This window comes from Neomonachus schauinslandi, chromosome 11 (genome assembly GCF_002201575.2).
Source record: "Neomonachus schauinslandi chromosome 11, ASM220157v2, whole genome shotgun sequence".
Classification (NCBI taxonomy): Eukaryota; Metazoa; Chordata; class Mammalia; order Carnivora; family Phocidae; genus Neomonachus; species Neomonachus schauinslandi.
Genome location: NC_058413.1, coordinates 12,514,623 through 12,653,427, shown reverse-complemented (window position 1 = coordinate 12,653,427; position 138,805 = coordinate 12,514,623). Strand labels below are relative to the sequence as shown.

Here is a 138,805-nt window from a genome sequence, read left to right as displayed (position 1 = left end):
GGGAGAGATCACCAACGTTGAACACACCGTGGGCTCTTCCACCTTGTCAACAATCAACTCAACCATCGTAACAGCAAATACCACTCTTGGAGCCACCACTGAGCCCTTCATCTTGTCCACCGTTCAGCCCATCCTGCCCACTACTGGGTCCTTCTGCCCAGAGCCTGTCACTTCCTGCTCTGACTTGGAGACACCTTGGGCAGAGTCCAGGTTGAGGGAGGCTTTGATAGACTTCTCTGTGAAGCTCTACCATGCCTTCTCAACGACGAAGAAGGCAGAGACCAACATAGCCTTTTCTCCATTCAGCATTGCCAGCCTCCTAACCCAGGTCCTGCTTGGTAAGAACCTAAGTTTTCTCCAAGTTGTGTGTTGGACCCTCCCATGAGGGTCCCCAACCCAGATGCCTACAAAGCCATGCCTTGGGGAGAAGGCTATAAAACTGGGCTACATTTGGGGGGAGGGTGAGCATTCATTTATTCCTTCATTTAACAGTGATTTAACGGGCACCTTTGCTCACAAACCCCCATGGACTACACAGGAACATAGAAAACAGGGTCCCGGTCCCCAGCCGTGTGTCAGGGTAAGGCAACAAGGAAGATGAAACCATAGCGATAGACAGAGGGTAGAATCCTGTAATGCTGCTTACTGGCTGTGTGACCTTGGCAGGTTACTTAACTTCTCTGAGCCTGAGTCCTCAGGTGTGAAATGGAGATGGTTGTACTTACTTCAAAAAAGAAAGTGGAGAGTTTAGTGCCTGGCTTAGAGGGAGGTCAAAAAAATGTTAATCCCTTGCCTTCCTGAGAGATGTCTTAAGTCCCATGGGATAAACCTCTACCTACACTCTCCAGTTAGGACAACCAAAACTGCCAGATGTCCTCTGGGAGGCACATTTCAGTTGATTGGCTTTGGCAAATTTCTTTATTGCCCAGAATGTATGGCTTGAATCTTGTCTCCCTTCTCCACTTAACTCTGTGATGATCTTCAGTAGAGTAGATCACTTAATCTCTTAAGCTTCAGTTTGCTTGTCTGTAAGTAGGGAGAGTAATTACCCTTCGGTCAAAGGGGTTATTGTGGAGATTCAGTGAGCTAATATGGGAGGATCATTTGTGATGCCTGGAACCAAGTAAGTGCTCCCGTAAATTTTGTCTACTACTGCATGGAAGGTGGGCACAATAAATATTTAATAATGAATAACTGAAAGGGTATTGAGCATCTGTCCTCTTTTGTGATCCTCTGATTTCTCCTCTTAATAGTGAGCTAGAGCTACCGTCTAGTGCCTAGATGGTAAACCTCTGTAAACCCTAACCAACTAAATCATCGTTCGTGTGGAACAGGCAGTGATGGGACTGGGCTTTCCGTGACGTGTGGGGTTAAAATTAGGTAGGAAACAGGATTCAAAGCCCTGGAAAAGCCTAACTGAAGATTCATAATTCCCCCACCCCTTTCGTTCTGATGTATGGATTGTCTTCAGAAACCCATCATCCCAGCTCCGATGATTTGTGATCCCCTCCATAGCCCCCACTCCCCCGACCCATTCCAGCCTGCTCCCTCAATCCTAGTCCTGCATGGCAGGTGCATCCTGTCCACCCCCCTGCCCCACCCCCGCCCCGCCCCTGCAGTTTTTCCTCATTTCTGCCCTGTGTTGCAGGGGCTGGGAACAGCACCAAGAGAAACCTGGAGAGCCTCCTCTCCTACCCCGAGGACTTTGCCTGTGTCCACCAGGCCCTAAAGACTTTCACATCCAAAGGCTTCACCACAGTCTCTCAGATCTTCCACAGCCCAGGTGAGCGCCCCGGGAAAGGGCAGCAGCTGCCCAGCAGGATTTTGGGAGGATTCTGAAGGGGACCCGACCCTGGGGAAAGAGGACAGAGGGGATGTTAGAGCTAGAGCATCAGGGATGGACAGCAGAGCACGTAAGGGCCTCAGCAGGAATGTCCTTTGGCTCCAGGAGCTGGATGGTTCACCTGGTGAGACCTTGGGCAAGTCATTTCCATTCCTCAGCTCTGGTTAGAATAAGAATGTCCTTCTCCATTCATTCATAGATAGAACCAGAGAGCTCAAGATAAACAATGTTTGTTAACGTGGGTCAGAGGAATCTTGAGACTTCTAGTTTTTTGTACTTTCGTGTTCTATGAATTTGTGGTCATTTACACATATTGCATTATTAAGTATGTAATAAGATTAATAAGCTTCCGAAATGACCTGATATAGTTATTTTCAAATTTTCTTCCCCAGAGCCCTGAGGTTTCTCTGTTGAACTGCTTCAGGAGTCATGGTGGGAGTTGAGGGGGATCAGGGAGGCTGAGTGGGTTGTGGGGGTACCACTTCCTGTGGGAAGCAGATGGAACCAGGTGGGCTCTGAGCACTCACCCAGCCTCAACCAGAGCCCTTCTAGCCATGGGCTTCAGACATGACTATTTCAGGACAGTTCTCCTTAAAAAGGTTTGAAAGCTACAGATCTAGTCTGCCCCCCTTCTTTATTTTATTCATTTTTTAAAGATTTTATTTATTTGTCAGAGAGAGAGAGAGAGCAGCAGGCCAAGGGAGAAGAAGGCTCCCCGCTGAGCAAGGAGCCCGATGTGGGACTTGATCCCAGGACCCTGGGATTATGACCTGAGCCCAAGGCAGACACTTAACCAACTGAGCCACCCAGGCGTCCCTGCCCTCCTCCTTTAAAGGGAAAAATTTTTTCCTGTTTTTTTTTTTTTTTTTTTTTTTTAACTATAAAAGCAATATTCATTCATTGTAGAAAACAGAAAACGGACGCCTGGGTGGCTCATCGGTTAAGCGGCTGCCTTCAGCTCAGGTCATGATCCCAGGGTCCTGGGATGAAATGCCATATCGGGTTCCTTGCTCCGCGGGGAGCCTACTTCTCCCTCTGCCTGCTGGTCCTCTCTCTGTCTCTGACAAATAAATAAATAAAATCTTAAAAAAAAAGAAAACAGAAAACATAGGGAAGAAGACAAGGAGAAACAAAGGAAACTCACCAGCCCATTCTCTTAAAAAAAAAAAAAACACCCTCTTTTAGAGATGGGAAAAATCTGTGTCAGAGGCATTCAAGAAACACTGCATTTACTTATTTGCTCTAAATCACACCTAATCCTCTGTCTTGCTAGATTGGTAGAAAATACAACTGCATTCAATATTATCTATGTAGTCCAGGAAAAATTTCTCTTTCAAACACTGTTTTCTTCAGTGGACTTGACCTTTGGAGAAAAGCCAGGACGTCTTGCCATGCACTTCCACTGAGGTTGAGAAGCAGAGAGGGTTCCCTGCTGAATTAAGGGAAGAAACAAGGGAAAACACTGGCAGATGGAAGTTAGTATCTCAGAGAGTTATTTCGCCAAGACACAGGTGCATGGCCAGGAAAGGCCGCCAGGGCCTGGGAGGGGTCCTGACTTAAGTCCAGGGCTTGCTCTCTGGGGGGCCTCAGTTGCCATATCTGTCAGAGGAGTGGGCTGGACCCCAGCTCCAACCTGCTGTGCTCGCTGCAGCAAGCTGAAAGCAATAGGAAACATGCTCCCTCCCAAACCCTACTCTTAGAAGGGAGAGGATGGGGGCGCCTGGGTGGCTCAGTCGTTAAGCGTCTGCCTTCGGCTCAGGCCATGATCCCAGGGTCCTGGGATCAAGCCCCGCATCAGGCTCCCTCCTCTGCGGGAAGCCTGCTTCTCCCTCTCCCGCTCCCCCTGCTTGTGTTCCCTCTCTCGCTATCTCTCTCTCTGTCAAATAAATAAATAAATAAAATCTTTAAAAAAAAAAAAAGGGAGAGGATGTTCTGGGGACTCATGCCTCCCTCTCTCCACCTGCCCCCTTCCCCCAGACCTGGTCATAAGGGACAGCTTTGTGACTGCCTCTCAGAGCCTGTATGGCAGCAGCCCCAGAGTCCTGGGAAATGACAGTGATGTCAATACGGAGCTCATCAATGCCTGGGTGGCAGAGAAGACCAACCACAAGATCACACAGCTGCTGGAAAGTCTGCCCTCTGACACCCGCCTTGTCCTCCTCAACGCCGTCTACCTGAGTGGTAAGGGAGCCCTGGACCCAGTGGTCTTTCTGTCCCGGGTCCTTTCTCTCCTCCGGGCTTCAGAGCCCACGCAACCCCGAGTTCCACAACTGGGTCCCATTGAGTCCGCCACACCCCTTGCTAGTGGGGCTTTTCGCTCCTCTTCATCCTTTCTGACCTGTACGAGAGTAACCCTCCTTCCCCTCCCCGCTAGCCAAGTGGAAGACAACATTTGATCCGAAAAGAACCTCGATGGAACCCTTTTACCTCAAGTCCTCTGTGATAAAAGCGTTGATGATGAACAGCAAGAAGTACCCTGTGGCCCATTTCACTGACCCGACCTTGAAGGCCAAGGTATGTTCTTGGCCCTTCCCACTCTTGTTTCAGAGCCTTTGGCGGGTCCTGATGTCTTTCCTGCTGTGGCCCCACCAGTTTGGGGTGTACCTTTACGAATTCATCATTTCCACTCCTTTCATCTGTATTTCTACCCTATCTCTTCTGCTTCTCCCCTCTCTAGCTTGGCCGAGGCAGGCATTGTTTATTTTAGGCTAGAAAGCCGGATTCTAAAGTTTCTTCATCTCAACTGCATCAAATGGTCAAAAGTGAGTCTGTTCATCGGTGTCTCTTTCCCGTCTAACCCACCAGGAGCCCCTGGTGGCTTAGTAAGTCCTGTGTGTATGTGTGTGCCCACGTACAGCATGCTTACATAGGTGTACACGTGTCTGGGTAGGTGTAGACGTGTGTGCGTGTATGTGGTAGGTGTAGATGTGTGTGCATGGATGTGGTAGGTGTAGACGTGTGTGCATGGATGTGGTAGGTATGGATGTGTGTGCATGCATGTGGTAGGTGTGGACGTGTGTGCATGGATGTGGTAGGTGTAGGTGTGTGTGCATGCATGTGGTAGGTGTAGACAGGTGTGCATGTGGTAAATGGCTTACCCACGTTCCTTCGCAGAAATTGAACAGTAGAATTTCAGTGGATGGGGAGGGAGAGAAGATTGACTGTGGAGCCCAGAAGATTCTAATTATTTCTAGATATGTCTAGATACTTCTGCCTTGTTAAGACAGCAAGACACAGATTTAGGAGATAGAAAACAATGGGAGAATACCCAGTGATTTAGTGCCAGGCTTGTTCAACCTTGGGAGGGAGATTTCCCTAACTTTTCCCTCTGCCTGGACCCTTTCTCACTCAGACTTTCACATAACTTGTTCTTTCTGTGCACCTGGGTGTCAGGTCAAAGGTCACCTTGATGGCGAGACCTTCCCCCTTCTTAAAGTAGCTCCCTCCTCACCCTGAAACATTGCCCTGGTTGATTATATTCATGGTTCTTTGCATTATCAGAAATGGGGTTGTTTATTTGCTTATTTTATTACAATATTCTTTGTCTCCCTGAAATATGGTCTCTCCCCTCGGGAACAGAAACCTTACCAGCCTTGTTTCCTATCCCCAGGGCCTAGAACAATGCCACATATAATAAGTGCTCATTATAGGTTTGCTGAATAAATGAATGAAATCACTGGAGGGTGGTAAAGGGTATAACCCACTTAGGGGAGTCCAGGAAGGCTTCAGAGAAGAGGTTACCTCTGACCATTCTTTTTTTTTAAAGATTTTTTTATTTATTTGAGACAGAATGAGAGAGAGAGAGCACATGAGAGGGGGGAAGGTCAGAGGGAGAAGCAGACTCCCCACTGAGCAGGGAGCCCGATGCGGGACTCGATCCAGGGACTCCAGAACCATGACCTGAGCCGAAGGCAGTCGCTTAACCAACTGAGCCACCCAGGCGCCCACCTCTGACCATTCTTAACCACTCATGTACCTTTCCACCCACCCATCTATGCCTATCCGATATAGTTGGGCACTCATAACTAACAAAACCAGAATGGCATGGGTAAGTTTAATATATTTGATTTTCTTTTTAAGCATGTCAGCCACCCATCAGAGCTGAATTACAACCCTGCTTGGCCATATCTTCCAAGCACCGAAAGGCCACTATGAAATAAAAAATTTGAAGGGTAAATCAGCTTTCCACCAACATCTTAATATCCTTCTCACATTTAATTATCCTACACCTTTTTGCTTCAAAGCATAAAATTAGTATGTCTGATTCTCTTAAAAATTATAAGCACTATTTTGAATAACAGACACACAGATTATCCTCAATTTATCCTGATGTTAATACTATGGAATTGGGGCGCCTGGGCAGCTCAGTCAGTTACTCGTCTGCCTTCAGCTCAGGTTGTGATCCCAGGGTCCTGGGATCGAGCCCCACGTTGGGTTCCCAGCTCAGCAGGGAGTCTGCCTCTCCCTCTGCCCCTCCCTCTGCTCACGCGCTCACGCTCTCTCTCTCCCTCTCTCTCAAAAAGGGAATAAAAAGGGCGCCTGGGTGGCTCAGTCGGTTAAGCGACTGCCTTCGGCTCAGGTCATGATCCTGGAGTCCCGGGATCGAGTCCCGCATCGGGCTCCCTGCTCGGTGGAGAGTCTGCTTCTCCCTCTGACCCTCCTCCCTCTCATGCTCTCTGTCTCTCATTCTCTCTCTCTCGCAAATAATTAAAATCTTAAAAAAAAAAAAAAAAAAAGGGAATAAAAAAAATACTACGGAGTTGGTTCACTTTGTCATACCCACACTTAATTCTAAATCTTTCTGGGACTTAAGAGCATTTACCCGACTAAGGAGGTTAGATTTACCAACTCCAGTGTGCTAGGGTTTACTGGCTGGAAAAGTCAAGACCACAACATGGTAATCTTTTGGTCAGAGATTCAAGGTCTATAGACAGGACCTATTGGCACTATTGACATTTTGGGTTAGATAATTCTTTGTTAGGAGGATGATCCTGGGCATTGGGTAGGATTTAGCATCATCCCTGTCCTCTATCCACTAGATACCAGCAGTCCTGTGAGCCCCCTCTCCTCCAGTTTGACAACCAAAATGTCTCTAGACCTTGTCAAGTGCCCACTGGGGGCAAATTCACCCGGGGTTGAGAACCCCTATATATTAGACCTATGGGTCCCATACCTGTGTTGTACTTGCGTCTGACCACCAGTTGGAAGTCCTTTTAATGGCAAGCTTGAAAGGTAGGCTCGGACTGGCTTGTCCACAGTCTCAAATGCCACACTGAGAGATTTATACTTCATCTTGTAGGCTGTAAAGAGCCAGCAAAAGTCTTTAAAAGGACCGGGGTGCCTGGCTGGCTTGGTTGGTAGACCATGTGACCCTTGATCTTGGCATTGTGGATTCGAACTTCACATTGGGTGTGAAAATCTTTTTTTTTTTTTTTAAATATTTTATTTATTTATTTGAGAGAGAGAATGAGATAGCATGAGAGGGGGGAGGGTCAGAGAGAGAAGCAGACTCCCTGCTGAGCAGGGAGCCCAATGCAGGACTCAATCCTGGGACTCCAGGATCATGACCTGAGCCGAAGGCAGTCGCTTAACCAACTGAGCCACCCAGGCGCCCGTGAAAATCTTTTTTTTTTTTTAAAGATTTTATTATTATTATTTATTTATTATTTTATTTATTTTTAATTATTATTATTATTATTTATTTATTTGAGAGAGAGAGAGAGAGCACACAAGTTGGGAGAAGGGCAGAGGGAGAGGGAGAAGCAGGCTGTCCGCTGAGCAGGGAGCCCGATGCGGCGCTCCATCCCAGGACCCCGGGATCATGACCTGAGCCAAAGGCAGACACTCAACCGACTGAGCCACCCAGGTGCCCCTGCATGTTACATATTTTATGCACAGCATACTGGAAGGGGAAGGAACAGGGCTCAGATCAAATCACTTGCCTATATTCCATAGCTAGTCAGCCATGGAGTCAGGGTGTAGTCCTCAGCCTGTGTGATCAGAAAGCCATACTTGTTCCTCTGTATCTCATGTGCATGGAGTTAGACCAGCACTGTTCACCCAGCCGGCATCCCCATTTTGTCCCCAAGCTTGGGAGCCCAGGTCCAGCTGCGGCTGTTGCAATAGCATGGATGGTGACAGCAGACTGAGAATAAGCCTTGGGACGTAGGGGGTGGGATCCAGGAGAGCTGGGGTAGGAAGACGGATAAGGTGCATCTCTTGTTCTCCAGGTGGGGCAGCTGCAGCTCTCCCACAATCTGAGCTTGGTGATCCTGGTGCCCCAGAGCACGAAACACCATCTCGAAGACCTGGAGAAGGCTCTCAACCCCACTGTCTTCAAGGCCATCATGAAGAAGCTGGAGATGAGCAAGTTCCAGCCCACCCTCCTAACGCTGCCCCGCATCAAACTGAAGAGCAACCAGGACATGCTGATGATCATGGAGAAACTGAGTGAGCCCCTGGCAGCTCAGGATTGCTCCTAGGCCACTGGGTGGGGTGGGGGTGGGGGTGTCCTTAAAGTGTGGTTTAGCGCTCTCTAGAGTATTTTATACACCCATAATAACAGGTTGTTCCTCAGTCCTGTGAGTTAGAGGGGCAGATGCTATTATCCCATTGGGTCATTGAGGAAAGTGAGACTCGAAGTTTACCAGACTTACCCAAGGTCCCTTGAGCTAGTTAGAAGTGAGCAAGAACACCAGCCCAGGTCTCCAGCTTGACTATTTCCACTGTGGTTCATTGTGACAAAGACACTGGGACAGGTGGCCAGGATGGGTCATAGACGCTCCTTCCCTCCAGACCTTTCATGACACTCAACCACCCTATGGACTATGCAAGAAGCTATCTGGATAATACAGTCTGGACACTTTTGAGTTTGGAGGAGGCAACACTCTATTACCTAACCTTTGGCCTCACTTCCTGATCTTTGACCTCATGTCCAGATATACCACTTCATTTTCTGTTATAGAACTTGACCCTCTAATAGGTGAACTTGTTTCCTAGTATATGACAGTACACCCTTGTATATGACCTCATTTGATAACACATGACCTCTTTCTGATGTATTACCTCACTTCTAAGGTCCTTGGAAACAAGGACATCATTTTTCAGGGTTCTTTGGGGGGTGGGGCAAGGCCTCTCACCTCTTCAGAGAAGGTGGTGGTTGGAGCGAAGATGGGCTCACTGATAGAGGATTCCATGAACTGTACCAGAAGGCACAATGTACAATGTAACAAGCAAGGAGGAGGACAGAGAGAATATTGGGACTTGGGACCAACCCAGAAAATTTAGGACAAATGTCTCCAGTACCTGAGGCTTTCATGCTGGTGTTTCTTTTTCTTTTCTTTCTTTTTTTTTTTAAGTAATCTCTACACCCAGTGTGGGGCTCGAACTCACGACCCTGAGATCAAGAGTCGCACGCTCCACTGACTGAGCCAGGCAGGCCCCCCCTTCTGCTCCTCTTTGACTCTTTGTTTTTGTCTGGTTATGCTCTAGAATTCTTTGACTTTTTCTATGACCTCAACCTGTGCGGGCTGACCGAGGACATGGATCTTCAGGTTTCTGCGATGCAGCACCAGACCACGCTGGAGCTGACGGAGTCCGGGGTGGAGGCGGCGGCGGCCTCGGCCATCTCCGTGGCCCGCAATTTGCTGCTCTTCGAAGTGCGTCAGCCCTTCCTCTTCTTGCTCTGGGACCAGCAACACAGGCTCCCTGTCTTCATGGGGCGGGTGTATGACCCCCGGGTCTGAGACCCACAGGGCACCAGGCTAAGGCAAGCCATCCCCCTCAAGCCTTGCTCTTCCAGTGGCAGCCCTGCCTGGACTTGTCCCCCAGCCACCTCCTGCCCCAGGGGCGCCCTGCTCTCCACGTGAAGGGGTCCCTCGGGGTCTCGCGAAGGGACCTACTTCTATCATCCCTTCCCTGTGGCTCCCCAAAGCACTTTTTACAGCTTCCTCTGGTTCATGTTCACCAGACTCTACAAATAAAACCCAGCAGACCATGACTTCCTCTCTTACTTACCTTTCCATTTTAGAGGACAAGGGCACCCATGACCCCTGTATCAGCTAGTATTGCCGTGTAACAAGTCACTCTAAACTTAGTGGCTTAAAATAGCAACTATTTGTTATTTCATGTGAGTCTTGGGATTGGCTGAATGGTCTTTCTGATCTGGTTCGACCTGGCTGACCTTCCCTGGGCTTGCTCATGCATCTGTAATAGTTGGGGGATGACTGATCCATAATGGCCTCAATTGTATATCTCCTGCATCCTTCCATCATCTCCTGCATCCTTCCATCAGGCTACCCTGCAATGGCAGAGTTCCAAGAAAGGCCTCAGAAGGGAGCTGTCTTTTTCTTTTTTAAGATTTTATTTATTTATTTATTTGACAGAGAGAGCGCACAAGCAGGGGGAGAGGCAGGCAGAGGGAGAGGAAGAAGCAGGCTTCCCACGGAGCTGGGAGCCCTATGCCAGGCTCGATCCCAGGACCCCGGGATCATGACCTGAGCCAAAACCAAGAGTCAGACGCTTAACTGTATGAGCCACCCAGGCGCCCGGGGGCCCTGCATTTATCGCAGTCCCCCGTGTCCCTTGTCTGCAACAACTATGACAGTAAGCAGTGATTAACGTTGTTGGGAACTTACTTGGGCAGCCTGCCATGAGCCTTGTAGACCTTTGCTCCTCACTACAACGTCGTATGGAAAACTCGGCAAGGGGAAGTCTTGCTCAAAGTCTTGTAGTTGGGAAATGGCAGAACTGGGATGTGAAAGCGTGGCTTTGACTCTGAAGTTCAGAGCCACCCTCTTCTATCTCTCTGCCCTTCTGTCTGGAGAACCTGACTTTTCTTAAATATCTAACTGAGTTGTTCACTGAGTGCCTAGGATTGCATCGGGCAACGATGCTAAGCAGCAGAAGTGTGAAGATGACTTAACCCTCCTGCCTGCCTTCAAAACCTGCAGCTTGATGGCACAAACAGGGAGATAGATTTTATTTTTTTGGTATTTTTTTGAAGTTTTATTTGTTTTTAGTAATCTCCACACGCACCATGGGGCTCGAACGCACAATCTTGAGACCAACAGTCGCGCGCTCTTCTGACGGAGCCAGCCAGGCGCCCCCAAGTGTTCTTTTCAGCTCTGAAGATGTCTCAATGTGTTCTCGTTTCTAGCTTCTGCCCTTCGACTCACCATTGTTCCCTCCAACTTTTATGTTCCCTCCTTCTACCTTCCTCTCTCCTTTTCTCCCCCTTCTCATCCCATTTTGGTCTCGGTCCCCTGTCCCTATTCCCCTGCCCACTGTGTCTGCACCAGCCCCCTTCCCCTCCTGCTGTTACAGTGTTGTCAAGCCAAGCAGGAGGCCCGATTTCTGGATGTCGCCCTGCTCCACAGAGCTTCATCAGGCATGTGCCCTTCAGGAAGATTTGGTGTCCCCACAGGGTCTTAACTTCGGTCAAGCCAGCCCTGCCTGAGCTGTTTCTGGAGGGTGTGTGATTTCCTAAGGCCATTAGAACCACCAGAATGTGTGCTCACATCGCCGCTGCCTCCTGCTAGGGACTCAAGCTGCCTGTAGAATCTGGCTTCCTCATCCCCCTCTCAAGGAATACCCTGGTGACAAGGAGAAACTGAGGCACGGGCAGGGTGGTAGTGCAAAAACTCAGCTATCTGGGGACTGCAGCCAGGCTCACCCACTCTCACCCTTCAGGCTGGTTCCCCTCGCTATGGCCCAGGGCGGAATGTAGCGTGAAGTGATTTGTATGTGAGGGGTTGTTGAAAGTAAATGCACCTCCTAAATTCAGGAAGAGTCCTCCCTCCTTGGGGCGATCTTGACTTGAAGATGGTGCTTAGGAGTGCCTGGGTGGCTCAGTCGTTAAGCGTCTGCCTTCAGCTGGGGTCATGATCCCAGGGTCCTGGGATCAAGCCCGGCATCGGGCTCCCTGCTCAGCAGGAAGCCTGTTTCTCCCTCTCCCACTCCCCCTGCTTGTGTTCCCTCTCTCGCTGTGTCTCTCTCTGTCAAATAAATGAATAAAATCTTAAAAAAAAAAAAGATGGGGCTCAGTGCCCACCTGAGATATGGACAAGCAGAATCAGGAGGTGGAAAGTGATTCTGACCCACGGGCACGGTCCTTTGCCAATTTTTTGGACCTTCCCCACCATGCTGAGAGCCAGGTATTACTCCTGTTTGTGAGATAAGGAAGCTAAAACTCAGAAAGATTAAGTAACTATCCAAAGGTCAGACAGCTGTTAATTGATCCCACGTTGTCTGAATTAAAATTCAGTAGGTAGTTTATTTGACCAGGCTTCCTTCCTTTCTTCCCAAACTGGACTTTAAATCAGATTTCTTTTTTTTTTAAAGATTTTTAAAATTTTTAAGTAATCTCTATATCCAACGTGGGGCTCGAACCCACAGCCCTGGAGGTCAAGAGTCACAAGCTCTATCAACCGAGCCAGCCAGGTGCCCCCTGATCTGTATTTTCTTTTCCTTTTTAAAAAAGATTTATTTATTTTAGAGATAAAAAGCATGTGTGCACACACACATGCAGGTGGGGGAGGGACAGAGGGAAAGAACCTCAAGCAGACTCCCCATTGAGCGCAGAGCCCCATGTGGGGCTCAATCCCATGACCCATGAGATCATGACCTGAGCCAAAACCAAGAGTCCAACTCTCTACCGCCTGAGCCACCCAGGCACCCCCTGATCTGTATTTTCTCATGCTCTGCACCATGTGTCCCCATCAAACCTATTAAAGCGCCTTACCCTAAAACATACACACACACACACACACACACACACAAATAAACAAAAGAAATAATTGAATGATTGAATGAATGAATCCCCACATCCTGGTAGCAAGAAAAGAGTAGAAAATCTAAATCTGGAAGTGGAGAGAATTGAAATATTTCTGTTCTGAGGCTTTTCTTATAAAAGAGCATGTGTCACTTTTTGAAGGTTTGTTTATTTTTTTTCAAAGATGTTATTTATTTAACTGACACAGAGAGAGCGAGCACAAGCAGGGGTAGCAGCAGAGGGAGAGGGTGAAGCAGACTCCCCATCCAGCAAGGAGCCCCATGCGGGGTTTGATCCCAGGACCCTGGGATCATGACCCAAGCCGAAGGCAGACGCTTAACTACCTGAGCCACCCAGGCGCCCCAAAGTTTTGTTTAAAATGTTACACATTTGAGTCAGTGTGGGCCCCACAGTTTTAAGGTGGCCTTGGTTATGTGCCTACTGCAGTCAGCTGGGGGCTTAGCTGGAAGGTCCGATGACGCTTAGCTTTGCCGAACTCACAGAGGCTCTTTCACGTGTCTTGAATCTTGGCTGAGATGGATCTGATGACCAGCTCGGCTCCATGTGGCCTCTCATCTGTCAGGAGGCTAGTCTGCACTTAACTCGTGGAGGCTGTAGGGGTCTAAGCGTGTGAGCAGAGGCACGCAAGGTCTCTTGAGTCGGAAGCTAGGAAGTAATTCAGCATCATACCTGCCTCGTTGGAGACCAGCTCAGAATCAAAGTGCAGGGGAAAAGTGTCCACTTCCTGGAAGACCTGCAAAGTCACTCCGCGAAGAGCATGGATATAAGAAAGCATGAATCACTGTGGCTGTTTTCCCAATCTACAGTAGTGGTCTTACATATTTGGAGAGAAACCATTAGCAACTTCCCCAAGCAACTTGCTGCTCTGAGATTTTCCTTAAAGAATCAAGGACTTTTTGTCTATATCATTATAATTTCAGAAATGATTTATTACGTGAAGTTTCAAGGTGCTTACATATAGTTTTCCTCTTGCTGCCCTCAGTATGGCATAGTCAACAAGTTCTGGCCCCTGCACTTACACATGTCACTTGAGAAAGACAGAAGGTCATAAACATATAGACATACACACATTTGGGACCCCCACCCTCACCCTGCCCTGCTGGCCTATTCTGGGATAGACAAAGTTCTGCTTGTCAGTCCACCTATGTTCAAAGACCTGCTTCTTTTCCCAATTACACAATCCTCCTCCACACATGGGTTTGATTGAAGACAGTCTAATAAAGGACCCTGAAGTGTGATTAGGGTTCCATTGCAGTTAGCCCTTGTCACCACATGGTGGCGCTGTTGAAACTTTGTCCTGCATAGCCTTTTGGACATCGATTTCCTGCGAGGTTCCAGATGATTTCACAGCCAACGTGGAGGTTTAAACTTCCATTGTAAAATACACGGTTTATACTCCTTCAGCCGTTATTTCCCAAAGATCAATACCTTCAGGTTTTTCCTGGATTCCAGAACACCTCCGACCTGAGCCACACGCTGAGTCCGAACCAGCCCAGTCCCTGCAAACCCTCGGGACCCGCTTGATAACCCCAGCAGCAGCAAACACGGGCACCACATTAAGAATTCTTCATGGATTGGGGCGCCTGGGTGGCTCAGTCGTTAAGCATCTGCCTTCGGCTCAGATCATGGTCCCAGGGTCCTGGGATCAAGCCCCGCATCAGGCTCCCTGCTCCGCGGGAAGCCTGCTTCTCCCTCTCCCACTCCCCCTGCTTGTGTTCCCTCTCTCGCTGTGTCTCTCTCTGTCAAATAAATGAAATATTCAAAAAAAAAAAAAAAAAGAATTCTTCATGGATTACATAATTTCGTTTAAGGAGAGCTCACACCTTATGGAAAGGGCATGCTACCGAAGACATCAGGATAGTTCAAGACTTAAGTAATTTGACACTGTCTTTTCCAGAAGAATCATTTTAAAACGGTGGGGAGAGGAATCTTCACCCGCTGCAGAACATTTGTGCCTTTGTGCTATTTTTTATTTACTAAACACTAAAATCTCTAATGTTTCACGGCGCAGGCACTCCTAAATTAACTGCTTGGCATTTCACGACAGTTCTTGGGGCTTTTTCATAGTGTTTTATCTAACTTCCATTACAAAGTTATTGATTTTGGACTGTGTTTTTTTGGCACTCATGCCAGCACTTAATGAGCTCTGAGAAAACATCATTCTAGGAGGCAGAAAATATTTTAAATGATAATGCTGAATATGAACAACAGCACATTAGTCATTAGCACCCACTCAGAAGTTATGGCGTGCGAACGTAAACAATGGCTCAGTTCACACGATGCGAACATTCATAGCCGTTATTTACTTTTGCCAGCTCAAGGGACACTGCCACATGGCAATGATTGTGAACGCAGTGCACAGGCCCTCTTGACTCACCAGTTTTGAAATCATGAAAGCTTGGTGATTTTTTTAAATTTAGGGAGATTTGGGGGCGCCTGGCTGGCTCAGTTGGTACAGCATGTGGCTCTTGATCTCAGGGTTGTGAGTTTGAGCCTCATGTTGGGTGTAGAGATTACTTAAAAATAAAATCTTAAAAAAAAAAAATTTAGGAGGATTTGCAATTTTTCAAATTTGCTTAACTCAAATTCACATAATATATAATAGCACCACATCCATTATATCCCCTTTTTGTAGATGAAGAATGAAGTCTTAGATAGAAAGCAGCTAATCTCATATGTGGAATTTAAGAAACAAAACAGAGGATCATAGGGGAAGGGAGGGAAAAATAAAACAAGATGAAGTCAGAGAGAGAGACAAACCATAAGAGATTTTTAACTCTAGGAAACAAACTGAGGGTTGTTGGATGGGAGAGGAGGGGGGGTGAGGGGATGGGGTAACTAAGTGATGGGCATTAAGGAGGGCATGTGATGTAATGAGCACTGGGTGTTATATAAGACTGATGAATCACTGACCTCTACCTCTGGAACTAATAATACACTATGTGTTAATTAATTGAATTGAAATTAAAAAAAAAAAGCCATTAATCTACAAGGGGGCACCTGGCTGGCTTAGTTGGAAGAACAAGTGGCTCTTGATCTTGGGGTGGTGAGTTCAAGCCCCATGTTGGGTGTAGAGATTACTTAAAAATGAAACTTTTAAAAATTAAAAAAAAAATTAGGGGGATTTGCAGTTTTTCAAATTTGCTCAACTCAGATTTACATAATATATAAAGCACCATTCCCATTATATCTTCTTTTTGTAGATGAAAAATGAGGTCTTAGAAAGCAATTAATCTACAAAGAGGTGCCTGGCTGGCTTAGTTGGAAGAGCATGTGGCTCTTGATCTCAGGGTGGTGCATTTGAGCCCCACACTGGGTGTAGAGATTACTAAAAAAATAGTAATAAACTTAAAAAAAAGAAAGCCATTAATCTACTCCTTTAAGGCCTCATTGTTGATGAATGACAGAGTGGGGAGTAGACCCCAGTGCTTAATAACCTAGATGCCCTTTCTCTCGAGGTAATTTCATTTTATTTATTTAATGTATTTATTTAGTTTTATTAAAGATTTTATTTTATTTTTTTTAAGTAGACTCCACACCCAATGTGGGGATTGAACTAACGACTCTGAGATCAAGAGTTGCGTGCTCCATGGACTGAACCAGCCAGGTGCCCCCATCCCCTCAAGGTGGTTTCATCTTTGAGAACTTACTGATATTCCTTGCCTTAAGCCTTGGTTGAAATTCCACTCATATATCCCAAAAGCTTTCTGCAGTTTTGAATCTTAGGAAGAAATGTTAGGGAAATATGAATCCCCTTATTCCAGAAAAACCCTTATACAAGTTGGAACACTTCCTCCCTCCTGCCTACTGAGGCTACCCAGGGAGGGGCAGCCTGTATAGAGAGGCATGGATGCTTCTGGTATTTCCTCCTTCAGGACAGGGGCTGCCTACCATCTGGATAACTAAGAGGGGCCAGTCAAGTGACTTCTTGAAATAGAAAGTCAGTAGGGCGCCTGTCCTACTGGCTCAGATGGCTAAGCGTCTGCCTTCGGCTCAGGTCATGATCCCAGGGTCCTGGGATCGAGTCCCACATCGGGAGCCTGCTTCTCCCTCTGCCTCTCTCTCTCTCTGTCTCTCATGAATAAATAAATAAAAATCTTTAAAAAAAAAAAATAGAAAGTCAGCTTCAAGTGACCCGGACAAAAGACTAGCATTTTACAAATTCCTCTCGTTGCATTTTTTGTTTTGTTTTGTTTTCAAGTGATCCTTTATTGAAATATTTTCCTTTTCAGTTCTTAACTAGGGGGGCATTCCACTGCACCACTATTGATGTCATCTAAGATGTCACGACGGTGGTGGCCATCAGCATTGCAACCCACAGACTGCGCAGTCCCCAAGATCTCTTTAATGGTTCCAGAGAGTTCTCAGGCTAAAGATTGGTGCCGCATTTGTCAGGCAATGTTGACAATCTCATCAAAAGTGATATTTCCACTGTTCTTCATGTTTGTCTGCTTCTTTCTGTCTCTTGGCGGTTCCCTGAGGGCTCTGATAATCAGGGCAGAGGCAGAAGGTACCACTTCAATCTGAGCCTGTCTATTCTGACCGGTCAGGGTCACTGTCATCCACAAACCCTTCTCCAATCACCCTTGCGATGTCATCACCAATCTCTTTTGGAGAGAGACCCAGGGGGCTGATCTCCCAGGCTAGGGCAGACATGGAACTAACTTCCTCATCCATGCACCTCAGGTATACAACTTCGATCTTGTTGGGGTCCAACTTAGGCGGCATGGTGGAGGTGGCTGGTGTCGGATGAACCCGGATTCGTGAGGACAGAAGACAGTTGCACCTTCGCCTCCTCCCAGCCGAAAGCTGAAAGTTCCTTGCATATTTAATCCTGCTCTTGACGAGTAATTTAGCACACGTGCACACTCAGAGACATGTAAGTCCACACATACTTTTGTTCATAGCTGTATGTACACATACGCTGATACAAGAGTCACAGATACGCACATACACTCACATTCACTCATATGTACAAAAGCACGTGCACACCAGCCTCTGGGAGGGTGTGCCAGAGTGTCAGGGCAAACTTTACAAGCAGTCCAGCCCAGCCCCAATCCCGGAGGAGGGCCTCCCGGACATGGAGGAGCAGGGAACATTCCCCCACGGTGAGAATTTCAGAGCCTGTCAGCACTAATTACAAAGCATGGAGTAGGCTCATCCATCATCCCCGAGCGACAGGCTGGCCGCCAGGCAGCCGCCTCCCGGGCCCCTCCCCCACTGCACTCCATTTCTCCTTCAGAGACTGCAGAATGGCTCCCCTGAGGACCAAGCGTGGTAGCCTCGGTCCTGTCCAAAATCATAACTAGGGACACGCCCTGGCTCAGCTGCTAGCTCACACCTCTTCTCTCTGCACTCTGGGGGAGCTCCTGGGACACTCCCCCAGACCCCTTCCATGCATTACCCCCTTCCAAATGCGTCGTACCATGTGCTCCGCACTGGGCTTCATTTTCAGTATTTCGCTGAAACTTTGCAATAATCCTGCGACTTGATATTGTTTCGCCAGGTTTGCAAATGCAGAAAAGGAGCCTGTGAAGAAATCATTTGCTTGGGGTCACCTAGCTAGGAGGGCTAGAAAAGGTATTCAAACCAGAGTTGGCTACTTGCATATCCCAGGATCTCAGTGCCCCTTCCACTGCCCCCCCCACCTCCCTGCACCTGCTTATTGCTGACATTTCCTCTTGGAAGACCCACTGGGCACTTCTTCCTCATCTTCTCTCCTAAATCAGCTGAAGAGCCAAAGTCTGACGGAGTCCCATAAGTTGGGAGACCAAATACCAGCCTCAAGGGCCAAGGTGAGGGGCTGAGCGGAAGATGCCCGGCAACTGAGCCAGCCAGCTTGAGATGGGCAAGGTTCTAGCAGTGACTCCACCGCAGGCCAGGCTGGTGTGGTCGCATGGCGGGACGCGGCTGGCTTCTGGACATGGTGTCAGAGCCAGCCTGTCAGCCCTGGATCCCCAACCCCCGGCCGTCTAGTTCTGCTTCCTGGGGACTGAGTGTGCTGGAGCTGTCTCTGGGGCCAGAGCAGTGTGGGCCTCCCTGGAAAAATCTGCTCCCCTGCTGAAATAATTGTGAAAGCCTCCTTGAAGGCAGAGACCATGTCTTTTTGTCATTATCCTCGACTTCAAGCATGGAGCCCAGCACCTCCGGAGCGGGTACTCAGTACTTACCAGCTACAACAAAGCCAAGCACAATGACACTAAATGCCTTTCAGAACCTTGTCCACTTACTGAAATGCTGCCATTCTTCTGAGTCCAGGGCAAACCCCCCTCCCCCAGCAGGGTGCTCTGCTCTTCCCAGCCAATGGCACTCCCCCTCCTCCAAACACGGCGCTGAGCATCCATTGCTTTGTATAATCTGTCACATGGCCGTGAGTGTTTGCCTTTTCACTCCAGCTACTAGGAAGCTCCTCGGGAACCTGACTCACATTGTTGTACCCTGGCACCTTCTGTGCTTATAAATGTGCAGCAAACGCTTTTGATTCCAAGTGTACAATGTCCAGGGATGCCTGGCTGGCTCAGTCCGTAGAGCGTGAGATTCTTGACCGCGGGGTCCTGGGTTCAAACCCCACATCAGGTGGGTGTAGAGCTTACTTGATTAAAAAAAAATGTGTTGTTTTTTTTTTAAAACCCACAAAGTGTACAATGTCCATATTTGGGTAAAGATTTTACTTTATAATGATGACATTGATGTTATTCTTAGTAAATGTGTCTCCTCAGGAAACCACTAGAGGAAAAGGAATACCAAAGCACAGTTCCTTGTGGTTATTATCAGCCAGGGTTTTGCCTTCCAAGTTATCTCTCAGCCAGGGAATTACACATTTGTGTTTGGGTGGTCTTTCTTACTCACTGCTGCCCACCTCCCGCCCCCACCCTTGATCCCTGGGGTCAGGATTTAGGGCTCCATGGATGGGCTGCTTCAGTCAGAACTGGGGGGGATGGTTCTGTACCCATCATGGAAGTAAACATCTGGAGTCTGGAATTTTAGCTGTAGGATTAAACACTGTGACAGCCCGGCAGATAGATTGTCTTTCCTTATCTAGTCAAATGGGCCACCTAAAGAGAATCTGTACTCTGTTATTGTTCTGGAGAAGTGGGGGGGGGCTTTTCCCTTTCCCCCTAATTGATATGCAGTATCTATAGAATTCTCATGTCCAAACACCTGAGATGTGTAACCTAACAATTATTTACATGCAGAAAAAGCAAATAAACCATGAAGCTGCCCCAAGGTTATTAAAACAAAGGAGAGAACTAGTTTCTGATACTCACTAGTTTTGGATAGGAAATGCCATTCTTTTTTTTTTAATTCTTTTTTATTTTTTATTTTCGGAAACACCATTCTTCCAACATCATTTACAATAGTCAAGAGGTGGAATTAACCTAAATGTCAATTGGATGAAGAATGTGTGGATAGGGACGCCTGGGTGTCTCAGTCAATTAAGCGTCCGCTCAGGTCATGATCTCAGGGTCCTGGGATCAAGTCCTGCATCGGGCTCTTTGTTTGGCGGGGAGCCTGTGTCTCCTTCTCCCTCTGCCTCTGCCGCTCCCCCTGCTTGTGCATTCTCTCTCTCTGACAAATAAGTAAAATCTTTTTTTTTTTTTAGATTTTATTTATTTATTTGACAGAGAGAGACACAGCGAGAGAGGGAACACAAGCAGGGGGAGTGGGAGAGGGAGAAGCAGGCTTCCCGCCGAACAGGGAGCCCGAGGCGGGGCTCGATCCCAGGACCCTGGGCTCATGACCTGAGCTGAAAGCAGACACTTAACGACTGAGCCACCCAGGCATCCCTAAATAAGTAAAATCTTAAAAAAAAAAAAAAAAAAAAGAATGTGTGGATAAAGAACATGTGGGGTATACATCCAATAGAATATTATTCAGCCTTCAAAAGGAAGGAAATCCTGCCGAATGCTACTACATGAACTCGTACTTCGGGACACTATGCTAACTGAAAGAAGCAGGTAACAAAAAAACAAATACTGCATGGTTCTACATATGAGTTATGTAAAGCTGTCATGCTCTTAGGCACAGAAAGTAGAATGCTGGTTGCCAGGGGTGGTAGGAGGAGGCGGGGTGCAGGGAGGTTCCTGTTCAGTGGACATAGAGTTTTAGTTTTGCAAGATAAAAGGTTTTAGAGATCGTTGCATGAGAGTGTGCATATATTAACCGTCCTGTTCTGTACACTAAACATGGATTAAAAGGGCAAGTTTTATGTTATATGTGTTTTATCACAATAATAATAAAAAAGCACCATTCCTGGGTCACAACTTTGTCCCAGGGATTTCCTTGGTAAAATACAATACCCATTCAGTGGGTGTTGTTTTCCTTGCTTCATACATGGAGGAAAGGAGAGGTCCGGAGACGTATTTAAGCCCATGGCCACCTGACTTCAGCAGCCACGCTTTCTACCCATGCAGCCTACTCTTCCACCCCCAGGTGGGATGGGCCTGCTGACCGTCACTCTCCAGGTAAGAGCAGTGAGTTGGGGGCATGAGGTCAGACAGGTTTCTCTGGTTTTGCAAAGCCAGACTTTCCATGCAAACCACCTCCCCACCCCTATCAATGGTGACCCAATATATGTTCCCCCACTTCTTCCTTTGGAATAGAACCCCTGGTTTTCAGCTGGTGGCTTGGCCAACAGAACTAAAGACTTCTCCCTGAAGGTAGTTGTGGACATGTGACTAGATTCTGGCCAGTGGGATGTAAGCAGAGGTCATCAAGGATGACTTTTGAGAGGGGTCCTTAACACAGGGGCACACCCTTCTTTAGTCCTTCCTCCTTCTGCAGGCTGGAATTTTTAAAACTTGATGGCTGGAGCTTGAGTGGCCACTGTGGGTCCTGAGGTAGAATCAAACCTGAACCTATGATTCAAACCACAGCGTGTTGATGCTGTCATGTGAAACCCTGGCACACAGTGAGCATATCTGAATTATCAGTGCTGCATGTGCTGTTTGTGGAGACATCTGAAGGCATCCCACTGGTGCTGACATGTGCAGTGTGACCCTGATCCTTCAGGGCTTATGGATGGATGAAATCACAAGGCATTTACCGATTGGAAGCAGAGGTCCACTAACTTCTCCCAATGTCCCATTCATTCCTTCAGTAAGTATTAACTGTGAGCCTACTAGCTGCCAGGCCCTGTTTTGGCACTGGAAATAGAGTGTCAAACAAGACAGAGTCCCTGTCCCCTCAGCACATGCGCTCTTATGGACTGATACTGTCTTCCTTCCATTTTCTACCACGTGATATGAAATGTCCCAGTATATGTAAAGGGTGCTGGGGAAGGACTAAAATGTGGGAGGGATTTTGAAATGTGACCAAGGAGGAGCAATTTTCTTTTGCCCCAGATTTCTCCAGAATATCTATTTTGCAGGGACATAGGGGGAAGTTCCTGCCTTGGCACATGTTGGGTGGGAGGGCCAACAATATGAAATCAATAAACTCCCCTAAGATTCCACCAACTGGGCCAGTTCTTTACGTTTCTCTGGGGCCCCAGAGGGCCCCAGCTACCAAACAAGGATTCCTGGTAGCAGTCATGGCAAATGTGGTAAGTTCACTAGTGGGGACCTATATTCTCCAAACTAAAATCACGTTACAAGGTCTAAGAAGATCCCATACCTATGCGGTCCATGAAAACAGAAAGGTTTTGAACTCAGAACCCTACTAGTATATAGATTGGGACCCTATGACATGTACCATATTATCCAGGCCCATCATTCTAAAATCCTGTTGCTGCTAAAAATTACTAGAAACCCAGCAGTCCATTCTAGCACTATTCATGATAGCCAAGATGAAGGAACAACCTACATATTCGACAGATGAATAGGTAAAGAAGGGGCGCCTGGGTGGCTCAGTCGTTAGGCGTCTGTCTGCCTTCGGCTCAGGTCATGATCCCAGGATCCTGGGATTGAGTCCTGCATTGGGCTCCCTGCTCAGCGGGGAGCCTGCTTCTCCCGCTCCTTCTGCCTGCCACTCTGCCTACTTGTGCTCTCTCTCTGTCAAATAAATAAATAAAATCTTAAAAAAAAAAAAAAGAAGAGGGGCGCCTGGGTGGCTCAGTCGTTAAGTGCCTGCCTTCAGCTCAGGTCATGGTCCCAGGGTCCTGGGATCGAGCCCCGCATCGGGCTCCCTGCTCAGCGGGAAGCCTGCTTCTCCCTCTCCCACTCCCCCTGCTTGTGTTCCTGCTCTCGCTATCTCTCTGTCAAATAAATAAATAAATAAAATCTTTAAAAAAAAAAAAAAAGAATAGGTAAAGAAAACGTGGTGTAGCTATATATATGATGGAATACTAGTCAACCTTAAAAAAGAAGGGAATTTTGCAAAGGCAACAACATGGATGGGCCTCGAGGACATTATGCTGAGTGAAACAAACCAGACACAGAGAGACAAGTACTGCATGATTCCACTTCTCCGAGGTATCTAAAATAGTCAAGCTCTTAGAATCCAGGAGTGGAATGGTGGCTGCCAGGAGCTGGAGCGAGGGCAAATGAGGAGTTACTAATCAACTGGCCTAAAGTGTCAGTTAAACGAGATGAGTAAGTTCTGGAGATCTGCTGTAAGACATTGTGTCTGTAGTCAAAACACTGTATTGGCCACTTGTAAATTTCTGAAGAGGATAGATCTCATGTTAAGAGTTCTTAGCACAGTGAAATAAAATAAAATAAAAATCTAGCAGTGAGCCAACAATTTATCTAGACGAAGCTAGGTGTTCTGATTAGTGCTTCAGAGAAACTTTCATTCCATCTGGGCAGATATAACAAGGGAAAATGAAGGGCACATTTGCTGTTGGGGAGGCTTTCGGTCTGGTGGGGAATCAGACATAAAATAACCACAACCGGGGCCCCTGGGTGGCTCAGTCGGTGAGCATCTGACTTGGGCTCCGGTCACGATCCCAGGGTCCTGGGATCAGCCCGGCATCTGGCTCCTCACTGAGTGGGGAGTCTGCGTCTCCCTCTCCCTCTGCCCCTCACCCCTGCTCGTGCTCTCTCTCTCTCTCTCAAATACATAATTTTTTTAAAGATTTCATCTATTTTATTTGTCAGAGAGAGAGAGCACAAGCAGGGGGAGTGGCAGGCAGAGGGAGAGGCAGACTCCTCGCTCAGCAAGGACCCCAACTAGAGACTCAATCCCAGGACCCCGGGATCACAACCCCAGCCGAAGACAGACGCCCGACTCACTGAGCCACGCAGGCATCCCTAAATAAATAAAATCTTAAAAAACAAAACAAAACACCGTAACTGCACAAGGCAGAAGGTTCAGCTAAAAGGGCAGGTAGAGCTAAGTTTGGAAGGCCATGAATGCTGTGCTAAAAACTTTGGACTACATCCCTTTTTTTTTTTTTTAAGATTTTATTTATTTATTTGTCAGAGAGAGAGAGAGAGAGAGCACACGAGCAGGGGGAGTGGCAGGCAGAGGGAGAAGCAGGCTCCCCGCTGAGCAGGGAGCCTGATGCGGGACTCCATCCCGGGACCCTGGGATCATGACCTGAGCCGAAGGCAGAAGGTTAACCAACTGAGCCACTCAGGTGCCCCGAGGGAGAGAGAGTCTAAAACAGACTCTGTGCTGAGCCGGACTCAGGGGCTGGATCTCATGACCCTGAGATTAAGACTTGAGCCCAAACCAAGAGTTGGAAGCTTAACCGACTGGACCACCCAAGTGCCCCAGGACTACGTACTTTTTAAGAAGGTCTAACCTAGAGGTGCCTGGGTGGCTCAGTAGGTTAAGCGTCCAACTCGTGATTTGGCTCAGGTCATGATCTCAGGGTCCTGGGATAGAGCCCTGCGTGGGGCTCCATGCTCAGCGTGGAGTCTGCTTGAGATGCTCTCTCCCTCTCCCTCTGCCCCTCCCCCTGCTTGCACACACACACTCTCTCTCTCTCTCAAATAAATAAATAAAATCTTTAAACAATTTTAAAAATATGGGGCACCTGGGTGGCTCAGTCATTAAGTGTCTGCCTTCAGCTCAGGTCATGATCCCAGGGTCCTGGGATAGAGCCCCACGTTGGGCTCCCTGCTTGGCGGGAAGTCTACTTCTCCCTCTCCCACTCCCCCTGCTTGTATTCCTGCTCTCACTATCTCTGTCTCCGTCAAATAAATAAACAAAATCTTTTTAAAAATAAATTAATTAATTAAAAAATATGTAAATGGAGTCCAGAGGTATCATTATCCCCTTGAGATGTACACCAAAACACAAAACAACACAAGACACAGATTTTTCTGGAAAGAGTTACCCATAACTTCCATCACCTTCTGAAAAAAAGGGTCCATGATCCAGTAAAGGTTAGAAAGTACTAGGGAGCCATCACAATTTGGAGCAGATGAAGGATCTGAAGTTTGTGTTGTGGATTCACCCTCTGATGGAGCCGGCTGGGGAGTGGGGTGGTTAGGAAGAGTTTTCAGAGGCTGATACAAACCCCCAAGAGGAATATTCAGCTGGCAGGGGAATGGAGAAAACAGGACCGTCTGAGAGGTAGCATGCACAGGATTTAGGGCAATTGGATGAAAGTGGCATAGGAAAAGAGAGGTAAAGGTTAGAATTATGGCTAGGATTCTAAGGAAGAAGATATAAAAGAAATGGTGACTGACTTTTAAATGACACAATTGCTTTTTTATTTATTTTTATTTTTGTTTTTGAGGTATAGTTGACATACTATCTGCATAATTTCTTTTAATCTGCCTTCGAGACAGAAGGAATATTTTCACAAATCCAGCCCAGGGTGCCTTTCAAACCACAAGCTACTAGGCAGTTTGCCAGAATTTCGTTTTAGCCTATGGTGTGTTTTGATAGGAGAGTCAGATACACTATTCTCATCCTCTACATCATGTGATTCTCATCCAGAAATTCTGTAAGATCCTAATGGCTTGGCAAAAACCCTAGAGTTACCTGTTTACGTATAGGAAGATGGTGTTTCAGTGGGTCACCTCAGAGCCTCCCCCACCTTTGTAAAAACAAAAGGTTGGGTGCCTGGGTGGCTCAGTTGGTTAAGCGACTGCCTTCGGCTCAGGTCATGATCCTGGAGTCCCTGGATCAAGTCCCGCATCGGGCTCCCTGCTCAGCGGGGAGTCTGCTTCTCCCTCTGACCCTCCCCCCTCTCATGTACTCCCTCTCCCTCATTCTCTCTCTCTCAAATAAAAATAAATAAAATCTTTAAAAAAAAATACAAAAGGTTTCTCCTACGGTTCTATAGAATCAAGCCATGTGGGACAGGTTATTCCAATCTCCACAACAGATAAGGAAGGGTGAAGAGGACTCCAAGGTTTTCAGCTGGAGTAATTGTGTTATGATTTTATTTTTTTTAAAAGAGGTTTTATTTATTTGACAGAGAGACACAGCGAGAGAGGGAACACAAGCAAGGGAAGTGCGAGAGGGAGAAGCAGGCTTCCCGCCAAGCAGGAAGCCGGATGCAGGGCTCGATCCCAGGACCCTGGGATCATGACCTGAGCCGAAGGCAGACACTTAACGACTGAGCCACCCAGGTGCCCCTTGTGTTATGATTTTAATGGTGAAATAGAATGTAAGGAGAGAAGCAGGTCTGTGGGAAAGGTGAGGGTATGATAATCAAACTGGGTTTGGGCAAACTGAATCCAAGGTATCTCTGAGACATTTTATAAAAGATTTATTTATTTATTTACTTACTTACTTACTTACTTAGTGGGGAGCGTGCAGAGGGGCAGAGGGAGAGAAAGAATCTCAAGCAGACTCCCCACTGAGTGTGGAGCCTGACTCTGGGCTTGATCCCGTAACTCCAAGATCATGACCTGAGCCAAAATCAAGAGTCAGACGCCCAACCAACTGAGCCACCCAGGTGCCCCCAAGGTATCGCTGAGACATTTTATCAGCTGGGAACATTTTGGTTGTGCGTGACAGCATCCTGAAACCTGTGTGAATAGAAGAGGGATTGTGTTGGATTATATAACTAAAAACTCAAGAGGTCCTACTGCAGGTACGGCTGTATCAGGTTCTCAAATGATGTTATCAGGCATCTGTCTCTCCCCATCTCTTGCCTCTTTTTTCTCTATTATGTTTTCATTTTAGACGGATTCTCCTCCACGTTGCAGCAGTTAGGCCCACCAGCAGTTTCCAGCTTACCTGCTAACAGCATAACAACCCCAGCCACTGTCCCAAAGGTTCCAGCCAACATCTCGGGCCTGATTCTGATGGACTCTGACTGGATACCCACCCTTGAATCAATCACTGTCATTTAATTGACTAAATCTGCTGTGGTTGACAGTCTCTGAGTTGGCCCTTTGGTGATGGTACTTCCTAGTATTTTTTTTTTTTAAGATTTTATTTATTTATTTGAGAGAGAGAATGAGAAAGAGAGCACATGAGAGGGGGGAGGGTCAGAGGGAGAAGCAGGCTCCCTGCCGAGCAGGGAGCCCGATGCGGGACTCGATCCAGGGACTCCAGGATCATGACCTGAGCCGAAAGCAGTCGCTTAACCAACTGAGCCACCCAGGCGCCCTACTTCCTAGTATTTGTACGTTTGTGTAATCCCCTCCTCCGGAGTAACTTACTTCTAACTAATAGTATATGGCAATGTTGAGGGGTTGCCACTTTTTTTTAAAGTTCATTTTATTTATTTATTTTAAGTAATCACTACGCCCAATCCAATGTGGGGCTTGAACTCACCGCTCCAAGATCGAGAGTTGCATGCTCCTCTGACTGAGCCAGCCAGGTGCCCCTAGGAGTTGTCACTTCTGTGATTAGGTGACAAAAGATTGTGATTTCCCGGGTCACCTGGGTGGCTCAGTCGTTAAGCGTCTGCCTTCGGCTCAGGTCATGATCCCAGGGTCCTGGGATCCAGCCCCGCATCGGGCTCCCTGCTCCGCGGGAAGCCTGCTTCTCCCTCTCCCACTCCCCCTGCTTGTGTTCCCTCTCTCGCTGTGTCTCTCTCTGTCAGATAAATAAATAAAATCTTTAAAAAAAAAAAAAAAAGATTGTGATTTCCCTCTTGCTAACAGACTCTCTCTTGCTGGCTTTGATGTTGCAAGCTGCCATGTTGGACACGGTCACATTGCTAGGAACTTGAGGGTAGCCTCCAGCCAACAGCCACCAAAGAAATGAGGCCCTCAAGGAATGGAATCCTGCCAACCACTATGAAATTGAGCTTGGAAGCAATTCCTTCGCCCACTGAGCCTTCAGAGGAAACCCAGCCCTGGGGGACACTTTGATTGCAGCTTCATGAGACATCATGATCAGAGGACCCAACTAAGCCCTGCCCAGATTCCTGACCCACAGAAAATGCGAGAAAAATAAATGAGTGTTGTCCTAAGCTATTAGGTTTGGGGCTAATTGGTCACTCAGCAACAACTAATAACACCTGGGTTGTGTGATTGCTCCTGGAGGGGTAGATGAGGTCAGCCTCAGGTGAATCATGGGGATGGAAAGTAGAGAAGAGGTGTCTCCACAAAGGAAAGCTAAAGTGTAGTTACCAGAAGGGGAATGAAATCTGGGTAGGCAAAAGCATCTGAGGTCTACCTCACACAAATGTTTGAGAATGTAGGGAGGCAGCTGGAAACATACCTGGACCTAGAGATTTGACAGTGATTCATGCATCGGTGACTGTTGAAACTGTAAGAATGGATACAGTTGCCCCCAAAGAGAGAAGGGTCAAAGGCCGATCTCAGGAATGGCAACAGTGAAGGGGCAGATGCTAGGAGAGCAAAGGTGATTAAGTGAGGAGAGAGGCAGAGAGGAAGACATGTTTGATGCTGGACAACTTCACTTTGGTCAGTGAGACACACATCTGAGGAGGCACAGAAGTTGACTTCTGTTAGAAATCTGGGCCTTTAGCTCAGAGGTTGTATATTGGGAAGCTGCCATCCATATAGAAGTGACTGTTGGGGGTGCCTGGAGGGCTCGGTCGGTTAAGCAGCGGACTCTTGATTTTGGCTCAGGTCATGATCTTGGGGTTGTGGGATAGAGCCCTGTGTCGGGCTCCACACTCAGTGGGGAGTCTGCTTGAGATCCACTCTCCTTCTGCCTCTGCTCCCCCACCCCCACCCCCACTCACTCACTCTCTCTCTCTCTGTTGAAATCAGGCATGTGTATGATTTTGTCCAGTGACCGAGTATGGAGGGAAAGAGGGCTGGACAAATCCTTGCAGACTGTGTGTGTGTAGGGAGTGGGGGAAGGAAGAGGACCCATGGGAAGGGACCCAAGAGAGACCAGTATTCCAGAAGCCATGGGCGTTTCTGACATAGTCCAGAGAGACAAATGCTTCAGAGAGGTTGTGTGTGATGGGGATTTGAGAAAAGAATGCGATTGGTAACGAGGGGGTCAAAAGCCGACTGGCACGGTGAGAAGTTTCCTGGTCGGTTGTGGGACACCTGAGTACACGTGTAGGCTGAGGACGAAAGTCTGGGCTGTGTGCCCCCCGCACCCCTCTCGGCTGCCTTTCTCGAGTGCCATTTCAGCTCGCTGAGATACCACGGTCCAAAACGGCCTGGGAACTAGGTGTTGGCAAACTTTTATTATACAGAGCCGGTTCTTCTAGGCTTTGCTGGCCATGTGGTCTCTGTCACAACTCCTCAGCTCTGCCCCTCTAGTGTGAAAGCCGCCAGAGACCGTCCGTAACCACACGGGCACTGCTGTATTCCGCTGAACTTTCTTCACAAGCAGGCAGAGGGCAGGATTTGGCCCCATGGGCTGGAGTTTGCTGACCCTCGCTCTAGGCTCATGGAAAGGGATTGGAGGTGCATTACATGGGACAACTGATGAAGCAAGAATAGGATTAAGACCTCAAGGCAATGGGTTTGCCTCAGAAAGAAAGTTTGTTTTTTTTTTTAAGATTTTATTTATTTATTTGACAGAGAGAGACAGCGAGAGAGAGGGAACACAAGCAGGAGGAATGGGAGAGGGAGAAGCAGACTCCCCGCGGAGCAGGGAGCCCGATGCAGGGCTCGATCCCAGGACCCTGGGATCATGACCTGAGCCGAAGGCAGACACTTAACGACTGAGCCACCCAGGCACCCCAGAAAGTTCTTAACATTTATTTGGGCACCTGTTACGGTCTGACTTCCTTTTCGTGTGTCCGACTTGTACTCCTCAACTGGGAGCACCTCAGGGCCAGGAATGTTTCTTAGCAATGATTCCAGAGCCTTCCACACAGGAAGCGCTCAGACACATAAGTAGTGGAGAGAAGCAGGATGGTAAAAAGACAGAGGTCCCTTATCCTGGAAGGAGGGGAAACCGAAGAGGTTCCTGTGGAAAGGCCTGTATTATCTCAGGGAATTAGGAGCCGCTGATTAGCAACCAAGCTACCCCCAACTGATGTTGAAGCAGGGAGGCAGCTCTTCCGAACATTTCAGATTCAGTCCTTCCAAGAGGTGGAGAATTGGGGCAGATGGTCTCCCCTCCTCACAATTACAGAATTCCATGTGGTGCACCCTGGGTAGGACTCTGGGGGTTAGGGAGGAAAGCAAAGGGGGCACCTCGAGAATGGTCCCGGACTTGCCATGGGGACAGTGGGAAAGGGAGGCCACTACAAAGCCCTGGGACATTCTGGAACTCCCAGAGGAGCTGGGGTGGGGTGGCTAGGAGCCAAAGAGCTCCTGGATCTTTTTTTTTTTTAACACTCTTATAACAGGTTGGACCATGTCTGGCTGTTCCTGGCCTCCTTTTCAACTCTTTCCTGAGGATGGATGGGCCAAGCAGGGATTTGGAAGGTGGTAAGCAAAAAAGGAAGCTTTCTCCATGCAGTCCATTCCTGGGCAGGGGAAATCCAGAGACTGGAGACTGAGCTGAGAGGGGTGGAGGAGAGTCTATCCCCTGATGGGGAACTGGTGTCCACTCTGTCCTAGGAAGAATGCTTGTGGAACATAAATAGGGGGCCTGCAGACGACGACGGTGGGAGCAGCAGAGAGCTGAGGGTGGAGGCACTGGGGTAGCTGGAGGAAGAGGTGGGAGGCGTCTCTTGCTGGCGAAACGGAGAAGAGCACCTTCAAGAAAAACAGGATCTTTGGAGCTGAGTAGAGGCCAGAGGGAAGTGTTTGAGCCCTCCATGATCCATCCCAGTCTGCCTTTCCATCCTCGCTATTCCCCTTCATCCATCTTAGGTTCTCACTGAATTTCCCACCCAGCCTGAACACTCCTCCTTTCTCCCATCTTCTTGTCTCTAAATCTTTTCTATTCTTTGAGTCTTAGGTGCTACTTCCTCTAGGAATCCTTCTTAGACGGGAAGCCGTCTCTCTTCCTCTGATCTCCTTGTCTGTCTGTTACCCAGAGAAGTCATTTAGCAATTTTCACCTGGAAGTAAAGGAGTACTGAGGACAGAAGCCATTCTCCTGTCTTCCGCTCACCTGTGGCACGTTATCCAGGCAGAGGCCACGTGGCAGTGGGAAGTGGATAAAGAGCTCTCTACCAGCTCCCTGCAGCGGTTCTTCCTCTGCTGGTTTAGGGCCTTGGGTATGCCAATCTGAGCCTGTAGCCACCAGAATTCTGGACACCCTGCACCCCTCCTCTTCCAGAAGCCCTAGCCCTTTGTTCATTCTGCTTTCTGGTCAGCCCAAGGATGAACCCAGAGCCACCCTCCTGCCCCACAGCTTTCTCTCCTCATGGTAGAAGACGGCATGATGGAGTCACTCAATCACATTGGTTGAGGGAGCGGGGTGTGGTGGCTGCCCATGTTCTCATAACCCCGGCATACCCAGGGGCCTATCTGGCCCTCCCATGGAGCTGGCTATCCCTTGATATCAGCCATACATTTGTCCTGGGTCAGAGAAATACATTTAATGAATGAACTTAATGATGTATGTGGGCGGGGGTGGGAGGGGGATGGCAGCGCAGAAGCCCAGAGACATGTACTAAATGTATGGGTGTGTGTTAGCTTGTAAGCAAAATAACCTGCGGCTTGCCCTTGGGCCAGGGACATCTACTGCCCTCACCCCACCCACATTTTGGTTTCCATCCCTGAAAAAACAAGAAGCTGGGGCCAACCTGCAAATTCCTTGCTGGCCTAAATCTTCCATGGTATCCTGGGTCTGTGTATCTCAGCTCCCTTGTCAGGCAGAGATTAACAAAGGAAAGGATTCCTGACAGAGGTGGCCAGGATTTGAACCTCAGTTCCTGGACATTGATGCCCTTGGTGATTTGTGATTTGGATCTAGAGGATTTTGTATCTGAGGATGAAGAGAAAGGATTTGTTCCCCCCCCAACCCCCAAGAATCATGGAATGTTATTCACCAGCAGGACCACAAGGATTCTAGACCTGCACTGTCCAATATGATAGCCAACTGGCTACATGTGGCTATTTAAAATAATTCCAGGGGCGCCTGGCTGGCTCAGTCAGCTGAGCATGCCACTCTTGGTCTAGGGGTTGGTTGTAAAGTTCGAGCCCCACATACGGTGTGGAGATTACTTTAAAAAAATCTTAAAAGTAATTACAATTATATGAAGTTAAAAAGCCCATTTCTCAGTCACACTGGCCACATTTCAAGTGCTCGATAGCCACATGTGGCTAGTGGCTACCATATCAGATGATACAGATACAGAACATTTCCATCTCCACACAGACACTTCTATAGGACCATGCTCTGCTAGACCAATCTATTGCAAATGAGGAAACTGAGACCCAGTGAGCAGACAGGACATCGCCAAGCATGTTATGGGCAGACGTGGGCCTAGAACAAAGGTTCCCCACTGCCAGGTCCGACTCATACCCTATTCCCTGCTGCCTCCTTCCCCCATGCCTCTCTGGGCTCCCCCAACTCAGAGCCCCTAGTGGGCCCAGCACGTGGGCCAGGCCCGGCTGGTCCCAGGGGATGTTTGTGACCGAGCAGAGCTCCAGATGCTGCGCATTCCTGGTAGGGTCAGACCTGCCCCGCGGCACTCAGGGAATTAGCTTTTCTGAAGAGCCTCAGATCTTTCCGGAGCTGCCCTCTCTTCCTGCCCAGCCCAGGGGGCTGCCCGGTTCGGGAGCGCTCCGGAGCTCTCTGCTCTCCCGGGTGAGGCTGAAAAGCTGAGCGGATTCCCTGTTGGAGAGGTACTTCTGCTCCAGGAGGGGCTGCAGGGGGACAGGAAATCGCACCCCCACATCTAACAAGGTCTCCAAGTCCAGCACAAGGGGCATCTGGGAACAGGGTTTCTGCCAGCCCAACCTTGGGGCCGCATTTGGCGGGAACCGGACCTGCCTCCACCTGCAGCCCTGTGGGGGGGGGTGTGATGGAAAGAGCCGGCAGAGGGGCTTCCCGGGTGGGGGCAGGGGGCGAGGGGCCAGGGGAGGGGGCGCCCGGGAGCGCCCTGACCCCGCCGGCTGTTGGGAGGCGGAGGGGATGGGGGTTGGGGGAGAAGAGGGGAGTCTGGCAGCCAATGGGAGGGAGGATCTCGTTTCAAAAGGGTTAACCCACAGCCAATGGGAGCCTGGGGGAGCGGATCCTGCTCACTCCATTCAAGAATCCCAAGTATTCAAGATGGACGGCAGGGAGTGTGGAAGGAGAAAGGGGGCGAGGGGGGAAGAGCGAGCTGGGCAGAGGCGAGGGCGCCGCGGCCGGCCGGCCTCGGGACTCGGTCCGGGCGGCGGGGCGGGCGCGGGGGCCCGGAGCCAGACCCGGGAGAGGGGCAGGCGGGGTGCGGGAGGGCGTGCGAGAGGGGGAGCGAGGCCAGGGAGGGAAGCCGGGAGGGAGGGAAGGGCAGAGAAAGAGCCCGGGAAGAAGGAGGTGGCAGGCAGAGGAACGTAACGAAGAGCAATGTGTAGGTATCGGGAGCTCCCAGAAGGGTAACGCCGCCGATTTTCGGTTTTCTTCTCTCTCGGGCGGGGAGGGGGTGGTCTGGGCTCTTTCTCTCGTCTTCTCGTTCCCCCCTTCATTCTCCCCCACTCGTGGGCATCTCTTCTGGGTCTCCTTTCGAAACCACTGCAACTGGGAAGCACTGGGCATGTCTCGCCGGGGTGGCTTCACTGTCATTTTCCAGCGGGGGGTGTGGTGGGGAAGGGGCGGGGGGCCCGGCTGGGCAGGGCTGAGGCTGGGCCATCTGTCCGTGCCCGGGCGTGTGTGGGAGGGTGTGGGGGTGCGGGGCACGGGGGCTCTGGCGGGGGTGTGCGGGGAGGGAGACGCAGAGGCTGAAGGGCTGGAGCCGGGCAGGGAGTTCTGCATCCTGAGAAGTTGTGGCGTGAGCCAAGGGGCTGTGTGTGGGTGGGAGGCCCGCTCTTGAGCTCAGAGTGTGCGGTATTAAGGGGTGCGGGGTTGCGGGGGAGCGGGGTGCTCACACTCCAGAGCTTGCTGTTTGGGTAAGTGTGGAGTAAGGGCTGAGCTGTGGGGCAAGTATGGCTGGGAGTTTGTGTGCGCGCGTGTGTGGTCCAGCCTGGAGGTGTGTGTGTGCGGGGGGAGGGGGGCACAGTTGGGTGTTGAGGGAGAGAGGCCCTCACCCTCCACTTTCCCCCTGCCCCTCTCATCCCATTCACAGAACATGGCTTTCAGGACCCTCCTGGTCTCCTCCGCCTGTCGCCATGGCTGCGGGGAGGGGGTGGGAGGAGACAGTTGGGGCCAGCCCCTGCCCCTGCTGCTCCGGCTAACCCTCCACCTGCCCTTTCTCTCCCTTCCACAGGCTGGGCCCCATCCCCTGCTGCTCTGGGGGGCAGGGGCCGGAAGATGGTGGCCAATGAGGAGGGGGAGTGGAGAGAACTTGAGCCGGGGCCTCCCCTCCCCCATTTCCTCCTCGGTCTCTACACCCGCCTCTGGAAGGAGCTGGGGGATGGCTCCTGGGCCCGAGGTGGGGGAGGGGCCCCGCTGGCTGGTGAATCGCAGGGCCCGCTCTGGAAGGAGTTGGGTGTGAGAGCTGAGGGGATCTTGGCCCTAGCCGCCTCTCCCTGCTCTACCCAAGGAGAGATCTGGGCACTCCTTGGTGAATAATCTTCCAGCAGCCTCCCTGAAGCAGGCTGGGCAGTCCTGTCTCTACTCCTCTGCTCCCTGTTGGCCTGATCCAGTTTGCCCAACACAGCGGCCTGGTGACTGACCCTAGCGGGGCCTTGGTTTCCGTCATTGCAACTGTGCAAACTGTGGGACGGGGCCCGGTGTCTGCAGATCACAGGAGCAAACTCCTGCTTCCTGGGGGGGTGGGAGGAAGCTGGAGGGGAAGCCCAGAGGAAGAGCTCCTAACTGGAATCCTGCCCTCCGTGCCTCCTGCTGGCTGTGGGGTGGGGAGGAGGGCATCTCCCAGAGGCAGCTCCATCCCATGCAGGCCTTCACTGATTGGTGTGCCTGAGGAATCAGCCCCCCAGCCCCTGCCCGACTGGGGCGCACACTGTTTACCAGGTCAGAACTGGAGTTAGGCTTCTGAGACCAGCGCTTTAGCCAGGAATGGGCCACGCTGGAGCTCTGAACCTTCGCCTTTGGGTTTTGATCAGTCTCGGGATTGTTTATCCAATGTTTAAGTCCCCTTGAATGGGATGAGATGGTGAAGTTGTGAGTGAGCTTGAAGACTCTAAGGGGAGTCCCTGGATAAAATCAGGGACGGCTCAGATTCTGATCTCACCGCCAATGAAAGCCCATCTCTAACCCTCACTGCAAGAGAGGGAATCACCCTCAGGATTTTGTTTGATGTTGAATCCATATGGTGGATTTGATGATCTCAGAGGGGAGAGGCAGGGGTGGGGATTCTCCTGCAGCTTCCGCCCCTAGACTTGAAAGCTTCACTGTGTTGCTGGGACCTGTGACTATACTCTTCCACATCCTGGTCCTGGAGGTACATCTGAGGTTGTCCCCTTGAGGCCTAGAACTCCTGTTTATCTGAACTAAGAGGAGGGAGAGCCTTCAAGTAGGGAAGAACAGAGGGTGCTGTGCTCCTGGTCAGCACGCTCCTCCAGAAGAGAAGCTGACAGATCAAGTCCAGGGGAACACAGTTCCACGTGAGTGTCCCCCAGGCTTTTGTGGTTGCTATCAGTCCCTTCCAATTGAGTGCCAAGCTCAAGGTCTCCCCTTTAGCTGCCTCCATGGACCCTGTCTCCCTCCCTGACCACCCAAAACCTTAAGAAAAAGGCAGTCTCTGTTGGGAAGGGTGTGCGGAAGGAGGCCAAAGGAGGAGGGGAACAAGAAATAGAGGGTTAGCACTGAGACAGGAGGAAAGGGGTCTCGAAGATGAGAAGGGGCAGAGGGAGGGCAAGAGGGCTGAGTGGGCCGGGGCCTGGGAGAAGGGTCGAGGAGGCAGCGCCGGCATGCCTCTGCTGCGGGCCGGAGCTCTTTTCACATTGTGCTACTGTCTGCACTTACCACTAGCAGTGCAATGTTAAAAGGGCATTGGCCACGTAGTGCTACCCAGCGCCGGCTGCCTCCTCAGCATCAAGACTTCCTCTCCCCTCTGGGCGCCAATCAGCTATCCTCCTGGTAAGAATCTCGGAAGCCTCTTGGTAGCCATACTAACAGCTCACATGTACGGAAGCACCTCCATGTGCTAGACACTTCATCCTTGATGAAACTGAGTAACTTCTTGGCAAGTAACATGCCCATTTTACAGATGAAAAAACTGAGAGCCAGACAGGTCTAAGCACTGTGGCCACAGTTATACAGCTCTTGGATTGCAGAGCCTAGATACAACCCTGTCCTAAGTCTGCCAGCTCACCCATTTTTTTTGTAGACCTATCTGGAGAGGTTTGAGTAGGTTCTGTCCCCTGGGAGGTTGCCTGAGTGGAGGGTTGGAAGGTTTTGATGCCACCTGCTGGTTGTATGAGGGTATCTTCCAAAGCCTTTAAGGACCTTTAAGGACAAGAGTGGTGGCTTGTCTCACAAGGAAGAGTTCCCAGGCTCAACCTGGGATTGGAGGGTGGGTGGAGAAGGTTGGGAGTCTCACTGATAGGACCAGAGTAGACCTCCATGAGGAAAAGCAAAGGAAAGGGGCTGACCTGGAAGGACTGCTCACCAGGGACAAGGACCGTGTGCCCCTGGCATTCCGCACCTACAGCTTTTAGGGCATAAAACGGAGACCTTATCTCTGCCTGCAGTTCCCAGAGCGATTCCGCTGGGAAATACAGGGTATTTGATAATGATGCTTCTCCAGGGTGCACCTGTCTGGGCATCCCAGGTTTGGACAGCACTGCCCATGGCCTGACCTTAGACATTAAATAGAGGCCACAGAACCATTCCTTCCAGAGAGATTACAAAGAACTTGAGAGCAGTCACTACACCACTTACTTCTCTGTTTCCCACAGTACCTAGTTAGCTTCATGAACATTTGTGAAAATAAACAGAAGGGGGGGCAGATTTGGGGAGCTTTAAGAAGGTAGCTAATTTGTGCCTGATTTTCAGGGTTAGCGCTTGGGGCTTGAGAAGGGAAGCCTTCCTGGACTTTGGTGCAGTAAGTGGGACTGCGAGCGTTTCTGGGTCCCTTACTGGAGCCCGAGAGCGGTGTCTCTAGATAGCACCGGGTGCGCAGAAACTGAACAATGGGACAGACTCCTCGGAGGCCTCTCAGATGGAGGGGCTGGACATCATTCCTTCGTGGCGTGCATTTGCCTTCTTGCATCTCTGGGTCTTCTACTTCTCTCCTGCCTTTTTGCCCGGACAGCCTCTCCGTTCTGACGTTGACCGTAGTATTTGACAGTCCAGGTAACTTCTGTCCCTTCCTTTCTTCGGTGTATTAACATTTCTGTTTGAGCCTCTTTCTCTGGGCACAAATCAGCCATTTGATGAAGTCACTCCACTCTTGTTCAAAAAACAAGAATTTTTCAGTGTTTTCCCAATGCCCTTGGGATGAAATCTAGATCCCTAAATGGTCTGTCTTTCCTGTGTCCTCTCTCTCACCCACTGGCATTTCCACTCCAGCGTTGGGAAACTTCTATTCCCTCCTCAGATTAACTAAGCTCAAGCCACTTGACACACACAATTCTCTCTGTCTGAAACAGTCCCCCTCCCCACTTCCCCCTGTGCCCACCCCAGAGCTCCTCCACCATGGGCCATCAGCCATCACCTCTGTGAAGTCTTCCTTGACTCCTGAAATCTAGGCTCAGTGTCTCCTAGGAGCTCCCGAGCCTGCTGCCCAGAGCCCTTGTCCCCTGTTCCTGGAATTGCCTGGTTATTGTCTCTCCTCCCTAGCGGGAAGGACTGAACGTCCCCCAAAGTCAGGCCACGGCTGCCTTGCTCTCCATTGCATCCCCGGTGCTGAACACAATGCCTGGCAGGTCACGGGTGCTCTACAAAGATCTGCAGTATCAATGAATGAATCTGGATAACAAGCTAGCTTACCAAAAAAAGGTATTTTTATGATGTGTACAGTTCTCCCTGCAGTTGTCAGTCACCCAACGAACAACAATGGGGATTTCACATCACTGCCAAAAATTGCACGTGAGTCACACGGTTGCACTGATGCTGCGATTTTTGAGCCGTTTCGTTCCACTTCGTCTCCGCTGTGCTGGGGCAGCAACTTGGTGGATCGATTTTCCTTTTAGCCTTAAGTGTGGCCATGAGCTGACCCAAACATTTCAAAACCAGGCTGAAAGGCCATAGGACCCACGAACACCCTTGTTCAGGGATGAGACCCTTCCAGGTGCCCAAGCCTGGATCTAGGCAAAAAATGGATTCATTGTCAAGGGCTCTGGAAGAGGAGCTGACTTGGATGAGTCCGCTGGAACAGGGCTCACAAAAGCCCCCTCTTCACTAAGCAGACCTCACCTGAAGACCCAACTCCTGGTTAAAGCGCAAGTGGGGTGCTTGACACAGACAAAGCAGTTGCTGCCCTCTAGTGGCGTGAAGGGACAGGCCCCTGAGGGGGCTAGCGGGGGTGATAGGGTAGTGTGTATGGTAGGTACCCGGGAAGGAGAGTCAAGAGGACAGAGTGCCTCGCAGTTGCTTTCCCCCTTTTTATTAAAAATAGACCCAAACACTTTATGTATCATACAAAAATTTCGTTCGCTGGTGGCAGCCACGAGGAAGGCTGACCCCGTGGCGCTGATGTCCCACCTCCCCTCCAAGGGACTGGGTCCCAGGGAGCAGTGGCTGGGCTTCAGAGAATGCCTGGAAAGCCTGCTTGCTCTGGAAACAGCCAGCTGGGGTGGGGGCTGTTCCAGAAGCAGCTTTCCCCACCCCACCCACTGGCGAAGGTTAGATACTCCAAAGTGCCTCTTTAGTGCCAAGATGAACTAACAAGTGGAGTGAAATGGAAACCCCTGTGATTTTATTTCCCAGGGCTTGGGATCTGGGATTTTTTTTTTCCTTCCACCCCCGAATCCTTTCTCCTACAAGCTGGGGGCGGGAAGCTTCACCCTCAGAGACTGGTATCTCGCGGTGTCTGAGGCCAAAATTTCACTCCAACTCAAGCCCCTTCTCATCTGTCCTGTGGCCTGGGACCTACCAGCCCCATGCCTAAGGCTTGTCCTCCATTCACTCAAAAAAGAGGTTAGGGCAGAAACGGATCCTTCCATGGTCCTCTGCCTGACCTACACTTGGCTATCACCTCCATTTTCAGGACCTTAGGGCTAGAAGGACCCACAACCATCCTCTTTTCCCAGTTCTGTCTCTCCCTGACTGCTGCCCATTCCTGAGCCTTGAACACCCCTGGGGTACCCCAGACCCCCGTTCCAAAGGGGCCTGGGGGTGATGAGGTGGAGGGGAGGGGTGGTGGGAGCCGGGTTCCCCCCAGGGGTGGGGCAGTACTCATGCTGGTATGGACTGCTTGGCAGGGCCAGGGGACAGGTGTGGGGAGGGTGGGCATGCGGAGGAAGGGCACAGCCTGCCTGAGCCCCTCAGTCCCAGCCGTTGTCCTTCACCATGTGTGACATTTCAATGATGTACTTCCCCTCCTTGTACTTCTGGCTCGTCTCAAAAGCCTGCTCCTGGTGGAGGGGAAGCAGTGAATGTAGGACAAAACAGACCCCCTCCAGGAGCTCCTCCTAAGCAGGGATCATGTTCCCCTGCCCCCTGCTCCCAAGGGCCCCTGCCTAATCCAACCCAGCAACGGACTCCCTCTTGCCTCTGGACCATGCAAAAAACGTGCAGTGGTCACTGGGGCTCGGAGGGCCATGGCGACTGTCCACTTGAGAGGGTGGCCCCCTCTCCAGGTACTTACATATTTCCAGCCCAGGGTGGTTTTGCAGCTCTCGCAGAAAATGTCAGCTACCGAGTGGAGCCCCGTGAGCAGGAGGCGCTGTTCCGCCGGTCCACAACCCACGTTGACCCTGTCTCAGGAAACACGAAGGAACCCAGCCCCAGTGGAGTCGTTCTGTCAGTTCAGCCCCCAAACAGCCCGAAGGAACTTCCACCTGGAGAGCGCTGAGCCCGCCCCACTGGAAGCCCCTGCCGGCCGCACTCCACCCCGGGGTGACTAGGGCCTGCGCCTTCTCTCTCCAGGGTGGTGGTTCCAGTTCTGCCCAGACTCTCCACGAGAGAACTGCGCACTGAGTTTCTGGACCCCTTGGCAGAAGGAGAGGCAAAAGCCAAAGGTGCAAGGCCACCTGCTGATGGCTCACCCCCTTTCTCCACACTGGACAATGACTCCAACACACACGCATACACACAGAGAGGTAGACTCACACGGAGTTAAACAGGTAGGCTCGGCCATGGCTCCCTTGGAAAGACTGTGGAGACATAGGACAGACGGTGACTGCTGGGTTGCCCTCGGCCCCTCTGCCTGAGCGTCCCCCCCACCATGGGGGGGGGGAGGAGGAGGAGGGCGAATGGGCTTTGTGGGACGAGCCTGGTGGGGGAGAGAAGAGAGGAGTGGTGGTCCCCCACGGGCGTACCTTGGAGATAAGCTCATCATGTTTGGCCAGGTGTGCACGGCAGTGGACGCAGCTGTAAGTGCGGTGGCAACGGGGCAGGTAGCTGCGGAAGGTCTTGGTGGGGAGGCAGGCGGGGCCCGGGCCAGGGTCGCAGCTGGGCATGACGGGCTGCAGGACGATGCCCTGGCGGGCTGGAGGGGCTGGCGCTGTGCAGCCCCCGCACAGACGGTCGCAGGTGAAGCAGCGGAGCAGGTTGGCTAGAGCCGTGTTTCAGGGCGGGAGAAATGTGGGGGGGCTGCCCGGCCAGGGCCCCCCCAGACGTGAACCAGATAGAAACGGAAGTCACCTGGGAAGAGGAGAGAGTGCATCAGGACAGCCCTGACCTGGTGAAGAGCCCCTCCCCGGCGGTGGGGGGTGGATGGGGAAGATGGGCTCCGTTCTCTCCTGCCTCGACTTCCCCCATCACCAGGGACCCTCAGCGCGCCAGTCGCACCGTCTCCCGGTCCCCTGGATTCCCGGCTGCACTGGCAGCATTCCAGGCCTACGGTGCCACAGCCGGGGAGGTGGTGCCTCTCCCTCCTGGGGCGGGAGGAGCCTTCACCGTTTTCCACCGAGAGCAGCCCGCTGGTACCAACGCTGCCATGGGAGCAACGTCATCTGCAAGTGTCCTCTCCTGGGGTTCAGCCCTTTTGTGTGGGTCTGCATCCCACGTGTGCTGCTAGGCTCGAGTTCAGAGCCTTTTACAAGTTGGGGAAGCCTGGCGGCTTTTCTCTTCTGCGGCCTCCATTTGCAATGCAATTGGTCCTTCATACATTCTTGGCGGGGAAGGTGGGGAGGCCGGCAGGCAGGAAGGCACACACACCCTGCTCAGCCCTGTCCTGGAGCCAGGGTCCTGCACTCCGGGAACTAGAACTTCGTGGATGTCTCCTTTGGTACCAAAGACCTCAGACGTGGCCGCTCGCCCCCTTGCACTTCGGTCCACTCATTACATCTCAGAAACAGCAACTGGCTCTTTTCTCAGCCTCTGAGCCCCCTTGGTCTCTACTGTTGACTGAGGCTCAGTTAAAGACTTGGACATCCAGCCCTAGGAGAGAAAATATCTTTCCTTCAGGCAAATCTAACCGCTGGAAGCAACGGGAAATGGGGACCAAGTCAGGGAGGGCCGCCTTCCTGGGCTGTGTGGTGTGGTGTGGGAGCAATGTCCGCTGCAGAAGTGGGGGGACTCCTATTTTCAAAACCTATGCTTCGGGGTACAAGGTGGAGAACGTTTCCACCTTCTCCCTGGGGTGGGGACAAACAGCAGTGACTCTGTGGGTGACATTAGATAAAATTGCGGGGTTCTGATTAGGAATGTTGGAGATGTCAGCATCTGCCCAGACTCCAGCCCCAAAGTGGCTGAGGGTGCTAGACGTAGCGGATAAGCAAGGAGGGGTCCTCTGTTGGCTCTGATAAGCGGGTGAGGTTCTGTCTTCTCCTCCATGGGGCCTTCAGGCCTGCTGTGGGTGATTTAGCTCAAGTCCGGTTCGAGGTGCCAGCTGGGCGCTCTGGCAAGGCAAGGCCACTAAGCAGAGCAGAGGTGGTGTGGCTGCAAGTAGCCAAGGCAAGCAGGCTCTCATCCTGTCCTCTGTGGTGGCCACTGGCGCCCCAACCGTTGCAGTCTTTCCTGGGGCCGCCAGGCAGTCTCTCCACAGAAGCCCGGACAGAGCCCATCTTCAGTTTGAGGTCCTCTACCCCTGGCTGGGCCCCGGAAAGACACCTTGAGCTGAGTTCAGGGTGACATTGGGCTCTGGCCGCAGGAGACCGGCCCTCCTCACCAGCGTCCACCGCTCAGCGCCCACTTCCCAGCTCTGCCTCCAACTTTGCCTGTGAGTTCCCTTCTGCTGCGCTCCCCGTAGTGCACCTGCCAGGGGCCCTGGCGGGCCGGGGGGCCGGGGGCGGGGGTGGGGGTGGGGGGGCTGGGCAGGCTGGGTCCCTGCTCTCTAGCCCCTTCCCCGGCCTCCGGCACGCCTCCCTCCCTCCCTCTCCCCTGTTTCCCCGGCAGGCCAAGGAGAGGCTGCACAGAAGGCCAGAGAATCACTCACAGGAGGGGGAGCAGGGGTCATTGCTTCCCCGGCTCCGATCAGAGGCGGAATCAAGTTGGGCAAATGACGGAAAAAACAAAGGCAAGCTGAGTGCCGGGGAGAGGATGTTCCCCCAAGTGAGACGGGGCTGGACCGTGGGAGGTGGGGGAGAGGGATCGCTGGGGTGGGGGGCGTGCTGAGCAACCAGCACTGACAGCAGAGGCGCCCAGGCAGAAGCTCGAGGAACCAGGTGCGAATCCTGTGCCGGGGGGGGGGGGGGGGGGGGGGGACACGACACCTGCTCACAATGGATTTTCTCATCTGCTCCGAGGTTTCGCGCCCCCCACCCCCACCCCGGGCTGGCGTTCTCGGCATGGTATGGTCCAAATAATTAGCAGCGCAGCCAGCTCCCCGGGCGGGCTTCGGGGGTCTGCACCAGCGGCAAAACAATAAACAGTGAGGCCTGATGCAGCGCCAAAGTTGCCGTGAAATAAGTGCGGGAACCGTCAGAGCTCGGAGAGGGATGGAGGAGCTGAGAGAGGAGCAGAGGCAGCGGGGAGGGGGAAGGGAGGACAAAGGGTGGATGAATAATGCTTTTGCAATGGGGAGAAAGCAACACGCAGCAGGAGGAGGAAATTTGCAAAGGGGAAAAAAATTCATTTGGAGAAGGGCTGCCCCCTCACCTTGAGGTCTGCTCCAGAGATCTCCGTCTATCTCTGTCTCTCTCTCTCTCTCTCTCTCAATCTCTCTGCTCACTCTTCTCTCTTCTCTCTCCGCTCCTTCAATTGGGAAGGAGATGGGGGCAGGGGAGGGTAGTTAGGGGCTCGAGACTGGGGCTGCCAAGCTGGCCAGCTGCTGGGGGGCCAGAGGTTGTCTCTCGTCTGGACCTCGGTCTGTGGGTGAATGTAGCTGTGTGTTGTGGAACTGCATCATAACACTGTGAGTCATCCATCCCCCCACCCCCTCACCTCCCACGTCAGAGCAGGGCTGGGAGACACAGGAGGCGGGCTGGGAGGAAGGGAGGGGGCAGGCAGGAGGGATGGGTCTAGGGGAGGGAGCAGGGGGGTGGGAGCAGAGGGACAGGAGGGGAGGAGGGATGCTAGAGGAGAGGCTGGTTGCTGAGGAGGAAGGCAGTGTGGCCAAGGAGACAGAAGGAACCTGGGGGAAGGACAGGGCTGGGCAAGGATGGAGTACGGGTGGCAGGCTGGAGGAAAGGAGGTGGCCAGGCGGTGACAGTGAGAGATGGATGCAGAGAATCAGGCGTGTGCACACACATTCAAGATGGTACATTTCCCGTCTCAGCTCAGATGCCAGCCCTGACGCAGTTGGTTAAGCGACTGCCTTCGGCTCAGGTCATGATCCTGGAGTCCCGGGATGGAGTCCCGCATTGGGCTCCCTGCTCGGCAGGGAGTCTGCTTCTCCCTCTGTCCCTCCCCCCTCTCATGCTCTCTCTCTCCCTAATAAATAAAAAATAAAAAAAGAAAGACATATTAATTGCTACACTGTGCCCCCCAAGCTTGAACCGGGCACTTCCAAGCCTCAAAGCGTCAGCTTAATGACCCTTCAGGAGTCATAGATGGGCTATGACATCTCACAAGCAGGAACCTCTTCTCAGCTACCTCCAAGTTACTTGTGCTTTGAGAACAGAGACACCCACATTATATAAGGTTCTCTACCAGACTATAAACTTTCTGAGGAAGGACCTCTGGGAAACTCCTCTCTGCATCCCAGGACTGCAATGCCTAGTGCAGAACCTTGCCTATAGAAGATGATCCCCAAACAGCAGTTGAGTTGCATCTTCAGACGTGGTCCAAGTGTCTGGCTTTGGTCTCAAAGAGACCTGAGTTTGAATGTCAGCTCTGCCAGTATACTCATCAGGAACCCCTGGGGAAGTTACTGATCCTCTTTGTGCCGCCAGTTTTCCTCTCCTGCTAAGTGAAGCTCATGATATTTACCTCATGGAGATGTGAAGTAAAGTGAAGTAACATGTAAACACCGAAAAAGTGCCTGGCACATGATCAGCACTTAGTAAACGGTAGTTATTTCAAAACAGTGTTCTCAACTTCATATGCTTAAATCCAGGGAAGATTTACTATTAAATTCTGACATCTCAAGAGACACATACCAAATTTATATCTTATGAAGAACTTGCATCTTTCGGTGCTATTTTTCTATCAGCTTCCAATTATATTTAATTTGACTCAGATTCTGTTTCTCATGGAGTGCCGTCCTGTGCATATCTCTGAAGTATGTGGACATGGAACATGTCCTCTAAGATAAAAGCCCCAATTTCTAACAGAGGCTACCATCTAGAAAATGAAGTGTGACAAAGATTGGTACTCAGAAAGGACGCTTGGGGTCATTTTGTCTTTTCACATATAAGGCAGGGAAGAGTAGGGTAATGGGAGGCGTTGCTAGCTGGGTCTGAAAAAATACGAGGGGCGCCTGGGTGGCTCAGTCGGTTAAGCCTCTGCTTTTGGATCAGGTCATGATCTCAGGGTCCTTAGATCAAGCCCCGAATCCTGCTCTTTGCTAAGCAGGGAGCCTGCTTCTCCCTCTCCCACTGCCTGCCGCTCCCCCCTGCTTGTGCTCTCTCTCTCTCAAATAAATAAATAAAATCTTAAAAAAAAACCCTGGAATTCTGAATATTTAATCAGGAAGAGTCTGGGGTTTAAGATAAATTCTGAAAACAGTGCAAGTGCCTTGAGTGGTATCACCAGAAGTTTGGAATTGAGAGGGAGAATTGGGTAAAGATAGAAGTGTTTCTGTCTGAGAAGCAGATGAGAGAGGAAAGGAAAGGGGGGGAAGGAATTTGAGGAACCATTCTTGAGGAAAACAATGAGAAGTGGGAAAAAGGTAGGTGAGTAGTTCTTAGGGCAAGGACTGAAACGTTAAAAGCAATAAGGGGATACCAATTAATTAACTCAGGAAGAAAATGATCAAGGGTTTAGCTGGAGAGGAGAATGAAAAAGACATGAGGACAGGATTCTTTGGGGGTGGGGGTGGAGATGGCAGGAACGCTTGGTTAAAGATGACAAGGGAGAAAAGTGAGTGTAGGCAAGCATGGATGCTGTAAATGTTGTGCCCTCACTCTGTTTAAGAAGTGAACTGGAGGGGCGCCTGAGTGGCTCAGTCATTAAGCGGCTGCCTTGGGATCAGGTCATGGTCCCAGGGTCCTGGGATCGAGCCCACATCGGGCTCCCTGCTCCGCGGGAAGCCTGCTTCTCCCTCTCCCACTCCCCCTGCTTGTGTTCCCTCTCTCGCTGTCAAATAAATAAATAAAATCTTAAAAAAAAAAAAATGAATTGGAGGGGGCGCCTGGCTGGCTCAGTAGGAGGAACATGCGACTCTTGATCTCAGGGTCGTGAGTAAGAGCCCCACACTGGGGGTAGAGATTACTTTAAAAAAAAAAGAAGAAAAAGAAGAAGAAGTGAAATGGAGATAGTCTAAAGGCGGGGAGAGGTTTCTTTTCCCTAAATTCAGCTTGAGACGGCTATACAAATAAGCCAAAGAAAGATGACCTTCAGATAATTGGGAGAAATTGCCTCAAGGGAGAGAGTGTGGAGGTGAAGAAACAGACCTGGGAAATAGACTGCAGGGAAAGAGGAGAGGCTGAGCTCATTCAGGGAGAGAATTTGCAAATAGAAGCCTGGAACTGAATTTTTGAAGAATGGTGAAAGGATACGGGATACCTGAAAGTTCGCTGGAGAACTAGTGCATGCGTGGTGAATGAGTGAATTAAAGCAAACCATTAAGGAATAAACCGTGGGAAGTGAGGATGGCACTGTGGACAGAATGAGTGCTAAGGTAGGGCCGGTGTGAAAGAGGCAACCCAGAAAATAACAGTCCCAGGTTTCTTGATCCAGAGTAACCATGGGAGCTGGACTGAAGGAAGTTACTCATCTGAAAAGTGGGGGTGACAATTCTGGTATGTGCTTCACAGGATTCCTGTGAGGATTAAATGAATTTACACCTGTAAAGCTCACAGAACAGTACCTGGCATCTAACACTATGTGTTTGCTACTATTATAACTGGACTCAGACTCCCAAATCCTGGGTTTGAGTCCTCACTTGGGCAAGTCCCGTCACCTACCTTAGTCTCCTTCCTCATCTGAAATTGGAGATAATAAAACTGACTTTACAGGTTGGCTGTGAAAGAAGATACTGGAAAGGGCTTTGAAAAATTTAAACTGTTGTACAAATGGATGGTATTATTAGAGCTCCCCCTCCTCAACCTATAATAAAAACTTAAAAGCTAACATTAGATGCTATGTTACAGACATTGTGCTTAGTACTTTACAGTATCAGCCCATTCAATCTTTAAAACAACTTTAAGAGGTTGGGTACTATTATTATCCCTGTTTACAGACAAGAAACTGGGTCTCAGAGAGTTTAAGCCTGATTTGCCCAAAGTCACACAGCGCGAAAGTGGCAAAGCAGAGCACAAGATTCCAAAGCTCAAGCTCCTGAGGATTATAGATGTGGCCCAAACTGTTGCCTGCAGGATAAATGATTGGCCTTGTAGAACTGTCAGGAATTCAGGGAAGGAAACCGAGTCACCAACAGAAATCCCCTCTCAGTAGGAGAGACGTTGTTGGGTAATGACTGGAAGAAATTCTTGGATATTTATTCTTTTATTAAAACAAAACAAAACAAAACAAAAATTTAATGCCCTCTAGGTGCCAAGCGCTGTGTCAGGGAGGGGATGAGAGCCCAGGTTGGCTTCTGACAGGCTGTTTTCCTCCACTTTCCTTACTCCCAGATTTCCTCGTGTTCCACATGGGGTTTTGCTAATTTCCCCACCTCCTGGCTTGTGGTCCAGGCAAGCAGACGGTCGCGGGACCCAGATGGCGAGCCCAGCCGCCCCCCCTCCACCCCTACCCGCCGCCCTTCTCTTTCCCCCGCTACAGGTGAGCGGGAACACTGGGACGAGAGTCCGCAACAGCCGCGCCTCGGCAACCATAGGCTCCTCGGCGGATCCTCGCCTCGCGCGGGCCGTAACCGCCACTCCTCCTACCCCTTGCTCTCCAGCTTCGCGAACAACGACCGCCGCCGCCCCGCCCACCTTTGGCGTCACGATCAAAACAATCCTCTAACTACAACTCCCAGAAGGCCGAGCGGCTGCGCGAGCCCAGCAGCCGGAGGCCGTTCTGGCAAAACTACAGATCCCGAGGGGCATCGCGCGACCGCAGCTTCTCCAGTGCGCAAGTGCGGAACCGCCTTTGTTTCCGGCGTGGATCTGGGCGAGTGTGGCGTGCAGTTGGGTTTAGGTGGTGCCGGGGCTCCTCGGTTTACCGGTTTGGCTTTGTGGCTGCGCAGGTGAGATAATAAGCTCAGGAATGCAACCGTCGCCCCCTTAGAGCCAGGACAGATTTTGGCGTCTGGGGGTGCCCGGATAGAAACCGGACTTAACAGCTGCGGTTCGCGGTCGGAAATCATTCTTCACTCTTTCTCGGCGTTTTCTTTTTTTTTAAGATTTTATTTATTTAATTGAGAGAGAGAATGAGATAGATAGAGAGCATGAGAGGGGGGAGGGTCAGAGAGAGAGGCAGACTCCCTGCTGAGCAGGGAGCCCGATGCGGGACTCGATCCTGGGACTCCAGGATCATGACCTGAGCCGAAGGCAGTCGCTTAACCGACTGAGCCACCCAGGCGCCCTCTCGGCGTTTTCTAGTCTACGAAGTAATTTTTTCCCTTCAACAGTCACCAGAACAACACTTTGTGAGAGGAAGCGTAAGTGCCTCCAGTTGAGAGCGGAGGAAAAGGTCCAGGGAGATAAGGTGATTTGTCTAATGACAGTACTAGCAGTTGCTGAGCGGGGCGTTAATGCTCTTTTCTTTTTTCTTTTTTTTTTTTTAAAGATTTTATTTATTTATTTGACAGAGAGAGACAGAGTGAGAGAGGGAACATAAGCAGGGGCAGTGGGAGAGGGAGAAGCAGGCTTCCCGCGGAGCAGGGAGCCCGATGCGGGGCTTGAACCCAGGACTCTGGGATCATGACCTGAGCCGAAGGCAGCCGCTTAACGACTGAGCCACCCAGGCGCCCCTGCTCTTTTCTAAGTCCCAACCCAGTATTCTCTGCTTTGCATCCAGGTTGCAGACGCCCTTTCTTGTTGACTAAGAGAGTTGGGGAGTGGGCATTTGTTGCCTTCTCAAGTGGAGTATCCCAATAGAGTGACGAAAGGAGCTATGGAGGTGATATAATCAAGTCTTAGGTCAATGTGTAGATATAATTTTCTTATGTCTGAATCATTTATTCACTCGGTGTATTTATGAGGTGCCTTCGGTTGTCAAGCCCTATTCTAGATCCTAGAGATACGGCAGCAAACCACACTGCCCAACCCTTACATTCCAGTGGGGGTCGACAGACAATAAACAAATATATAGTGAGACAGCTGGTGATCACAGTTAAGGAGAAAAATAAAGCAAGGTAAGGGGAACTATCCATGGGAGGATTTTGAACAGCGTCCTAACTTCCGTTTAGATCTGTTAATTAATTTGTGTTCTAGGCACAGCAGCTACACAGAAAAGATGGGAGAGGAGGCCAATGATGACAAGAAGCCAACAACTAAATTTGAACTAGAGCGAGAAACAGAACTTCGCTTTGAGGTGGAGGCATCTCAGTCAGTTCAGTTGGAGCTGCTGGCTGGCATGGCAGAAATCTTTGGCACAGAGCTGACCCGAAACAAGAAATTCACCTTTGATGCTGGTGCCAAGGTGGCTGTTTTCACTTGGCATGGCTGTTCTTTACAGCTGAGTGGCCGCACCGAGGTGGCTTATGTCTCCAAGGACACACCTATGTTGCTTTATCTCAACACTCATACAGCCTTGGAACAGATGAGGAGGCAGGCGGAGAAGGAAGAAGAGCGAGGCCCCCGGGTGATGGTAGTGGGCCCCACTGATGTGGGCAAGTCCACAGTGTGCCGTCTACTGCTCAACTATGCAGTGCGTTTGGGCCGCCGTCCCACTTACGTGGAGCTGGATGTGGGCCAGGGCTCTGTTTCCATCCCTGGTACGATGGGGGCCCTCTACATTGAGCGGCCAGCAGATGTTGAAGAGGGATTCTCTATCCAAGCCCCTCTGGTGTATCATTTTGGCTCCACCACTCCTGGCACCAACATCAAGCTTTATAATAAGGTCAGAGCCAGAGCCAAGGTGGGATGGAGGGAAGGGGTGCTATCGGGTAGGAAGCTGTGCAAAAGTGTGCTAATTAAAACCGTCTATGACCATTTCTTTGCTCCCTTAGCTGGTATTACTGCCACATGATTTCGGAAAAGACAGTTTCAAATATAAGTCAACCTCAGATTGTTAAACGTTTGTGTGGCCCTGTTCTGAAGTAACTTACTAAATTTCTACTTAGGACACGAAACCGTAGAAGCAGCAACATAAAATGGAAATCCATGTTACGAGTTAAAACCACAGCCATTAAGAATGTCATTTTTTTCTTGTACCTAATAGCCACTTACTCTATGTAGCTATGAGTTTGTTCGTTTTGTGTTTCTTTTTCTCACCTTGATGCTCTCTTCTGCAGATTACATCTCGTTTAGCGGACGTGTTCAATCAAAGGTGTGAAGTGAACCGAAGGGCCTCTGTGAGTGGCTGTGTCATTAATACCTGTGGCTGGGTCAAGGGCTCTGGGTACCAGGCCCTGGTGCACGCAGCCTCAGCCTTTGAGGTAGATGTGGTTGTGGTTCTGGATCAAGAACGACTGTACAATGAACTAAAACGGGACCTGCCTCACTTTGTCCGAACTGTGCTGCTTCCTAAATCGGGGGGTGTGGTTGAACGCTCCAAAGACTTCCGGCGGGAATGTAGGGATGAGCGTATCCGTGAGTATTTCTATGGATTCCGGGGCTGTTTCTATCCCCATGCCTTCAATGTCAAATTTTCAGATGTGAAAATCTACAAAGTTGGGGCACCCACCATTCCAGACTCCTGTTTGCCTTTGGGCATGTCTCAGGAGGACAATCAGCTCAAGCTAGTACCTGTCACACCTGGCCGAGATATGGTGCATCACCTCCTGAGTGTTAGCACTGCTGAGGGCACAGAGGAGAACCTTTCTGAGACCAGTGTGGCTGGCTTCATTGTGGTGACCAGTGTGGACCTGGAACATCAGGTGTTTACTGTTCTCTCTCCAGCCCCCCGCCCACTGCCTAAGAACTTCCTTCTCATCATGGATATCCGGTTCATGGATCTTAAGTAGGGATTGGCAAGAAGCTTTGCTGCCTGGGGCATTAGAGATCTTCTGGCCATCACCAAAGGCAGATAGGCTGAGGTATGAGACTGTTGAGGCCATACAGACGAGTAAATAGTGAACTAGTAGATAGCATATTTCTACCTCTTAAAACAGGTGGTGGAAACCCAACTCTTCTAATCTTGAGCCAAAAGGACAACCATGAGAATATAATTGATTTTTTTGGATCACCGAAGGTACCACTTTGAATTCTCTGAGGTCCCGGAGAATCTCATTTCTTCCACTGTGCTACTTGGTGGACTGATTTTTAGGAGGAATTTTTTTTATTATCACTGCTTTATATTCTATATGTAGCACTTACTATCTCATTTATCCAGGATGAAAGATTGAATCAGAAGGCCTCTTTCTAATAAAATTCAAACTTGGAAAATTTTAATAAATATTTTTGTCATATCACAGAAGTTGGTATAATTTTTTTAAATTTTGTTTTTTTCTCCCTAAGCAAGATGGAAACATTATTGGAATGAGTTATTGCTAAATGCTTAGAGGAGAGGAAAGCCAAGAGCCCACCTGTGAGCCAAGCAGGTGAATTTTTATAATGGCTCTCCTTTCCTTTCCTCATAGGTAAATAGATGCTAAATCTGTTGTCAATGCCAGGTTTACTCTGAGGAGCTACAGGGGCTGGTGATAAGCTTGGATTGAGATTTCTGGTCTAGTCATTTTCCAGACATAGCCCATTTGCTCTCAGTTGCAGCTATTTTTCCTATTGTCCATCTGATTGGAACTGGGCCCTAGATCAGTGTAAATTGAGCTTTCAGGTGGTAAGAAGCTGGGAAAGCCCCATTCTCTGATTTCTTGCAAATGATTTGTGTTCCTAGTTTAGACTGGATTATTGAATACTATCTAAAGCCCTTCATCCATTCATTCTTTTCACAAATATTTATTGAGTGTCTATTTGCCAGGAACCATTCTAGATGGGGAACAAGTTAGACAAAGTCTTACAGAGCTTTCATAGAATAAACAAACAAAAAAGGCAAGTGCTATGCAGAGTTAAAATTGGGTCTGAGACAGAGTGACTAGGAAAATGCTTTAGATTGGGTGGTCAGGAAAGGCCTCCCCTGAGCACATTTCACATTAAGACCTGAATGGCTGTGTGAAATTGGGACATCTTCCTGCTGGAGGAAACAGCGCAAAACCCTAAGAAGGGGGAAAAAAAAACCCCAAAACAATGTATTTGATGAATGGAAAGCCTGGTGTGGTGCATCAAGGGGTGACTGGTAAAAATTGAGGCTGGAGGGGGCAGCAGAGACCAGATAATGTAGGGCTCTTGTAATCTATAAGAGCAGTGGCAGAGGATGGGAGGGGGTGGTGTCTTAGTTCCTTGAGGCTGCTATATAACAAAATGCCACAGACTGGGTAGCTTATAAACATCAGAGATTTCTCACAGTTCTGGAGGCAGGAAATTCCAACATCAGGGCACCAGCACGGTCATGTTCTGATGATGGCTGTCTTTGGGGTTGCAGACTGCCTACTTCTAGCTGTGTCCTCACACAGAAGGGCCGAGGATGCACTGTGGAGCCTCTTTTATAAAGGCACTAATCTCATTCATGAAGGTTTTACATTCATGATCTAAGTACCTCTCAAAGGCCCCACCTCCTAATACCATCATCTTTGGGGCTTAGGATTTCAACATAATGAATTTTGGGGGACATATTCCAGACCAAAGCAGGTGGTTAAACAGAGGAATGGCTCTGATTTTGGAAAGATGCTGTGTGGAAAATGGATTATAGAGAGAGGAGTAGGAGCAAGGATATGTGAGGAGACTTGTGGTAGTTTCAATGTGAGAATTGATGGGGGGGGGAGGGTGGAATTAGACCAGCCGAGGTGGAGTAGGAGAGTAGATTGCCTTGGGATGGGTAGATTGGGCAAACTCGGGATGAGGGAATATCAAGAGTTCTACTTTAGCAATAGTAAGTTTCAGTCGTCTACTCGTCATATGGAGATGCTGTGTGGACACATGGAAACAAGCTGGAAGGTTTGGGGAAGTTAGGGCTGAAGGTTCATGGGAGCTATTGGCTTACAGAGGGCTTTTTAAGGCAGTAGTATTGGATGAAGTCAGTTAGGGACTCTGTAAATGGAAATCAGGAGACAGAGATGGACTTTCAGAGCACTCCAAACATAAGAGGTGAAGTGAAGTGTAATGGGAGCTAGCAAAGGAGACTGGACTATGGATCTGGAAGCATGGATGTCAGTATTGACCTTAGGGGTGTAGTTTTGGAATGGTAGGGATAAAAGTTCTATTGAAACACATATTGAAAAAGTAGAGATAACCTCTACAGATAAAAAGCTTTGCTAAGAAAGGGAGGGGCTGGATGTAGGGTCAAGGGACGGTTTGTTGTTATTTTTTTAGATAGGATGCCTCAGCATATCAAGACTAGAGAGAGAATTTAATGATGGGGAGGAGAATCTTCTTGACATCATTCTATTTTCTTCTGTATTTTTCAAATACAGCGTCCACACGTTGGGTGTAGAGATTACTTAAAAATAAAATCTTAAGGGATGCCTGGGTGGCTCAGTCGGTTAAGCATCTGCCTTCAGCTCAGGTAATGATCCAGGGTCCTGGGATCGAGCCCCTGCATCAGGATCTCTGCTCAGCGGGGAGCCTGCTTCTCCCTCTGCCTGCCACTCCCTCTGCTTGTGCTCTCTCGCTCTGACAAATAGAATCTTTAAAAAAATAAAAAGAAACCTTGGGATAGTGATTATGCCACCCTTAGTGCTCATCCAGCTAAAAGGTTGGCATCCAGTAGTCCAGTGTCCTAGGAGGGCTTTAGTATGTGTGGTTGGTTGGTGAAAGATCGAATTTTTATTTTCATTTGGCAGCGTCTCGCCAAAAGACAAGACATTTTACAGGTTCTTAGACGGCTGAAAGTAGGAAAAGAAAGATGCCTAACTTGTAAAGTTGGGGAAATGGAAGTCTTAAAATCCAAGAAAAATATACACTAGAAAAATGAAATTTGATTTCTTCCTAAGGAAACAAATTAACCGGATAGAAAAGCCTCTGTAAGTAAATACTGTATCTCCAATAATAACTTCACCTTTCATATGAGCTAAAGTGTTTTAAAGATTTCATTTTTTAATACACACTGGTCATTAAAAGAAAACTCTCTAGTGTGTTGCAATAAATGGTGGCTTGAAGTCCTTAACAAGAATGAACGAGACCCTGATAAATATGCCATGTCAGAGGAGGTAGACTAGACCCCAGAAAACTGAAGGTAGACCTTTTCCCCTTTACCTTGCTGCCTAATACTAAAGTTATCAGACCACAGTTAAACCAGCAACATTTGACACCAAACCCGAGGACAGACCGCAGGAATTAGAATCACACTTTACAGGTGAGCAACTTTGGCTTCAGAGAAGTGGCTGCTGGAACACTTTTTTGAAAGACTTATGTAATAGCCAGAGCTCCTTTCAAAAGAGAAATGGCCTTGAGCTAAATGAGGAGAGAACACCTGACCTTGCTCTTGGGTTCACAGCTGGGTAGGGCTAATTAGGGCAAAAGTGTGGCTCTCGAATCTATGTAGAGACAGCCAGCAGCTCGCTAGGGACAGCCAGATTCCAGCCTGTGTTCCCGGCCTGGGGCGAGGTTAGGGAAGCGGGCGCCCATCCCTTGTGCTGCAGTGAGAAACTAAGGGAATGAAGCCAAGAGCCCGATCGCGCTCTGGGGGGCTGCCACCACCTCAGAGGGCGCTCACTCCCTGCGCCTCCTTCCACGGATGGCACTACTTGTGTGGGCTGCAAGTCTCTCGCCGCTGCCCTTCCTCTTCCTCCCGGGCCTTTGGCAGGACCTTCGCCCCACACGACCCTCCTAATCCTGGCGCCCCCTCCGTGCGAGAGCCACAGCCACACCGTTCCATTATCCCGCGATTCCGCTGCTAGCACGGAGCTCGCTCCACCGATGACGCCTCCATTAAGATCGCTTCAAATAAAGTTATCGCCATCGGAAAAACAAAAAAAGGCGGTGGGAGGGTGGGAGCTATTTAGTCGCCAAGCGGTTGGCCAATGCATGAAGGGGCTGAACCGAGAGGACGGAGGGGCCGACTGATGATTGGTTATACTAGAAGCCTGTCTGGGCCGTACCACACTTACTCGGAGGGGGTCTGGAGAATGAGTGAGGGCGGCTCCTCGCTTTTGAGTATTTCCAGCACCCACATATAACTATTTTTACCTCCGAGGATTTATTCTTGAATACTGCTGGAATTGAAAATAGGACGCAGGAAAACGAAAGACTCGCCGAGCCACTCCCCCATTTCTGACTCCTGCGCAGTACGCCAGTCCTCCTGTCCCAGTCCTCTGCGGAACCCGACGGCCGTGCGCGCGCGCGCTCGTTCTCTAGCGTGCGTACGGCGCTGTGCTCCCGCAGCCAATCAGGCCGCGAGGTCGCCGCGGTCGCCGGGTTCGCGCGCACGCCCTAGAGCGGAGTGGGGGTGGGGGCTATGGGTGAATGGGAGAGTGAGCGGGGGTGGGCGCGGCGTCGAGAGCCGCATGAATGAGAGAAACGTGCCCCGCGCGAGACGTCGCGCGCGCCCGGGACAGGGAGCCAATGGGGACGCTGGGAGGGCTCGAGACCCGGCGCTGAGGGCAACGGCCGCGCGCCGGCTCGAAGACGAGCGTCGCCGGGCGGGGGCGCGCGTAGCAGGGCGGGCGTGGAGCGTGCGGGGGCCGCGCGCGGCCTCTGAGAGGCCGGACGGCACTGCCGGGAGGCGGCGGCGACAACGACGGTGGCGGTGACGGGAACCGCGCCGGGGGTGAGTACCGGGGACACCGGCCCCTGCGGAACCGGAAGTGCCGGGCCAGTGAGGTGGGAGGGGAGAGTGACCTCTAGGGAAGGGGGACCAAGGAGGGGGGGAGGTGGTTTGAGGCCCCATTCCTACCCCCGGGCCGGGTCATCCAACTGCGGCGGGACCCGTGGGCCCCGGAAACGGACGACGAGTAGAGGCCGGGGATCCGCGGCCGCCGGGGCACTGAACGGGTTAGTGCCCGGCCGCCCGGTCCTGTCTCGGGACCTCCGCGTCTGGCGCCCGGCCGCCGCCCCTTCCACCCCCGGCCCTGCGCCCCCGGGCTCTGCCGTGTCCCGCAGCCTCAGTGGGCCCTACCGCCGCGGATTCCGTCTTCTCGGTCTCAGCCAGCTCTGCCCCAAATGGTGATTCTCCCTACCCCAGCTCCGGGGTGGGGACGGGGTGCTGTTCCCCTTTTACCTCCCCGCATTTCAGGTCCCTTGCCCCCTTCTGCTGATACTTATTTTGGCTCAAGCCTCATCCTGTTACCTGTTCTCTCCCATCCATCCGCTTCCTCCCTACCCCCACCAGCTGGGAGCTCCGTGCTTTTAGTACTTTGTACTTTTTGCCACTGGAGCTGGAATGCGTTTGCCAATATTTTACCTATAGGGATCTCTTTGTGGGACAGGGAGGTAGAAAGTGTTTTACCCACTTGGCCAAATGAAAACACGCTAATGAGAAGTAAGAAAGTGACTTAAAAGTTATGGAAAGAGGTGTAGGATCGTTTATGTGTTATACCCTATACCATTTTTTGCGTTGGATTTTTCCACTTCCTGGTTAATGCCATCTTGTCTAGGTCGATCTTATATCACATCGCTATCCTTTTATCCCAGTATCTCTTGTACTCTATCAAATCTCTTCAGAATGCTCAATATCACTCATTTTTAATAACCCACCTAATGGTTATAAGAATGTATTGCCATGTACTTGGCTACTTCTGTATGTAATAACACCCTTATTAAACTTTTGCTTGATTCCAACCAACATCTTGACATGTGGATTATTCATGATACCTTGATTACTGTGTATCCAGAATTACTATATTGCAGTGTTACACTATTTCAACAAATAACTTGTGTTATTGGTGGTACTGCTGATCTCCATTCACCCCTTTGAGGTACCTACCTGTATTAAATATACAGTATGATCTGTAGTTTGTTTACTATGTACATATTTCCATTCCATAGATTACTTTGTGCCTGAGTATGTCATACACATTCTTGTACACCTTTCTCATGCTGGTACAGATCCAGACTGCTGGTTGTGATGAACCACACTCACCCTGCAGTCTCATCCCTACTGCCCACAGCACATTCTTCTGCAAAGACTTGGTGCGTCTTTATTATACCCAATAAATTGTTCCGTTTTTGTCATCTCCCTTCTAATGTATATTCCGTAAACATTTCAAAGGTTGATCACTTTTGTTTCCCTGTATCGTACTCCCCAAATTGCATTGCCTTTTATGACCCTGCATTACTATGGCAGTATTAGCCCATGTGACTTTTCTCCCGTCAGAAAATATAATCTGAAATAATATATGGTGTCTAAATGATATTACTTACTCTAGATAAAATTGTAGTAATGTAGCTTTCCATCTTCTCTACTCTTTGAGGTTTTGAGGGGAAAGTTTGCCTTAATAGTACTGCCCACAGGGGCGCCTGGGTGGCTCAGTCGTTAAGCGTCTGCCTTCATCTCGGGTCATGATCCCAGGGTCCTGGGATCAAGCCCTACATCGGGCTCCCCGCTCTGCGGGAAGCCTGCTTCTCCCTCTCACACTCCCCCTACTTGTATTTCTCGCTCGCTCGCTCTCTCTGTCAAATAAATAAATAAAATCTTTAAAAAAAAAAAAATAGTACTGCCCACAAACCAAGAATTTGCTTCTTGTTCACAAAGTTACTTAGGCCTAAACTGAGAAGGTTGGGCTTTGATTCCTATAGAAACTGAGTGTTAAATAATCATAAAATCAGGGGCTAGAGGGGGGTTTATCTTTTTTAGGCCTTTAACAATTTCTTGTACTCTCTGAATGTTCACTCTATTCTAATATTGCTGTTTGGCCCTCTAATACTCTGTTATTTTAAGGAGAGCGACAGTGCATCTTGAAGGAAGGTGTCTTTGCCTTCCATGCCACAGGTAAGAGAGGAAGTGGTGAATTCCAGGGCACATTTGTATTTCACTGTCCGAATCTTCTGACGTATGAATTTCTGCCACCGGTATTGAGGGAAATACTGAACTGCTTGGGTCAAATAAACTTTTATTTTTAAATTCTAACAAGTAAAATTTTTGGTCTGCAGATTCCAAGATGCAGTCACTGGGCAAGTAGTGTAGTGGATGAGAAAGTGGTAGAAAGGCTTTGTGTTGGCAAAGGGGCATGTGAACTCTGGTTCTTAACCTGACTGCTCAGGTGATTAAGTAGAATGGCCTCAGGCATTCTCTAGCCTTCAATTTTATGGAGTGGGGTAAGGGACTGTGTCACCAGATAATGTGAGTTAAGTGCTTTGAGATCACAGATGAAAAGCATCCTATAAAATCCAAAGTGTTACTTGGCTACTACCGTCAACAGAAATAATTGTTACTCTTAATCATATGGGGAATGTGGGGCTCAGTTGACTTCTGATAGGCCAATGTAGGAATAAATTGTTGAATTTGGAAGAAAAGGACCAGCTTCTGTGGTTGACTCAGTTTCTCAGAGCAGCTCACCTTTTAGTTCAAGGACAGTCTCTCACCCAGGTCCTTTCATGGGTTATTCCAGAAGACCAAAAACTCAGTTTTTGCCTCTTCAGGGTTATAACTGAAAGCGTAGAGAGATAAGAGACAGAGACATACACGGAAGGGAAATGAGACATACTGTCCTATTTTGAGGTTACTTTTTTCTTTTTTCATTGTTGCAGTAAATACTCTCTTTGTCCAAAGAGAATCTCTTTTCTAGGACTGCCCTTCACTGCTGTGCCCTTGTTTGTTTTTAGATTTTGATATTCTTGACATTTGTAACTGCCCATTTGTGTCAGGTGAGATGCACCTCTCATAAGAGCTAATTCTTTGATGACCTCAGGCCAGGTGAAACCATGTTCTCTTTCCAGTATGAACAGCACTTAGTGAAGGATTCTGAATCCATTGTCCTCCCAATTCAGAATCCTTTCCCACATGCACATAAGTGAAGTGTATGCCATAAAAAGGCGCTTTTTAAACAGAGTAGCCTGTGGGGTGTCAGCCTTGATGTTCTTAAGAAATTCTCTGAAAGAATTTATCTGGTGAAGATATTTGTGGTTTTTTTTGTTTTGTTTCCCAGGTGAGGCACTGTAACCCAGTTGAATTCTGCATCTAGAAAGCCCAAGACTGAAGAAGATCAAAGACATTGACTAACCTGGAAACAGGGACCTCTTTGGAACTTTGCTTTCATCCACAGAACCGTTTTAGAACTATCATTGAGTGGAATTGATTTCTTCATCTTATTTTGTTAATTGGGAAGAACATGGATTCAGGGATTTTACATTTCCCTTTAGTTTTGTATGAACTCGATAGGAAACGGAGCCCTTAAAGGGCTTGGGAATAACAAGAAGAGATTGAAGACAGACAAGCTTGCTCGTGCTCTCTCTCTCTGTTTTCCCTCTCCCTTGGAAGAAAAGGATTTACAACTCAACCTTCTAACAGCTGCAGCCCAGCTTTAGCCATCAAGAGAAAATAAATAAAATTAAACCACCATTGCCAGACTACAAGACCTGAAGTCAAGGTGTGGGAGTGGTGGCATTGAGAAAACTGCCTAAAAGGGACAAGGACTGCAGTAAAAAAAGCTTCTCTTTAAAACTGGAAGGGGCCTCAGATTCCCTTTTGGATTAAAATAGAAACACAGGGCACACCTCTTTTAGGTGCAGCTCCCATCTGGTGGAGTGTGGTAGTCGTGGAGGTGCTAGAGTGTCTTCTCAGAAGCATTTTTCCTTGCCCGAAGTGGTCTCCCCTACCCTGATATTCTCCCCTGCTTGCCCTTTGAAGACTTGCCTCCATCCATGAGCTATTCCCTGACCTGTCTGACGGCCCATGTTCTCCACCTGCAACCATTTGCATGTGTACAGCCTACTGTTTGTCTCCAGTTTTTAAACTGTACAAGTTGTGTTTCTTAATCTCTCCCTCTTGTTCTGGGGAGTGGTTATTCATCATTTGGAATCACCTTTCCCCCTCCCATGTGTTTTCCTTCATTTGAGATCTTTTGACCTTTGGTTTTCTTTGGGAGGGGGAAGGGTGATAATTTTAAATTTCTGTTTCCCCGGTTTCCTTCTGTACTCTTTTTCTCCGTTGTTCCCCTCATCCCATTTTCTTGTCTGTTCTGCCGCTGTGTGGGCCTGGGCTATGCGGCAGGGCAGACCTCCCATCAGAGCTCCAACATGCCCGCAGAGTCTGGAAAGAGATTCAAGCCCAGCAAGTATGTTCCGGTCTCAGCAGCCGCCATCTTCTTAGTGGGAGCTACGACCCTCTTCTTTGCCTTTACGTGAGTTTTCTCCCAGTGGTGGTTTTTGGGGGGCTCCATGGGAGGTGAGGGGGTTGTTTGTCACGTGAGTTTTGCTAGTTACTTGCCATGTGCCTGGGTGTCTTAATGTCTGATAGAGGCAACAACACATCTCAGAGACATGGTAAGCACAGGGAGAAAAAGCCTATCCTGTCAGCCTTGTTAGAAATTTTACTCTGTTGAATCATCTCCCTTCCCCTGCCTCCCTTCCTTGGGCATCACAGATGTCTTTGTGTTTTCTTACCCAGCTCTCCATCATGAGATGATCGTGAACTAGGAAGGAAGTAGGAGGAAACTACCAGAGAGGCTTGAAGCAGCTTGAGCAATTGGTTCTGTGAGAGAAAGAACTAGACTAGAGGTTTTTCAAACAGTAATGGCTTTTCCCCAGGATGTCGAGCTGAGTGTACTGGAGAATTGCAGACTTGATTTAGGAAATAGACCAAGGAGACAGCTGGGCTTTTCCTGTTGCTCACATGGTTTTCTCTGCACATTAAGAGCCAAAGCCTGGACCAGTGAAGGCCACTGGGAAGGGGCAGGTTTTACTTAGGAAGAATCCTGGCAGGCTGCCTTCACATCCCTTTCTGCTGGAGGGATGGCAGTCATTCCTGCATTCCCTGGTCCTGTTAGGAATAGCGGTCGCCACCGAAGGTTTCCTGCTTAGGATATTCAGACTTTGTTCATCTGCCAGTCACTGGAGGAGACTGATTTATCTTTCCTCTTCCCACAGTATTTTAGCTGTTGACCACCTGGCCGGCCTCTTCGCTGTTACCTGTTTATGAATTAACGTGTAGAAGGCTTCTGAGCCTTAAACTGTTGAGTCACTGAGTTAGTGTTCTAGTTGTAGCTCTTGGAACAATCAGAGCATGCTAGATTTTTCTGGGGAGTTCACTTTGCCGTGATTTCAGGCTCAAACCTAATTGTGAGATGCTGTTTAGAGCAATGGGAGGTTGCTGGGAAGAGGAAGGAAATGGACTGAAGTGGTAGGGAATAAAAGCAGTTTGGACTCATTGAAGGATGAATGAAGCGGGAATTGCTGGGGAGGGGGCAGTTACTATTATGGGGAGAAACCTAAGAACTGATATTATCTGAGGAGGGGAGGAAACCCTCCCTTCCCCCCTAAATTGAGCTTCATATATCAAAAGGAATTCTAAAAGATTTGGATTGTTTGGCCTATAGAGTCAGCAAAGTAATGATGTTTTTCTGTTGAGTTTTTAAACAAGGAAAAAAAATGAATCTCTTATCTAAGGTATGAGCATCATCCTGCTTTTTACCCGTTCTTCTGGAGGGTAGAGGTCATGGATTCTTTGGCCCCCAGCTCTCCAGCCTGAGCATGCCTGTTGATTCCCTCAAGGATCTAAAGCAGCCTACTCTTCTCTGTACTCTTCTTTATCTGACTTTTTTCCATAATTTTTTTCTCTTGCTTAAATTCAGCGTGTTTAGTGTTCTGTCGTTCATGTATTGACTGTCAATAAGGAGATTTGAGTCTTCAGTTTTAGACTTGTTTTTGTTTCAGCTATTATGGCCAGCAAATAGAATCAGCATTTTTTAAAAAGATTTTTTAATGTTTAAGTAACCTCTATACCCAGTGTGGGGCTCGAACTCACAACCCTTAGATCAAGAGGCACATGATCTACCGACTGAGCCAGCCAGGCACCCCTAGAATCAATATTTTACTTTATTTTTTTAAAAGATTTTATTTATTTATTTGACAGAGACACAGCGAGAGAGGGAACACAAGCCGGGGGAGTGGCAGAGGGAGAAGCAGGCTTTCCGCTGAGCAGGGAGCCCGATACGGGGCACGATCCCAGGACCCTGGGATCATGACCTGAACCAAAGGCAGACGCTTAATGACTGAGCCAGCCAGGCACCCCTAGAATCAGTATTTTTATTTTATTTTATTTTTTTAAAGATTTTATTAGAGAAGGAGAGAGAGAGAGCATGAGAGGGAGGAGGGTCAGAGGGAGAAGCAGACGCCCTGCTGAGTAGGGAGCCTGATGTGGGACTCGATCCAGGGACTCCAGGATCATGACCTGAGCCGAAGGCAGTCGCGTAACCAACTGAGCCACCCAGGCACCCTAGAATCAGTATTTTAACCAAGGGATGGTTATATGAGATCTTTGTATCCTTGTAGCCGTTGTGGTGCTGTGTCAGGGGCTATGTTATAAGACCAGGTTGACACCCTTAGGCCTGCTTGATTGAGGAGGGTCTGTTTTCCTTCAAAAGGCAAGGCCTTGGGGCTTCTGGGTGGCTCAGTCGATAAGCATCTGCCTTCGGCTCAGGTCATGATCCCAGGGTCCTGGGATGGAGCCCCGCACAGGGCTCCCTGCTCAGCGGGAGGCCTGCTTCTCCCTCTCCCACTACCCCCTGCTTGTGTTCCCTCTCTCTCTCTCTGTCAAATAAATAAATAAAATCTTAAAAAAAAAAAAAAAAGGCAAGGCCTTTGGGAAGCTAGGAAATTCAGGGGCCTGAGTGGTCTCTCTTTCAACCCATCTGTTCTTGAGATAGAGCAAGCAGAATCCTCATTCTTATTTTGTTAATCTGAAGCCACTGAAGTGCTTGGCTGGTTATACCAGTTTCGCCACAAAGAGTTGTCCTGACATAGGCATTTTCTCGACTGATAGTTGAAGCTATTTAACCTACTTTCTCATTCCCTAGTGCCAGAGAAATAGGGGCCCTCCTTATTCCATGGTCTCTCAGCCCCAGGAGAAAGAATTTTGGAGGACGGTAATGGACTTTGGAATTACTGCCTCTAATCCAAAGTTAGAAGAGACTTAAGTCATAGCTAGAGTTTCCCCTGGCATTTTCCTCTGGGCTCTTTTCTTCCTCGAGTCTCCCCTACCCACTTCATGGAGACAAACACCCTATTTATTTTTTATCACCTATCTCTTGGTACTTGTGAAGTTCTCATCTCTTCCTTTACATCTGACCGTAGCAGTTCCTCTATAAGCATATATCTGGGCTGAGCTGCCTGCGTTGTCAAAAACTGTTCCCCCCACTGATCCCTTTTTGAAGTTCAATTCTTTGGAGGAATCCCCCTCCCCTGGTTTAAAACTATATGCAACCTAAAAAACAATTTCTGGTATTAAATAGATAAGAGGAAGGCTTTCTTTGTTTTGTTTGTTTGGTTTGGTTTTTTTAATTTTTAAAAAATTTTTTTAGATTTTTATTAATTTATTTGTCAGAGAGAGGGAGAGAGCAAAAGCAGGGGGAGCAGCAGGCAGAGGGGGAAAGCAGGCTCCCTGCTGAGCAAGGAGTGTGCTGCGGAACTCCATCCCAGGATGCTGGGATCGTGACCTGAGCCAAAGGCAGACGCTTAACCAACTGAGCCACCCAGGTGTCCCTTAAGATTTTATTTTTAAGTAATCTCTACTCCCAACGTGGGGCTCGAACTTAAGACCCCGAGATCTCTTGAGTTGCTTGCTCTACCGACTGAGCCAGCCAAGTGCCCCAGAGGAAGACTGTCTTTGAACCAACTCCTGTTTGGGGCCCTGAATCTGTACCTATTCTGTCATCCTCCTGTTGTCTTCACCAGGCTATAACTGTCTGTTCTTACATCAGTCTAAGTCCCAAGTGGGAATGACTTCAGGACCTAGAGGACTGGGAGTAGGAGGGAGAGTCCCTTTCAGTTGGCAGACATAATTAGTGGAGGCATGTAGGTTTCAACTCATTAGGAACAATTTTCCCTTGGTGTTTCTCTGGCAGGTAGAGAAAGCTGTGAGCAGAAATTATCAGCTGGGTTTGGTCGCCAAAAGGTGATCTGCCCTGGAGAAGCTTGAATAGAGCAGTTGAGGCCTTCCCTCCAGAACCCTGATCCCTCCCATTCACTGAATTTGTCCCGTACCAAAAGTAAGTGGGAGAGTTATTGGGGATTCTGTTTTAATTATTTTCCTCTGTTGGGGAAGGAGAGTGTCTGCTAAAGTAACCCTCCTCCTCCCAATTAGATCCTAGACCCTGTGTTTAAGATAATGGGCCTGGATCCTCATCTGTCTTAGTTTAATCCCCTTTTGTGATTGGCAAGGGTAGGGGGCAGTGCTAAGTAAGAGGAATCAGCACTGTTGGGGGGTCAGGAAGCTAATTTTGGTAAAGTCTGTTAACCTTTGTGAATCTGTTCTTTGTAAAGTGAGGAGGTTGACCGAGAGTAGTTTATTTAAGCACAGTGCCCCTTTTTCCAGTGAGATCTTATGTGGAACCCCAGTGTGTCAAACACAAGAGGAGGGCTGCTCTGGGTCAAGTGAGGCTGGTGTGTGGAGGCCCAGCCCACTTGGTGTCTCCTCTTTGCCTCCCTGGGGACCCCTGAGTCTTTTTTAGAGCTCCTGGCAATGCCATTTGAAATAAATCACTGAACTGCCTCCCTAAAATCTCCTTGAGCTCTGAGTTAAGTCAGCCAGTGTCTCATTGTCGAGTTCTAAAGTTGGTAGGGAGGGCGTAGTGGTAAAATCTCTGCTGCAAGCTGTCCTTTGTGGGAAGGATACATGTCAGGGTTGTCCAGAAATCCAGGATGGTCTTTTCCAGTGTCCCATCCGTGAGAGTGCTTTCTTCTTTTCAGTTTCTGCCTCTGGCCCCTCCCAACCTTTTACCCAGAGTTGGGTAACTTTAGTGCCTCTCCCTCTGGTCCTTTTTTTCTTGACTGCAGAGGTGCTAGCACCTGATTTGAGTGGGAGCAGCCTCGTGATTTAGGGCATTAATTGAGCAGTGGATGTTCCTTTTACTTCCCACGTTGTTTTTTCATCCAGGAATAAGTGCCCAAGTCCTACATCTTGCACTCAGCTGCTTGAAAGTGTGCGTAAGACACGACATATCAGGTATCTTAGGAGAAACTTCCCCACCTAAGAAAGGAAAAATTGTTTTCCCATGGCATCTTGAGGATCCCCAGGGGCAGGAAGTGGGCTATTCATTCCAGCCTTGCCTCATCAACAGGGAACACTAGCCGTAGAGTCAAACTATGTGCTAGGCATGGGCGGAAAGCTTAGACCTATTCTTTAGGAGCTTAGCGCCTCTGTTTTAAGTGTTCTTGAATTTCTAGTACCTCACATAGGGGAAGTGGAATTAGGGATGAAGGTGGAGCTGGAATGATAATTGATGATGATGGTGATACTTAATAATGGGGGGCGTGTCCTCCAGGGAATGCTCAGTAGTAAGCTAGCTGGTTTAAAAAGAATTCCAGGATCTTTTCAGATATTGTCTCCTTCGTTCTAACATCTGTATTATGTAGCTGAAGTAATGAGATTGGGGAGTTTTCTGTAGATTACCTAAGGCTACATAGCAAAGCATCGATTGAGACGGGATTAAGATCCAAAGCTTCTTGACTCCTACTTTTTCTTACCAGCAACTTAACCATTTTTTTATGGTAGGAAGTGTTAGGGCTAGGAAACAGATTTTTCGGGAGTGTGGGTATTTTTTTTTTTTTTAAAGATTTTATTTATTTATTTGAGAGAGAGAGAATGAGAGAGAGCACATGAGAGGGGGGAGGGTCAGAGGGAGAAGCAGACTCCCTGCCGAGCAGGGAGCCTGATGCGGGACTCGATCCAGGGACTCCAGGATCATGACCTGAGCCGAAGGCAGTCGCGTAACCAACTGAGCCACCCAGGCGCCCAGGAGTATGGGTATTTTTTAAGTTTATTTTTTTTTTAAAGATTTTAATTATTTGACAGAGACACAGCAGGAGCAGGAACACAAGCAGGAGGAGTGGGAGAGGGAGAAGCAGGCTTCCCGCTGAGCAGGGAGCCCTGTGCGGGGCTCGATCCCAGGACCCTGGGACCATGACCTGAGCCGAAGGCAGATGCTTAACGACTGAGCCACCCATGCGCCCTGGTTTATTTATTTATTTATTTTAAAAGGATTGTATTGGGGCGCCTGGGTGGCTCAGTTGGTTGGGCGACTGCCTTCGGCTCAGGTCATGATCCTGGAGTCCCGCATCGGGCTCCCTGCTCAGCGGGGAGTCTGCCTCTGACCCTCCCCCATCTCATGCTCTCTCTCTCTCTCATTCTCTCTCAAATAAATAAATAAATAAAGTCTTTTTTAAAAAAATAAATAAAAAGATTGTATTTATTTGACAGAGTGTTAGCGAGAGCAGGAACACAAGCAGGGGGAGTGGGTGAGGGAGAAGCAGGCTTCCCGCCGAGCAAGGAGCCCAATGTGGGGCTCGATCCCAGGACCCTGGGATCATGACCTGAGCCGAAGGCAGACGCTTAATGACTGAGCCACCCAGGCACCCCAGTTTTATTTTTTTTTTTAAGTCATCTCCATGCCCAACATGGGGCTTGAACTCACAGCCCTGAGATCAAGAGTCGTGTGCTTTTCCGACTGCACCAACCAGGTGCCCCAGGAGTGTGGGTATTGAAACCCACTCTCTCTGAAAACAGAAGTGCGGGATGGGTGGGCAGAAGAACCTGTTCTTCCTGGGTTGGTATAGGTCTGGGAGTCTCATCAGTGAGTCAGCCAGCCTTCTGGGCTCCAACCACTCCCTCTGCTTTGGAACTCTGGGATTATTGCCGGAGGCTGAGGACCAGCCCTGACGGCTCCTCCTCAGGCCAGGCCTCGTCTTCTTTCTTCAGAGGCCACAGATCCTGACAGGCCACTTGGAGTGGTCGCCTAGGAATTTGGCAAAGTACTGTAGCAACAGCAAGCCCCTTCTCGAGCCAAGTAGAATATGGGATGTGGCAGGAACGGGCTCTGCTTCACGCCTCTCCTTGGTGGGGTGTTCCATCAGCTGGAGTGTGAAGGTTGGAAGCAGTAGGTCCTTGATTTCAATCAAGGGCAGATGCTGCCTGGGAAGTGGAGTTATTTGCATCATTTCTAGATGCTGCTACTGTGGGGGTAGGCTTTATTTTGGCAACAGATACTGAAACTGGATTGTAGGATTACACGATTCAGCTGGGATGAGTCGGTATCAGGAATGTTACAGGAATGGGGCGCCTGGCTGGCTCAGTCGTGGAACATGCAACTCTTGATCTCAGGGTCGCGCATTTGAGCCCCACGTTGGGTGTAGAGATTACTTCAAAATCTTTGGAGGGGGGGAAAGAGTGCAGGGGTAACATTCATTATCCAGGGATGGGTGGGTGGCAGCATACCCAAGAAGTTGGGCGATTTTCTTCATTTGGAAATGCAAAAACTGAAGAAAAAAATGGGGTCAGAAAGACTGCCATTTGGGCCTGCAAGGGGCTGACATCTCATTCTCTCACCTTAGCTCCCCTCAGGGATCGAGGAACCTTTAGTCTGTCAGAAGCTCAAGAGGCCACTGTAACTATAGTCGTCAGTTCTAGGAATGAGACTTTTAAATCATGGGCACCTCGGTGTTCTAAGGATTTAATTTCTTTTTCCCTTCTAATTATCTTCCCAGGCTGTAGGAGTCAAGTGAGTCACCCTTTCTCCTCTTCCCCTGGCGGAAATCGAAGAGACAGCTAAGTGCTAGGGAGGGGCTCTGACCTGGATGACTGGTTTTCAGTTTCTGTCCCTCCCTCCTAAGGAGCCTAGGAGGTCAGCCTTTGGGTGGGGCTGTGTAAGGACTCTTCTTGTATTCTACCCCAAACCCTGCCGGAGTTTGGGGACCTCCTTTCTAAACCAGAGAACCCCCCCCCCCCCAGAGGAAGAGGCTTCTGTGGGAGACGTGGCTAGAGGAAAACGAGAGCTGTAACTGAGGGTCTGTTTTCCCTTGAAATCAGTGCCTGCACCTCGCTTCATTATTTTGGTTCCCAATTACGTACTCACCTACCCAGATAAGCAAAGAGTTAACTGATATTTACTATCTAGAAAGCCTACCACACAATAAATATTTACTTGATTTTTTTTTTAATGAATGGTGAATTTGAATAAATAGATGGAGGTAGTAAAGGCTTGTGAGATGCTTTGCGACAATCAATTTTGTCTCTTATTATTAGTTTATATCTGATTAAGGAGCTCAATTGCTGTGAATTGTCTTGAATCACTTTTCAGGGCTGTGCTTTTGTTTTGATGGAGACAGATCTCTCTCAACAGAATCCAGGACTACAGCGGATTCATTCTCCAGACTCATTTGCTGTCTTGTTCTCTTGGCCCCTTCTTCCTTTCGATGAACTCTTCCTTTACTTCTGGCTGGTCTAGATAAAGGGGACAAGGTCAGATGCTGTCCTCATTCTGGAGATTAAGTTCTCAGCCACAAAGCAGATTAGGGTATTTAGCCACTCTCTTGTAAGGGGAAGTTCTTTGGGAACTGAGATAGGAGAGAGAGGGCATTTGATAGTACTGACAAAGTAACCAGCACTCAGATGTTCTTCGGAAACTTCCAGCTCCCAGGAAATCAGGAAGGAAGAGTTCTTATTACAGCATTCCTACTTAGACTCATATCCTGAGAGAAACTGAGTTTAATCCTGGACTAGGGCACCCCCCCTCTATTTTTTTGTGGGGGGGGGGACAAAGAAAAGTTACCTAAAGCATATCTCTTGATTTGGACCCTGTGGAATATTGGATATGTTTGGCCAGTTTCTTTTTCCTATAGGATTTACGGCTGATTTGGTCTGCTCCCTCCTTTTTTTCTGTCCCCTACTCTTCTACTTGATTTATAGACCTCAAGGGGTCTAGTTCTAGATCTTGATAGCCATACTTCTCTGTGTGGTCCTGTCTCCCTTGAGAACTAGCTTTTAGTTGAATAGATCTCTCAGGACTATCTGATGCAGTGAAGAAATTTCAGGCAGTTAAGAGGGGTTGGAAGCTAGCTGGGAAGAGGCAAGGGGAGCCAGAGAGGCAGGTGGTATCCCATGCTTTGCGCCACTGTGCAGGTCAGTGGGGCATGGCTGAGATCCAGCAGCCTCAGCCTGCGCAAGAGAAGGGAATGTAGCTGGCGTCAGTTACATACTCAGTCCCTACCTAGCTCTTGTGCCTGGTTAAAAGGAGATAAGGATAGATTCTAAAATGTGAAAAGGTCCACAGGGGAAGAAGGAATCTGAAGAACACAGACCTTTAGTACAAGGGGTTATGGTAGGAGAGATTCTGAGTCTTGTACCTTGATCTAAAAGGAGCATTTCTGTGGGGAAACTAGACCCACTTGTTGTGAAGGATGAAGATAATTTGAGACAGCAGAGGTGAAACACACACGATTTATAGGTATGGGGGCTGAACCTTTCCGATTTTTATATGGTTGGTGTCCCAAGCGCTAGGGGCAGCCCCTCATTTTCTTTATTATCTGTGCAGCTGTCCAGGACTAAGCCTCTATGTGTCACCTGCAGTGCCCATCTACAATGCGGTGGTTTTTCTCTTTGTGCTGGCCAACTTCAGCATGGCCACCTTCATGGACCCAGGGATTTTCCCTCGAGGTAAGATCTCCTTCTCCTCTCTTGGAAACTCCTCAACTACCTTTGAAAAATAATGGGTTATGGACATACGCATTTGGTCCTGGGCCTTAGGACTCTGAGGGTTTTGGGATACTTCAATAGTCTAATGATGAAAAGTGGGCCAGAGTCTTCCAGAATAGGTGTCATAACTTCTGTTCATTCACATTGGGTCAACTTTTTGATTTTCAGTTACTCATTCAGCAGGGATTCATTTTGAGCATATGGGTCAGGCGTTATCCCTAGGAACAATAATAATCTAGGATGAATTAGACAGTTATAACAGGGTGGCGTGAACTGTAGTGAAGGCATGAACAAGATTCTTTGAGGCCATAGAAAAGGGTGCACTTATATCTACCCCAGTAAATTGGGGAAATGCTGCGAGGAGGAGGCAGGAAAAACTTTCGGTGGAGGATGGCAGGGAAGCACATTCTGGGTCCAGGAAGCAGCATGTGCCACAAATGCCGAACTCCGTGGGGCAGAAGATAAAGCACATGGTGGGGCCAGAAGGGGTAGTAGGAGGTAAATGAGAGCCAAATTGTCAAAGACTATGTGCTAAATTAAATAGATTATATTTCTTCCTTTGGACAGTAGGAGGTCTTTAATTGGAGGAATCATGGGATCAGATTTCCTTTTACAAAAATTCTTGAAAGAATGTACAGTTACCTTTTGGGAGGCTATTGCCATAATGTAAACCAGATGAGAACTTGAATTCAAGGCTGGATTCAGGGATTTTTCCCAGTAGACTCAACAGATTTCTTCATGACCATTTGCTTATTGGGGGAGAGTGAGAGAGCGAAGGAATTGTCTGGGGTATTCCCAAGGCTCCTAACTTGGGAGATAAGTTGGATGCTGATTTTTATAAAGCAAGATAGGCGTTACAGGAATGTTGAACATGTTTGGAGGGAAGATAGCCTCTTAGACATGTTGAACTCGAGATAGTATGGTCATTCAGATATAGTTGCCCAGTGGCCAACTGAGTAGTCAGATTCAGAGACGTTGGTCTCAGAGGCTTCAGCCATGTGGTGTTTGAAGCAACAGGAGTAAGATTGTCTAGAGAAAGTAGAACGAGATTAGGAAAGAATCAAGTTCAGATCTGACCAGCATTGGCATTTTAATAATGAGCAGAGGAGAAGGAGGAGCCTTTGGAGAGGGATTGGGCAAGAAAAGTTAGTAGGCGAAGAAACTGGACAAAGTGGTAACTAAGGAAGGTTCATGAAGTTCATGATGGTTGGCAGTATCAGAAATTAGATCCAATAGTATGAAAACTCAAAATTGCCCATTGTTTTGGTAAATAAGGACTTTATGATCTTAACGGGAATAGTTCTAATAGTGTGTTTAGGTATGTATTTGGGAAAAATACAGTTAAATTAGCAAAACTGTGATGGTTTGGAAGGCAGTGAATGGGCAATGAGGAAGCAGAGCCCGTGAGTATTCAGATTACTCTTTCAAGAAGTTAAGCAGAGAAGGCAGAAGATGCAATGTCTTAGAGAGAGAGGGTTTTGTTTTTTCTTTTTTAGTGATAGAGAAGATTAAAGCACTCTGGTAGCCTGAGGAGATAGAAGTGGAGAGGAGAGAGAAGCTGGAACTGGGAAAGGGGGGATAATAGAATTACCTTCTAGAGGGAGGACGTGCTTTCCCGTGCATTTTGGAAAGGTTAAGCCTACAGAAGAAGCAGGCTGTTCTGGCAGAGGAGGTGAGAGTCAGGAACTGTCATTAGAGGTAGAGAGAAGTTGATAAGAGTTGTTGCTGATAACCTGTATTTCTCTCACCTGTGAAGTTAACTTGTAAGGGTGAGGTATAAATCGGGAAGACAACTTTGGAGAGAATGAGGTTTTCCTGAGATCATTGTGCTCACAAAGCCTGTATCACTGTGCTTTATTTGTGACTTCTGTCTCAAAGATTAGTTGAACCTAAGGAACTTGGAGTCCCTAGCACTAAGGAGGGCTGTTTTTTTTTTTTTTTTAAAGATTTTATTTATTTATTTGACAGAGAGGGAAAGAGAGCACAAGCAAGGGTGGGCAGCAGGCAGAAAGAGGGAAAAGCAGACTCCTCACTGAGCAAGGAGCCCGATGCGGGGCTCGATCCCAGGACCCTGAGATCGTGACCTGAGCCAAAGGCAGACGCTTAACCGACTGAGCCACCGAGATGCCCCAAGGAGGGCTATTTTAGAATGAGCCTTTATTGTTCATATATTAAATATTTATTGATCTGTATGAAAGGTATTATCCTGGTCATTTGGGGTCCTTGCTTTCAAATAGATCAGTCTGTAAAGAAAGATAGGGAAGATGTTTCTGTGAATAAATATCCTGTACTGTGCTAAGTTATAAGAGTAACCTAAGAACCACATAATACTTTAAGAAGAGAAAGTGCTCACTTCTGGTGTGGAAAGATCAGAAATTTCAAAATAAGTAGCATTTTAGTTTTTTTCCTTTAAAAGAAAACTTTCAAGTAAAGATTTTTTTTTTTTATTTTTTAAGATTTTATTTATTTGACAGAGACACAGAGAGAGAGGGAACACAAGCAGGGGGAGTGGGAGAGGGAGAAGCAGGCTTCCCGCTGACCAGGGAGCCCAACGCGGGGCTCGATCCCAGGACCCTGGGATCATAACCTGAGCCGAAGGCAGACGCTTAACGACTGAGCCACCCAGGCACCCCTAAGTAAAGATTTTAATAAGTAGTAAATATTTCTTATGTAGAAAGCATAAAAAAGACAAATACCACCTGTAATTTCACAGCCAAAGGTAACAACTATGGGGGCGCCTGGGTGGCTCAATTTGTTGAGCCAACTGATTCTTGGTTTGGCTCAGGTCATGATCTCAGGGTCCTGGGATTGAGCCCCCCCATCTCCCTCTCCCCCTGCCCTCCCCCCCCCCGCTTGTGCTTGCTCGCTCTCAAATAAATAAATAAAATTAAAGATAACCACTATTCCTATTTCCTTTCAGTGGTTTGAAGATTTAGATATATAACATTTACATATACCACTTACCTATAGCAAATGTACGTGCGGTTTTTTTTTTTTTTTTTTTAAGATCTATTTTAGAGTGCGCACATGCAGGGGAGGAGGGGCAGAGGGAGAGAGAATCTCAAGCAGACCCCTGCTGAGCAAGGAGCCCTACACAAGGCTTGATCTCACGGTCTCACGACTTGAGATCATGACCTGAGCCGAAATCAAGAGTTGATGCTTAACTGAGCCACCCAGGCGCCCCCACGTGTGTGTATTTTTGTTTTCTATTTTCAAAATGCGAGCCTTTTGTTTGTACAATTCTTTACCTTGCATTTTTTTTCACCTATTTATATTTTAAAGCATTTCCCCAGTCAGTGAAAGTTGGAAACTTAATTTTTTTTTTTTTTTTTTTTTAAAGATTTTATTTATTTATTTGACAGAGAGAGACACAGCGAGAGAGGGAACGCAAGCAGGGGGAGTGGGAGAGGGAGAAGCAGGCTCCCAGCTGGGCAGGGAGCCCGATGCGGGGCTCGATCCCAGGACCCTGGGATCATGACCTGAGCCGAAGGCAGACGCGTAACGACTGAGCCACCCAGGCGCCCCGGAAACTTAATTTTTAATCCCTACTACTTCATTTATTTAAATTTTCCTTCCCATGTGTATTTTTTCTAGATTAATAATAAAAAATAAAAATTGTACACTGTAGATGAGAAGGCAAATAGTGCCCTTTAAGTTTTGAAGTAGGATCATGAGTTTCTCATAATTGAAATTTAAAGGGCATTCAGGTAAGGAGAATGGCTTGAGCCCGCAAATAATACTGAAATGTATAGGGAATTAATAGAGTTGGGGAAGATCTTTTGGGGAAGGGGTTTGTGCATGGAAAAAAAGGGTTGCTGTTAGTTCCTCTCTTGGATTGCTATAGTTTTCATGTACTTGTATTGTAACATTGTATTGTTATGCAAACTCATTACATATGTGGTTTGATATGTAAATTATTTTTTTATTTTTTTAAAGATTTTATTTATTTATTTGAGACAGAGAGAATGAGAGACAGAGAGCATGAGAGGGAGGAGGGTCAGAGGGAGAAGCAGACTCCCTGCTGAGCAGGGAGCCCGATGTGGGACTCGATCCCGGGACTCCAGGATCATGACCTGAGCCGAAGGCAGTCGCTTAACCAACTGAGCCACCCAGGCGCCCCTGTAAATTATTTTTTTACAAATATATTCATAGTATGTAAACCAAGTGTCAGTATACCCATATCAAAGCTACCTCTGAGTCATATTCTCTTGAACCTCATTTGCGGTGTGTTCCAGTAGTGTCGTATACAAGGCTGATCTCACAGTATGAGTTAGTAGTTCCTGTTCTCTCTTCCCCAGTAGACTGAATTCCTCGAAGGCAGAGGCCATATTTTAAATACCACTGCATCCCTTATGCCTAGTACAGTTCTGGCATGGTTGGTTTTTAATTGATTTTTTCCTCTTCAGCTGAGGAGGATGAAGACAAGGAAGATGACTTCCGAGCTCCCCTTTACAAAACAGTGGAGATTAAGGGCATCCAGGTGCGCATGAAGTGGTGTGCCACCTGCCGTTTCTACCGTCCTCCTCGATGTTCCCACTGCAGTGTCTGTGACAATTGTGTGGAGGTAAGAACCCTGACGGGGGTAGGCCTACGTGCCTAATCTAAGTTCTCTTCTTCCTACTTATTGAATAAGAATTGAATCGTCTGCGTTCTGGGTCTTGGGTGCAATATAGCCCTGGCTCACTATCTGGGCTGTATTCTAGCTCTGTCAAAAAGTGTTATCAGTTAGATGAATGGGTAAAAAAGTGGTATATATACACAATGGAATGTTATTCAGCCATAAAAAGGAAGGAAATCTTGCCATTTGCAACGACCTGGATGGAGCTAGAAAGTATAATGCTAAGTGAAATAAGTCAGTCAAGAGAAACATAGATACCGTATGATTTCATTCATATGTGGAATTTAAGAAACAAAACAAATGAGCAAAGGGAAGAAAAGAGAGACACAAACCAAGAAACAGATTCTTAACTATAGAGAACAAACTGATAGTGAGTGACCAGAGGGGAGGAGGGTAGGGGGGTGGGTGAACTAGGTGATGGGGATTAAAGGGTACACTTCTCCTGATGAGCACTGCATAGTATATAGAATTGTTGAATCACTGTATTGTATACCTGAAACTATAACACTGTATGTTAAATATCCTGGAATTAAAATTTAAAACTTAATTTAAAAATTTTATCTTGGTTTTAGATTATATAACAGCTATAAATAGCACTTATTCTTATGTGTATATATGTATATATACATTTTAATGTCTATAATTTAGATGAAATTGGAAATGAAAAAAAAAAAGTATTATCAGTGATGTATGCATGAGAGGTAGAGCATAAATATTCTTCTGTTATAGGAGGGACCCCAAGTGGGAATAGGCTTTCCCAACTCCATAGCCTTCCTGACTCTTCTTTATGGTTATTTGTCCTGGCTTTGTGTTATCTCTTGCATCCACTACATCATGCTGTCTGTTGCATTCAGATCTTACAGCTATATTTCTCTTCCTGCTTATCCTTCTGCATCACCTGTCTTTTATTTTTAACCTTTTTTGCCCAGTTTTGTTTTTTTTTTAAAGATTTTATTTATTTGACAGACAGAGACGCAGCGAGAGAGGGAACACAAGCAGGGGGAGTGGGAGAGGGAGAAGCAGGCTTCCCGCGGAGCAGGGAGCCCGATGTAGGGCTCGATCCCAGGACACTGGGATCATGACCTGAGCCGAAGGCAGACGCTTAATGACTGAGTCACCCAGTCACCCCTCCCCCAATCAATTTTTACTTCACTCTAAGCAGTTGTCTGCCAGATTTTCCTTCCAGGCCTCTCTTTCTCATGAATCTTGATATTTTTGCAAAGCCTCTGATATTCATCCCTTTCAGAGTTCCTTGGTCACATTAGATAAACTCTGAGAGGGACTTGGCCTTTGATTAGCCTCTGGAAGGTCTTCCTTACTGATTGATAGAGCAAGATGAAGTGGCTGAGCTTATTGTTAATTTGGCAACTAAATAGTGAACACGATGGCCTGTTACTGAAAGCAGCGCTTCAGTTCTGACATTTGGTCCCTTTCTTGACAGAAGTGATCTAGGGCTGTGGTCCAAGGATGCTTCTCAGTGTTTCTCTTTTTACCCCTAGGAGTTTGACCATCACTGCCCCTGGGTGAACAACTGTATCGGTCGCCGGAACTACCGCTATTTCTTCCTTTTCCTCCTCTCCCTGACAGCACACATCATGGGTGTGTTTGGCTTTGGCCTCCTCTATGTCCTCTACCACATGGAGGAACTCTCAGGGGTCCGCACGGCTGTCACGTATCCTTCTGTGGGTTGTGGGCTCGGGAGCAGGGAGGAGGAAAGTCGAGCACTGTGGTAGCGAGGGTCAAAGGGAAGGTGGTTCTTTTAGGGGCCGGCGATGGTGAGATCATGCTGCTCTGTTCTCCTTGATTCTTTGGCTTTAGAATGGCAGTGATGTGTGTGGCTGGCTTATTCTTCATCCCCGTAGCTGGCCTCACGGGATTTCATGTGGTGCTGGTGGCTAGGGGACGCACAACCAATGAACAGGTACGGGGAGAAGTGATGGGAGACCCCCTGTAGAGCTGGGCGTGAGAATCTTCGCCCTCTAATGAGTTGTGGAGTGCTTCCACAGATGGATGCCCAGTGAATATTTGTTATGATGAAGTGTCCGTGCTCCTCATGAAAGCACGAGAACAGAACCATTTCTTTCTTTTTTTTCTTTTTAAGATTTGACTTACTTATTTGACAGCGAGAGAGAGAGAGAGGAGAGAGGCAGGCAGAGGGAGAGTGATAAGCAGGCTCTCCACTGAGCAGGGAGCCCGACACAGGGCTCAGTCCCAGGACTATGACCTGAGCCAAAGGCAGACACTTAACTGACAGAGCCACCCAGGCACCCCAGAACCATTTATTAGTTAACAGACATTTGCAGAATGCTCACTGTATACTGGACAATTTGAGCTCCGAGCTTACAGAAACAATAGTAGACTTAGGCCAGCCCTCAGGAAGCTCATAGTGCAGCTTAAAGGGAAACGCTTATACTCATGCTTATAATAAAGCTGACCTTAACCTGCTTCCTTTTATGTATATTATCTTAGTTTTCAATATTGAGTGAGCTCTGTGTATCCCCATTTCACATAAGAACACTGATGTGTGGGGTCAGATAGCTACTATGAGGTAGCCTTAGGATTCAAACTGAAGGCCCTGACTCTGGAGCTCCCATTCTTAACCATTATGACTATAAGTTTCTTGATGGTAGGGTTGTGTTTTACTCATTTTTCTATCTCCCAAATAGTGGGTGCACAGTAATTGGTTAACGATTTGTGTTTTGGCCTTTGGAGGTCAAGGTCCATTGTCTGACTGATATGGCCCGTTTTTCCTTCTTCTAGGTTACGGGTAAATTCCGAGGAGGTGTGAACCCCTTCACCAATGGCTGCTGTAACAATGTCAGCCGTGTGCTCTGCAGTTCCCCAGCACCCAGGTACACCTACCCCTTTGGTCTAGTGTTCACTCTTGGTCAAAACGCTTGTCTTTGGGCTTGTTCTCGGGGAGGGTTGGGTGGGAGACTGCTGTTCAGGGAGGGTTCTCTTAGACTGGGAAGTGCCTGCAAGGGGGAGCTGTGGCATCCTTTAGTGGACCCCCTGAATTCAGTTGTTATTCTTCAGGTATTATGGCTACTCTCCTTTGAGAGTTGAGGGTGAGATTCCCTCCAGAGTGGCTTGAACTAGGTATCTGCCCAGAAGCCTAGTCTTGGTGCAGTTCTTCATGGAATCTAAGAAATCAGTTCAATGCTGAGCTTTTCGCTGTCTTGGTCAGACTGTTCTTGTATTTGTAAAAATGTTTTATACAAGATAGGCAACCACTAGATATTTTAGAATGAATGAATGAAAGTCCTCTCATTTTTTGACACTCAGGTATTTGGGGAGACCAAAGAAAGAGAAGACGATTGTCATCAGACCTCCCTTCCTTCGACCAGAAGTGTCAGATGGGCAGATAACTGTGAAGATCATGGACAATGGCATCCAGGGAGAGCTGAGGAGAAGCAAGGTGAGGAATTTAGGGAAGTAAAGTAGGTAACTTGGGGACTTTCATGGCAAAGAGATGGAAACTTGCTCTCAGTTGACATTGCCCTTACAGGATTTCTCAATTTCGATTAACTTGTGTTAAAAATTACTTAAGTATGGGGGTGCCTGGCTGTCTGAGTTGTTAGAGCATGTGACTCTTGACCTTGGGGTCACAAGCTGGAGCCCCATGTTGAGTGCAGAGTTACTTAAAAAGAAAAAAAAATGTTTTTAATTACTTAAGTTACATATCTTCTTTCTTCCATTAGATTATAAGTCCACTGACATTTCCATGTTTTCATAGGACTTAATGTAGCAGCTTCAGATGGTAGGAGCTCAACAGATAGTTGGTGGACATGAACACATAAGTGACAGAATTAAACTCTTGCTGAAACCCTTGTTTTTCTTTATCCATTGTCATGCCCAAAATGGCTCTCATCCCTTGTCTTCTAGTCCCAGTTTAGAAATATATAATTGCGCCCCAGCACCCCTCTAATACCAGTTTAATATTTTGAGTTGTCCTTATACCCAGTTCTCCAAATCTGATTTTCCCTCATTTATCCAGTCTAAGGGAAGCTTGGAGATCACAGAGAGCCAGTCTGCAGATGCTGAACCCCCACCTCCTCCTAAGCCGGACCTGAGCCGTTACACGGGGCTACGAACACACCTCAGCCTGGCTACTAATGAGGGTAAGAGCAGTGGCAGGAGCGAGAAGGTTACTGTGTGCTGTGGAGACGACAGGCAGGCAAGGCCTGGGAGGTGATACTCGCAACAGGTGGGCCTTGAGCCACTTTGGACAGCTAGGAGAGGAGAAAGGGGATTCCATGTAGCTAGTGGCAGTGAATCGGGCTTTTGTGGGGCGGCAACGGTCAGCATCCGGATAGACCAGAGAACATCCTAGACAGGTTTGTGCATTCTCTCACTCTGCGTTCTGGGCCAGTATGCGTCTCTCGTCTTGACTGCAGCTAAATCATGTTCCTGGGACTTTTCTGTTGCTGGTATATCCATTCCTACCTTGTTCTCCCTCTGTAATTTAAGGAACTCTGGCCAAGAGAACGGCTTGTAAAGTGGTGTCTCCCTGGGCCTTTTCTCCTGCAGATAGCAGCCTCCTGGGCAAGGACAGCCCTCCCACACCTACCATGTACAAGTACCGGCCGGGCTACAGTAGCAGCAGTACGTCAGCCGCCATGCCTCATTCCTCCAGCGCCAAGGTACTGAGTACTCTGGAAGGAGGAGGGTTGTGATGTATGTCAGCTGTTCTGGGAAAAAGAATAGTGGGGGAGGGAAGGAAGAGAGGCAAAGGGAAGGGAAGAAACGAGACATTTTACTGATTGTTGGCATTAATGGGATTGAATCTCCTTGACAGTGTGTCCTTCATCAGAGAGGGGGCAATGTAGCATACTAGGTAAAAGCACTGATTGTAGCATCGTAGCTGAGTTCAAAACCCATCATGGGCAAGTTACTGAACCTCTTTAAGCCTCATCTTTTGCATCTTCAAATGAGATATTATTTGTTCCAACTCGCTGGTTTGCTTTAGGTGTGGAACAAGAGAATGCGTGTAAAAAGTTCTAAGCATATTGGCGGGACATGACTGCTTAGGCTCTGGGGCCTAGCATCTGTCCCAGGAGGAGGAGCACTAAGAGCATGCTGTCGTTTCTCCCTCAGTTGAGTCGTGGGGACAGCTTGAAGGAGCCGACCTCAGCTGCAGAGAGCAGCCGCCATCCCAGCTACCGCTCGGAGCCCAGCTTGGAGCCAGAGAGCTTCCGTTCTCCCACCTTTGGCAAAAGCTTTCACTTCGAGCCACTATCCAGCGGCTCACGCTCCTCCAGCCTCAAGTCAGCCCAGGGCACTGGCTTCGAGCTGGGCCAGTTGCAGTCCATTCGTTCAGAGGGCACAACCTCCACCTCCTATAAGAGCCTGGCCAACCAGACACGCAACGGAAGCCTGTCTTATGACAGCTTGCTCACTCCTTCGGACAGCCCTGATTTTGAGTCCGTGCAGGCAGGGCCTGAGCCAGACCCACCTTTAGGCTACACCTCTCCCTTCCTGTCAGCCCGGCTGGCCCAGCAGCGGGAAGCCGAGAGGCACCCACGTTTGGTGCCAACCGGCCCAACTCACCGAGAGCCCTCCCCGGTCCGGTACGACAATCTGTCGCGCCATATTGTGGCCTCCCTCCAGGAACGAGAGAAGCTGCTACGCCAGTCACCCCCGCTCCCAGGCCGCGAGGAAGAACCAGGCTTGGGGGACTCAGGCATTCAGTCAACACCGGGCTCAGGCCATGCCCCTCGTACTAGTTCCTCCTCAGATGATTCAAAGAGATCACCCTTGGTCAAGACTCCACTGGGACGCCCAGCTGCCCCCCGTTTTGGCAAGCCAGATGGGCTAAGGGGCCGGGGACTAGGGTCCCCTGAACCAGGCCCAGCTGCCCCATACCTGGGCCGATCTGTGTCTTACAGCAGCCAAAAAGCCGGTGTCACCCCAGCTGGTGTCTCTGAGGCAGAGGAAGTAGCCTTGCAGCCGTTATTGACACCCAAGTAAGTATAAGTCCATCCTGACCGTCTGTGGACTTAAAATTAGTGTAGGGTCCTACAGAAGGTATCATGACTTCACTTGTGTGCGGGTGCACTCAGAGGGGCCTGCTTGTAGATCGCTCGTTTCACTCACTCTCTCGCTGCTGATTAATACTTTTTTCTTAATCCTGTCTTCCCCAAATGAATGTATTTGCCTGAGAGTAAGTAAGTAAGGTAGCTGCTGTTGGAGAGAAGGAATAAAGAGAGGAGATAGGGCACCAGGTTTGTTTTAAGCAGGGCAATAAAACAGGTGGGAATGTTTGGGTAAGAAAGTATGTACATAGAAAAGTATGTCAGTTTGTTCTCGTAACTTCTAAAACGGTCTCCCTTTTCTGTGTTTTGTGTCCCACTTCCTGACACCTACCTCTTTTTCTCTTCCTAGAGATGAAGTACAGCTCAAGACCGCCTACAGCAAATCCAATGGGCAGCCCAAGAGTATAGGCTCTGCCTCCCCTGGCCCAGGCCAGCCGCCTCTCAGCAGCCCCACAAGGGGCGGAGTCAAGAAGGTGTCAGGGGTGGGTGGTACCACCTATGAGATTTCCGTGTGAGCCTTTGGCACCTCCCTTCCCCCCACGCCTCTGCGCCTACACCAAAGGGCCCCAGGTGGCCACCTTCCTTTCCTCGAGGGGTTCCCCTCCCCTGCATGGACATTTTTTTAAACCACCGATTCCAAGAGGATGAGGAGCGTTTTATAAAATGCAGTGGGGATGGGGAGTCGGAGAGTTGGGGCCCTGAGACTGGGGTAGCAACCCCCTTCACCTTTTAAGACCTTCCCTTCTTTAACCCCTGGACCAGACTCAGTGGACATTTGTGCAATTGCTCGCCCTGGAGGGAACCAGATCATTTTTAAACCAGAAATAATTTTTTTTATTATTGTTACGGATTCTATTTTTTTCCTCTCTGCGTTACCAGGTGTGTGTGTACATATATATATATCTATCTATATATATATATATATATTATAAATATCAAAGAAATTATATATCTATCCTGGGATGGGAAAATGAGGGAGGGATATGTAGGAGGAGGGCTATCTTACTCTTCCGTTCCTCAGACCAGCAGGAAAGACGCGGGGACATCCATCGAAGTCTTCCTTTTCCCAGTGGTTCCCTCTCTTTTGTCCCAGTTACCAACTAAGGAAACCGCACCCCCCTGCTGTTGGTGCGTAGTGATCAGGAAAGAAACCACGGGAGAGGCGAGTCTGGGGTCTTGGTCAGAGGAAGGAAGGATTTGGAGAGGAGAGTTAGTTTTCTAGGTTCATTGGCACTTAGTTTCCCCAGGAAAGGGGTCACGGCCCCATGACTTTGGTGGTGGTGGGGAGATCAGGAAAAGAGCTTGACTGAGCTCCAGAAACAATATTGGATAATGCCCCCCCTTCTTGGGGGAGAGGGATTAGTGTGGGCTTCTTTAGTCCCCTCAGAGCCTTCCCCCAACTCACACGGTTAACATTATTTTTAAATCCAAGGCCGGGAGAGATGAATCCAAAAGCAATATTTTTCATCACATGCCAAAAACGGGATAGAGAGAAGGAGTGGCAGGCCTAGGCCCCTCCGATTGTCCCTTGGGGGTTACCCCTCAGCCCACCTCAGTATGGTGCTGGGTAGTGGGGGTACCTGGGTTCTAACCTCTAAAAAGGGGAGACCCCAGCCTCTAGACAGAGGCCCTCTTATTTTTTATTCTGATTAGCCATTTTAAACCAACAAGGAATAAAAAGAAATCCTGATCTAACCAGCTCCCCCTGACTTGTGTTATTTTGTCTGGTTAAGGCAGGGTGAATGATCTCTGGTGGGAAGTCACAAAGAAAACCTCATAAGCTTCTCTGGTCCTGGCCCACCCTTAGGCAGCACTGTAGTGGGAATAACCACTTAAAACAACAGGTCCTGTTTTTATTTTGGTGATTTAATTCAAAAATTCCTAGGAGGAACCCTCTGTGACCACCTAAGCTCCTTGTTGTTTTAAGGCTTAGAGAACTGCCACAGTTCTTTAATACAGAATTTTGTCTCTGGAAAGTAAAAATCTTTGGATGTAGCCAGAGGTGAGACAGTGGATGATTGAGGGATGAAAGCCTGTTAGAGGCTGTTTGCCTGGATATGGCTGGCACTTCAGTATGATCGCTCACGGTGTCTCTTCTGTTTGTCCAAAGCAAAAAGGCTATGCCCTAATTTTAAATAGGCCGCCTCAGACACTAAATCTCCGGAAACTGGCCAGAACCCATTATTTTCGCTGTCCATGACTTAGGTGTATACACTCTTGCTCTGAAATCCTAGATTAAAACTGTAGCTCAATGAATGGTTTTCCACCTACTGATCTAGTAACAATCTTGGCTCATAGCAACAGATTTTAACTGTTCTGTGTCAAATTTATTTAAAGTCAGATTACAATAGCTTGGGTTTTCTCATGGACATTTCCAGTTACCTGGCCTGCTATAAAGACTGAAGGAATTTCTTTCACATTCTGCTAGTTCAGGGTGCCTTTCTGTGGCTATCTTAGAAGCTTAGAAATGTTTTCACATCAGCCTAATAGTTTCATTGTCTTTAAGGAATGAGGCAGGGCAAAGATTCCTATAAAGACAAGAGAAGCATTTACCTTTGCTTGCCAGAGATTTAAAAAAAAAAAAAAAAATCACAGGCTTCACCAGGAAATCAACCTTGTTGACATACACTGGTGATTGTGGGTGCTTTTTCAGTTGGCTGTTCTGTTTTAACACAAAACTGACCTAGAAGACAGATGAGCCTTAACTGGATCAGCTCCTCCTGTGGAGCGTCATCCAGGTGCTTGGTTCTCAGCGTGACGGGCAGAGTGTTAAGTGTCTGCTGTGGACACGTATTAGCGAGCTCTGCCTCACTTGCACACCCTGTTCCCAGTCTCACTTGGTCGTCTCCCTGCCTACTAATAATGTAACGGTAAGACCCAAAGTCCCCTCAGATCTTTGAACGCCCTGGCTTAAACCCTGACTCTCACATGGAAAGGCACTTACCTCTTTAACAGGCAGCCACAGTTCAGCCAGTTTGATAAATGCAAATTTTTTTTTTTTTTTAAAGAAAAACCCTAACAGATCAGACAATGTCCTAAATCAGACCAACTGCACAAAAGAGATGAAAAGAAACCTTCCTGGGAGAGGAAGAGATGTCCGTGAGAAAGCCAACTGGGCTGAGCCTTACAAAAGCATGGCCCTTCTCTCCTCTAATGCACTGATCTTAGCCCAGCACAGTCAGAGCTGGCTCCTAACCCGGTTGCAGGGGACGCTCCCACGGCAGTGTCCAAGCTGGAAGGCGGCTTTTGTCAGCAGGCTCCGTGCAGCAGGGAAAGCCATCCCGGCAGAGCCCGGCTAGCGGAGGCTGCTGCTGCTGCTGGCCTGAGAGCTGCCCACGCCTGGGTGGTCTGGACTGTGTCGGTTCTGGGGAAGACAAGGAAGGAGGGGTAAGAGAACGACGTAGCCGTGGCCATGGCGGCCGTGGCTGTGGCCCTGGTCAGGGCTGTACTGGAAAAAACTGCAACATGCCCTGGGTTTTCAGTCGTGGGTCCCACCTGAGGCAAAGGACCATCGAGGACAGGGGGAGACGGGGAGACTCGGTGGGCTGCAGCAGCAGGTCCCTACCCTACCTTCTTTTTCTTCTTCTCTTTCTTCTTCCTTTTCCGTTCAGGATCCTCCTCTTTTTTCTTTTTCTTCTTCTTGTGATCAGAATCAGATGGTGTTTCTGTAGGAAACAGTATGTGCTATCAAAATTCCCTACTGCAGAGCTCAGAAGTCCCTACTGCTAGGATCTGAAGACCACAGGAAAACCTAGTCAAGGGCAATTGCTCTTCTAAAGGCCAGAAAGAATAGGGAGGCACTGCTAAAGCACCATTCCAGCTTTCTCCTTGCCCAGGAGACCTACTTGCAGGAAACACTAATTACCTTTATACCAGTTTCAAGAGAATTTGGGAGTCTGGGGCTCTGTAAGGAACCTGAGTTTTTAACTGGGGACGGTCCAACCAGATCCAGGTTTTTTGGCTTTGAACCGCACTGTTTCTTACCTGGGGGGACAGGATCCTGGGTACGGCTCTGTTTGTGCTTGTGCTTATTCTTCTTCTTGGGAGGCTGAATATGCATCAGACGACACTGCTCCGGTAACTGAAGGAACCAAAGGAAGGTCCAGGTGAGTGGAGGGAGGAAATGCCCTGCTCCCATCATCTGTTCTGCTCAGTAAGTTATGAAGGAACAGACTTGGACAGAAAAACCACCTCCACGCCTTTCAGGCCTCCCCGTTTGCCTTCTTCCTCCCCAAGAGGGGACTCACCGGGCCAGTGTGGAGGCGGAAGCCAGCCAGCATGGTCCCTGTGATAGGATTAAAAGAGCCACCAAGAATAGGGGGTTTCTCAATGAGAGAGCGGAGGCTGCTGTTATCATGGGAACCAGGCAGATCAATCATCCCTGGCAGGTCAGGCAGGAAGTTACTTAGCTTCTCCTTCACCTTCTTCCCACAGAATTTATTATAGGAATGTTCTAGGTTGTAGTGTGTGATCAGATTGGTGCTGCCTGTCAGCTCGGTGCTACCTAGAGGACACAGAAGAACAAAAAAATATTAGTTCCAAGAGTATTTTTTTTTAGTCACCCAGAGGGAAAGTGAAGGACTGTATTTGAGCCTAAATAAGGAATCTTTTAAGTGACTATTAGACAGATTTGAATTTATTTTCTTAAGTAAGAACAGCAAAACTAAATAACAACATATAATAAACACTAAAAATATATACCATAGAATGGTAAGTTGGAACGAGGAGAAAAATCCACAAACATCCAATGAGGGCACAGATGGAAACTACTCTACCCCAAAGCAAGAGACACTCTCCCCAACTTGGACTCACCACACTTACATGATGTTTACTCTGTGCTGAACACTGTTCTGAGTGCTTCTCATATAATATACTAGTGAGAAATTACACTCTGACACAGCAGGATATTACCTCAGAGCTTGGCCACCAGCAAGGTAAGAGCCAAATATGACCCAATGGCTTGAGTGTCTGGTCAAGGACTTTTTTTTCCTTTTTTTTTTTTACTAGCAAGAAACATTAATTACCTTTACATAGAAAACAGGATTTTTTAGCTACTGCTGACTATCACCATCTCCATTACTCATAATGCCAAGTATAATACTCTGCTTCAAAGAAAGAAATGTTCCCTTAGCATCTGGACAACTAGAAGTCTAATCCTAGCCGTGCTCTATGCCTCAGTTTCCTCTTATCTCTGCAGTGGGGTAACAGCTATCTTAAGCACACTTAATTTTTTTTCAAGGTGCAAATGAAAACATTGAGAAGTATATTCTATAGATGCAAGGCACTATCAGTGTAAATATCGCATGGCTGACTTTCTTCAAAAAATGGAAGCTTGTTAGTAATCTAATAAGGATCTAGTGGCAAAGGGTGGAGCTAGCCAGCCTACAATTTCATCCACAGTTACGAGGAACACGAAGAATGCAAATGATGACGAAAGTGGCTTGTTCATAACCATTCACTTGGAAAAACCCAGGTTCTGATCTGAGGCCCCTGGGGGCCGAGACAGTGTCTTTCTTGTTCATACATGTATCACAGGTGCCAAATGCAGTACACACCTTCGGTGCTCAGTAACTTTAAGTTAAGCGAGCAAGGTATTTTCCCTCCATACCCCAAGGCCTTACCCTATCCTTCTCGTGCCAAACGTTTCAGAAACATGGTCTACTCTAAGGGCGGAACACTCAGCGCCAGAGTATTGCTCCTCAGAACTAGGCGCTGCCTCCGGCCAGGCTAGCATCCTGCTGTTTCCCACCTGTCAGCTCTCCTCTTCCAAGGGCTTCATCCTCAAGGCCCGCGTGAGAAGGCACTCCTGCTTTTCCTAAACACTTTATGAGTCCATCCAACTTCCTGTTTTGACTATCAGTTCCATGAAGATGATTTCTTTTTTTTTTTTTTAAAGATTTTATTTATTTATTTGAGAGAGTGAGACTGAGAGAAACAGCATGAGAGGGGAGAGGTTCAGAGGGAGAAGCAGGCTCCCCGCTGAGCCGGGAGCCCGATGTGGGACTCGATCCCAGGACTCCGGGATCATGACCTGAGCCGAAGGCAGTCGCTTAACCAACTGAGCCACCCAGGCACCCCCTCATGAAGACGATTTCTAAACCTCTCTCCCAGCCTCCTAAAAACTTCCCTCCTAAAAACTAGTCTTACACTTTCAACTTCCTCTTAGTCAATTCCATGAAGATTCATTTTCTTTAAGCTCCCAATCTTCCCCACCTCACTCAGGGCTTCTCTATTTCAATACATGGCACCCATATTCTCCGGATATTTTTAGAAGCAATACTCCTCGGTCCGTGAATCTCAATGGTTTCCTATTATCCTCAGGAAAAAGCTCAAATTCCTTTGGCACTCACAGTAAAACACATGTTACTGTAACTTAGTTTTGGGGCCTGATCAACTACTACTGGCCTATGCCACGTTTCTAATCCATCCAAATGAGTCTCCATTATCTCCTAAGAAATACACTTCTCATCTCATTTCCTTTTAGGAAGTTTGTTTTAGGAAAACTGATGTAATTATAAGATAATTCTTCCAAATTTTCTTCACCAATATGAAATTTTCAACGTCTGACTCAAGTGACAACTCTTTGTCATTTTTTTTTTTTAAGATTTTATTTATTTATTTGACAGAGAGAGAGAGAGAGAGAGAGAGGGAACACAAGCAGGGTAAGTGGGAGAGAGAGAAGCAGGCTTCCCGGCGAGCAGGGAGCCCGATGCGGGGCTCGATCCCAGGACCCCGGGATCATGACCTGAGCTGAAGGCAGACGCTTAACGACTGAGCCACCCAGGTGCCCCCTTTGTCATTTTGGATAACAAGGAACACATTTTGAAAACCAGCATGTAGTTTTTTGTTGTTTTTTTTTTTTAAAGTAAACATCTACCCCCAATGCAGGGCTGGAACTCACAACCCCAAGATCAAGAGTCGCATGCTCTACCTACTGAGCCAGCCAGGGGCCCCCATCATGTAGTTCTTAATAGCTGTATATGAGGCATGACCACGAAGTAATGAGATTAGCCTTTACAAGAAATACAGTCACTATCCTTAAACCACATACTTTATATATCCCTAAGTAAAATAAACTCCTTAAAAGCAAGGACTAGGGGCACCTGGATGGCTCAGTTGTTAAGAGTCTGTCTGCCTTCGGCTCAGGTCATGATTCCAGGGTCCTGGGATCGAGCCCCGCCTCGGGCTCCCTGCTCTGCGGGAAGCCTGCTTCTCCCTCTCCCACTCCCCCTGCTTGTGTTCCCTCTCTCGCTGTGTCTCTGTCAAATAAATAAATAAAATCTTAAAAAAAAAAAAAAACAAGGACTAGACATATTCTCTCCCCTTCTCACCACATGCTGCCCTTCCTACATAAACCAGCATTTGCCCAAAACAGATACTCAGTATCTGTCAACTGGTTGATAAAATTAGGTACAATCAGAATAGGTAAAGTTAGAGAAACTGCTGGGAGACATCAACCACTAACTGACCAAAGGAAAGTCAACCTTTCTATGCTTCAGTTTTATTCAACTATAACATGCCTACCTCAAGGGGCTATTCTCAGTATCAAATTCTATTACATATATAACTGCACTGTGAACTTCAAAGCACTGTGCCAATATGCATTATTATCTCCCTCAATTCCTGATGTAGCAGTAGGACTTGGGAGGAATTGAAAGGCCATCTGGAGAATTAACATGTCCAAAATGACTCTTTTGACTTCCACCTCCTCAAACTTGTTCCTTCTTGGTCTCAGCACTACCATCCACCCAACTATTCAATCCAAGAATTTACAAGTATTTTCGGTTCCTCTCTACTTCTAGATTCAATCCTTCGTTCCCATAAGCTCTATCCCTAACGTTTATCCTGCATCAGTTCACTTCTCTCCTCCACTGCTACTGCCTAGTCCAAACCATCATCTCTTTCCTGGACCACTAAGCAGTAACTTCTGACTGATTTCCTCACTTTCCATTCTTAATGTAGCTGTTTGGATAATTACAAATAAGTAAATCAGATGATGTCATTTTCCTGTGTTAAAACGGCTCCCCCTGAGGGGTGCCTGGCTGGCTCAGTCAGTAGAGAATGCGACTCTTGATCTCGGGTGGTGCGTTTGAGCCTCACTTTCGGTACAGAGATTACTAAAAACAAATAAATAAAATGGTTCCCCCTGAACTTAAAATCTAAATACTTTACAAAGGCCTCTACCTACTCCTCCCCCCTTCATCTCCTATCACTCTTTCCCTTGAAACTTCACTGGAGTCCAACTGGTCTTCTGACCCTCAGATATTCCAAGCTTTTCCCTCACACCACGGCTTCTGACCTCATTTCTTGCATCTTATCTCTCCCATTCACACATGACTGGCTCTTTACATTTACGCTCAAATATTATCTACTCAGAGATGGATTCTTTGATCACTCTAGCTAAAGCAGTTCTGCCTCAATTCTTTATCACATTTTCTCCTTGTAGCACTAACCGCTACCTGATGTTATCTAGTGTACTACTCTGTGCCGCCTCTTCTGAAATGTAATCTCCAAAACAGGCAAAGATCTTGTCAGTCCTACTCACAGCTGTATCTTAAGCATTTAGAACAGTGCTTGGTACACAGTAGGTGCTCAACAAAACAAATTTTTGGTTCGATTCTAATCCCTCCTTCCGACTGTTGAAGACACGCAGAAGCCCTTAGAAGGAGGGCAACATGCCTCTAACCAACAGCATGTTTGTGACAGATTTGGAAAACCTTAGGTCTGCAGGGATGTTAAATCAGGCCTCTCGAGTTCCAAACTCAAACTCTGGATAATTTCTAGGGAACCATAAACCAGGATCAGGGACAGAGCCAAATATGGTGTGAAACATGGTCACGGAAATGCATTCTTTCCCCCTTCCCAATCCAGGCCAAAAATTCATGTCATCCCTTTGGTCGTGAATCCTCAGACCCCTTCCGACTTTGAGCTCCAAGGTCCCGACACGCGTTGCCTAGGCTACCTCACACCTACCCCGGCAGGCTGAGAGCCACGCCCATCATCTCCTCGCTATGATCTGATTGGCTACCTTCGGCCAGGCCTAGTACTCACCTGGAAGTTCCCGCATAAGATAGAAGGGACCACAACCAGCCGCCGACTTGTCGGCGCCGGGAGGGGCCGTGGCCGCAGTGGGCGGCGGGGCCGTGCCGGGGCCCCCGCCCGGAGGAGGGGGAGGCGGAGGTGGAGGCTTTCCTGGTCCGAAGCCGAGTGCGGTTGGAGGTGGTGGTGGGTCAGCCTGAGCTCCGAACAGTGCCGAGAAATTCTCCATCGTCTTCTCCGCCCCGGCGCGGTCCCGGTGTCTGGCGTCGGTCGTTTTCATTGGACAATCCCTTCACGATGTCCCGCCCTCTTCCTCTAGGAGCCGCTTATCATTGGGTGCCCCGCCTACCTTTTTCGGGTAACTACTTCCGTCGCTTTAGGAGAACGTTCAGGAAGTGCTATCTAAATTTATTAAATTCTTTTCTGTAGTCTCCCATCGCCACGGTTGCATATCCAATAAAATGACTTAACTAGAGAAAGCGACAGCTAGATTGACCAATAAAGTGTCAAATCCCCCTACCTGCCGCAGCGTCCAATCAGAGATATACTTCCGGGCGCAGAGGCGGTGCATCCGAGACTAGACCCAAAGGAAGTCTCAATGGTGGGAGAGGCGGGACCAGACCTACAGACGCCGAAGCTGGGCGGGCGCCGCAAAAGCCGGAAAGATGGCGGTCCTGGCACCTTTAATTGCTCTGGTGTATTCGGTGCCACGGCTTTCACGATGGCTGGCCCGACCTTACTATCTTTTGTCAGCCCTGCTTTCTGTTGCATTCCTACTCGTGAGGAAGCTACCCCCTCTCTGCAACAGTCTCCCCACGCAACGCGAAGACGGCAACCCGTGTGACTTTGACTGGGTGAGCGGACCCCGCGACCTTCACTGTCCCTGCTCCCCGAGGTTGCATGCGGGAGCCCCGAGGTTCCCCTTTTTGAGGATACCTGAGGTTCCGAGCCTGTAGCGGACTTACAGACTGTTAGAATGTAGGGCCTGGACTATCATCGAGCCTAAACCTCTTCATCCTTAATTAAGATGGGAAAACAGCCGGTGAACTTGCTTAGCAGCCTGGCTCTTCGGATCCTTGAGTCCAGGGTTCTTTCCATCTCACCATTCATGTTGGTCAACAGTTGTACCCAAACTCTACACATGTTCAGTATTTTACAAGGCTACCCATTATATAAAGCCTCTTGAGGAGCCAGTGAGGTAAACAAGGAGGGTAGTAGTACTCCCGTTTTATTCATGGAGAAATTGATCTCGGCGTGGCTAGGCGAGTTGCCAAACTAGTCACTAGTGAGTCAACTAGTGAGTGAATGCGACCTGAAACCACTCTTTTGGCCATACTACCTGCACACTCCATCAGCCGTCTCTTAATTCAGTTAACATTTTCAGGGCATGCACTATCTGCTAGGCACTCTGCCGCATCCTGAGGATGCAGAAATGAACACAGTGTTAGACCCGTTGAAAAGAAATTGTAAAAAAAAAAAAACTGTAAAGAAATCTCTCTCTCGAGTCTTGCTGTACTTGAGTGAGAGCGGAGAAAAATGAGTTGAAGCTCGGTGCTCTCAGCTGTACAGCTGCAGCAGTGTTCTGAGGGAGGAGGGTCAGCCTGAGGTTTTGTCTTTTTTCCCAGTCCCCAAAGTGAGTCTTGACCTTTACCAGAACCCACTCCCTTATTTTTATTCTCCATCCCTTGCTAACGCTTTCATACTTCCTCTGTCCTTTCCCAGACAGTATTACTGATAAGCTCAAGTGTAGTGTACCCATGCTACTTCAGATGATCCTATTTTTATAGTGGTCCCTCCTTATCTGGGGCAGCTGGGGGGGGGGCGGTGGATATTCATTGCAAGACCCCCTGTGGTTGCCTGAAACCCTGGATAGTACCAGACCTTATATATATGATATTTTGTCTTATACATACATACCTGTGATAAATTAATTTGCAATTTAGGTACAGTAAGAGATTAACAACAATAACTAATAATAAAATAGAACGATTATAACAAAGTAATGTAATGAAGATTATGTCAATGTGATCTCTTTGTCTCCCTCCCTTAAAATATCCTATCGTACTGTACTCATCCTTCTGATGATGATGATATCAGATGATAAAGTGAGGTGACGTGAAGTGAGGTGAATGACATAGGCATTGTAACATAGCATTAGGCTACTGTTGACCTTCTGTTGATAAGTCAGGAGGAGGATGATCTGTGTCCAGACTGTGGTTGACCGAGGTTACTAAAACCACAGATAAGGGAGGACTGCTGGATTCCATACGGATTTAACCAAAATGGGACTCAAAGATGTAGGTGGGTAGTAGTAAAGATTTTAATAAGTATAGGGACGTTTTATATAACTAATTTCTCTGAATACTCTCATTTAATAATATGCAAAATACTGGAATTTTTTATATTTTACTATTTCTCTGATGGAATTTTTAAAAATTAATTACATAGAGTTCATAACCAGTGTTTGTTTTCCTGGAAAATCCATGTTTTACTGATTTACCTTGATGACTGGAAAGTTAGGATATTAAGGTGAATAATGTTAGCAATAACAGGTAAATAAATAAAAATAAAATAACAAGCCTCAAATTTTCAGGGATGTGACACAAGTTTATTTATTTACTTATTTTTATTTTTTTAAAAGATTTTTATTTATTTATTTGACAGAGAGAGAGATAACGAGAGCAGGAACACAAGCAGGGGGAGTGGGAGAGGGAGAAGCAGGCTTCCTGCCGAGCAGGGAGCCCGATGTGGGACTCGATCCCAGGATCCTGGGATCATGACCTGAGCCGAAGGCAGACGCTTAACGACTGAGCCACCCAGGCGCCCTATTTACTTATTTTTAAAGATTTTATTTATTTGTCAGAGACAGAGAGCACAAGCAGGGGGAGCGGCAGGCAGAGGGAGAAGCAGGCTCCCTGCTGAGCAGGGAGCCCGACGCGGGGCTCCATCCCAGGACCCTGGGATCATGACCTGAGCCGAAGGCAGACACTTAACTGACTGAACCACCCAGGCGTCCCAAGGATTGATAAAATTTAAAAATCATTTAAGAGAGGTACCTGGCTAGCTCAGTCAGTGGAGCATACAACCCTTGATCTCAGGGTCATGTGTTCAAGCACCACGTTGGGCATAGAGCTTACTAAAAAAACAAAACAAAAAAACGAAAAATCCAACCAACCAAACAACAACAAAAGCATTTATCAACCCCTAATGAAATAATAAACCTAGGCAATGATCATCTGTGGATGCTAAATCCATCAGATGAAAGGTTGATGTATCCTCTGAAGGGATGCAATAGGGAGTCTCTAGCACCACCTATGATGTATTTCTGGCAAAAGATTTGGATTTCATTGTATTCAAGCCTCTAGATTTCATTGCCACTTTACAAGAAATATGGGAGATAGAAAATCATCATCAGAAGAACACATACCATAAGTTCGCAAGCAGCCAAATCCAGAAAGTGGGAAAGTTGAGAGTACAGATGACTCAATGTCTTTAAAAGATGAGTAGCCTGGGGTAAAAAGGAAGAATAGATATTCTTTAGAGATAAAAGAAAACCCAAAGAAACGCATAAGCCAAATGCATTGTGTGGATCTGGTTTGCTTGTTCCTGATTTGAACAAACAACTGCACAAAGACAATTTGAAATTATTGGGATCATTTGAAGAAGGACCAAATATTAAATGACAGTAAGGAATTATTAATTGTGTTAAGTGTGATAATGGTATTTTGGTTTGTTTAAAAAAAAAAAAAAAAGGTCCCAGGGTGCCTGGCTGGCTCAGTTGGAAGAGCATGTAGTTCTTTATCTTGGGGTTGTTTGAGCCCCTCATTGGAAGTAGAGATTACTAAAACAAATAAATAAACTTTAAAAAGGGGGGGCTTCTTTAAAAAAAAAAGTCCTTGGGGTGCCTGGGTGGCTTAGTTGGTTAAGCATCCAACTCTTGATTTTGCTCGGGTTAGCCTGGGTGTGGAGCTTGCTTAAGATTCTCTCTCTCCTGGGGCACCTGGGTGGCTCAGTTGGTTTAGCGACTACCTTCGGCTCAGGTCATGATCCTGGACTCCCTGAATCGAGTCCCGCATGGGGCTCCCTGCTTGGCAGGGAGTCTGCTTCTCCCTCTGACCCTCCCCCCTCTCATGTGCTCTCTCTCATTCTCTCTCTCTCAAATAAATAAACAAAATCTTAAAAAAAAAAAAAAGATTCTCTCTCTCCCTCTCCCTCTGCCCCTCTCCCCCTTAAAAAGAAAGTCCTTATCTGTAAGAGAGACACACTGAAGTATTTGCAGGTGAAATGATATAGTTAGAATTTGCTTTAAATTTTTCCAAAAAAAGTGGGTAGCATAGATGAAATGGAACTGTTTTGGCAAAATGTTACTGTTAAATCTGAGTAGTAGGGATTAAAGTATTGTAGGGGAGGAAAATTTTCCTCTACCTTTTTTTTAAAATTTTTTTAAAAAGATTTTATTTATTTATTTGACAGAGAGAGACACAGTGAGAGAAGGAACACAAGCGGGAGATGTGGGAGAGGGAGAAGCAGGCTTCCTGCAGAGCAGGGAGCCCCATGCGGGGCTCGATCCGAGGACTCTGGGATCATGACCTGAGCCGAAGGCAGACACTTAACGACTGAGCCACCCAGGTGCCCCCTTTCCTCTACCTTTCTGAGGTCTTGGCTGAGACCTCTGTAATAAAAGATTAAAAACAAAAGATAAACAAGTTTATTAACATGTATACCTCGTGTATATATGGGAGATATCCAGGGAAAATGAATTAATTCAGAGGTGGATTAGAACTCTGGCTTATATCACATCCTCAACAAAAAGCAATACATTTTTGGAGAAATGACTGAACAAAGGCTTCCAAAGACAGCAAACTGTGGGAAGGTAAACTAATGGTAGATAAAGGCTCTTGTTTGTTTTGTTAGTTTCCTCTGGTGCTGTTTCCAGGCTGATAGGGTCTAAAATCGTCTCCCTTGATTAACTTTTGTCCTGGTAGAGAGGGTTGGAGGAATACTTTCAAAACATTTATGTCCTGCTTTGGGGCAACTGGGTAGCTCAGTGAGTTAATCTTGTGACTCTTGGTTTTGGCTCAGGTTGTGATCTCAGGGTTGTGAGATTGAGCCGGGTGTGGGGCTCCGAGCCCAGTGCACAGTCTGCTTGAGATTCTCTTCCCCTCCCTCCCCATCTGCCCCTCCCCACACTTGTGCGCATGCTCTCTCTCTCTCTAATAAATAAAATCTAAAAATAAAGTATGTCTTGCTTTTAGACAAATAGAGGGAGAGCAAGGAACTTTTCTTGTATCTACTTCTTCATTGCTTTTAGGCTCAAAATTATAATGCAGAATAATCCAAAGTAGCATATTTTGGGGGGCACATTCTGCTACCTTTTAGTATCCTATTTTTATGTATGTTTGAAATTTTCCATAATAAACAGTTTAAAAACAAGGAACAAACAGAACAACCAAAGGGGCTCTGCTTCATGCCGTTTGTCTGGAACCCAGGCTCATTCTGCCTCCCCCTGTGGCATTAGGGTCATCAGCCAGCCAGCAGAGGAGCACAGGAAGCTGGAACATGAGGACACGCACTTGCTTCCTGCCCCGCACAGACGTGGCACATCGCTTCCACTCACATTCCATGCAGGAATGCTAGTCACACAGTGCTACTTGGATGCAAGTAGACTGAGAGTCCAGCTGCAGTACGTGCAGGAGGAAACAGAAACTGGGTTTGGAGCATACGTAGCCAGTCTCTGCCATTGACCCACTGTCTTTAGACACTCTTCCTTTCATTCCTACATTTGGTCTCCTGCTTGACCACAGGTCCTTTTTTTTTTTTTTTCCTTTTAAGTTCATCTTTCCACGTTTGTTATATGCCAATTGTAACCCAATTTCATTTGTGAAAATGTGCTGCTTTCCACTCAGGTATATTTAGTAAGGTCTTTCATATTCCCTAACCCCCACTTTATGTGTCTATTGCTAAAGCCAGTCGGTTACTTTTTGTTGGAGACTGATGCTAAAAACCCAGGACCTAAGGTCCCTGACTTCTAGTTGTAAATTGTAGTTGATTGGTTCTGTGTGAAATAGTGATTTGGGTTCCTATATTGTAAACAAAAAGGTCTGGAAGGCCTCAGACCATCTAGACTCTAGTTGCTCCCCCTTACCATGCTTTCTTTCACAGGGTCCTTGTTATGCATTACAGTCTTTACTCTTCAATGAAATTACCTTGTTTGTTTCTTTTTCATGATTATTGTTTGTCTCACAGACCTTAGAGCCTAGAAAGTGAGAAAGAACTGGAAGCCCAAGGTACTGAAAACGGCCTTCTAAAGCTCTGAGAGGCCCCCTTCAGCTCTCAAATCCTATTAAAAGTGCATGGATTATCACTTTGAATATTGGATGGCGAGGAATGATTTAATGTAAACAAAGCCCAAAAAATGGAATAGCCAGATATTGTATTAATGGAATATTACAGAAGAAGTTTCCCTGGAAAACTTTTATTTATTTTGTTTTATTTTGTGTTGGTAATATTGTCTTACAGTATTATACGGTACTAGGCTTTATGCAGTTCTTTCATACCCATTATCTCATTTACTCCTCACAGTAACATTTTGAGACAGATACTGTTCCACTGAGGAAAGCAAAGCTCAGAGGTGAAGTGATCTGCCAAAGGGCACCAGCCGGTTTGTAGCAGGGTAGAACCTGACTGGTGTTTTTCCCACCACATCTTCGCCAACTCCAGTTATTTCTTTACTGGTACCATTCCCAATTTGGATCTCTGTTGGTTTTTATTCCATATTGGGCTCCCTCACCCACCCAAAGCATCGGTGTTTATGGCATTCCTGTCACTTTGATTCTGTTCCAGAGAGAAGTGGAGATCCTGATGTTCCTCAGTGCCATTGTGATGATGAAGAACCGCAGATCCAGTAAGTTTAGCCTGCTCCTCAGTTTCTTGAGCTTAGGCCACATGCCCTCCAGAGCTGCTTTCATTCTTGTTATGAGAGGGGCATTATTTGGTGAATGAGTCCCTTATTCCATGCCAGGGCTGAATTTGATCTTGGACTTTTATCCTCTTCCCCCTCTCCCATTTCAAAGTACCACAGGAAGAGTGACAAAACAGGATATAGGAGTATGCTGCCCAGCCTGACCTGTGACATCTTTGTGTTTCAGTCACTGTGGAGCAACATATAGGCAACATCTTCATGTTTAGTAAAGTGGCCAATGCAATTCTTTTCTTCCGTCTGGATATTCGCATGGGCCTGCTTTACATCACACTCTGCATAGGTAAGGAGACTGGTTGTGGGAACCAAATTCCAACCCTAGACAAGTCTCTCCATACCCTTCTTCCATATCTTATACTTCATTAATTATGTATGTGGCTCAGGTGATAAGAATCTACAGAAACTTTAAGAAGAAGAGAATGTGTCAGTGGTCTGCATATGTCCGTCCACAAAGTGTATTCTTTGGTGCCTAAAATCTTTGACTCAGTTTGAAAGTAAATCCCCTGCTGCAGGCCTTATATGTTTCCTCTGACCTCTTTTTTCCGTGTTTAGTGTTCCTGATGACGTGCAAACCTCCCCTGTATATGGGCCCTGAGTACATTAAGTACTTCAGTGATAAAACCATTGATGTGAGTTCTCTTCCTCTCTCCTGTTTCTTGGGTCCCTTGTGGGTGATTTTGTAGTTGTGCTTTTTACTCACTAGGAGGAGTAACTGCTTCAGAATGGAAGTCAAGAGCACTGTGGATCCTTACTGGAGCTAGGGAGATGGGGGAGGGAAAGCCAGGGTGAGGAATTAGATGCTCAAGTCTGAACCTTTCTGGGAGCCTGTGTGATCCAGCTCACTGTTTCTTCCCTGTGTGTGGCAGGAAGAGCTAGAGCGGGACAAGAGGGTCACTTGGATTGTGGAGTTCTTTGCCAATTGGTCTAATGACTGCCAGTCGTTTGCTCCTATCTATGCTGACCTCTCCCTCAAGTGAGTACTGTATAGGGAGGGATGATGGGAGCAGAGGTGCTGTACTTTCCCTCTCAGTGTTTTTGGCTTTGATTTCTGCACATTGTAACCAAAGGCGTTTCTCCCCCCCCTCCGCAAATATCTGTATTTCCACTTCCCTTGACCCATTTTCTTCTTTCATTATGTTAAATAATATATTTTTCTTAGGTACAACTGTACAGGGCTAAATTTTGGGAAGGTGGATGTTGGACGCTACACTGATGTTAGTACACGGTATGTAAGGGCCTGGACAGAGGGTCTGAGCAGTAAATCACTTGGAGTGATGTAGACAGATGCATTTATAGAGTACTTTCTGGGCCCTGTAGGTACAAAGTGAGCACGTCGCCCCTCACCAAGCAGCTCCCTACCCTGATCCTATTCCAAGGTGGCAAGGAGGTCATGCGGCGGCCACAGATTGACAAGAAAGGACGAGCTGTCTCTTGGACCTTCTCTGAGGTATCTGAAAGAGTGAGCGAGTGGTTTGGAGAAGGGTGTAGAACAGTAATGGGCTTTGGAGCCCAGCCTGGGTTTGATTCCTGGCTCTGCCACTTGGCCCACTAGTTTTGAGAGTGTGGACTAGTTACCAGATTTCATTCACGAGTACACTTAGCAAATTTGTTGTGCTTCTACTGTGTGCCAGAACTCCTAGTACAGGGGAACAGTTATTAATTAAGATTCAGTCTCAAAGGCCTTGTCAGTATAGTCTGTAGGCCTGAGGTTCCTTAGCAGTAAATTGAAGAGAGTAACACTTGGATCGCAGGGTTGTTTTGTAGAGGACATTAAATAATGTAGCTGTAATTCTTGGCACAGTGGTTGTCACATAGTGGGTACTTAACTGTACAGGGTTGACACTTCCAGGTACCCAAAAAAGGAGAGTTAGTTTAGAGTAGATTTCTGTCCTTTCCTTCCTTCTTTCCTAGACTGTGTCTAAATACTTCTTACTTCCCAGTAAGGACTCTCCAACCAGAACCCTGATGTGCGTATGTACCTCTTTTGTGCAGGAGAATGTGATCCGAGAATTCAATTTGAATGAACTGTATCAACGGGCCAAGAAGCTATCAAAGGCTGGAGATAATACCCCTGAGGAGCAGCCCGCAGCCTCAACCCCCACAGAAGTGCCAGATGGGGAAAGCAAGAAGGACAAATAGAATCCCTGCCTTGTCAGTACTTCCTCACCTTTGAGGCGCTGCCCCTCCTGTAACCACAAGCCTTGCGTGAGGCCTGGGCCTTTTATTTATGTTTTCTCCTTTGGCTACCCCTGAGTGGGGCAGGGGGCTGCTCTGGATTTTAAAGAGGCTTCCAGGGAATTGACAGGCATCCTCCAGGATGGCCTCCACTGCTGTGGCCAACTTTCACTGGAAGAAGGGAGAAATCCACCATGGATGAGGAAATGCTTTCCCTCCAAACTTGGGTCAGTTATCAGTTACTGTCCACCACTCACCTGTCTCCACCATGCTGTGTTTTCATCCCTCCTCTTAGTGGACCTACACAGTCTGCTTAAATTATATTCAACCTAACAGAAGATGCCTGTGTATGGAGTCTGCGCTAGGATTTTTCCCTCAAGGACCCTTGCTTATTTAGGCACTTCTGGCTTGGCCTGTGGCCTTCTTTAAAAAGTATAAGGCTAATTTTGCCACTGGTCCCAAGGAGACACCTTTAACCACTGAGTGTACTCATTGAAGATAATATTGAATAATCCCCCTATTTTCTGGAGTTTGGGAAGAAGGGGAATGGGTTTGAGACATTCCTTTGTGTGGTGGGGCCTCCCGGAGAAAGCCCTGGGGCAGGAATGGGGTTTCACTTACTCTCCTACCTACTCCCAACACCCAGTTGATGGTTTTCCATAATAAAGAAACTGGGATTTCCTTTTGTTTGCGCCTCTGTGTGTTCCTCGCCCATTCGAAAAGCCTGGCCATTGCAGAGGAAGTGCATATCTCCTCCTCAACTTCAAAGGCCATCCTGATGAGTTTCTCCAACTGCCCGGCACTGGTCCCCAGGATCAGGGAGAGTCAGGGAATGCTAGTTATAGTAATCCCGGAGTACTGACCTCGCCGAGTTAGGTTGTGGGTTTGCTTTGGGATTGGCCCGCGGTTTCCAGGGAGCAGGTGTGTCGGCGGGGGTGGGGTCTGTGTGTTGTGGTCCACGCTATTTAGCCCGACGGAGGCTTACAGAAACGCCTATGTGAAGCCAGGATTGTTTCGGAGCTGCCTAGTCCGCGCCCCTCCGCAAGCGCGGGTGGTTCGGTCTGGGGCTCTCTAGCTCCCCCCCGCCGCGGGCAGAATGGTTGTGCCCAGGGAGCCCGCCTCCAGACCACGTGTGCTCTCGGCAACGCTTTGCGCAGCTAGGGAGACGCTTTGTCCCGGCGGCGGGCTTCCTGGCCTGTGGTTTGGAGCTCGGAGCTGTGTTGGCCGGACCCCTATTCGCGCCCGGCTCGGCTCGGCTCCCTGCCGGGCTCCAGGCCCATGGCTTCTCGGGGCAGAAAGCGGAAGGCCGAGGTGGCGGTGGTCGCGGCGGCGGCGAAACAGGAGAAGCCGGCGGGCGGCCGGAAGGCAGTGGAGGCCGCGACCGTCGTGATCGAGCATTGGTGAGGGGTCTGGAGAAACCCGGGGAGGCGGGCCAGGGCGTCGCAGGCCAAGGCCCCAGCCTCTGACCTTCCCCATCTCTCTCTAGCACGAGCTGACGCGTCTACGGGCGCAACGCCGCGGCCCTGAGCCAGGCGCTGCGCCTGGAGACCCCGGAGCTTCCGGTGGAGGTGAATCCTGCCAAGCCCCGGAGGGGCAGCTTCGAGGTGACGCTGCTGCGCCCAGACGGCAGCAGTGAGTGGCGGCCCGGGAGCAGGCGGGAGGCGCTGGGCTCAGCCCGCGGGCACCTCGGCATTTGGGGGACATGCTGGTGCATTCCAAAGTGACTTCGCTTCCTTGGTCTCTTCCCAGGTGTGGAGCTCTGGACTGGGATTAAGAAGGGGCCCCCACGCAAACTCAAGTTCCCTGAGCCTCAAGAGGTGGTGAAGGAGTTGAAGAAGCACCTTTCGTAGGGTGTGTTGGGCAGAAGTCCTCGCGCTGAGGTATGAAGGGGGGGTAGGGGTGGATTTGGGGTATTTGCGAAGCAGCCCTCACAGTCCTCTCATTTCACACATGATCTACAACTTGTAACTCTTTTCTTGCTCAGGATTTCCCCTTTCTGCTGGTAGGAAAAATAGAAATCGGCAGTAAAATTGTTTTCTCTTAGTGTGCCCTTTGCTAACTGCGTGTTTCACTGTCTTTGAGCTAAGTTGTAGGCTGCTGATGGTAATGTGAATGGCTCTTTATAGAAATGCAAGTTGTGCCCTTTGAAGATGGCGGTTATTGCCCTGGCGGGGGGTGGGGGTGGGGGGTGGGTACGGACCGTTTTTGTATTTGTTAGAAATTTATTTTGCACACCTGATGGCATTTGTTTCATGAAGTTGGTGGTGTAAACCCCACCGGTTTCCTCTTTTGTGAGTTAAGGTCGTTGACACTTGTTTTTGTTATTTTCCCCCTCATTACTGGCACAATTTTTGTGTAACCTCACGTGTGCTTACCCCTACCCTACCTTTTTGTGTTTTTTGTTCGTAGTATGTTTTCTGTTAATCCCATGTGAAAACTACAGTAGTGTCACTCGTGGCCCCAAGGATTTGACTGGTCTTTATCCCTAGTACTTGGACATTGTTGTCAGGCACTTGATATGCTGAGTAAAATGTGGGGGAGGATGCAATCCTTGAACTCCCCCTGGGTTTGTGGGTTCTAGGGTGGGGGGCACAGCTTCCTCAGGCTTTAGGATTGCCTGGACCCCTGCTCTAACCTTTTTTTCGCCTGTCATGTTTACAGCCTCCTGTCCCTGGTGGTGTTGGAGCATTTATGATGGAACATGGCCAAAATTTCAGTCATGTACCTGAAGCCATGGTTTCTTCCCCTCCAGAAAGGATGGTTCAGTTGTGAGGCAACCCTCTAGTAAGGCATTGAAAAGTTCTTGGATTTGGTTTAATAAAAATTGAAATAAAGTATCTGCATAATAAAGTAAAACTCAATCTTATGGTAAGAAATGGACAAAACCAGCCTTTTGTGGGATTGGCTCCCCTTGTATTTTTCATATTCTGAGGTCACAAATTAACCTGGAGCTCCTAGGTTCTCTGGTAGATCATGTGAAATACTTGCAAAAACTGTGGGGGGAAAAAAAGTAAATTATTTTTTTTAAAAAGCATCTGTCTTTTTCAACTCACTTCTTGGAAGTGATGATGGAAGTTACGTCTTTTTGGCCTCTGCAGAGGTTTGGCTAGACCTCCCATACTGGATTGAATAAGCCACATACATTAGGTTTGGGAAAATGTCCTGTTACTCATACCCACTTGTTCCACCCCAGCACTGTTTCACACCTTCTGGAACATTTTCTGTTTCACAGAGGGTATTCTTTCTCATTTATTACTGAATTAGCAGTGACTAGACGCCTCATAACTTAGGAGACCTGGTGTTGATTGTTATTTATGACCCAGTACAGTTGGGGACCACACAGTTTGTAGTTTCACTTGTTTATCACTAACTGGAAAATAGACTACAAAGAAATAAGATGGTTCAAGTTCATAATTTCGTACCCACGGTACACTTTTGCCTGGCTCCCAAAGCCTGGGGAGGAGAGGAAGGGACCTAAAGAGAACTAGGAGTACACCTGCCTCTTGTGCTAAGAGGACAGGGCACGTGCTAGCCTCTGCCAATAAACCTTTTGCTAGCCAACATTTCCCACCCTCCCACTGGCCCTAACCTGCACTTCCTGTTCTACGTGAGTATGTCCACCTCTGTATCTGACTCTGAGGAAGGGTCGGGCCACACAGAGGGAATACCAGTGGGCACCAGCCTCCCCTCTGATGTCCAGTCCACCACATCAATCTCTTCCTCTTCGGAGCTGGCAGGAAGTGGGTCCAACAACTCAGAGTTGCCAAGTACCTCCTTGCCTGCCTCTGGAGCAGGATACAATACCTCATCCATACTTAGGGACACTTCTGGCCTAGTATCCATCCAGTTTGAACAGGGAGGTGAGAGGTCCTCATAGGACCTTTGGGGAAGGTCAAGAGAGTCAATATGAAGCTTATCTCTCTGACCATCCAGTGGTTGGGAACTGGTAATTTCTAGATCTGGAGTCCAAGAGCCTCCTACTGAAAGTACCTCCCCTTCACTCACCTCAGAGGGTATGACAAGGGGGCTAAGGGACTCAATTGGCTCTTTGTTCTCAGAGGACATAACAAGGGGGCTAAAGGGCTCAATTGGCTCATTGTTCTCACCAACAGGTTCCTTTTCCAATCCTGTGAGCTCCCTGGGCCAGAGTTCCATGTCCGGCAAACACCATTCCTCCCCTTCGATCCAGTTCTTTCCTGTTTCTGTCAGGTGATAGCTAGGGGTCCTGCAGCCCTCGGCTCCAGGACTTCCCAGAGACCCTATGGGGGGCTCAATGTCTGAGCCACACAGCATGAAGTCCAGGATCTCCTCCAGCTCACTGGTGGCAGCAGCACTTGTGATGCGGTACTCCTCGGCTTCGCAGGGCTGCCCCAGCAGGTCTGTGTCAAAAGCATAGGGCTCTCTGCAGTCAATATCCAACCCGGGTTCCTTCCCTACCAGTTCTGGACTGGACCCGAACTCGGACTTCACCACTGGGTGGTCTGGGGAGTGGCTAGCAGAGAGCAGAATGTCTTGGAGCCTAGAGCACACTGGGGAGTCCTGACACAGGTCTACCCGAAAAGATGACTGTTCCTGCTCATTAAGTGAGGATGGCTGAGTACTCGCAGGCTCTTCTGAGTATTGAGGTTCTGGGATCTGAGGGCTATCTTGAGAGTTTTTGAGGGGAGGCTCTTGTACCACCTCCCAGCATGTCCCATTGACAATCTTCCGAAGTTTCACTCTTCCAACCTGCCCCTCTTCTGCAGAGTCGGAGTTCGGTGCCCTGACTTCAGGGCTCCGCTTCTTGCTCCCACCTGTCTTTCCAAGGCCAGACGGGCTTGGGATGCTCTGTAGAGGACTAGCTCCCCCTGGTTTCTCCTTGTCCTCTGGTAATTTATTTATACTCTTCTGCCGCCAAAGGCGCCGGCCAGGGGCTGTGGGTACTGAGCTAGGTCCACTTACCATGCTGGAAGGCTTGGATGTACAGATATCAGGAGACGGCTTTGAGCGACTCAGTCTGATCTTTCTGGGCAATAGCCGCTCATCCACAGAGGGATACATACTGGGTGGGGAAAGTGCTGTAGGAGCAAGGGCAGGGTCACTCTTGTTCTCTCTTGGTCCCTGACTGTGGCTTGATGGTGAAGAGCTTTTGTCTTGTGGAGTTGGGCAAGCTCTGGCCTTCTTCTTGAGCAGATTGCCAGACAAATTCTCTGCATTCTGTCGGTTGCTTTTCTCCAGGGGCCCCTCCTCCTTCCCTGAGGACTTCAATCTCACTGGCCCAAGAGGACAAGGAGTCTGGGTTGTAGGCAGTGGAGTCCGAGGGCGGCGGCTGGATGCCACCACCCTGGCAGAGATTGGTGCTGCACTTGGAGGCTGTAAGCACTCCCGGTTCAGTCTTCGGCCCTGGGGGGCCTTCACCAACTTCCCACCCTCTAGCTGAAGGGATTCTAGCTCAGATACACGGAGCTGACGGGCAGCAGAAAGCACATCCTGGGCTTCTTCTCGAGATACTTCCATCTCTGAGGTATACAAGAAGTCCACCAGCTTCCTGAGTGTCCTGATCTTCAAGCCCCCCAACTCCAGCACCACCTTCCGACCCTGAGCTGGCCTCTCCCGCTCCAGGCGCTCTGTGAAGAAGGGGCTGCAGGCTGACAGGATGCAGCAATGAGCTGGGACTGCCTCACCTGGAAGGAAATCCACTTTGTTATCTCATGCAAACTGGCATGTTCATGGGCTAAGCAGAGTCTTTATTACCCAAGTGTGCTGCCCTTTCTCTCAGTTTTCCTCCATGGGAGTTCAAATAGAAATTTGTTCCTTCTGTCTGCCTGGAACCTTCTGTCATTACCCAGCTAACTCCATTTTATCCTTCAAAATCCAGTTTAGGGGCCCTGGATGGCTCAGTTGGTTGACTGTCTGCCTTTGGCTCAGGTCATGATCTCAGAGTTCTGGGATCAAGAAACGCGTCAGGTTCCCTACTCAGAGGGGAGTCTGCTCCCTCTCTGTTTGCCCCCCCCTCCCCCACCGCTCCTGCTCTTTCTCTCTCTCAAATAAATAAATAAAATCTTAAAAACAAACCCTGAAAATCTAGTTTGGACGTTACTTCTTTCAGAAAGCTTATCCCCATCCCACCTCAAGTCTAGGTTAGGTGCTCCTGGGCACAGAGAGGTACTCTAGCTATCAGAGCACTTATAGCTATCCATATTGTAAGTGTCACCTCCTTCACTGAAGTGAAGCTCTATGAGGACAGGGACTATACCTGTCTTGCTCTCCGAGGTAAACCCACTGCTTGACACAAAGGAGGGGATCAAATTTTTTTTAGACTCACATGAGAGTTTAAAAAATTTTATAGAAGCTGTAATAGAATGTGAGCTTTGGATATAGACAATCAGGATTCAATTCTCTCCTGACCCTCTTAGGCACTGCCTACCAGGCAGTCATCTGTCCTCAGCCACCTTCTTTATGAGCACTTCCTTGGCAATCTCAGTCTGGCTTCAATTTCCAAAGGCTTGCGGCTGACTCCCAGGTCCTACTTCTGCCCAGATACCTTTTTCCTGAGACACTAAACATGCCATAGCCTGCATCAACCTTTCTAGAAAGTGAACTCCATTCCCTAACCCCAAAACCTCCCATTTCTTACTTCAAAATAAGTATCCACTTTATCCAGCTGCCCAAGCCTGGAAACTACAAGTCATCTTTGATTGTTCTCCTTTACCTACTGTGTCTAATCAAACATTAATTTTTATTTATTTTTAAAGATTCTTACTTTAAAGTAATCTCTACACCGAACATAGGGATCAAACTCAAAACCCTGAGATCAACAGTCACAAGCTCCACTGAATGAGCCGGTCAGGCGCCCCTCAAACATTAATCTTTAAAAAAAACAACAACAAACTATTTCTTGAGTCCTTATTGCGTGCCATGTAATGTACTAAGTAAGGGTTTTACCAGTATTCATTCATTTACTCTTCACTGCAATTCTGTGAAGTAGCTGTTATTACAGATGAGTAAACCGTGGCATAGCTAAGTAACATACCCATCACAGTTACACAGTTAGCAAGTCACACGGAGGGGATGTGAACCCAGAGAGTTTGGTTACAGAGCCTATGCCCTTAACTGCCCCAAGTTTTGTAAATGCTTTTTGTTTATAAACCATACATTTTTCTCTATTCTCAATGCCTTAGTTTTAGCCCACCATTCCCACTCTGGATTCCAAAATGGCCTCCTATCTGGACTCAACAACAATCCAATAATTCTTCTCATGCAGCCCAAGTAGACATCTGATCATGACCTTCTTAATACCTTTAAATACATTTCCCAGGGTGCCTGGGTAGCTCAGTCAGTTGAGTGTCTGACTCCTGGTTTCATTTTGGGTCATGATCTCAGGGTAATGGGATTGAGCCCTGCATCAGGCTCCACACTCAGCAGGGAGTCTGCTTGAGATTTTCTCTCCCCCTCTCCCTCAGCCCCTCCCTGCTTGCATGCACACTCTCTAAAATAAATAAATAAATCTTAAAAAAAAAAAATTTCCCAATGTTCTGAGGATAAGACCTACTTCCTTTGCATAACACTTCAGAACTTACACATTGCTGCTAATTTCTCTAGCCGTATCTCTCATCAATACACTTCTTGGAGTCTGCCCTCTAGCCATAGTGAACCACTCACAAATCCTTGGCCGTATCTCTGTACATGCTGTTCTCTCTGCCTGGGAAAATCTTTTCCCACTTCCTCCTACTCCTGTTTGTCCTCCAGATCTCCACTAAGAGGTTATTTTCTCCAAGAAAATCACCCTAACCCCTGTCCCCCAACCTCCTCACGTCTGGGAAGGTGCCCCTCTCTTGTGCTCCTGTATCAGCCTTTACTTACTCCAATGTTGTTATATTGCACAGTTACTTGGATCCACTGGTTATCTCAGGGTTTCTCTCCCCTTTTCATGATTTCTGTACAAGGAGGGATTTTATCTTCATATATACTGTATGCCCATGCTAGTACACTGTTCTAACAAACAACAGGCAATTGATTTTTTTTTATTTTGAATTAAGGAATGAATCCCAACTCTACTTACTAAGAGCACCAACAGGCAAATCACTTAACTCCCAAAGCCTCAACTCATCTATAGAACTGGAATCATATTAACATTACCTCACAAGGCTGTTGTAAGAATTAAATGAGACACTAGATGATACTGTATGTACTCTTCAAAGTATAGAGTGCTACACGATGATGGCTGTCATAATCCTTTTTTATAAATGAAGAAACTGAGCTCCAGAGAGATGAAGTGGGACTTGCCCATTTGTCACTCAGCTTCTAAGTAACAAAGCTAAGACTTTGACTCCTAGTTTTGGGCTTTTTTTAGAATACCAGACTCAGGTGGTTAGGGGTTCGACTCTTGATCTCAGCTCAGGTCTTGATCTCAGGGTCATGAGTTCAAGTCCTTCACTGGGCTCCACGCTGGGCATGGAGCCTACTTAAAAAAACCAACAGAAATACATGATACCAGGCTCTACTTCATACCGACTGAACATTTCAAGTGTAAAGAAAAGGGGTGGAAATAAACTATATTTTTAGGTCTAACAACAAACAACAAAAACCATCAATTTGAAGATGAGAAAAATTAATCAGAAGCTTGGCAAGAAAATGGGAAAATATGTAATAGTATTGTCTAACACTTATATTGTGCTTAGTATATTAAAAGTGTTGTTCTAAGTGCTGTATGTATGTTAACTCCATCTTCACAATCATCTCATTACATTATTATTATCCACCTTTTACAGAATTTCTATGCTTACTAAACTTTACATTACTTTCATTTTTTAAAAAGATTTTATTTATTCACTTGAGAGAAAGAACCAACCAGCGGGGGGGAGGGGGGGAGTGTGTGTGGGGGGTGCTGGAGTGAGAAACAGACTCTCCGCTGAGCAGGGAGCCAGACACAGGGATCCTTCCCAGGACCCGAGATCATGACCTGAGCCAAAGGCAGATGCTTAACGATATGAACTACCAAGGTGCCCCTACTTTCATTTTTTTTTTTTAAAGATTTTATTTATTTGAGGGGCGCCTGGGTGGCTCAGTCATTAAGCGTCTGCCTTCAACTCAGGTCATGATCCCAGCGTCCTGGGATCAATCCCCGCATCGGGCTCCCTGCTCAGCAGGAAGCCTGCTTCTCCTTCTCCCACTCCCCACTGCTTGTGTTCCTGCTCTTGCTATCTCTCTGTCAAATAAATAGATAAAATCTTAAATAAAAAAAATTTATTTGGGGCGCCTGGGTGGCTCAGTCGTTAAGCGTCTGCCTTCGGCTCAGGTCATGATCCCAGGGTCCTGGGATCGAGCCCCGCATCGGGCTCCCTGCTCGGCGGGAAGCCTGCTTCTCCCTCTCTCACTCCCCCTGCTTGTGTTCCCTCTCTCACTGTGCCTCTCTCTGTCAAATAAATAAATAAAATCTTAAAAAAAAAAAAATTATTTATTTGAGAGTAGGAGCAGGGGGAGGGGCAGAGGGAAAGGGAGAAGCAGACTCCCCACTGAGGAGGGAGCCAGACTCAGGACTCTGAGATCATGACCTGAGCCGAAGGCAGATGCCTAGCCAACTGAGCCACCCAGGCACCCCCCTACTTACTTTTTTTTTTAAAGATTTTATTTATTTATTTGACAGAGACACAGCAAGAGAGGGAACACAAGCAGGGGGAGTGGGTGAGGGAGAAGCAGGCTGCCTGTGGAGCAGGGAGCCAGATGTGAGGCTCGATCCTAGGACCCTGAGATCATGACCTGAGCTGAAGGCAGAAGCTTAATGACTGAGCCACCCAGGTGCCCCCCCACTTACATTTTTTAAGAGAAAAAGCACAGTCTCATTTTCACTCTTGGAAACAGTAACTGTCCTAGAAACAAACAGCTCTTTACCAAATAACTTATAGTGCTCAAGGGCAATAATACATTTTCTTGGTTTTGTGCTCTACTCCCCGGCCCTGAACTCATTTTATCTTATTCTACAGTGAGTATTCTATAGTGACTTTTCAATTGAGTCCGCACTAGTGTCTTACCTTCTGCCTGCAGAAGGACATCACAGAACACACCAGTCTGTTGCTGGTGATGAAGCTGCAGAAAAGCTAACCGGAGAAACCGGGGATTCCTGTATAGGATTTTGGAACTGGCGGGAGAGCACATGTTGGTCTCAACAAACCTCCTAGGTTTTCATAGATCAGATTCCTGTGGACGAGAAAGTATATTTCAGAAGAATGGCTGTACCTAATTTGTTTTTTGTCTTTGAAATGGTAGGAAAATCTTGAAAGTGGGAGATAATAGCCACGAGCTGAGTTATCATAAGCCCAGAAATTGTGCCAAGTCTCTCAAGAAATATCACAGTGGTTACATGTGGGAGCTTAGAAGCAACTGTAGATTTGAATCTCAGTTCTATTATTTATTAGCTTAGCTGTATAATCTCAGGCAAATGACCTAACTTTTCTGAGTCTCACTTTTCTCATCTATGAAATGGTAATGATAACAGTACTTACCTGGTAGGGCTGTTTTAAAGATTAAATGAGTCAATACAGGTAAAATTGCTTAGCACTGTGAGTGCCTGACACATAACTATCACTTCTAAAATGGTAGCTATTGTTGTTATCCTTAAACCTTCTTCATTCACATTGCCAGACTCAGTGCCTACAGTGCTGACAACTCATATTCTTCCTGAGCAACACACTTCTGAGTTCCATAGGTATAATCCTCAATTTAACACTTTCAAAGAAACAACACTGAATGGAAAATTCTCTAGGAAGTTGTACACATCTTTTCTCTGAGCTCACTCTATCACACTAACCAGCAGAGGGTGCACAGTAAAGAAAAGCAGGTGCTGGACTTGGTGGGAAAATCTCTCAGAAATAAGGACGCTGCCACCCTTGCTTCAGATGTTCTTGACCAAAGCAAGCCTAATGCGGCCTGGAAATTGGCAAAGAATCTGGCCTTTAGGTTTGTCAGTCTGCTTAATCGCCTGGCTAACAACGGAGCAGGGATAATTAAGCATTCTACCCTTCCTGATACAAGCTGGATATTCTGAATTCAGGCTTACTCCATTTCCAGCTTTTTGCACTGAAACCCCCACACTCACTGCACAGCTGGTGTTCCTTTCCTGGCATGCAGTTTTTTGTCAGGCGGCACTGAGGATCTGAACAGTTCCCGTCAAACTATCAGGAAAGAAAAAAGTGGAAAGGTTAACTAAGAAGGGGTAGGCTCAATTCCACTTTCAGCCAGAGAGATGGGGGCGGAGGATGGCTGCTCTTGCAAGGTCCCAAAGAGAGGCTCTAGGGAAGCTTCCCAACCCACCAGCACCCGGCCTTGCCCCCAGACCCAACCTGGAATAGCTCTGCAGTCGGAGTTGCGCTTGCCGACCTCTTTGTGCTTGGGTCCTCTGTCCAGCCTGCCTTGCTTCCTCCCAAAGTCCAGCCTCGTGCGGGAAGGTTTAGCAAAGCAGCTCAGGTGGGCCAATGGCCTGAGGGTTCCTCTCCCCGTCCAGAACCGAGGAATCGGGGTTGGCGGAGAAAGCTGGGCGTCAGGGAAGGCCCTGCAATGCTGGGCGTCCCGCACGCTCTGGGCGCCCTGGCCCAACTCCTTTGAAGAGAGACCTCTCGGCGCGAAGGTTTCTGGGAATGGAGCGTGAGGTTCCCGGAGGCCCGAATTCAGGGCTCACCGTCAGCACCGCGCCCGGCCGCACGGGCTTTGCAGCCACCCCCTGTTGCCCTCTTACCTCCGCGGGCCTCGCCACGCTCCTGCATCGGGACGTGGTGACAGCGAGCGCCTGAGGCCACGCGGCGCACGCCACACACCTCGCGCCACCGTCCTCGGGCACGGTGCGTCGCCGGGCCCGACGTCCTTCCTCCTCCCCCAGCCCTCGTCCTGACGTCTGCCTGAATACGTCATCCCCATTGGCCGAAGGCTCCTCGGACGGCCAATCACAGGGACAGGAGCACTTTGGGCGGGAGGCTAAGTCTCGAGGGACTTGAGGGCTAAGCCAAGATGGTCGGGCTGCGAGAGGTAGGCAGGAGAGCCTGCTCGGGAGGGAGCCTGATGGAGGCCGTCTTTTTCCTCGGCACTGGACGAAATCACAGTGACAAGAGAGTCAGGATGCCCCAGTAGGGCAGGCTCCAAGGCGGTTGCAGGACACCTCTGTCTTCCCGTTGAAGAGGCTGTCGATAAATGGCCCTGGCCCTGTGAGAGCGCCCCAGGCTTCCCGGAGGAAAAAGCCCATGGATGGCTCTCCTCGCACCTTGACCAGGTCTGTCTACTCTGGTTAGATCCTTAGTCCAGGGATGTTCGGGAACGAGGTCTTTAGGCTAGTGTCTGAATTCAGGCTTTTCACAGATTCCACTCCACCCTAAATCTCGGAGAACTGGTGCGACCAAGGGGGTTGCAGAACTTCCCGCGTGGAGTGGCCTCCGGTGTCCTAACAGAGGTGATTTATTTAGCGTACCTGACTGGAAACAGCTGTTTTCAGGGGTGATATAAAAAAGTTAAATGATTTCACGATTAAACGTTTAGAGAGAATGCCAACGCACGTTATAAATATGGACAGCGGTTCTTACGCGCGCGCATGCGCGCGCGCGCGTGCGTTTGAGGATCTGGGGCCTGGTTTCGGTCAGATGCCCCCGCGACGTCCAGCTCTAGACGAAGATGGCTGAATCCGAAGCCATTGGTGACGGAGTGTGGTGAATTAAAACGGAGCAACTTCCCCTGAGGCCAGCTGGAGGCTGAACTTGAAGATGCCTGAGAGAGGGGGAACCTGCAAAGGAACAGACGAGAGTGTCGAGAGGTGAGTAGTACGGTGCGCTCAAATATGTCTTTGTTGATATCTAACACCTTTTCAAAAAGGATTTGAGGAGTATGTCAATTATACTATAATTAAATATTTTTGAAGGATTTGGGAAGGTTGAGTGAAATAGAGGGGGGTGGGGTGCATTTCCAAGTCAGGTAATATTTTCCTAGTTTGGGGCCTGCTCTCAAGGTGGAAAAAAGATCAAGGAACAGAACACATTTTCGGCTGCAGTTATGTTTTGAAGAGGAAGCAACTCGCGAAGGGACATAAAACTTAGCAGAAAGGATACACACAAGAAAGTGAGAAAGAAAGAAAAAAAAAAGACAAGACAAAACAGTGTTTGTTTATGGCATCTTACTGTGGAATCAAGACTTGAGTGGGCAGGTGAAATACCAGTAGAAGTGACTCTGTGGACTTGTAAGAAAAATAGAAATATTATATCCCCTCATGAATTCACTGTTACTATGATTAGATTAATTTTCAGGAAATAGGACTCACATCTCGGTTTCTTTCTTTTTTTCTTTTTTTTTAATCCAACACCATTTAGATAAATCTTGTGATGGTGGAGTTTCTAAAGGGAATGATAAACGGCCATCCTACCCAGGGCTTTAAAAGTGACAAACATTCGATGGTAATGTGTAGCCACCAGAGGGTAGAAACGAGTGAAAATATTTTGTCTTCCTTTGTATGGATAGCCAGTGCCTTTTGGAGTTGATTTTTTTTTTTCATTTCTTCTCCTTGGCATTTATGGTTTTAGCTATTTTAGAAGTAGAGATAGCACAGCACTCAGCCCTACATAATAATTTTAATATTAAAACAATTATCTATTTTATTTTTAATATTTCTATTTTGAATACAGCATTATTTCCCAGCTCTTCCCTAATCTTTTACCATTTTATGGAATCTTGTTTTTCTTTGTGTGTTAAGTGGTGATGGCTGTGGTGGGGTGGGGGGATAGATTACACTTTGAGAGTTGTAAAACCGAACACTGAATGTAATATTCCATGTGTTAAAAACAAAGCAAAATGAAAGAAAGAAAACAAAGGAAAGAAAAAAACCCCCGAAATAAAAAACAACCACGTATCTCTAAACATATCCTCAACCCATTGACTTCTCTGCATTTTTACTGCTACCATTGTGGTCAACTCCGTATTACTGCAGCTTGACCTTCAAACTAATTTCCTTGCTTTCACCCTTGCCCCTCTTTACTCCATTTGTCACATAAGCAGGCAGATCTTTTCAAAATCTGAGTTAGATCATGTTATTCTGCTGTTGAAAACGCTCACAGGCTTCCCTCTATCTGAGAATAAATTAATCAAAACTTTCTCTGACCTGTAGAATCCTTCATATTTCTATCACTCCCTCCTCATTTCGACACTCTGCTGGATCCAGCAGGTTTCAGCCTCACGCTTGGGGACTTTGGAATTAGTAGTTACCATTGCTCATAAGTTCTCATGGTTGGCTGCTTCTTCCTATTCAGATTTCAACTTAAATGCGAAACTCTCTGGAGAGTTTGTCCTTGACATCCAGTGTAGCACAAGTCACAAGTCATTCTCATCAGTCTGTTTTAAATTTCTGCTTAGTGTTCCATCTGACATTTATTAATCTTCTCTCTCCCTCCACTAGAATGTAAGCTTTCTGAGAGCAGGGAACTTGTCTACTCATTATCTGAAGAGTACCTGGCTCATAGTAGGTGCTCAAAATAACCCAAGTGGAACTCGTCTTTTTACTTTGGGTCACCTGAGTCCACTCAGGTGTAAAAAATAGTTTTTCCCCACTGAGTATTAATCCTTGTGATGCTTTATTTGAAGACAGCTGTTTCAGATAGATTTAACAAGTTTTTCACCACCAAGTTATCTTTTTTTTTTTTTAAATAGGCTCTACACCCAATGTGGGGCTTGAACTCACAACCCCGAGATTAAGAGTCACATGCATTACCAACTGAGCCAGCCAGGCGCCCCCTGAGTTATCTTTCTTGATTTGTATATAACTTTATTTCGAATGTTATCTACAAATTCATTAATATAAAATGACTTACCCAGGATTACATAACTGGTAAGCCAAGAGACTTCATTTACTCATCCATCTGTTGCTAAATGTGAGACATTAGGCTGAGCTCTGGGGATACACCATGAACTAGAAAGACACCATTCGTGTCTTCATAGAGCTTATCTTCTGGTGAGGGAGACGGGAAAGCAAACACAAAAGGAAGGCAAAATACTTGAAAGTTTTTAGTAGTGATGTGAAGGAAACAAGATCAATCTATCTCTAGAAGATCATAGAATATTCTAGAATATGGCTCTGATCTAGGAATCAGTGAATCAACAAATGTTTCTTCCCCCCCCAAAAAAACATTTCTTGTGCTGGTGGTTTTCCTTTGGCAATCATCTTTGGCTTTTGAACTTGCTATGGAGGATCAGGAATACTAGATGTTAAGTAGAGGTAGAAGATGTGATAAGAGGGATGCCTGGGTGGCTCAGTCGGTTAAGTGTCTGCCTTCAGCTCAGGTCATGATCTCAGGGTCCTGGGATTGAGCCCGAGTCGGGCTCCCTGCCCAGCAGGGAGTCTGATTTACCCTCTCCCTCTGCTCCTTACCCCACACGTGAATGTGCGTGCATGTGCGCTCTCTCTCTCTCTCTCAAATAAATAAAATCTTAAAAAGAAAGATGTGATAAGATAGTAGAAGATTCCTAGATAATGAGAGTTAAAGGTTGTTCATTTCTCTGTTAAATGTGTTCATTTCCCAGTCTGGTTTGTTTAAAGCCCACCAAACAAGTGCTGGGATGCCTGTTTGAGAGAAGTTCTTTTCTTGGCCACTTGAGGTCAAATATAAGGGTCTGTGAGACTGTAGACAGAATATGATGGGGTGCATAATGACTAGATCAGCTTAATTAGAAGGGCACATACTGAGGAGAAGTGGAATTCCAGTTTAGATAGCTAAGGAAAGGTCAGATTATGGTTAATAAATGTGACTTTAGTGTATTGAATGAATACACTTGAAAGCAGACGAGGAACTTGGCCTTTACCCTGACCACAGTGTAAAGTGATGGAAAGAACACAGGCTTTGGAGTCAGATGGATGAGGGGTTCACTTCTTAGCCAGATGATCTCAGGCAAGTTTCCTCACCTTGTTGAACCTTGATTTCCTCATTTGTGAAATGGTGGTAGTACTATCTCCATGGTGTTGTTTTAGAAGTTAGAGACAGTGAGTGCAAAGTGCCTTTCACATGATAGATGCTCCGTTATTGTTTGCTCTTATGGGGCATTGGTGAGCCACTGAAGGTTTGGGGGCAGGGTTGGTACTGGTAATAATAACTCATTCTTAGTGAGTTTATAACCAAATGCTGTACGTTTTAAGAACTTTATGTGTATTTTAATTCTCACAGCAGTCCTGTGAGAGATATAGTTATTATCCCCATTTTACAGTTAAGGAAACAGAGGCTCAGAGAGGTTATATAATTTGTCCAAGGTCGCGTAGTAATACATTTACTTAATTGTTCTTGCAGAGGAGGAAGGTTTGCAGCCAGGCAGTCTGAGTGCAGAACCTATGCTCTTAACCATTATTTTAGATTATGAAAACTTTATGAAGATCCATTTGGCAACAGCCTACAGGATAGAATTTAGATTTTTCAGTAAGAAAGTAAAAAGAAATTTTGAATTCATCATTATCATCTTTGTTTAGTAACCACCAAGTGACCAGAAAACACTAGTCTTTGTCAAGCCTGTTAAGAAAAAAAAATCCAGTCTCTGTCCTTTGTGGCGTAACAGTGTAAGAACATATTAAGGATAATTCTTAAGAATACTCGTATAATCCTTTACTTGGGTTAAATGTAAAAAGAGAATGTACGAACTAGAGCATCTTGAGCTTGAAGTGCACAAAGAAATTGAATTTTCTTAACAGGAGACTTGTTTTTTCTTACATATGCTGTTATCCCCTCAAAATAAATTTCTTGCTTATTGAATTCCATTTATTCTCCCCCTCAAACCCACATTATTTTGATTTGAAGACAAATGGGAAGACAGTGATTTTCCTCAACAGCCCAGTGGATTCAGCCTCTTTCTAGTTGAAAGTATAGGCACTAAAAACTTAACAAGTCCAGGCATTTATTTTTTCTCATTAGCTCTAATGCAGTTAAATGAAGACGATGAAATTGAGAGTTTACCTCAGATATTCCCTACCATCCCGATCAATACATAATAGTCCTATTTCTAGGATTTTTCTCTCCTTCCCTTTCTGTCTTCTTTTGGGAAAATGCCTTGGGGTTGAAAGCAACAAACCAAATAGCAGGCAAATAAAATCAGCTCTTCTATTTCCCTACCTGGAAAGGAAGGGAAAGAGAGCAAGAACCCCACCATCAAAGAGAACTGAAGCTTAGGCGTGCCATCCTAAAAAGCCCTTGTTCCTTCGGCACGCCCCCCCCCCGCCCCCCGCCCGCCCGGAGCTCTGCAGCAATTCCTCAGAGATTGTGTAGTCTCCACTTTAAATATAAATATATATATAAAACTTCCCTCTGTCTCTTTCTTTCCTCCTCCCTCTCTCCTTTTTTATTTTTTTAATTTCCTATAATGAAGTTTCCTATTGGATAAAATCAGCTCCCTGATTTATGCCTGGTTCCTATTGGAAGTTCTCAGGGGCTGACATCACTTAGGAAAGCGAGGGGGTAGGGCTGCCAGATCAGTTTGTCACCACCCAGGCTCCCTAGCCTTTGGCTGGGTGCAACTTCCATTTTAGGTGTTGGATCTGAGAGGAAAAAAAAAAAAAAAAGAGACTGAGAGAGAGGGAGAGAGAGAGAAAGAAGAGCAGGAAAGATCCTGAAAGGAGGAAGAGGTGGCGAAAAATCAAGTACCTTGCTGGATTTGTCTTTCTCAGCACATTGACGAAGCCTTGGGTTTCTTTCTTAAAGGACTGGTTTTTAGAAGTCAACATTTGAGGTGTGTGCCTTTTTAAAAAATGTGTGTACAGACGGGTAAAGGAGGAGAAGCCAAGTCGAATTTTTGTCTTACGGTAACCAGAGGGAAGTTAAAAAGGAGAGAATCTGCTCCGCTGACGGGTGACTTTTAAGCAATTATTAGTTTTTCTTTCTACTTACTTTGGGGAATTTGGGTATTATATTAAAAAGTAAAATATTCAAAACCCAGAAACAAACTTCTAGGTCTGTCTAATATAGAGATGAATAGATTCAGAGGGGTGAGAGCAAATTTACATTTACATGTAAATTTACATTTTGGTGTGTTCTCTGATTTTATATTTTTCTGGTTTAAGCTAACAAGCTTCTATTTTCAGAGCCCAAACCAAAAGTTCGGTTTTTCAGCATGTTGCGTGTGGGTTGGGAAAGGAATTTGTCCTGGTCAGAAGCTAGTTATAAGATGGTTCTTCGTATGTTTCAAAACTTCTTTTCCTGTTATCATTAGATTCGTGGAAGTGGAAAGTTGTAGGGAGCTTTGCAGTTTAAATGGTGGTGTTTTTTTTTCCCCCCAGAGAGTTTGAACAGCCCAGATCAGTTTCAGCCCTGCTGTTCCTGGGTGGATCCCTCTTTTACTTTTCCAGGTGCCGTGGGTGGGAGCCTCATTCTCCTGCTAGAGTAGCCTCCCTGCTTTGCTTTATAAAAGAAAACAAATGGATCCCTGTTAAACTGCCATTCCTTTTCTTCCTAAGACTACCTTTGATGGCAGAGATTTGTGGAGGTGTCGTAGGTTCAGTTTGCAAGTACCATAACGTTTGGTTTCTGTGTTTCAAGGGATAAGGAAATTCTAATCATGCCTTTTCAGTTCACCTGAATAAAGTGGCAACACACCTGGAAATATTTTCAGCATTGTGCTCTCTGAAAGAGCCATGGATTAAATAAGATGAGGTTAAGAGAAAACACTCAATGCAAACTTTAGTGTTCAGAATGCATTTAAGAAAGCACAACAGGAATTCTTATTTTTAAGCCAACTGAAAGTTGTTTTTTGGTTTGGTTAATTTGCTGTGAAATCAGAAATCTGTAAGGGCTGAAGGCCCATGACTGCTTTTATATATTTAATCTTAAGATTTGTTTTTTGTTTTTGCAGATACATTCTTGCAAAAATACTGTTTGTAGATAATTATATATAGCCAACTCATCAGTAGCTGAAAACTGAGTGTTCTCTTCTTTCTGTCTTTGAAAATGCAAATTGGTCTGAAAATTATAGCTGGAATAGGTACTGCCCTGATTGTAACAAGATGCGCCTTAATAGATAAGCTGCTCTTTAGCTTTAAACTGGTATGTATCTTTAGTAATCCTCTGGTTTTTGTGCCCTCCCCCCATTCTTTTGAGACCACAACACTTCCTTAAATTTCTTTTCCAGAATAAGAGTATTTCTTGAAAGATGATTTCATCCTTGTGAGGTTGTGGCCTCAGAGGAAACAACTTTGTTCCTTCTTTTAATATAATCTATTTGAGAGCTACAGTAAAATCTTGATGTCTGGATCCCATAATTATAGCAAGTGCAGTTAAAAAGAAAGGAAAAAGACAATGTGTACAGTCTGTTGGGCTGTAGTTCTCATTTAATATTTTCCAAATTTTCTTTCAAACATTTCTCTGCCTTGACTCCAGCCTAGGGGAGGTTTCTTGGTGGATCTTCGGAGGGTTGGTCATGTTGCTGCCAGAGTGTCGGTTTTCCGCTCAACCTTTAGGGGGAGGGATAAGGGAATCTGAAGGAGGAGTACAAAGGCAGTTTGAAAATAGGTTCTGGATGACTGAGTGGTGGTGATTTGGTTCCGGCTTTAAATACTGGGCTTTGTGTAGCTGCAGTGAGCATCCTAGTAACTAGCGTACAGGACTATTTCCACAACTGAGGCTTTGTTTTGACTGGTGTGTACTATAGAGCCTTTTGGTTGATAAGATGGAAGATTTTGTCTTTTACCTCACCTCTACTAGTTCTTTCAGGAAATATAAGGGGTGCAAATAAGTAAATCTTTCATTTTTTGTTTTGCTCCTCATTTTGGTTTTTGGGTAAAAAATGACAAGTAAGTATGAGTTGTGCAGATTTTTATTTTATTTTTTTGTTTCACTCCTATATACTGTTGGTTTCTTTGTTATATGACTAAGGTACGGTCTGTGTATTCCAGGTGGGTGTCTCTTTTGAGTGGTTAGAGTTCTAGTGCCTATCTTAGGGTTCCAAATTATGGAGAGTCACAGAGGCAAGGATATGTTCTCTGAGTATAAAAATTGGGACTGTTGGAGATGTTAAAAAAAAAAACTCCGAGTAATTGCAATTCAGCCTTAGGTTTATGAGGTAGTTGCTCTCTAGGGATGGGTGAGACAGGATGGATGCAAATAAATTAAGCATAGATCACTATACAGTTGGAATAACAAAATGATTAGCTCTGTATAATTTATTGTTTTCTGTTTTAGAACCTGATGGTCCCCTGTTATTTCCAGCCCTCTCTCCCCGCCCCCTTGTTGTTTTTTACTGCGTGCTAAGCATTTTGCATAAACTATTTACTTAATTTCCCACAACTGTTTTTTAAGGAATGTGAGCCTCAGAGAAGCTGAGGTTTGCTGAAAATCTCACTGCCTGTAAGTGGCCAAGGCCAGGATTAAATCCTTGTCTGACTAACTACAAAGTCCATGGACTTAGCCACTAATGTACTACTTATTCTCTAGAGAGAACAGAAACAAGAACCAGAACTAAAATGAGCCCTTGATAGAGGCAGAAGTGTTTAATTTTGCAGAGGGCCAGCCCCCACTTAGATTTCCAACCCCTTGCATGTTGGGATAATATATGTAAAAACCCATTTTCCATAAATCCCATAGGGAGCTGAATATGTTAGAATGGGTATTATCTCAGTCTTTAAAACAGGGATCTTCCCATATGCTCATCGTTGCTGTCCTGATTTCTTAAACTTACCGGAAATGCCTCCAACTTTGATTATCAGTGAAATTTCTTCAGACAATTTTCAGGGATGTGGTTTGGAATGATCTTGCCAACTTGCAGGGAGAGGCTTGTAACAGTAGCTCAAAAATGTTCATCACACTGTGTTAAAATTGTCTACTTATTTTTGTCTTTCCCTCTAGACTGTGAGCTGCTTGAGTGTAGATGCTGTGTTACTTCTGTGTCCTCTTAGCACCTATCTCAGTGTCTGGTATATACCGAGGTGTCAGTAAGCCTTGGTTAAATAAGGCACTTGATGGGAATCACTGAGGGACTTTTGTGGGGAAGGCTAAAAGAAAGTTGAGATAGGAAGCAATACAACTGAGATTAATGAAATCACATTGTGATTTAGATACTTCTGCTGTAGTTTGTAGTTTCGACCTTTTACACATTTCCTACCTCCATTTTTAGGGTTTCTGGAGATAATTGAAGATTTAAAATTTTAATTAAAAACAAAATTCTGTTTCTTTTCTGTGAAAGCTGTCCAAAGAATAGGATAAAAAGTAAGGGTCCTAATATTTTATAATCTAGGCAGCTGTTAACTTCAACCACTGAAACCTTAAATACAGCCATTGTCTAGGGGAGAGGCACTGCTTACCTGGAACTTTACTAAGGCAGCAGCAGCGACATACTGCTTTCAGACATGTTGGAAGTGAGTGGTTTTAAATATACTAGTCAATAAAAACATAAAAAGCTTGGGATGATAGTTTTGAACATCAGTGTTCTAAAGAAAGTATGTTCGGATATCATTGTATTTTTTTAATCAATGCTTCTGCCATGAAACTTCAGGAGATTTTGTTCACAGAGTGTATTGGGAAGTTTATGAATTTAAGAACCCAAATTGGTATTCATGGGTAATTTAGAACGATAGTCACAAGAAACTTGCCTAAAAGAATGATGCGTAGGTTATCAGTATGTGATTTCATGTTCTCTTCCATTGCACAAGGATTCAAATGCCTTGATCATAAAGCTGAAACATGGATCGCTCTGCCTAAATGCAGCTGCCTGCAAGGTTTCCAATAGAGAGCATTGATACAGCCTGGCAGGGACAGAGGAAGGAGGGAAGAACTGATACTCTGGTTAGAACTAGCAAGGGGGAAACAAGTATATGGATAGATTTGTATTTGGTTATATTGTATAATGTATTTTTGGGAGTAAATGTGCCCACCCCCCCGTATTTGGGATTACATGTCATTGGTTATTAAATATTAAACATTGAGAATGGAGCCCGCATTTAGTGTTGTGGTTCAGGGACAGTGTTACCCATTTTTAGGCCCATTTCTTCAGTTGAGTCCTTCAGTCTGACTGGAGTGATGTGGGCAGTTTAGATCGGGCATTTCGTGGGGACATTATAAGGATCGTTTTCTTTTAAAGCCTTCTTTGCTGGCCAACAGGTAGTTTGGTCATCACTTTTACAAAAGATATCCCATTATATGATGATAAAAGCAACTTCAAACTTTTAATCTTGAAAAAAATTTCAAACTTAGAGGAAAGTTCTAAGAATAGCACAAGAACTCCTGTGTATCCTTCAGTCATCTAGACACCCATGGTTAACCTTTTGCCTCAAATGCTTTGTTATTCTGTATTTTTTGATCAATATGCTGACCGAACAGAATTTCCAGTCTAAGAGTTCCACACATCTGGAGAGGCAAGGCAGTGTAGCATAGTGCTTAAGAGCATGGATCCCTGAGCTAGTCTACCTGGGATCAACTCTTGCTCTGCCACCTACTAGCGTTTGCCTTGGGCAAATTGTTTAACCGCCCTAAGCTTTGGTCTCTGTTGGTAAAATGAGGACAATATTATCCATCTCACAGAATTGTTGTGATGCTTAAGTGATTTAATAAATGTAAAAATGGTGCTCATGGTAATGCCTTGTAAGTTTTTGCTATTAGAATGGATGCTTTAAATGAATTCAGATTATCATTTGTCTGTTGGACTAAATAAATACCCTTTAAGGTCTCTTAAAACCTGATATTCTAGGGTATAGATGTTTGTATTAGGGAATAAATGGGCTTCCTGGATGAGTAAGCTGTTTTTTAAATTTAATATTTTATTTATTTTTAAAGATGCATTTATTGAGAGAGAGCATGCACGCAGCAGGGAGGGGCAGTAGGAGAGGGTGTCTTAAGCAGACTCTACCTTGAGTGGGGAGCTCGATGTAGGGCTCCATCTCAGGACCCTGAGATCACAACCTGAGCCAAAGCCAAGAGTCTGGCGCTTAAATGCACAACCCAGGTGCCTCTAAGATTTTATTTTATGATTATTTTTTAAAAATATTTATTTATTTATTTATTTGACAGAGAGGGAGAGAGGGACAGCGAGAGAGGGAATACAAGCAGGGGGAGTGGGAGAGGGAGAAGCAGGCTTCCCGCAGAGCAGGGAGCCCAATGGAGGACTCGATCCCAGAACCCTGGGATCATGACCTGAGCTGAAGGCAGACGTTTAAGGACTGAGCCACCCAGGTGCCCCTAAGATTTTATTTTTAAGTAATGTTTATACCCAACGTGGGACTTGAACTTACAGCCCCAAGATCTTGCATGCTGTACAAACTGAGCCAGCCAGGCGCGCCAAGCTAACTTTTTTTTAATGGGGAAAAAAAGTGTGTAATAGTAGGCAAGTCTGGGGAGTTATTTGGGCAGGGTTGTCCAAACTATAGAGATGGATAGCTTTTAATAAAGTGAGGCATTACTGGGAGAAAAGAAACAGATTGCAGAGCTTGAATATCTTACAGTAATTTCTTCAGAGACCTGGAGACTTTAGGGAAAAGCAGCCATACAGGTTTCTCCCATTCTTTAAAATATTTATTTATTTTAGAGAGTGTGCACTGGTGTGCACACGCACACAGACTAGGGGGAGGAGGAGCAGAGGCAGAGGGAGAAGCAGGCTCCCCGCTGAACAAGGAGCCTGATGTGGGGCTCGATCCAGGACCCTGAGATCATGACCTGAGCCGAAAGCAGACGCTTACCTGACTGAGCCACCCAGGTACCCCTCTCCCATCTTTTCCATCTACAAGAGACAGCACTCTAGCATCCAAGGGTAAACTTTCTTTAATTTTGCAGAGAATGGACTGGAAAAGCTTTGTTTGGGCTTACTATTCTTGACTTTGGACCAGATTCTTTTTTTTTTATTTTAATTTTTTTTTAAAGATTTTATTTATTTATTTGACAGAGAGACACAGAGAGAGAGGGAACGCAAGCCAGGGGAAAGGGAGAGGGAGAAGCAGGCCTCCCGCTGAGCAGGGAGCCCAATGCAGGGCTCGATCCCAGGACCTTGAGATCATGACCTGAGCTGAAGGCAGAGGCTTAACGACTGAGCCACCCAGGCGCCCCTCTTTTTTTTTTTTTTTTTAAGATTTTATTTATTTATTTGACAGAGAGATAGCGAGAGAGGGAACACAAGCAGGGGGAGTGGGAGAGGGAGAAACAGGCTCCCTGTGGAGCCTGACACGGGGCTTGATCCCAGGACCCCAGGATCATGACCCGAGCTGAAGGCAGACGCCCAACGACTGAGCCACCCAGGCGCCCCTGGACCAGATTCTTTATCCCACCAGGATTTTGTAAGGTAATATTCAGCTATGAATGGTTGTACAGGAAACTACATAGAAATGAAGGCAGGCTTTTACCATCCCTTTTCTTGAAATAAACTTCCCTCTTTTATGTTCAGGAAACATCATTCTCTATTTTTTTTTTTTTTAAGATTTTATTTATTTGACAGAGAGACACAGTGAGAGAGGGAACACAAGCAGGGGGAGTGGGAGAGGGAGAAGCAGGCTTCCTGCTGAGCTGGGGGAGCCCGATGTGGGGCTCCATCCCAGGACTCTGGGATCATGACCTGAGCTGAAGGCAGATGCTTAACGACTGAGCCACCCAGGCGCCCCCATTCTCTATTTTCAACCCTTATTTATGGACTTCGTAAAACTGGGGCGTGTAGAAATTTTGAGTTCATCAATGTTTCAATGCTACCTGTAAGAAATGTGCTTCTAAGAAAGAGGTCTGCTCTTGTATGTGGAAAAGACAAACTGTGGCCTGTGGGAAATGTATATGTGTTAGATGCAGCCTTGCCTGGAAACGTCTGGGTTTCTTCTAGCTGAAGGTTTTCCTTCTCGTCATACTAACTAACCCATGAAACCGGTGTTCTGAATAGTATTTAAACTAATTTCCGTTGGCACTCCATAGCTTCTTATCATAACTCCCCACCCAACTCTTTACATTTTTTTAACCCGCGTTTTCATCTATTGATTCTTCTACATTTTCTCCCTTTTGTTTGCTTTCCTGATCTCTGGTGTCCCCTATCTTTTCTCTTGAGGTTGGTAGTCTTCATGGGCATTGTTTTGCCTTGCTAACACTTAATATGGAAGAAGTTTCTGATTCTTATCATAGAATAAATTGTACTTATGTGTTAAAGGTACAAGTATTAGGATACTGCTTCTGGTTTATTCAGTTAGATCTAGATTAAGATAAATTGTGATTCAAGAAGATCTCTTCTAGTAATTCAGATTAGTTTTTATCTTTTTTATTTTCAGATCTCATCCACATTTACTAATTAATTATTCATTTTGGGTCACTTGACAGTGGAGCAAAAGTGTGTGCTTCCTGTGTTTTTCTCTGTTGGAATGCAGTAGCACATTGAGAGACTGCTTTGTGGTGTGAAAAGATTTTTGTTTTAGGGAGCTTATATTTTAAGAAACCAAAATATATTCTGATGGTTGAGGACATAACACATTTTATAGAAACTAGGTCAACTTTTCAGTACTTTTATCAAAGCACCTACAGTTTCCATTTCTTCGCAGGTGAAGTGAATCTCATTGAAACAGTGTAGCTGGTGTATATTCAGCACACTTTTAAAATAGAGTACCCTGTTTTAAAGGAGGAATTAGTGACAGTCTGATTTGTTTCCACTGTTTCTGTGTTGGAATGGGGAAAGTTCTGTAACCTCTGTGCTGTTCTGTTCTCCATTGACTACTTTGTAAACCAGGGCAGAGTTGGTCATTTGAATGTGTACCCTGCTGAAGGTCAGCCAAATCTGCAGGTCAGGCTACAAGAGACCCCAGCTGATGGGCCAAAGATCACAATTAGAAAAAAGTAAAGAAAGTTACATTAAATGGAAATCAGAGATGTCATTAAGTGCATTTCTGAAATTAAGTATCATCACAGATCTTTCAGAAAGAGGGCTCCCAACAGTAAGCAAGAATCTTTTTACTCTTTATTTTTATTTTTAAAAATTGCCTTCTTAGGCTATTTTAAGAAAACATGACAGCATTCTTTCTTTGTCCCATCCTGTTATCTTACTACTTATGAGCTCTTATATACATGTGAAAATACCTGTTTTGCAACCACTCATAAGACTCAGAAGACAATATGTGGCCCAACATATTAATTGAAAGAGTGCCTGCCTGGCTCAGTCGGTGGAGCACGCAACTCTTGATCTCGGGGTTGTGGGTTTGAGCCCCATGTTGGGTGTGGAGATTACTTAAAAAATCTTTAAAAAAATTAAAGACTGAATTGTTTTGCACATGTATATGTCACTCTCTTGGTATAGGACTTTATTGCTAGAAACTTTTTTGGCAGGAGAGGGGCAGGATTTCTTTACTCCAAATATTTAGTTTTAACAATACAATAGTTATCTTTTAAATCTCCTAACAAGATGTAGTGAATAAAACTTTGTGTGCAAAAGTATAGAAAGAAAAATGAACAGAGTTGAGTTTTCTAAAATTTAACTTTTGTTTTCATTGGAAAAGTGAACCATCTTCATTCATTTAAGAGAAATTTGAGGGATACCTGGGTGGCTCAGTCAGTTAAGCGTCTGCCTTCAGCTCAGGTCATGATCCCAGGGTCCTGGGATCGAGCCCCGCGTTGGGCTCCTTCCTTGGCGGGGAGCCTGCTTCGCCCTCTGCCTGCTGTTCCCCCTGCTTGTGCTCTCTCTCTCTCTCTGACAAATAAATAAAATCTTTAAAAGAAATAAAAAATTTGAGAGCCTGTGGTATGCTATGCACTAGAATATAACAGTACACCAGATAGACCTCACAGAGTTTATATTCTAGTTGGAAGAGATAGATAATAAATAAGTAAATGTATAGTATGCCAGAGTGTGGTGATATTACTGAGAAAAAATAAAGCAGAATATGTAGAATGGTGAATAAGAAGTGCAAGGGTAGGAGTGAAGTTTTTAAATATAGAGAGTGGTTGGGGAAGGCCTCACTTAATAAGGTATGTTTGAGAGAGACCTAAAAGATATTAGGGTGAAGTCATGTATATATGAGTAGAAAGTGCAAAGGTCCTGAGGCTCGTTGTTACCAGTGAGCAAGAGAGATGGGGGGAGAAGTAGACCTACTCAGAGAGGTTCAATGGATATGTGTGTTGGGGGGAAGAGGGGATAATTTAGGACCTTGTCATGCACTGTACAGTGCAAAAAAGTATCTCCTTCCCACTTCAGACCCCAGAGACAACAACAGCTGGTAATGACTTTTTGTGTGTTCTCTGTAAAGAGTTGAGGCAATACCTGACCCAGCCTCCATCTTTTTTTTTTTTTAAGATTTTATTTATTTATTTGACAGAGACACAGTGAGGGAGGGAGCACAAGCAGGGGGAGTGGGAGAGGGAGAAGCAGGCTTCCCGCTGAGCAGGGAGCCCGATGCGGGGCTCGATCCCAGGACCCTGGGATCATGACCTGAGCCGAAGGCAGACGCTTAACGACTGAGCCACCCAGGCGCCCCCCAGCCTCCATCTTTGTCCCGTTGCAGAAGTTCCATGTGAGTATAGTTAGCACATAATTTGCAGAGTAGCAGATCTTGCATAGGTTGATGACCCTTGTCTTGGAGAATATAATAGCTTAAAATAAGCTTATGTGTTTGGGAAGTAGGATAAAAAAAAACTTCTTCCCTAGAGAAATATATTTCTCTACCTTCTTACCTACATAGTCAATTTTCTATGAACAGGAGAACTGACAGCCTAGATCTGGTATAGTTTCCTTTTGAGTACGTTTGTTGCTTTGGTTTATGACCAAATATGCCTACCCCACTTATCTGTTGCTTTTCCCTTTGTTCATTTGACCAAAAATCTCCTGCTTCCCCAAGTCCTAATCATTGGTATTTAATGGCTTCAGGGACCACGTTATAGGTCATCCTATTCATATTTCTGTTTTGCACTGGTTTCCCTTTCCATGGGTATGTTTAAGCATTAAGGGTTATTAAAGCATATACTGAGCTGGTTGGCTTTGGTGGGATTGAGGAGTAAGCACCAACTATTTAGTGATTGATGTTCTATGGCAGCCACATACGGGAAAGTAAAAGGATATTTGATTTCTAGAGTACTTGTGTCTTGAATCACCCATTCTTACTTTCCCTCTCAAGATAATCTGGTTTAGCTAGTCCTGTCGTTCAGTGAAAGAATCTCTCTGTTGCCCTTGCTGTAAGTTTGGAGGTTAGCCCTGCACTTGACCTGGTTACCCTCTGTCCTTCTCTTTAATTATACCTATCTAGTTGTCATCCTGTTACTTAGTATCGTCCTTGGGAGATGACCTCAATCAGGAAACATTTATTTCCTTACCATCCCCTTCTCCTTTGGTCAAGTAACTGTCATCTTGCATAGGAAATACTCTAGGCAATCACAGATTCCCCTAATTTTGAAGTTGCTTTAAATAACTGCTTGATGCGTATTACTTCAACATTTATAGATGTTTGTAGTTGTCTTTTTAAAAAATATTTATTTATTTTAGAGAGCGCATGTGCACACATGAATGGGGAGGGGCAGAGGGGGAGGTAGAGAGAATCTCAAGCAGACTTCCCACTGAGTGCAGAGCTCCATGCAGGGCTCAATCCCACGACCCTGAAATCATGAGCTGAGCCGAAACCAAGAGTTGGATGCTCAATCAACTGAGCCACCCAGGCGCCCCGTGTTTGTAGTTGTCTTGAAAGTATGTTTTTCAATGGCATTCTTCTTTCCTAAATCTTCAGTGACACATGTTTCCTGTGGAAATATTTCTCTTTATGGTTCTTCTAAAAACATTTTGCTACTCACTTGCTCTTACTCAAACCAGAAGTTAAAGTGACTTTTGCTTGAATAAGTGTCAGAGGTAACCCTTGAATCAGTATTTTCAACTGGACTAGAATTATCTAGGGTCGTGAATTCTAGATTTGGGACTTTGGACTTCTTTTGGGATGGGTTATGGAACCAGTCTTTCAAAATGTTGGCACAGCTCTTCGTTTCTTGGAAGGCAGTTGAACTAAGTTGTTTAAAAATAATCAGGGTTGTCCAGTCTGCAACTGGACGTACTCTCCAGTGTACAGCTTAGGATTCCAAAAAATGAGATAATTCTTTTCTAGGTTCTGAGTCTAGAGTATAGGATTTAGGACTGTGTCATTCCAGCCATCCTTATATTTAAACCCATGCTTTCCAACAGCCTCTACTCCAGCCTGGAATAATGATCTGAGCTGTCTGGTGGACGATAATAGGCCCAATACAGTATTTAACGTATTTTCAGGGATCATTTCTATAGTTCGTTAATAACAAGTGCCCTTCTTGCTAGAGGAGTGTGTGTGGTGGTCAGAGGGTTGTCAGGGATAGGCTAGTACAGTGGTTCCCAACAGCTGACTATCAATCATTTTGAGAGCTTTTTAAAAGCATGAATTCCCAGGCATTCCCTCTAGAAATTGAGGTATGGGGGATGAGGAGGTAGATTTGGGAGATTGTATTTTTAATTTTTTTAAAATTTTTTTAAATTTGTTTTAAGATTTTATTTATTTTTTTAAAGATTTTTTATTTATTTATTTGACAGAGAGAGAGATAGCGAGGGCAGGAACACAAGCAGGGGAGTGGGAGAGGGAGAAGCAGGCTTCCCGCAGAGCAGGGAGCCCGATGTGGGACTCGATCCCAGGACCCTGGGATCATGACCTGAACCGAAGGCAGACGCTTAACGACTGAGCCACCCAGGCGCCCTATTTTAAGATTTTATTTATTCATTCGAGACACAGAGATACAGAGAGAGAGAGCATGAGCAGGGGGAGAGGCAAAGGGAAAAGCCGGCACCCCGCTGAGCCAGGAGCCAGACGTGGGGCTCGATCCCAGGACTCTGAGATCATGACCCGAGCCGAAGGCAGGTGCTTAACCATCTGAGCCACCCAGGCGCCCCTAATTTTTTTTATTCTTTTAAAGTTTATTTAAGTAATCTCTGCACTGAATGTGGAACTTGAACTCATGACCCTGTGATCAAGAGTCACATGCTCCTCCGATGGAGCCAGCCAGGTGCCCCAGAGATTGTATTTTCTTAAAAACCTTTCCAGGTGATTCTGATCACTTAGGTTTGAGGACCATAAAACCTGAACATTTGAGTTGAAGCTACATATCTATGTGATTTCTCAGTTGGGTGGTTATTTAAATTAGTATGAGAAGTAGAAAAGAATAGTTCATGGTAGTGGACATGGTGAGAAGGTGACTGATTTGAAGTTTTCTACCTCTGTATGCTGTATTGTACAGGAATTACAGATGTCACGGCCTGATTTGGGGATTATGCCAGTACTTAGCATGGTATGGAGAACTCGCCTGTTGTGAGGGAGGGAAACTTTTAGACCGTATCTCCACTTCCCCTCTCCATTTTGAAATTGTGGAACAGATTCAGGAGAGGATGTTCTCATTGAAACTCAGCTGGACAATTTGTTTAAAACTCGACAGGAAGGGCCAATGTTACTTCCTGTCTGAAAAGGAAGTGCTGGCTTCCTTCCCTTCCTCCTTGGCTAGCTCTGGCCAACTTCTAATATGTTTGGGGGAGGGGCTGATCATGTTAATACTTTTCACTGGCTACCCGTGCCTTGGGAAATCAGGTTACTATCATTGTTCAAGTGTGGAAACATCATGTTCGTTCCCTTCTTTCCTCATTTGAAACGTGGAGATGGATGCTCTGTGGTCTCTTGTCTCCTTGCCCTTGTGTGAGAGCCCTGTGCTGTGTTTGGCTGTTGCAGTCCAGGAAGCTTCCCAGTCTCCCAGACGTTACTTTACATTCAACCTTATACTGTCCCTGTATTCCCTGACATTTGAAAATAGATCAAGGAGCTGTAGGGAAGAAACTGAAATCCATTTGACACTGAGGGGTAAGTTGCGGAAAAGAGAACATAATTGGGCAGAAGGGAGTGGGTGACAAAGGTTTCTTATTTTTAAATTGAGCCAAGAAACATTCCTTCTAAGTGGGGCCAGTTGGCACTCTTCCTGCTATTTTAGTCCAGGCTTCTCCTTCCTACTGGCCAGTCAGTTGTATTAAGTGTTTGATGTGAGTTTGAACTGTGGTCTCTGGGGTTGGGGGGAGGGAGAGTGGTGGAAACAGCTGGTGCCTTCATCAAGCTATCTCAATTACGCTTCTTTTCAGAGTGTTTAGGGGGGTGGGGGGATGGAGGATTGGAGGAATTGGATGTATGTTAGCAGAGCCCCAGCAACTCCCATGTGGTGGGATTGGATTCTCAGGCACTCTTAATACCATGTGGGATGCTGGCTAGTTGGAATGTAGCTAAACCTTCTTCAGTCACATTCTTTTCTTTGCCTCCCCCCCCCAATTCTTTCAGCTTTGGGCTTGATTTGGAAAGAGGATTATGTGGGAAGTTAGATAGCAAAACAGATTCATGGTCTTCCAACCACTGAGTATTCAGCTTAAGTCTTGGGCCCCCTCCATTGACTTTCTCCTTACCCATTCATTACTCCTTTGGTTAAGTTTTCTAAATATGTCTGCAAACAGCCAGAGATACAATTAGAACCAGGACCTTTGGTGAAGTCATGCTGAATTGTAATTGGTTGGCTATACTGTTCTCTTTCCTTCCCTCACACCCTGGGGTGAATGTATTTCTGAGTCAGCACCGCTTTTCTGTCTCACCTGCTCAGTTTGAGGCAGAGAACCCGCTAAGCATCCTTTTGGAGCAGCAGCTTTGATACGGGTGTGGCTAGTCCTCTGGGGTGAGTCTTTTACAGCCCTCTTTTTTTTTTTTAAAGTATCTGTGAAAACCCTCTTAGATTTTTTGGTCTCCTTTTGTGTAATTACCTCACATGATACTACTTAATTGACTGATTTATTTGGCCTGGGCTATGATGAGGGAGAATGGGATAAAAATAGTAACAATTGGGGGCACCTAGGTGGCTCCATCTGTTAAGCGATCCACTCTTGGTTTCCGCTCAGGTCATGATCTCAGGGTCGGGAGATCGAGCCCAGCCATCAGGCTCTGCAGGGGGGGCGGAGTCAGCCTGAGATTCTCTCTCCCTCTGCCCCTCCCACTCATGCTCTCTCAAATAAATAAAATCTAAAAAAAAAAGATACTAACAATTGGAACTACTTTTTCAGTTATTCTTTTTTTTTTTAAAAGATTTATTTTATCGGGAGAGGAAAGCGAGAGAGAGAGAGAGAGAGAGAGCAGGTGCGTGCGAGAGAGCCCTCGTGCAGGGGGAGGAGCAGAGGGAGAGGATCTCAAGCCGACGCGTGCTGAGCAGAGCCTGACGCGCGTCTCCACCCTGAGATCACGATCTGAGCTGAAATCAAGAGGCAGACCCTTAACCACCTGAGTCAGCCAGGCACCCCTCGGTTATTTTTGAGAGAAGGGAGTTAGTCTGATTCAATGCTAGGTAAGAGATCTTAAGCTTTTGTGTGTGTGCTTCAGTGATAGTTTGCCGTGGCTAGGCTCTGCCATTGAAGTTCTGTTCTAAAGCCTAGCGTTGCTAAATACCCATTTTTCTACCCAGCCCTAGAATGGCTGACTGTTGTGTATATTCCTGCCCCACCTCCTTCCACCTGGTTATGTCAGATCCAGGTATGAGTTAATTCCTTCTAAGTTGTGCTGTTTCAGACTTAGGCTCCTTTTGCATCATATACTATCTAAATGAGGGTTCAGCCCAGACTACTTCTAGCAGATCCAAGAAGAAGGGGGAAGGAGTTTTTAGGAGAAAGGAAAGGAGAATAAACGATGAGAAATGATAGCATACTAGTCCCCTGTTCGGAGAACTCTGTGCTGAGCCTGTGCAATGCTTTATGCAAAGGGAATGGAGCCCTGTGGGCAAAGGGTGTTCCTTCTTTGGATTTCAAGAATCTCTGGCTAATAGATTAGCTTGACTTCTATCTGAATCTTTGCTTCTGGGGTTTAGGGCTAACATCCAATGGGCTTGTACAAGATAAGAGAAGAATGCATCATTTATCCCATTCTTGGAATTAGCTGAGGACCCTTATTAGAAAGGAAGGCCCCACCCCCACAAGGAAGTCCAAATCTACAGCCCCTGACCCACTCCAGGGGGAGTAGTGAGCAGGAAAAGCCGAGGTTGCTGTCTTGACCTCTTTGCCTCCAGGACTACTGTGCAATTCTAGTCCTCCCCTCATTCCCTAGGGAGGTAGAGAACTTTGCTCCCAGCACCTGCTGGTGCTTATCCTGCCTCTTGGTAGGGTGGAGCCTGCTGCCTTTGTTTGTTCTCTGTGGGGCCTCTAAGAATCAACTTTATGCTTGTGGGGAAAAGGGTTTGAAAGACTTTGAAAACAGTGGGAATGGGCGACAGAGGACGTTTTAAAGTCGTTCTCCAGGTGGGAATGTTCCGTTGACTGAAGCCAGAGTGGCAATCCGATCGCCATCATGAAGTTTCCTTTGGGATGTATCGCACGTATCAGAACTATCAGCGCAGCAGCGGCTTTCAAATCCCCAGTGCTATGCCTCCCAAGTGAAGAAACTTGCCAAGTAGGAATTTTACAAATCCCCTCACCCGCTTCAAACCCTTAGATCCACACACAGTATCTTTCTGCGGATTCTCAAAGGCCTTAGCTTTGTCCTATGTAGTGTTGGCTTGGGGCAGGGAGGAGGGTTGTTTTCCCGAACATGATAAGGAACTGAGCAGGGCAAAGTGGGAGCTCCGACTGGTGATTGGTAGACAGGATGCCCTGGAATGCGGTTGGCCTGCAGCCCAGAATCCAGCACTTTGTATTTGTTTGTTTCTGGGAGACTGTGGTCTGGTGCTACTGTGACAGGAAGTGAGAAAGCTGGGAGTGGGGGAACGGAGAGGGGCCATGTCTTTGTGGTTCTCCTGTGAAATCTCTTTGTCCCTGGAGAGCAGCTCTGCTCCAGGGCTCTACTGAGAAGAGAGCAGCCTTTGTGTGTCTAATGGGTCTCGGAGCATCTAGCTACTCCGAGGGATTAGGGAGTGTGAATTCTGACTGTGGCCTTTTGCGTCTCAGCACTTGAGTTATATAAATGGCCTCCATCTCCTAGCATTGGGGAATTTCACTGAGTTTTATGTGTGCTACTGTTATTTATAGATCTCTAGGATTTAATTAAGAAAGGAATTCTAGAAAGAGATAGATGTTTGTTTATATAATGTTTATTCACTCTCTGTATTGCAGATATTTTGTTGGGTCTGAAAGGGACAGAGAGAAACAGGCGATGCTGGGCCCAGCATTTTACGGTTTACCCTTCCAATTGGCACCCTACTACACAGCTAGAGAAACCTACCCATTCTTTGATTTCAGTATTGGGAGGTACTGCAGTTCATTGTTTGCACATAACTAGGGAATGGTTGGTAGTTTCCTGGGATTTCCACCCTCCCCCCAAGACTGAAATAGCACCTGTAGCACTCTCTGTGTCCCTCCTCCTTCCTTCCCCCCCTTGTTTTGTGTTTTCCCTGCCCTCCATTCCAGCTGTGAAACAGGCATCTCTTCTAACTTTGTGGATTGGGTGGCTGAGTCCTCAACTTCTTGCCAAGCTGGCTAGTCCCTGAGCACACACACAAACCGGCCTTTGATTGCCCAGGAGGACAGCTGCCCCAGAGGCAGATTGCTAACATACCGCTAGAACAATCCCTCCCCTCTGTTCTGATACTGGCCAGCACAATTTTCCCTGCTTCTAGTTCCTTCTGTTTCCTACCCAGCTCTGATCTCTGCTTTTGGTTTAGTGAGATGCCACATTAAAAAGGAGAGTAGGGATATTTGGGATTAGGTTTTCTTCTTTGAGGTGGGGATGATTTGAGAATGTGGCATGTAGCCAGATTTCCAGAGCAGGCCCTCCAGAGGAAGGATAGATGATTATGTAAAAAGTTGTATTACTTTTGCCCCTAGCACCTTCCCTCCTGAATTCTTATTCCTTTATAAAATGGGAAATCTGAGGTAGATTGCAAGCTATTCTTCCTCAGAATCGAGTACGTTCTTGCTCACTAAAGTGAAGGTAAGACCCAGGGACGCCTTGGTGGCTCAGTTAGTTAAGCACCCCACTCTTGATTTCAGCTCAGGTCATTATCTCAGGGTCAGTCAGATCGAGCCGTGTCAGGCTCCGAGCTCAGCACACGAAATCTGCTTGAGATTCTCTCCCTTTCCCTCTGCCCCTCCCCAAGCTCATGTGCACACACACACTCTCTCTCTCTCTCTCAAATAATAAATCTTTAAAAAAAAATAAAGTGAAGGTAAGACCCAAAAGTCTATCTGCTTCCACACCATCCTCTCTCTCTGACAAATAAATAAATAATCTCAAAAAAACAAAACAAAGGATGAATAAGGAAATGTTGAGAATGCCATAGAAAGTAAGGGGGTTTGGTGAGGAGCTGCCTCTTTAAAAAAGGAATGTGAACTCAAACAGTTGGGTGACCTCTAGAAAACCCTAAGGTTAGGCTTTTTTTCCATGAATTTTTTTTTTTTCTAGCCTAGAGTAGGGAAGGGTAGAAGGTATCCTAGTTAATTTTAATTTTAGGATTTCTGTTTTATGACACAGGAGTTACACAATACCTTCCCAGTCTGATTAGACTTTTTCTCATTTCCCATTGTGTACTTGACCTCCCTCTCTTTTTCTCCCTTCTCCTGTAGGAAGGAGAAAGGCATTTGGCCTCTCCCCTTCCTCCAGTCTGACACCTCCTTCTTTTTGCCCCTCCCTCTTTGTTTCCTTATCGGCCTCTCCCTAAAGCTCTGCTTTCTCCTTATAAGGCTAGGTGAGGCTCCTTTGGCCGGGTTGCATCAGGGATCCAGGTAAGGAACTCATGTGTCTCAGACTTTCAGGATTGAGAGAAAATTCAGCGTTGTCTGTCCCAGTGGAGGGCCTTGGAGAAGCACGTGGGTAATGGGGGTGGAGAAGGAGGCGGCCTGGCCTGAGAGATCAGAAGGACTTGTTAGACCAGTCCGGTGTATGTGTCATACGTGCCCAGGAGAGAAGCAGGTTTTGTTTCTTTCCATACCCTTTCAGTCCTGGGCCCCTCACTAGCTGAGAGCCACACCCTTCCTTTGCTTCAAAAGCCAGTCCAGCATTCAGCCATTTAGTATGTTATAGTTTGGGGGCTTCCCAGAATACTCAGTAGGGGAAAAGAGAACAAGAAGACTGTTCCATCTGGTTTCTGAATTTAGGGTCAAGGTGATGGAGTTGATTTTTTTTTTTTTTTTTTTCTTTTAAAGTCACAGTCACGGTAAAAACTAAATTCTGATATGTAACTTTGGGTCAGGATAATAAGACTGAAGTGAGTTTAAGGTGTCCTCTTGATCTGTGGAGACTGCCAACTCAACCTCCTTTTAACAAGTAACTTTTATATAATATTTATTTTCCTTCTTTTCTTTGAAACTTCTATCAGAAGTATCACTCTTTCCTAAGAGGACAGTGATTTGTCAAAGACTTCCTTAATTCATCAGAGAGGTTCATGGTGGACACATTGAGATCTAGTCTTTCCCTGTGAAAATGAAAGTCCCCAGTCTGCCTTTTGGGTGCTCTTAAGTGGAGAAGCTGGGCCTTGCATCCGGCAGATCCCCAGGGAAGCTCAGAAACTGCTAACACCTAAGACAAGGCCATTTCCGGAATACCAGTTTGTAACTCTGAGAAGTGGTCAGTTGAGATCGTGAGGTGAGCAGAGTACTCTTTAGGTCCAGGGAGTTGGGCTTAGTGTCGGAGTTAAGTCTTCCCAACAAAGGCGGGGGAATACTGGAATTGTTCTCACTGAGCTTGGGATGGTGGAACATCAGGTGGTGGGTGAGGCGCTTAGACCTTGGACTCTGGTACTAGCATTCTTGGTGATAAGAAGCCAGAGAAAAACTATTGACAAAATATATTCCTTTAATTTAAAAATAAGATGGCAGTTTTCTGTCTGTATGGTTGAACAGGAATAATTGCTTTGAATTTTAGAGCACATGCCATTTTAGGCAAACATGCCTCTTTTTTTTTTTTTTTTTTTTTTAAGATTTTATTTATTTATTTGACAGAGACACAGCGAGAGAGGGAACACAAGCAGGGGGAGTGGGAGAGGGAGAAGCAGGCTTCCCGCAGAGCAGAGAGCCCGATGCGGGGCTCGATCCCAGAACCCTGGGATCATGACCTGAGCCGAAGGCAGACGCTTAACGACTGAGCCACCCAGGCGCCCCTAGGCAAACATGCCTCTTAGGGATCTAGAAGACCTACCTTTGTTGGCTTGAGCATTATGTAGTACAGCTCTGTGGTGTTACAGGTGCTATATTTTATTGATTGGTATTCTTCAGTGCGAGGCTCAGTGTGTTTTTTAAAGATTTTATTTATTTATTTGAGACAGAGAGAATGAGAGACAGAGAGCATTAGAGGGAGGAGGGTCAGAGGGAGAAGCAGACTCCCTGCCGAGCAGGGAGCCCGATGCGGGACTCGATCCCGGGACTCCAGGATCATGACCTGAGCCGAAGGCAGTCGCTTAACCAACTGAGCCACCCAGGCGCCCTCAGTGTGTTTTTTAAAACAGCCATTTGAGGGGCGCCTGGGTGGCTCAGTCGTTAAGCGTCTGCCTTTGGCTCAGGTCATGGTCCCGGGGTCCTGGGATCGGGCTCCCTGCTCCTCAGGAAGTCTGTTTCTCCCTCTCCCTCTCCCCCTGCTTGTGTTCCCTCTCTTGCTCTGTCTTTCTCTGTCAAGTAAATAAATAAAATCTTAAAAAAAAAAAAAATAAAACAGCCATTTGAAATCCCTAGGATGACATAGAAGAGTTTTGCTAATCCTTGCTTTTGAAGGGAAGCATCACTTTGTGACATTGGTTTTGATTTCATAATAAAAAGGAAGGAAGGAGGAGAGCTGGCTTTGGGATTGGCTGCAGAAGACAAAATTTCTTTCCTAAGAAACCCAAAGACTATTTTGTGGGGCTTACGGTTCTCCCTGAGGACAAATACTTTTTCAAACTCTTTCCACAGGGTTAGCTTGCCTAATTCTGGTCATGTCTTTGGATACACTTATCAGAATAGCATGGATATAGGAGAGAAGTTCAGTCACCTAGCCTATAGTTTTACATATATTAGCCCATTAAAGCTAAACCCTGACAAATAATAAAAGTGAAGATTATAGGGGTTATAACTTCCCCTGTGAGCTAGTTCTCACAGCTAGTTTTGGGCAGAGCCAGGACTTGAACCCCAGGTTTTTTGACCCCTAGTCTGGAATTTTATTTTGTTTTTCCCTTTGAGAGTATGAAGAATTCCTGTAGTTTACTGGGCTACTTGTAAAGCAGGGACGGGAGCATGTGGAGACATGCGTGGTTTATTCAGAGGTCCTATTAACACCACCAAACTCTAGTCCCTTGTGTTAGCTATTTTGTGGTAGTGTTTCTATCAGTAACCATATTTATAGCTTGCTATATGTCAAGACATTTTTCTAAGCACTTTATGTGGATTGTCTCACGTACTTCTCACAACTACCCTTAGGTGTATTTTATTTCCCCCATTTTACAGAAAAGGAATCTGAGGTTTAGCGATTAAGTGGTATTTTGCCCAAAGTTCTACAGCTAAGAAGCAGTGGAACTGGGATTTGAACCTAGTCTGATTCCAAAGCCTGTATTCTTAACTTCTAAGAATCATATTTCCAAATTACATTCCTATGGCCAGGTTACCAGGGACCGTGTTATTGCTCATATTTTTTTACCCAGCTACCTGGTTGACATCGTCTCTCTGGTCCTTCTGGGTATTTGATCCAGTTTAACTTTTGGTTTGGGTTTCTTACAGAAGAGACTGAATTTTTACCATTGTCATTGCCTGAATGCTGGAGCCTTGCTGTAGACTCACAGGTCTGTAGGACCTACAGCTTGTTACGAGTAAAACCAGTTACTTAGGGGAATGGCAGGGCTCACTTTATGTGTGGCCTTTCTCTCCTTCTCACTTTGAGAATTCCTTGGCGGCCTTTTTGTAGTGAGAGCCAGTGTAATTCATTTGAAAATATTAAGAAAGGTGTTGGCCTGGACTCCCGTGACTTTCTTGACTCTTAATTGCCAGAGTCCATTAATGGTTTGCAGATTCTGGTCTAAAGCATAATTTGTTTCTGTGTATGGCACGGACGAGGACTCTTTCCTCAAGTCTGAGTTGTGAGGAGGCCGTGCGCTGGAGCTCGCCAGCAGCTTCATTCTCTTACCCCGCTTCTGCTTTCTTTTTCCTCCCATTTGTTTCTGTTGTCCCACTTAAGTCTTATATGTAGACATTATGAATAACCCTTTAACATAAGGAAAAATGGAAGCCCCAACCCACCCCCCCACTTTTTTCCTGTGATGTTTGGGCAGAAAGTACAAGGACTATGGGGGAGAAGGGCTGGACTGTCCATCTTATACTGGGCTTGTACTTTCTGGACTTGACAGCATGTAGTAGAGCGAGAACGCAGGCTTTGGAATGGAATAGATACATGAGTTTAAATTCAGAATTTGCTATTAACCGAGACCGTGGGTATTTTCTTCACCTAGAGCCCATTTTCTCATTTGCAGTAAAACTTCCTTCCTTAGGGTTGTAAGTATTACCATGATAATAAATGTAAAACACTCAGTAATTGTTAGTTCTTTTCACCTTCCCTTTCTCTGTGGTCATAAACTGCAAAGGCCTCAAATAAGGGGACAAGAACTTATTATAGCAGATGTGTAATGCTGCACTCTATGTTCCAGAAACACTGGTCTAGGTGGGACCTCCTAGTAAATAGAGTTGGAGCAGGAGAACCAGCTCATCCACTCCTTAGAACCCAGTTATGCTTTTGATCTGGTTAGTCTCATCTACTAGTTCACAAAATAGTTTGGGGCTGAGGCATTACCATTAAGTAATATAATTGGGAGATAGAAACTAGCTCTTGAAACAACTTAATACCTCACATTTGTATGACATACATTATCTCACCTGATCCTCTTAGCAGCTCTCAGTTAAACTGGGCTGGTGATGTTGGCATCTCTCAGATGAGAACATGGCAGTGACCTTCTGCCATTGTTGGCTAGTGGCAGAGCCAGGACTGGGACCAGTCTTCTGCATCCTGTCCTACACAGCCTCTGCTTCTGCCCTCTTTCAGCAGAAAATCTCCCCATGCTATTAGGCCTAGGAATCTGATCCTCTCTTTCTGGTTAATTGTGCTGTCCTCTTCAAATTAGAGCCTGGTGGTCAGCCTTTAAAGCCATGAAGGATGGGAAAAGATCCTGCATCCTAATCTAGAGCCCTGGTTAGTTTTCCTACTATCCTTCCTTAACTCCCTTTATTGAAGGGGTAAAAAGTAGGTGTTTACGGCATCGTGACAATTTCTGTGCAGCAGGCAGGGTTGTCACTATATGCCCCATAATAGTGGTAGTTTGGGCTTTCATTAGCAAAGAAGATTACAGGGTGGAGGCTGCCAGAGTGGTAACTGCAATTCAGGCCCTGTTAAAATCTAGAACTGGAAGAATCTCTCTTGAGCTTAAGAGTCCTCTTGGTGTGGAAGGTTCATAGGTCATGGTACATAGCGGGTAAGGACAATGCTTAAAATGAAGCAATAGAGATGAGGAGGGAGCAGCATTTTTTTTTTTTAAAATGATACTTTTTAAAGACCTTTGAGTGGCCTGTTGGGGTGTAGGGTGGGAATAGGAAAACTCGGCAACAGACTGGAAGGAAGAACAGGAGTTGATAAGTGACTGTGGGAGCCCAGAGCCAGGGTCGGAGGAATTTAGAGAAGAGCTGCCATATTCTTGGATTTCGGTGCTTGATCCACTGGAAGGAGTCTTACCTGATGGAGGATTAATTAGGTAGTTTATTGGACACCTGTCTATCTGTTCCTCTAAGTGCTCTTGCTGGCAGAATGCTGCATATACTCTAAAGCAGGCAGGCCCAAGTATTTGTTTGGTAGAGCCCTGGAGAGCGTGGGAAAGGGAACTGAAGCAAAAGGCTCAGCCTAGGCTAGTCCCCACATGTCTTCCCCACTA

General features: G+C 47.0%; 8 protein-coding genes across 14 annotated transcripts in view; 5 read left to right on the top strand and 3 right to left on the bottom strand.

The window, feature by feature from the left end:
- The window catches only part of SERPING1 (serpin family G member 1), a 13,698-nt gene extending 3,856 nt beyond the window's left edge, over positions 1-9,842 (top strand). Inside the window, exons 4-9 of the mRNA XM_021684853.1 lie at positions 1-338; positions 1,649-1,783; positions 3,821-4,024; positions 4,218-4,357; positions 8,074-8,293; positions 9,335-9,842. The exon at positions 1-338 is cut by the window's left edge and continues 86 nt beyond it. Coding sequence (XP_021540528.1) covers positions 1-338; positions 1,649-1,783; positions 3,821-4,024; positions 4,218-4,357; positions 8,074-8,293; positions 9,335-9,588 — 1,291 coding nt within the window. The 3' untranslated portion in view covers positions 9,589-9,842. The remainder of the gene's footprint in view (positions 339-1,648; positions 1,784-3,820; positions 4,025-4,217; positions 4,358-8,073; positions 8,294-9,334) is intronic.
- A 29,458-nt stretch (positions 9,843-39,300) lies between these two features.
- On the bottom strand, positions 39,301-43,087 carry YPEL4 (yippee like 4). The gene is made up of 5 exons (XM_021684854.1): positions 43,019-43,087; positions 40,297-40,621; positions 40,088-40,131; positions 39,624-39,732; positions 39,301-39,390 (listed from the first exon to the last, which is right to left on the bottom strand). The coding sequence occupies exons 2-5, from the start codon at positions 40,435-40,437 to the stop codon at positions 39,301-39,303; spliced, it is 384 nt and encodes a 127-aa protein (XP_021540529.1). The 5' UTR covers positions 40,438-40,621; positions 43,019-43,087.
- A 4,205-nt stretch (positions 43,088-47,292) lies between these two features.
- CLP1 (cleavage factor polyribonucleotide kinase subunit 1) lies at positions 47,293-50,981 on the top strand. Its single transcript, XM_044919491.1, has 3 exons — positions 47,293-47,654; positions 48,844-49,471; positions 49,866-50,981. Exons 2-3 carry the CDS (start codon positions 48,866-48,868, stop codon positions 50,535-50,537), a joined length of 1,278 nt encoding a protein of 425 aa, XP_044775426.1. The 5' UTR covers positions 47,293-47,654; positions 48,844-48,865; the 3' UTR covers positions 50,538-50,981.
- A 4,033-nt stretch (positions 50,982-55,014) lies between these two features.
- Positions 55,015-81,540, top strand: ZDHHC5 (zinc finger DHHC-type palmitoyltransferase 5). 3 transcript variants are annotated; one of them, XM_021685442.2, is made up of 12 exons: positions 55,015-55,333; positions 58,650-59,843; positions 69,027-69,148; positions 73,594-73,751; positions 75,305-75,477; positions 75,624-75,726; positions 76,566-76,657; positions 77,091-77,223; positions 77,803-77,926; positions 78,336-78,448; positions 78,903-79,771; positions 80,190-81,540. In XM_021685442.2, the coding sequence occupies exons 2-12, from the start codon at positions 59,740-59,742 to the stop codon at positions 80,353-80,355; spliced, it is 2,157 nt and encodes a 718-aa protein (XP_021541117.1). In that variant the 5' UTR covers positions 55,015-55,333; positions 58,650-59,739; the 3' UTR covers positions 80,356-81,540. The 3 variants fall into 3 exon arrangements, with proteins under 3 accessions (XP_021541117.1, XP_021541119.1, XP_021541118.1); XM_021685443.2 differs by lacking the exon at positions 55,015-55,333 and having other exon boundaries at positions 59,783-59,843; positions 69,062-69,148; XM_021685444.2 differs by lacking the exons at positions 75,305-75,477; positions 75,624-75,726.
- Positions 81,541-82,340: 800 nt separating this feature from the next.
- Positions 82,341-89,128, bottom strand: MED19 (mediator complex subunit 19). Its single transcript, XM_021684856.2, has 5 exons — positions 88,892-89,128; positions 84,088-84,344; positions 83,825-83,921; positions 83,411-83,505; positions 82,341-83,204 (listed from the first exon to the last, which is right to left on the bottom strand). The coding sequence occupies exons 1-5, from the start codon at positions 89,106-89,108 to the stop codon at positions 83,136-83,138; spliced, it is 735 nt and encodes a 244-aa protein (XP_021540531.2). The 5' UTR covers positions 89,109-89,128; the 3' UTR covers positions 82,341-83,135.
- A 341-nt stretch (positions 89,129-89,469) lies between these two features.
- On the top strand, positions 89,470-98,718 carry TMX2 (thioredoxin related transmembrane protein 2). Of its 5 annotated transcripts, XM_044919236.1 has the most exons (9): positions 89,522-89,733; positions 90,722-90,751; positions 95,304-95,312; positions 95,723-95,783; positions 96,411-96,487; positions 96,725-96,831; positions 97,018-97,083; positions 97,176-97,305; positions 97,851-98,718. In XM_044919236.1, the coding sequence occupies exons 1-9, from the start codon at positions 89,545-89,547 to the stop codon at positions 97,995-97,997; spliced, it is 816 nt and encodes a 271-aa protein (XP_044775171.1). In that variant the 5' UTR covers positions 89,522-89,544; the 3' UTR covers positions 97,998-98,718. The 5 variants fall into 5 exon arrangements, with proteins under 5 accessions (XP_021540532.2, XP_044775168.1, XP_044775170.1 ...); XM_021684857.2 differs by lacking the exons at positions 90,722-90,751; positions 95,304-95,312 and adding an exon at positions 96,028-96,141 and having other exon boundaries at positions 89,470-89,733; XM_044919233.1 differs by lacking the exons at positions 90,722-90,751; positions 95,304-95,312 and adding an exon at positions 96,028-96,141 and having other exon boundaries at positions 89,470-89,733; positions 97,155-97,305.
- A 435-nt stretch (positions 98,719-99,153) lies between these two features.
- On the top strand, positions 99,154-101,120 carry SELENOH (selenoprotein H). Its single transcript, XM_021684858.2, has 4 exons — positions 99,154-99,433; positions 99,520-99,665; positions 99,783-99,913; positions 100,695-101,120. The coding sequence occupies exons 1-3, from the start codon at positions 99,312-99,314 to the stop codon at positions 99,881-99,883; spliced, it is 369 nt and encodes a 122-aa protein (XP_021540533.1). The 5' UTR covers positions 99,154-99,311; the 3' UTR covers positions 99,884-99,913; positions 100,695-101,120.
- A 516-nt stretch (positions 101,121-101,636) lies between these two features.
- On the bottom strand, positions 101,637-108,167 carry BTBD18 (BTB domain containing 18). Its single transcript, XM_021685445.2, has 2 exons — positions 108,044-108,167; positions 101,637-103,696 (listed from the first exon to the last, which is right to left on the bottom strand). Exons 1-2 carry the CDS (start codon positions 108,165-108,167, stop codon positions 101,637-101,639), a joined length of 2,184 nt encoding a protein of 727 aa, XP_021541120.1.
- Positions 108,168-138,805: the final 30,638 nt, after the last annotated feature.

Bases quoted from the DNA above. Each gene is read 5' to 3' on its own strand.
- CLP1 (XM_044919491.1), top strand. From the start codon at position 48,866: ATGGGAGAGGAGGCCAATGATGACAAGAAGCCAACAACTAAATTTGAA. The intron at 49,472-49,865 runs GTCAGAGCCAGA...TCTCTTCTGCAG, and splicing joins ACATCAAGCTTTATAATAAG to ATTACATCTCGTTTAGCGGA.
- TMX2 (XM_044919233.1), top strand. From the start codon at position 89,545: ATGGCGGTCCTGGCACCTTTAATTGCTCTGGTGTATTCGGTGCCACGG. The intron at 96,832-97,017 runs GTGAGTACTGTA...TATTTTTCTTAG, and splicing joins TATGCTGACCTCTCCCTCAA to GTACAACTGTACAGGGCTAA. The intron at 97,306-97,850 runs GTATCTGAAAGA...TCTTTTGTGCAG, and splicing joins TCTCTTGGACCTTCTCTGAG to GAGAATGTGATCCGAGAATT.
- MED19 (XM_021684856.2), bottom strand. From the start codon at position 89,108: ATGGAGAATTTCTCGGCACTGTTCGGAGCTCAGGCTGACCCACCACCA. The intron at 83,922-84,087 runs GTGAGTCCCCTC...TGGTTCCTTCAG, and splicing joins TCCGCCTCCACACTGGCCCG to TTACCGGAGCAGTGTCGTCT. The intron at 83,205-83,410 runs GTAGGGTAGGGA...TGTCTTCCCCAG, and splicing joins AAGAGAAGAAGAAAAAGAAG to AACCGACACAGTCCAGACCA.
- BTBD18 (XM_021685445.2), bottom strand. From the start codon at position 108,167: ATGTGCTCTCCCGCCAGTTCCAAAATCCTATACAGGAATCCCCGGTTT. The intron at 103,697-108,043 runs GTAAGACACTAG...ATTTCCTTCCAG, and splicing joins TGTCCTTCTGCAGGCAGAAG to GTGAGGCAGTCCCAGCTCAT.
- ZDHHC5 (XM_021685442.2), top strand. From the start codon at position 59,740: ATGCCCGCAGAGTCTGGAAAGAGATTCAAGCCCAGCAAGTATGTTCCG. The intron at 77,927-78,335 runs GTAAGAGCAGTG...TTTCTCCTGCAG, and splicing joins CAGCCTGGCTACTAATGAGG to ATAGCAGCCTCCTGGGCAAG. The intron at 79,772-80,189 runs GTAAGTATAAGT...TTCTCTTCCTAG, and splicing joins CAGCCGTTATTGACACCCAA to AGATGAAGTACAGCTCAAGA.
- YPEL4 (XM_021684854.1), bottom strand. From the start codon at position 40,437: ATGCCCAGCTGCGACCCTGGCCCGGGCCCCGCCTGCCTCCCCACCAAG. The intron at 39,733-40,087 runs GTGAGTCTACCT...TTCCTGAGACAG, and splicing joins GCCTACCTGTTTAACTCCGT to GGTCAACGTGGGTTGTGGAC. The intron at 39,391-39,623 runs GTAAGTACCTGG...CCCCTCCACCAG, and splicing joins CCACCCTGGGCTGGAAATAT to GAGCAGGCTTTTGAGACGAG.